We start from the raw sequence: 108,852 nt of genomic DNA, 5'->3' as shown, positions 1-108,852 counted from the left end.
CTATCCAACTACGTAATACGTTACTTTAAATAACTATATGAGTGCTTTCAATATTTTATTATCTATGTCATAATAAATAATAATATGCCATTTAGCAGACGCTTTTATCCAAAGCGACTTACAGTCATGCGTGCATACATTCTTTTTTGTGTATGGGTGGTCCCGGGGATCGAACGTTACAAGCGCCGTGCTCTACCAGCTGAGCTACAGAGGACCACAGTATCATGTATTTGTATTTACAATATTTTACAGACTCAAAATACTGTAAATAAAAATACATTATATTATGAGTAAATGGTTGATAATATCTAATCTTTATGATGTTACATAATACATTGTTATATGGGTGTAATAAGTGCTTATGCCAATTATTGCCATGCATTGTAATGCATTATACCTGTCCTGTGGTCTTTCCCACAGGGTTTTTCGTATCTTTCCATGTGTCAATTGAGTGTCCGAGTACAGGTGGATGGATTACGTTCTGTAGGAGCAAGGACTGGATGGTACGGAGACTAATAACTATTTAGCAGCTTCAACAGTCAAACCACATTGAACATCATCAACCACAATTCAAGACTGTGTCACTTCCTGTCTCAATAAAGCTATTACAACTTCATTATGCCTTGGCCAATCAGAAAACAGATGATTAGTTACCGGGTAAATGACAAATAATAAATAGATCTCGCCAGCTTTTAGTATACCTCAGTATGATTTACCTCTGGTTCGTTCAGCCATTCCTATGGGCAAAAGTATTGGGGAAAGAATAGGGTTTTCGAATCAACGCCGAAAATAAGGTCTGAGGTTATTTACAGGCTTATGAGCTCTTATACGTTTTGTTCTATGAGATAATATCAGTAAATTAACATGACCTTTATGAATTATGAAACATGTGTTTTTTTAAATTACAGAAATGCTTCATAATTCACAAAAAGTGACTTTAGCTGATGAAGGTTATCTCATAGAACAAAACGTATAAGATCCCCTTCGGTGTGTATCCAAAAACCCACCAAAAAAAAAAAACATTCATTTTCCCATAGGCTTTTTCTAAGAAGCATGGCGGATTTAGTGCCTAAAAAGACGACATTACCATTGCTCTCTATTCCACACATTTCAGAAATCCATATAAAATAACTGAGTTTAGTTTAACAAAATAATAATACTCATAAAAGTATCTTACACATGCATCAAACTGTTTCATTATATTTCAGCATGTACTCAACTGCAGGTGCACATTGTTTTGCTGGGTATATAATCTACAGCCTAAATATGATGCCATCATCCCAATACCATACAGGATTAGGTGCCTGCTGAATATCATCTTGCATAAATCCCAACCTGTCTCCTCCCTCTGATATGAAAGCTGTCCTGGTTCACACCCAGCTGCAAGCATTCTCTCTGTGGTAGCACTGACAATAGTGTGTGTGTGTGTGTGTGTGTGTGTGGCAGTGTTTGGAGACCTATGGCCTCACTCTGGCCTCACTCTGGACACTAATAAAACATTTAAATACATGACAACATTAATCATTTCTAATTCTATGATTTGGTGATAGTCCCCTCACTCTGCCATAGAACACACATGTTTTATAAGGCACAACACTGGACACCCTAAACTAAAGCTGGATGAAGAAAATCCTAGGGAGCAGAGAAGCCTTGTAACAGATTAATAGAGGGTGCTAGCACTTTCTCTATTACCTCATCATCCACTGCTGTTGTAGCTGCTGTTGTTGTTTTGTACCTACATTCAGTTAGTTAGTCAGTTCTGGCTGCAGTGTCCCTCTGGACTGAGGGGTCAGATCAAGACCCTGCCACTATCAGGTTATGAGTTCTTGAAAAGCATGTTCTTGAAGAACCAAAACATGAACTGGTGATCTGAACATGTGACTGAAACTGCATACAGTCTGCTGTATTCTCTAAAATGGGGAGTCAATGTCACATAAGGCTACACTAGGTTCAGGGTTCAAATATGGAAATGACTGGCCTGCTGGGCACTACCACTTGCGTTTAAACTACCAAGCAATGTTCCCTCTAAGCTGTTCAAGTGCGCAGGCGCGCAGTAGCCCCGAGACTGCCGCGCAGCTACCCCAGGACTGCCACACAAAGCACAGAAGAAATATCAGCCCATGGAGAGAGAAGCATGAGATTGAACTTCACTAAACTTTCTAGAGTTTTCCCTGTTAGTTAACACTATCAATGTTTTACCTTTATTGATCGAATCAAGGCAATATTAGCCACTTTCAATGCAACATACCAAAACAAAACGAACTATGCAAGATATTTTGTTGTAGGCAGAACGCATCAGAGTAGGATTCTATTACACATGACTCTGCCCATATGCTACATAGACCGGTGCGGCATGACCAATCAGAGCTGCAGTAGGCCTATATTATTGTATTTATTTATTATTTATTTAACCTTTATTTAACTAGGCAAGTCCGTTAAGAACAAATTCTTATTTACAATGACCGCCTAACAAAAGGCAAAAGGCCTCCTGTTTGGACGGGGCTGTAGGTAGTGGTTAGTGGTTAAGAGTGTTGTGCCAGTAACTGAAAGGTCGCTGGTTCTAATCCCCCAGCCGACTAGGTGAAAAATCTGTTGATGTGCCCTTGAGCAAGGCACTTAACCCTAATTGCTCCTGTAAGTCACTCTGGATAAGAGCGTCTGCTAAATGACTAAAATGTTAAAAAAAATGTGATTAAAAATAAAATAAAAATATAGGACAAAACACACATTACGACTAGAATAGACCATTGCCAAATATGGATCTGTGCCATTTACTTTGAACTGGACTGTGTTTAAAGCTGTGTTTTGAGATTTACATTTACATTTACATTTTAGTCATTTAGCAGACGCTCTTATCCAGAGCGACTTACAGGAGCAATTAGGGTTAAGTGCCTTGCTCAAGGGCACATTTACGTCATTTAGCAGACGCTCTTATCCAGAGCGACTACAAATTGGTGCATTCACCCTATAGCCAGTGGGATAACCACTTTACAATTATACTTTTTTTTTTTTTTTGGGGGGGGGGGGGGGGTAGAAGGATTACTTTATCCTATCCCAGGTGTTCCTTAAAGAGGTGGGGTTTCAAATGTCTCCGGAAGGTGGTGAGTGACTCCGCTGTCCTGGCGTCGTGAGGGAGCTTGTTCCACCATTGGGGTGCCAGAGCAGCGAACAGCTTTGACTGGGCTGAGCGGGAACTATGCTTCCGCAGAGGAAGGGGAGCCAGCAGGCCAGAGGTGGATGAACGCAATGCCCTCGCCTGGGTGTAGGGACTGATCAGAGCCTGAAGGTACGGAGGTGCCGTTCCCCTCACTGCTCCATAGGCAAGCACCATGGTCTTGTAACGGATGCGAGCTTCAACTGGAAGCCAGTGGAGTGTGCGGAGGAGGGGGGTGACGTGAGAGAACTTGGGAAGGTTGAACACCAGACGGGCTGCGGCATTCTGGATGAGTTGTAGGGGTTTAATGGCACAGGCAGGGAGCCCAGCCAACAGCGAGTTGCAGTAATCCAGACGGGAGATGACAAGTGCCTGGATTAGGACCTGTGCCGCTTCCTGTGTAAGGCAGGGTCGTACTCTCCGAATGTTGTAGAGCATGAACCTGCAGGATCGGGTCACCGCCTTGATGTTGGCGGAGAACGACAGGGTGTTGTCCAGGGTCACGCCAAGGCTCTTCGCACTCTGGGAGGAGGACACAACGGAGTTGTCAACCGTGATGGCGAGATCATGGAACGGGCAGTCCTTCCCCGGGAGGAAGAGCAGCTCCGTCTTGCCAGGGTTCAGCTTGAGGTGGTGATCCGTCATCCATACTGATATGTCGGCCAGACATGCAGAGAATCGATTCGCCACCTGGTTATCAGATCAAAGCAAGAGCTGCATGTAGCCACATGTGCACATTTTATTCATAACTTTTGCTAGTTAGTGAGTTATTAGCCCAGTTATAGATAAGTTGTAGTCAGCAATAGGGGAGTGATTGCTTCCTAAAAGAGCACAATACATTTCTAGACATCTTTGAAAAGCTCAGGTAAAGAGCTTTATTTTTGTCTTAAAGGGGCAGTGTTGTATTTTGAGACAGGCTTGAATAAGCTAAGTTGCCAACAGGCAGAGGGTAGAATAATTTGTCTGATTCTCTGTAATAATGGTATGGGAATAATAATGCATTTTATTTTGTAAAGTGGTTTCTTGCATCAAACAACACAACAACATTTTCAGTCACCTCATTGTCTGAAGGACAAGTGGATAAACAGGTTAATGTCAAGCCCTGCATGTTTTTTTCAATAGTCTCATGGAATGTAGGCCTACATTGAACACCACACATTGGCCGCTAGCGTAGGCTGAATGATAGAACAGCTATTTCCATGATACAATGTTATGGGATGCATTTTCTCCATTGTTTTTGATGGTAGGTCACTCTGGTAGGCCTACATTATGATCAAATAGCCACAGTAGCCTACTTGGCCACTGTTAAAATTGTAACTTAAAGCGGGTACAGCCTCAGTGTTAACAGTAAACACATGCTGGAAATTGCACAGAATTTTCACAACATTCAAGCTCAGCAGACCTGAAATTTGCTCAGTGCCGAAAATAATGAGAGGTAACATTGCCAATGTGTGCACTACCAATAGGCACTGAAGCTATCAAAGTCATCCCAACCACTCTTTTTAGGGCAAGAGAGGATACAGTTACATGCTGACTAGGCCGCACGCCATTGCACGCATGTTGATTTTGTCCATCCACACCAGACGCGATCAGGACACGCAGGTTGAAATATCAAAACAAACTCTGAACTAACTTAATTTGGGGACAGGTCGAAAATAATTAAACATTCATGGCAATTTAGCTAGCTAGCTAGCTTGCTGTTGCTAGCTAATTTGTCCTGGGATATAAACATTGGGTTGTTATTTTACCTGAAATGCACAAGGTCCTCTGCTCCGACAATTAATCCACAGATAAAAAGGTAAATTGAGTTAGTTTCTAGTAATCTCTCCTCCTTCAGTCTTCTTCTTCTTTGGACTTTATAAGGCGGTTGGCAACCAACTTTAAGGTGCATTACCACCACCAACTGGACTGGAGTGTGGACCTCAGTTCATCTTTCAATCACCCACGTGGGTATATGCTCCGAAAAACCAATGAGGAGATGGGAGAGGCAGGGCTTGCAGCGCGTCAAGTGTCACAAATTGAACCAAGTTCTATTTTAGCGCCTGGCTACGCAGATGCTCGTTGAAGCGTGCGAGCAGTTTGAATGCAATGATTGAATAACATGTATGTGTACATTTATTTTGCAACGCTCACGCACGTATTGTGAGCGGTGTGGTCAGCATGTTAGGCAGGAAAGGTCAATGTAAAGTTAGAAGCCAGCAAAGTATACAGTTCGATTGAGGTTAATTTCAGCAGCCTCAGAATGTCCCTGCTCTTCCAGAAAGAATGCAGTGGTTAGTCTTAGGTGCCCTCTGACTTTATTTAGCCTCATTGCAGTAGCAGTGGTTGGGTACCTAGATGAAGACAAAGAGGTTTGGTTTGTGTGGAGACAAGAATTGTCATCTTGTGGCCTGTGTGGTCTAGTGGTTGGTACTGCTGACTCCAGCACGCATATACCAGTCAGTATGAGTTCTAAGCCAGCCCAATGCACTTCTGACTCACATTCTTCGTAGTTTCCTGTCTTCTCTTCACTGTCCTATCTGTTTATTATGATAAAAGATGGTTATATATGAAACCGACACCAGTGTGCTGCCATTGGTGTCATTTCAAGCTAGCTGTGGAGTGAGCTTACGGCACATTCTTAACTCCGTTACTCTAACCCCTCTAAAACTCGCTACACAGTGAGCGACTTCAGCCGTTGAGCTGAGCCCAACTGCAGATCCGGGTCACGGCACCAATAAAACAGACGTCAGTGTGCTGTTAACAGTATAGCTTCCTCCACTGTCCCTGTCCCCATAACGGGCTCGAACCAGTGATCCTCTGATCGCAAACACACGTGACCGCCATCCTTAAAAATGTACTAACTAATTGAGCTATAGAAAGGATCTAATTTACTAGCTCCATTGGCAACATTTCAAGCTAACTGTGGCGCTTATGGCTTAACTCAGTTACATATAATATAAGGGTGACACATAATTGATGTACTGTATACTGATTTCCTCTACTAATTAGTGAGCATAGCCAGGGTCAACCAGGTTTCAGCATGAGACTTTGTCTGTGACAGTCATCTACATTTTACATTTACATTTTAGTCATAACATAAGTATCTGGACTTAAAAAGGCACATATCGATTACTCCCTTGTCATTGAAAGAGAAAACAGGACCCCAAACAATAACCTCACTGCTTTAATATTCAGCTGCTTGGCTTGTATAATATTGTTTATCTGCATAATTGACCCCCAAAAAGTATATTTTCTGTATTAGCATAATAAGGTAAATAAAATCAGACACTGATTTGGAACATGGAAAACACAATAAGCAAAGGACAAATAGTTTCCACTCTCTCACTCATTCCTGTCACCCTTGCTAGTGCATAGTGCAGAAACAAAGGCTCTCCACTTCTGTCTTTGACCATCTTTTCCACTTTACCCAAACTCTGCTGTTGTTACTGAAGCTCAGTCTCAACTGTTCTCCGCCATGTTGCCTTGGTCTTACCACCAAGACATTTCAAGATATTTATAAGTTTGAATGTTTGAGCCAGGAAAGCACAGGACAGGCCAATAAACACAGCAGGTACAATCTCAATTTAGTTAATTTAATGTAATTCGTCATTCATTTTCACAGCTCAAAACACAAACAATATCCACAGTGTCAGAGTGTTGCGTGTGGATGTAGTGAAGGGAATCAAGCGCAGGGACAAGGATGTTCTTCAACAGACTTTTAGTACTTTCCAAAACAGGAATGAGTCGCCAACCCAACCGGGCGGCACGAACAATTACGCACAACACACAGTGCGGAAAACAAGAAAAAGCGCACGCAGTGCGAACTCTCGAAATAACAACAAACGAGAGAGAAAACTCCTCGGAGGCAAGCTGACAATAACAATCACACATAACACCTGACCCGAATAAACGAAACTAAATAGGGAACACAATCCAACACAAACAAGGGACAGGTGTTACAAACAGACAAAACCAAACGAACATGAAACATAGAACGGTGGCAGCTAGTACTCCGGAGACGACGACCGCCGAAGCCTGCCCGAACAAGGAGGAGGAGCAGCCTCGGCCGAAACCGTGACACACAGATTTCATTCAATTTGTATCCATCATATTACAGGTACAGTGCAAGCAATTTGTTCCAAATTTTCATAGCAGGTAGTATGAGACCACACTGCCTTCCACCACTGTCTCTCTCAGGAGTTCTTCCCAACTTCTCTTCATGAGGTTGATTGAGGAGGCAGCTTGGGTTCCTGTTCCTCACAGCCCGGACCACACTGTGGGAACTCCTGCATTCACAGAAACAGGCCCAGTTTATCTCAGTTGGACATTCTGCAGACGGTCTGTGGTGGTGGTGCATAGCTCCGAATTCAGTACTTAGACCTCAGCAGTCAGTGGTACAGAAGTAAAAATTAAATTAAATATGCATGGCAGGCATGACTGTAAGTCGCTTTGGATAAAAGCGTCTGCTAAATGGCAAATACACTGCTCAAAAAAATAAAGGGAACACTTAAACAACACAATGTAACTCCAAGTCAATCACACTTCTGTGAAATCAAACTGTCCACTTACGAAGCAACACTGATTGACAATACATTTCACATGCTGTTGTGCAAATGGAATAGACAACAGGTGGAAATTATAGGCAATTAGCAAGACACCCCCAATAAAGAAGTGGTTCTGCAGGTGGTGACCACAGACCACTTCTCAGTTCCTATGCTTCCTGGCTGATGTTTTGGTCACTTTTGAATGCTGGCGGTGCTTTCACCCTAGTGGTAGCATGAGACAGAGTGTACAACCCACACAAGTGGCTCAGGTAGTGCAGCTCATCCAGGATGGCACATCAATGCGAGCTGTGGCAAGAAGGTTTGCTGTGTCTGTCAGCGTAGTGTCCAGAGCATGGAGGCGCTACCAGGAGACAGGCCAGTACATCAGGAGACGTGGAGGAGGCCGTAGGAGGGCAACAACCCAGCAGCAGGACCGCTACCTCCGCCTTTGTGCAAGGAGGAGCAGGAGGAGCACTGCCAGAGCCCTGCAAAATGACTTCCAGCAGGCCACAAATGTGCATGTGTCTGCTCAAACGGTCAGAAACAGACTCCATGGGGTGGTATGAGGGCCCGACGTCCACAGGTGGGGGTTGTGCTTACAGCCCAACACCGTGCAGGACGTTTGGCATTTGCCAGAGAACACCAAGATTGGCAAATTCGCCACTGGCGCCCTGTGCTCTTCACAGATGAAAGCAGGTTCACACTGAGCACATGTGACAGATGTGACAGAGTCTGGAGACGCCGTGGAGAACGTTCTGCTGCCTGCAACATCCTCCAGCATGACCGGTTTGACGGTGGGTCAGTCATGGTGTGGGGTGGCATTTCTTTGGGGGGCCGCACAGCCCTCCATGTGCTCGCCAGAGGTAGCCTGACTGCCATTAGGTACCGAGATGAGATCCTCAGACCCCTTGTGAGACCATATGCTGGTGCGGTTGGCCCTGGGTTCCTCCTAATGCAAGACAATGCTAGACCTCATGTGGCTGGAGTGTGTCAGCAGTTCCTGCAAGAGGAAGGCATTGATGCTATGGACTGGCCCGCCCGTTCCCCAGACCTGAATCCAATTGAGCACATCTGGGACATCATGTCTCGCTCCATCCACCAACGCCACGTTGCACCACAGACTGTCCAGGAGTTGGCGGATGCTTTAGTCCAGGTCTGGGAGGAGAACCCTCAGGAGACCATCCGCCACCTCATCAGGAGCATGCCCAGGCGTTGTAGGGAGGTCATACAGGCACGTGGAGGCCACACACACTACTGAGCCTCATTTTGACTTGTTTTAAGGACATTACATCAAAGTTGGATCAGCCTGTAGTGTGGTTTTCCACTTTAATTTTGAGTGTGACTCCAAATCCAGACCTCCATGGGTTGATACATTTGCTTTCCATTGATCATTTTTGTGTGATTTTGTTGTCAGCACATTCAACTATGTAAAGAAAAAAGTATTTAATAAGATTATTTCATTCATTCAGATCTAGGATGTGTTATTTTAGTGTTCCCTTTATTTTTTTGAGCAGTGTATATTATTAAGTCATATGTCAGAACACAGAACGTGGATCCCAGAACTCTGTGGTGTAGAGCTGAGATGCAGTGCAGCAGAAGTGAGATGTCAGAAGCTAGAGCTGTGGTGTGGAACCTTCAGACCCCAGAGTAGGAACCCCAGCAGCAGGACGAAGTAGAGAGCCAGGAGGAGCAGCACCATCCACGTCCAGTAAGACAGCCAGGTAGCTAGGGGGCGCTGCACTGACAGCACCACTGGCCTGGAGGGAAACAGAGGCCTACAACATCATCATTATCCAACAGTTGCATGTTTGTTTACAGGGCATCCCTGGCTGTGTCACTATTGCCTTCAATGTACATACTTTCTAGCATGGCCAGATAATGACAACTGTCTGCTATATCAGATGAATAATATGGTGTTATCTTAATATATTTTAAAATGACTTAATAGCAGCTTAATAACATCTTAATAATGTTAAGTCATCTTAATACTCACGGTTCTGTGGTGCAGACTGATTCAGCCATACAGCTACTGAGCTCACTGGGCTCGGATGTGCCTGCTAATGACCCCGCCCAGCGTCCAGACCCCGCTCTTGACCCCTTGGCTTCGGCCTCCTCTGAACTAGCCTCACGCGCCACGATCGCAGACCCCCGCCTGTGACGTCGTGTCATCTGCAGGGAACTGATTCACACAGTCACGGGCACACACACAACCACACAGTATTAGAGGAAGGGAAGCCCTGCATCAGTCACATCTGACCCTTGGGTCATTGTTTAGATGTCAATGAGTCATAATGGGGAACCTGTGGATGAGTTAGGGGCTACCTACCTGGTGTGAGGGGCTACCTACCTGGTGTGAGGGGCTACCTACTTGGTTTGAGGGGCTACCTACCTGGTGTGAGGGGCTACCTACCTGGTGTGAGGGGCTACCTACCTGGTGTGAGGGGCTACCTACCTGGTGTGAGGGGCTACCTACCTGGTGTGAGGGGCTACCTACCTGGTGTGAGGGGCTACCTCACTCTCTTCCTCCAGGCTCTGGGAGCTCTGTGTGGAGCTCTGTCTGAGCAGGAGGGGGGCGTGGTGGGGGGACGGGCTGGCCAGGGGGGACATCTCAGAGGGCCTTTAAAAAGAAGGAAACAGTTATGTTTACACTTCCAACTAAACAAGGTAATACTATAACAAATAATGCTGCTGTTACAGAGGTCAATATAGTTCTGATGGTATGAACACAAGGGGAAGGCATAGCACATTGATAATCCACAAGATCAGCAGACACTATTCACACACAATATGTTCTCTACAGCAGTTAAGTCCATCATAGGTTTATACTGTAGTCCGTGCACTTGCGTCTAAGCCTGTGGTGCATGTGCGTATGAAAACCAATGCACGCTTCCTCTTTGACTAGTGACTAGCATGGCCATCTAGCAACTAGTGACAACTGACCATGCAGATGACTCTCAGTGCACTAACTGCACTAATGACAGAGCACATTTCCTGTACCTGCTGGCTTGGTTCACACTGCCCCATTCTGGCCCCTGGCTGTCAGTGTCAGCACTGGCCATGCAACCCTCTTGGAACTTGGTCTCCAGGTCGCTGAGCTGAGAGGGAAAATGAGAGGGGGGAAAGAGGAGGAAAAGAAGAGATTGAAGAGCGGGGAGAAAAGAGAGGTCAGCACAGAATTAGAGTTATGCATATTATGGTCATAGGACCACAATGGGAGTAAGTCTTAGTGTTATTGTTTCTAACCTGGGATCCCGTTGGGATTAGTGTGACGCTGACTCTTCGCCGAAGGAGGGTCTGAGAAAGTCGGGGAAAGAAGAACAATAAAATATTTTTTTATAAGAGAAGTGAAACATAAAACGTTTTAATAATATCAAGCCACTGGCCTGCCCTCACTGATATTTTCTATTCATTTAACTGAGATATTTGAAATTTAAAGGAAGGATATGAAAAGCACAGTGACGTGAACTGTCTGCTACCTGTTGGGAGTCTCGCCTGACAAACAGGTGCCTGACTTCTCCATCCTCTGTAATGAGAAAAAACCAACAGTCAGAACTTTTCCATATGTGGACAATTTTTTTACACTGTACAGTTAGATTATACTGTTCTCCTATTGTGAAAATCAGTCACTTATAGTGGATCAGACACAGTCTTATAGGCCTACTTACAATGTATTGTTCTTTTAAGAATAAATTGACTATAAGAACAACAACATTTTACTTTCACTTGTCCACAAAAAATCCATTGAGGGGCAGTACTCAGACCTGAGTCGCTGTGTCTCCTGCCCCGGCTGCGGTGAAAATACTTTCTGGTCTCCAGCAGCTCGGCTCTCTCCACAGCGTGACGACGCTTCAGATGCTCCACGTGGACACCCATCATCTCCACAGAACGACACACGCGTGCCTCCTGACCCAGCAGAGATATTAATCAATCAATCATTCAATCAAATTACATGTATAACACTTTTATACAAATATATTTTTCACAGAGCACTAAGCAAAACCTTGACTTATACCCCAAAAGAGCAAGCCTAGGATTACATGACAGACAGTGTGGCTGTCGTGATGACGTCAGTCTCACCTGGTGCACGGTCCCCAGCATCTCAGCAGCAGTGATGATGTCACTCACGCCGTCCAGCACTGTGTCCAGACTGGCCTCGATACGACTCAGCATCTCTGAAAGCTCAGCGTCTACACACCTACCTTTCAGATACTGGGTGAGAAGAGGGGGGAGAGGGGGAGGAGAGGAGAGAGAGAGAGAGGAGAGAGGAGGGGAATAGAGGATTGGAGGAGAGGAAAAGTAGAAAGAGAAAGGAAGTGTGGAGGACGAGAGAGGTATGGTTTAAACTTTAAACATACATTTATCAGACCATCAACTGTTGTACAAGAGTGAAGCAGCCAGGTCAAACACATGTGTACACACCCCCACCTGCAGTGTGTTTCTGGTACGCTCCAGTTCTAGGTTGAGGTTCTCCTGGGCCACGGTTCTGTCGTGTTCCTCAGCCTGCAGTCTCTGGGTCAGGGTGTACTGGTCACAACGGAACGCCAGCGCAAACTGGGTAAACTCACTCTATAGGGGACAGAACAGTGGGTGCATGGTGTGCATGGTGTGCGTGTGTGGGTGTTTGTCTGCATGTGGGTGCGTGTAGTCTCTAGTCTCTTTGTCCAAGTGTACAAATCACAAAGAATTCTCACCTCAACTTCCTCTTCAGTCATCTCTGTACCACTGAGGGCAGGAAAGAGAAGGGTGAGGTAGAGAGACAGGAAAGAGAAGGGTGAGGTAGAGAGACAGGAAAGGGAAGGGTGAGGTAGAGAGACAGGAAAGAGAAGGGTGAGGTAGAGAGACAGGAAAGAAAGGGGAGGGAGAGGTAAGAGAAGGGTGAGGTTGTGACTATCAAAAAAGTTCAAGTGTTAAAGTATAAACTGACCTGCTGAGGACCAATCTCTTCAGTATAAACTGATCTGCTGAGGCCCAATCTCTCCAGTATAAACTGATCTGCTGAGGCCCAATCTCTCCAGTATAAACTGACCTGCTGAGGCCCAATCTCTCCAGTATAAACTGACCTGCTGAGGCCCAATCTCTCCAGTATAAACTGATCTGCTGAGGCCCAATCTCTCCAGTATAAACTGATCTGCTGAGGCCCAATCTCTCCAGTATAAACTAACCTGCTGAGGCCCAATCTCTCCAGTATAAACTGACCTGCTGAGGCCCAATCTCTCCAGTATAGGAAGGTTCTTCCAGGAGAAAGCCAGCTGATCCTCTGGACTGGTCTCTGAGGAGAGGAGAAGAGAGGACAGAGTGTTCATAGCTTTGCTAGCATACAACAACAGAGAGAGGACAGGAAATGGAAGTACAGCCACGTCCTGTTGCTGGCAACGATGCAGCCAAACGGATTCCTTACCTTCGTCAGAGTCAGAGCTATCCCCCAGTATGCCAGCATACTCACAGGGAGTGGCCTCCTTACCAGGGCGTTGGGAGAGGGACGACACACAAACCAGTCAACAAGAACAGGGATGACACACAAATCAGTTAGCAACCTCTTGGCCAGGCTGTTATTGTAGATGAGGACAAGTCCTTAATAGACTTGCCTGGTTTAAGAATGTTTTCATTAAGATAGAAATGCTCCTGCTTACCTGTGCATTCATGGTCCCAGTGTTAGGCAGAGTGGTACAGAGGGTGAGTACAGTGTTGTTTATATCCATTACCTTTCTCCACACCCCTCATACTTTTTACCAACCCTACAGAAAAGAAGACCTCACTGCTGAGAGAGAGAGAGAGAGAGAGAGAGAGAGAGAGAGAGAGAGAGAGAGAGAGAGAGAAAGAACACACAAATAAGATTCACACTTACATTCTACAAGTATATTGAAAGATGGCACACACACACCCTGTTAAAGGAAGGGAAAACAGAGAACGATTGCCCACAATTCTATTCTCACCACGTCCACAGGGATACTGACACTGACCCTGCCCCAGGTCACAAGTTTAACGCTGAATTCTTAATGAGAGTGAGTAGAGAAAGCTAATACGCAGCTCTCAGTCTCACTAGAGGCTGTGGCCGAGCACAGTACCAGGGGTGAAACAGGGACACAGAGGAGCATGATGGAGGAGAACAGAGAGAGAGAGATACAGTAGCTATAAACAAATAGAAGTGGGGGTAGGGAGTATCTGAACACAGAAGAGAGGAAAAGGACAATCATTAACTACATGAGTTTAACCTGAGGATAAACAGCTGGCTTGCTTTAAGAAACACCCACACATCTAAAACTAACAATATCACCAAAAAACTCCAGAGAGACACTTATTTTCTATGATTCTAAAGTAGTGTTAGTAGTCCATACTTTTAACAGTGGACAGTCACAACATTCACGTCATAACATGAAAGTACAGCAGTTACATACTGTAAGACCTGAGGTTATTACACTGTCTTAAGATGTCTCTGACATATACTTCTTCCTGCATAATCTTGTTTATCCTTTTAAAGCATTCATACAATAGACCAGTCAGTTTCACTAAAAAGCTGATGCTCTTCTTTAACTGTTCTCTTCTAAGTTTACAACAGTTCCAGAAAGCAGCATAGTTACACACTGAAGTCAACTTTTATTCTCCCTCTATTTACTTTGGAGCTACATTTTGTAGTCTAAACAAAAGAAGGGAAACATCCATTATTTAGGCCTATAGACATTCCGTTACTTAGACACAGAAGACACAGACCCAAGTGGCCAGAAAATAATCCAACAGAGAACTAAAAACTTGGACTCAAGTTAATTTTGAAACAGTGTTAGATATCTCAATGCAATCTACTAAACTGCCAAAAACAGTTGCACAGCCATTTGGAATATGATGGGACACCTTCATTATTCTCTTACCGATGTAGTGAGGCCCGTGGTGTCCAAGGATGTTTTGTTTTTCAGGAGCTACTGAGCACAGTAACATTCAGGTCTAGTGATGCTGCACACACTCCTTCCTCTCTCTTCTTCCCTGTTCTCCTTCTGTCCCTCCTCCTTGTTCACTTTTCCCTATAATGGCATTTTAAAGGTCCCCTGTCAGCTGTTTGAAATCCCACCAGCTGTGTTCCTTCACACCGACGGGGGAGTCATGTTTTTCTAGAGGGAATGCATCCAAGAGCTGGTGATAAAGACAGATTAGGGACCACCCACAACCCCAAAACACACATTCACACTTGTTTGAGTGAACTCTTGTTCACTCGTACAAGTAAACTTCACCTGAAGCTAGAACGCTAAAGACGAAACAAACTTCCAAACAGTCCTCCTTTGCTTACCCCAGGCGTGTAATCATTCGTCCAATCAGTTAAAACAAGAGTTTTTATTGGACAAATTCAGGTAGGTGCCTCTCCATTTTGTTCCGTTTGCTTCAATTGAACAGAATCAGTTTAAATGAATACGCTCATGGTTGTGATGTCAAAGCCCACTCATTCTCCCCTACACACGTCCAACTCCAAATCAACTTGAATGCCTATAGCTACTTGAGTAGAGTTGAAAGGATTGGATAGGTATAAACATTATGGCAAATTCCACCAAGCCATTCAGAGGGACTGGTGGGGCTTTAACCATAGATAGCTAATACATCCTTTTAGAGCTCAGTGAAGTGCCTAGGGTGGTGTGTGCTATTGGACAGCAGTCAGAGGCAGGAGGATGGTAATATAAGCATTGAAGGACAGCTCTTACCCTGTGACTCAGCTCTATAGGACAGCTCTTACCCTGTGACTCAGCTCTATAGGACAGCTCTTACCCTGTGACTCAGCTCTATAGGACAGCTCTTACCCTGTGACTCAGCTCTATAGGACAGCTCTTACCCTGTGACTCAGCTCTATAGGACAGCTCTTACCCTGTGACTGAGCTCTATAGGACAGCTCTTACCCTGTGACTCAGCTCTATAGGACAGCTCTTACCCTGTGACTCAGCTCTATAGGACAGCTCTTACCCTGTGACTCAGCTCTATAGGACAGCTCTTACCCTGTGACTCAGCTCTATAGGACAGCTCTTACCCTGTGACTCAGCTCTATGCTCGCCAGTCTCCTGCTGTAGTGAAAAGACGAGATAATCGGATCGTCACGGCAGCCTCCTGTGCTCTGCTATTGAGAGGTGACACCCAGGGCACGCAACAGGCAGGATCATCAGGGGACTGTATGCTTACATTATACAAGTGAATGTGCATGCATTATAATAGTTGTACACATTTTTATTCTGACTACATGGACTCTGTAGTAACGGCCATTTCTACATGACCATTCCCCAGCTCAGCCTAAACGTTAGTTTTGAGCGCCCACTAAACCCATCTGAAGCAGAATGGCTACCAAGAACAGACAAGTTGAAATTGTCAGCCATGCAGACTTCAAACCAAATACCACTTTTAGGGAGAACGAATACCAGCCTGCATTAGATTTGACCATGTACGCCACTGCCATCCCCCTCCAACTAAAACCAGTCATCAGCTTGTCATGATGGCCACTCCAATCATTTAAAGTAATGAGCTTCAGTAGAAACTGGGGCAGACAGACTGTTGTATGTGTAAACACTAAATCTGTACTTTGTCTTGATTTAGCTAATTTGTCCCATTTAGAAACTTAATCACATTTAATTATAAATGGATGCAATCTTTAGACATTGTGCTACTTCCAAAAAAAGGCTGGTAAATATTTAGTTTTTACGATCAAATAATTTCTCTGGATCCCTTGCAGAGAGGATAACCAGCAGTACACAAAGTAGTCTGGGACAACAAGAATAACCACAAAGCGATGAGATGGTTTTTTTCCTGTGTCCTTTTATTGGTAGTAAAAGCGGTTTGGTCCTCTAGTAGAGGCGCTGGGGCTTTCCCATGGTGCTCTTGACGTAGAGGGCACGGACGTTCTGCCAGTTCTTCTTCAGCAGAGACACCAAGAAGTTAACTGCCAAGTGGATGTTGTAGACCAGCTCCTCCTCTGACATCTTCACGTGACCCACAGCCACCGCCAGACACAGCACCTGGAATAGAGCGGCGAGGAGATTGGGTCATGTTACAAAGGCAGGTAGCCTAGCGGTTAAGAGCATTGGGCCAGTAACCGAAAGGTCACTGGTTCGAATCACCGAGCCGACTAGGTGAAAGATCTGTCGATGTGCCCTTCAGCAAGGCACTTAACCCTAATTGCTTCTGTAAGTCACTCTGGATAAGAGTGTCTGCTAAATGACTAAAATGTAAATTAACAGGTGGCTACATAAAAAACGCATTGATCCTACAGACTGCATGCATCAATCATGTAACATCTGGAATAAAACTACACACCTTCTTCATCTGGAACTTGATGGTGGATTTGACCTCATCAACCTTGACATTGAGGTTCTCGTTGTGGGTGAGCAGGGAGGGGAACTTGCCAGCCTTGTTGAGCCCAGGCCCCAGGATACGAGGGATCTGCTTGATCAGAGACTCAGAGGCCAGGAAGGCGTCGTACTTCTTAGCTGTTGGGGCCAAGAAGAGAACGATCAAGATCCATCTAAGACTCATTTAAATGCGGAAAAACAATAGCAAGACAGATCATAAGACGGAGACTATCTGGAAGTGACTTGAAGCGCCACTCACCCAGTTTCTTGACCATTTTCTTGTTCTTGTTGAGTTTCTTGAGGGCCTCAATGTCCATGTGTGGCAGCTCTGCAGCCTTGGCCTCGTCACAATGCTGCTGGTCTCCCAGGATGCACACAGAGAACTTGGGCCTGGGGGTGGTCTTCAGTCTACAGGGGCAATTCAGAACAGTTGACAACCATGTCACCCCAGTAATGTTCAAACCACATAATGGAGGGGCCTCACCATATGGCCATGCTAGAATGGACACGCAACTAAAGACATTCTAACCCGTAGCCCTTTCCTGCAGTCAATGACCAAAACTGCCCTTTGGCCTCATGGCTGGAATGTAAATATTTTTCATAATTTCATCATTAATAAAGATTTTCTTCTACATCAAACAGCTAATATATTTCAGTCTTCTGTGATGTATATAAAGTGTAATGTTGGGAATTTAATACATTTCAACTATATCGGACATGGTACAGGTCTTTTTATGCCCACAAATATGTACGTGAGGTGTATACTTTTGTTTCAAAGTAGATTTGTTTAAGACTACCAAGAATCACTGTGTGACCCTGATTTAGCTGACTGCAGTAAAAGGCTAAACCTAACTTTACCCCATCCTTTCCCAAACCTGAATCCTTAACATCCAGTATGAAAAATGTATGCACTCACTAATTGTAAGTCGCTCTGGATAAGAGCATCTGCTAAATGACTAAAATGTCAATGTTACACCACTAGCTTATGTCCTTCCTGACTAGACAATAGTCACTTCCGCCCTTCCCAACATGGCCATCCAGTGACTCCCCAAAACGGACAAGTTCCAAACCCAGATGGACGACTCATACCAGAGAAGAGTACTCTGGAGTCTTCCCAGAACCACACAGACTGGCTTCTCTTCTGGACTCCACCAGCAACACCATTACCTAAAATGGTCGGCTCGAGGGGGGCACGAAGACCCCACTGTCTGCCTCCCCTCATGTTTTAAGACCCAGGGTAGGGGTCCGTCCGCTGGATCCCTCCCCCAGGGCGAGGCTCAGTCAGACTACCCAGAACACCCCACAACAGCCCTGCTATTGGAATGGAGTTTCTGTATGAGTTAGTGAATGTGTATGAGATATGCTGCAAGAGTGTGGTTTGAGAGATTGTACATTACTAGATAAGTGTGGATCTTGAGTGTGCATAAAATATACTGGGTTTGAGTCAGTGAGTTTAGAATGTCCAGATCAAGGGGCCGAACCATGCCCGTTCACATTCAGGACTAGACGGGGCAGACAGGCAGAAGGATGGGTGATATGGGAAAGGGGCCAAACCTGACTGTGCCAGAGAAACGCTTGTCCTTCTGGGGATCGTAGTTCTTCAAGCTGATCTGGAGCTCTACGGACTCTGTGAACCTTTAGGACAACAAAGCAAACAAATCAAGACCATCAATGTGAGATTTAACTAAATTAGGGGTTGTGACAAATAACATTCAGTATTTTATCAAATTGGACAAACCAATGTGCAAACTTTGCTAAGAGAACACTAGAGAAGGGAAAGGGTCTTACTTGCGTGGCTTGGCCAGAGATCCCGCCTGGACCTCCTTGACCACCTCATAAAGCATATCCCTGGATACCTTGCTGTAATTAAACACATGTCATTGAGTCAGAATGCCAAAGTCAGCGTACAGAATTATACATACTATTTTTTTGCCATGTGATGAATTAATATTAGCGTCCCCACATCCCACATTCAGCTTTACTAACTTGACGCCATAGCAAGTTCTATCCAGTAGTCGACAAACCGGTAGCCTATCGAGTAGACTTATAAAAGCCAGTTAAATGTACAAATCACAACTATTACAACATGAACCATTTCCAGTTATGTACGGCACTATTTAATTCAGTTCGGAACATAAAGGATTATGATTTCATGTTAGATGGATGTGGATTTGTCCGTAGTGTTAGCATTCAAGCTAGTTGCACTATGGCAGAAGTAGTTAGCTTCTGTAGCTAGACTCCACAAATTGCTCATGAGGTTCAAAGTGAACACGGTTATACTGCTGAGTTTGAGTAAGTCTTAAACGGATCACTGACGACAATATAACATTTCTCACTTCTTGTTAGACTTTATTTGATGTAATTTTCTCTCACCTCATATTGAAGGTCCTGCTCAAACGCGACAGAGCACTGAAAAGAAGGAAGAAGGGGCGGTTCGTCGCAGTTTATAGACGTATTCCCGGTCCGGCCATATTTGTAGTTTTTGCCGTCTAGCCTATTTTCTGAAATGAATATGTGGATTTAGACATGTATATCACTTGGAATAACAATATGCTTGCTAAAGCAAGTGAAAACAACATTCATAAGCCATATACATAGTCTTTGTCCGTGCAGTATTTTAGACTTTCAAAGACCTAAAAGAACAAATAAACGATTTAGGAATGATGTGGCATTGGAGGCACAGTGAGATATTTATTGCTGAACTGTGACCTGCCTTGCCCATGTGATCTTTTATAAATGGACCTTGGATTTATTGGGGATTTATTATTCTCCTAAATTGATGGGATGACTAACTTAGAAAGAATGCATTCTTGACTGGGCTAATGTAGGCTGTGACACCTGGCAGGCTGTGATTGATGTGAAGAGCTGTTTTAGGGGGTAAAGGGAGATAAGGATTTGCCTCCAAATGCTAGACTATACTGGTTCTTTGTGATCTGTGAGCCTTCCTTGGACGTAGGAATGATGTCTAAGGGAGCTGGCTCTTCTCACTATGATAGGTTGTTATGATAAACTTGTGCCTGGCTGAAGTGTGCAACAAATGGCGCCGAGGAGATGAGACCAACCCCTGAACCAACGGATTGGCTGAGTAAGTTTAAACCACGCACAAGTCTCTACTCTAATTGGCCAGCAGAGAAGTGGGAAATTCCCTCTGTCAGAGTATTTGAGTATTGCATCTGAAACAATGTTTTTAGTTCTCTGGGGTGTCCTGCGAGGCATCTCAGAGAGCCCGTATATACGAAACATCATATTTACCATTGAAGGTTTTTGCATTAATTAAAATAACTAGTATATCTTAGAAGTCGTGTTGACCTCTTTTGTTCCTAATACCAGATTTGAATTGACGCGACTTTGACAGATTTTATAAGACAAAGTAGAGATCAGGGGATGCTACACTGGTAAGACGGATGCCCTTAGGCTACAGCGACAAGTGGATTGATGAGAGACTTGTGTTAACACATAAGCCATGTCTATCATCAATGAGAACACAACATAATTGTCACAATGCCTGTAAACTAAGTGCTTATCCACTAACTATTACAGTCTCACATTCCTATTCCCATTCAAATGCAGTGGGGGGCTATAACAGTCCGAGTTCCAAACAAATGTCAGGTTAGGGTTCCCAGGGAGAGGGAAGCTGGATGTAGTGGTCCACCCAGAGCCCCCTCGGTGGGCTCCATTCAAGTTCAAGTTTGATCAAACTGATCTATATGTAGGCTTGATACCGCGGACTGAGCCCAGCCTGTCTGTGAAAAACAATGGCTGGAGGGTCAGTGAGGTCTCTGGGGTGTGATTGTTCAGATGCATGGCCTCGCTCACGGGGCTCACACACACACCTCAAAGGAAACGCTGTCTCAGGAAAGAAGCCAGGGGCCCGCCAGGCTGTCCAACACCTGACAGTCGATACACACAGACCTGACCCATCCCGTTGTAGAAAATTGATTTTATTTATCTCGCTCTCACACACACACTAGCACTTATAAAGTGCACTACTTTTGACCAGAGCCAATTGTTTGTTCAGATGTTCCTTGACGTTATGATGTAAACATTGTCAAACATTTAACATATGAGATTTTATCCAATAATTGAAAATGAGAACATCACATGTAGTCGAGCAAGTAAGAGGCCAGCAGAAGACATCAAAAGTATTAACCAATGTTTTTAATCAACCATTTATTGGAAGCGCTATACCAAAGGTAGAAATCCTATACTTTCCCTCAGATGGTTAATACCAGGTGTTTATACAGATGTTAAATGGGGGGGAAAGCACAGTATTGCTGTGGTAGACTGTAGAATATTTCAGACCTGTGCTGTTGTGCTCATACATTGTATGCAGAAATAAAATCATTAGACAACCATTGAAGAAAAATGAACACAATGTAGCTTTTTGATTGTGCAGCAGTACTAATTTAGTAATTTACATTTCATTGTAAATTGTTATATTCAGTAACTGGAAAGTAACATGTTTTTTCTATTCAGTAACTGGAAAGTAACATGTTTTTTCTATTCAGTAACTGGAAAGTAACATGTTTTTTCCCTAGAAGTTTATTAACACAATGTGTCAATAAATGTGTAGTTATAACTAACCACAGGTGGTCCGTGACAATGACATACCTAGGGGCACCAGAAAAAAAGCAGAAAAATAAAATTATTATAATATAATAATAATATAATATGCCATTTAGCAGACGCTTTTATTCATACTGAGAGAAAGGAAGAAGGTAACAGAAGAAAATAAAAGATGATTACAGGAGGAGAAATGACCTCCTCCCCCCCAGGGTACACTGACTAAGTGGATACAGAACACAGTAACCAGAACAGGTGGTTCAACACTGTCACTTTATTATTATTGTCTCAACTGTTTCTGCTGTTAGGTGAGCATCAGATCAGTCAGTTGTGCTTTGTCAACTCCCTGTGAGCGGAAATAAAGCGCTTATTCAAGAGATATCTGTAACAATTTGGCAACCTCTCTACTGTATAGGCAAGGAGTCACATATATAATGTCCTCCCCCTACTCTTGTGCTAGAATACAAACTTATTTAGCCATTTTAATGTCACAACATAGAAAATAATAAAAACAGAAACATACATTGTTTTGCATATAATTTACATAATTGCTATGTACAGTAGGAAGTGCAGTATTTCATCAGTTACCATAATTGGCTGACCTAAAAGAATGGGGATAAACCTATTTCCTCTCATGGCAATTTAGATTGGTCCCCCTGCTGCCATGCATCTCTGAATTCCAACAGCATCAGAATTCTGATGGCGTGTCCAGAGCCATAGATCAAGTCAATATATTTCTATAAGTAATTTCTTGACCGTTGCCCTGTATTTCAACTCTTAAAATGCTCAATCACTCCCTTCAATTGAGCACTGATCTAGATGGGTACAATCTATATGGTGGACGCGCAACAGAAGCCTTTGCTGTATTGCTTTCATTTGACCAGGCCTTTTAGATCAGTGAAGAAGTGAAAGAGATAGGAAGGAACCAAGGGAGTAGGATCCTTTTCTCTCTAAGTATTATGAACCAGTCATTCCCTGTCTGGAGTTAGACTGCTCGAGGGAGCGATAGTTGGCCAAATCCATAGCACCATACTTGGCGGAAGAATAAGAAGAGAAAAAAAGAAAGAAAGCGGGAAGCTCATAATATGAGAACATTTGTTAGAGTTTTGCTTATCGACTGCGCGCAGTTAACGAACACCACCTGGCTGAAAAAATATATACAAATCATACTTCAATTATACATAATTAAGTAAACATAAGTAAAATCAGGCATTCAAAACATCTTATACAGACCCTGTGATCAGGTTAACCTTCACAGTATGACAACACAGCATCATCCCATGGTTTTAGACCCAACAGTTGTACACAAAAGAAAACATAAAAGGTATTGAGGTTAGGATGTTGTAAGAATCTATAAATGTATGTGTCCATTGAAAAGTGAGACTGACTGGACTGTCTGTGTGCTTCCTGGTCTAACAGGAGGAGAAGGGTTGGGGGTGGACCTCCATGGAGGAGATTCATATATAAAAGGCATATACAATCACAGCTCCTACTTTCACACAATCTCTGGGGGTGTGACGATGGATTTTGTTCACTAGCATAGAAGGGAGGTTCTTCGAACCCGGGACTGTGAGTTATCAATCAAATCAAAACCGTTCTATGATTAGATAATTGGGAGGTTGAGGGGTGTGAATTTATACTGAAGATTTACAGATGTGGAAAGGAGAGCTAAGGGGGGGTTTGGTAATAGCTTATCCCAGTGTTATGGCCTTAGGATGGGATGGTAGGGACGGACGGAAAGGGGACACCTATGGTTGCCGACAACCCTCTTATTTGTACAGGCAAGCAGAACCAGCATTTTTTCTGAATATCAGCATCACGAGCTCTCAGAAAGTTTGTAACACAAACAACAATGGCTGGTAATGACCCCGAACCGCAGGGTTAAGAATAGGTTGACCGTTGTAAAAAACACTGCCCATCGGGAGAGAGAGACTACAAAAATCTGTTGTATAAAAATAGCAACGCTGATCATCCTTGTAAAATTTAGAGGGAAAAGAGGAGTCTTGGTTTTGTTGTGGCATTGGTTGATGAGCTGTCTGTTATTCTCCTGGAAACGAATACCTCGACACTGCACCTTCACCACGTTCAGAGCAGGACACTACAAGCCCTTCAACTGCATCAGTCCTGTCCAACCACAGTTAAAGACCTGCTATACAACAGCATCCACTTGAAACAACTCAAATCACCTTCTATTTCGGGCACCCAAACAATCACACACGTTTAATATGTGGTAGGGTGTATGTTACTCTGTATGTCTCCCATCAGTCTCTTGATACATTCCAGGTCAGTACATGTCATTTGTCCAGTACAGAGACAGTCAAGAGACCCTGATGAAGGCAGCTTGCTGCCCAAACGATGGTGATTTATAATCAATCAACTGCATCTGAACAAGAGTGTGCAACTACATATTCATTGTTATAACTCCCACCAGCCAGCGTTTTCATCATTATTTTATTGAGACGTCAGAATAAACGCTAACACCTGATTCAACTGATCAAGGTGGTGGTTGATTGGCTGATGAGGTGAATAGGGTGTGTTAATGATGGGCTGGAACAAAATCATGCACTCCCTGTGACTCCCAGTCCCAGGAACCAGGAGTGAGTAAACACTGCAGCTGTACTAGGAAGCTCAACCAGTCCAGTCAGTACATGTCCTTGTAGATCTCCTGCAGCAGCGGGTGCAGCGAGGTCTCTGACTCTGTCTTCTTGATCTTCTGGACCAGCATGCCGTTCTCAGTGACCAGCTGGCGCAGGTCGGCCATCTTGTTGAGCAGCTTGGGGAAAAGGTACTTTGAGTCAGCGTGGTTGGCCAGCAGGTGCTGGTCCAGGGCCTGCAAGATGCTGTCCTGAATCTCCTCCACCTGCATGATGTTTATCAGCCCTGGACGGTCTGACAGGAGAAGAGAGAGGGAAAGGAGGGGGGAGAGGAGGGGAGGGGAGAGAAAAAGAGTGGGGAGAGGGAGGTAAGTATATGTCAACTGGTAGAAAACAAACTTGTATTTTAGCACTAACTTCAGCTTGTCTTAGTTACCTTAGTTAGGCTTATAATGATAGTAGAAGGGTTAGGGTTATTATGACAGTGCCAGTGTATTGTGGTAGTACAGTAATGAGTTCTCACGGTAGTACCAGTATAGAACCAGCACATACCTCCACAGAGGATGATGGCGGCCACGAACAGGGCCAGGTCACTGTCGTCCAGCTCCAGAGCATTAAACTTCACCGCAAACTCAAACTTGGGCTCCATGATCTCGCTGAAGGGGCGCCGCAGGCTGCGCAGGAACTCCCGGGTTACAAAGCCCTTCCCATTGGCCACCAGCAGCCCGTCCTTGTTCATGAGCGAGGGCAGCATGGCGAAGATGGCCTCGTGCACGCCGTATTTCAGCAGCGTCACCTGGTGGGGGGGGGGGGGGGGGGGATCAGCAGCCTGATTATTGTCGCCTGATATCTCAACCCTTTGGTTTTGTCAAGTATGTACAGTGCATTCGGAAAGTATTCAGACCCCTTGACCTTTTCCACATTTTGTTACATTACAGCCTTATTCTAAAATGGATTAAATAAAAAATGTATCATCTACACACCATACCCCATAATGACAAAGTGAAAACAGGTTTTTAGAACATGTATACAATTGAGTCTCACAGCAAAGGGTCTGAATACTTATGTAAATGTGACATTTCAGTTTTTGCTTTGTTTGATGGGGGGAAAAACATTTTAGAAGGCTGTAACATAACAAAATGAAGAAAAAGTCAAAGGGTCTGAATACTTTCTGAATGCACTGTATACATGTTCTATATGTTATATTATAAACTGGGTAGCTTGGGTCCTGAACGCTGATTGGCTGAAACAGCATTCAAGCTGTGTGTGTGTGTGTGTGTGTGTATATATATATATACACACACACACACACACACACACACATACAGTGAGGGAAAAAAGTATTTGCTCCCCTGCTGATTTTGTACGTTTGCCCACTGACAAAGAAATGATCAGTCTATAATTTTAATGGTAGGTTTATATGAACAGTGAGAGACAGAATAACAACAAAAAAATCCAGAAAAACGCATGTCAAAAATGTTATAAATTGATTTGCATTTTAATGAGGGAAATAAGTATTTGACACCCTCTCAATCAGAAAGATTTCTGGCTCCCAGGTGTCTTTTATACAGGTAACGAGCTGAGATTAGGAGCAGACTTAAAAGGGAGTACTCCTAATCTCAGTTTGTTACCTGTATAAAAGACACCTGTCCACAGAAGCAATCAATCAATCAGATTCCAAACTCTCCACCATGGCCAAGACCAAAGAGCTCTCCAAGGATGTCAGGGACAAGATTGTAGACCTACACAAGGCTGGAATGGGCTACAAGACCATCGCCAAGCAGCTTGGTGAGAAGGTGACAACAGTTGGTGCGATTATTCACAAATGGAAGAAACACAAAATAACTGTCAATCTCCCTCGGCCTGGGGCTCCATGCAAGATCTCACCTCGTGGAGTTGCAATGATCATGAGAATGGTGAGGAATCAGCCCAGAACTACACGGGAGGATCTTGTCAATGATCTCAAGGCAGCTGGGACCATAGTCACCAACAAAACTATTGGTAACACACTACGCCATGAAGGACTGAAATCCTGCAGCGCCCGCAAGGTCCCCCTGCTCAAGAAAGCACATATACAGTGGGGAGAACAAGTATTTGATACACTGCTGATTTTGCAGGTTTTCCTACTTACAAAGCATGTAGAGGTGTGTAATTTTTATCATAGGTACACTTCAACTGTGAGACGGAATCTAAAAAAAAAATCCAGAAAATCACATTGTATGATTTTTAAGTAATTAATTTGCATTTTATTGCATGACATAAGTATTTGATACATCAGAAAAGCAGAACTTAATATTTGGTACAGAAACCTTTGTTTGCAATTACAGAGATCATGTTTCCTGTAGGTCTTGACCACGTTTGCACACACTGCAGCAGGGATTTTGGCCCACTCCTCCATACAGACCTTCTCCAGATCCTTTAGGTTTCGGGGCTGACGCTGGGCAATACAGACTTTCAGCTCCCTCCAAAGATTTTCTATTGGGTTCAGGTCTGGAGACTGGCTAGGCCACTCCAGGACCTTGAGATGCTTCTTACGGAGCCACTCCTTAGTTGCCCTGGCTGTGTGTTTCGGGTCGTTGCTGGAAGACCCAGCCACGACCCATCTTCAATGCTCTTACTGAGGGAAGGAGGTTGTTGGCCAAGATCTCGCGATACATGGCCCCATCCATCCTCCCCTCAATACGGTGCAGTCGTCCTGTCCCCTTTGCAGAAAAGCATCCCCAAAGAATGATGTTTCCACCTCCATGCTTCACGGTTGGGATGGTGTTCTTGGGGTTGTACTCATCCTTCTTCTTCCTCCAAACACAGCGAGTGGAGTTTAGACCAAAAAGCTCTATTTTTGTCTCATCAGACCACATGACCTTCTCCCATTCCTCCTCTCGATCATCCAGATGATCATTGGCAAACTTCAGACGGGCCTGGACATGCGCTGGCTTGAGCAGGGGGACCTTGCGTGCGCTGCAGGATTTTAATCCATGACGGCATAGTGTGTTACTAATGGTTTTCTTTGAGACTGTGGTCCCAGCTCTCTTCAGGTCATTGACCAGGTCCTGCCGTGTAGTTCTGGGCTGATCCCTCACCTTCCTCATGATCATTGATGCCCCACGAGGTGAGATCTTGCATGGCGCCCCAGACCGAGGGTGATTGACCGTCATCTTGAACTTCTTCCATTTTCTAATAATTGCGCCAACAGTTGTTGCCTTCTTACCAAGCTGCTTGCCTATTGTCCTGTAGCCCATCCCAGCCTTGTGCAGGTCTACAATTTTATCCCTGATGTCCTTACACAGCTCTCTGGTCTTGGCCATTGTGGAGAGGTTGGAGTCTGTTTTGATTGAGTGTGTGGACAGGTGTCTTTTATACAGGTAACGAGTTCAAACAGGTGCAGTTAATACAGGTAATGAGTGGAGAACAGGAGGGCTTCTTAAAGAAAAACGAACTGGTCTGTGAAAGCCGGAATTCTTACTGGTTGGTAGTTGATCAAATACTTATGTCATGCAATAAAATGCAAATTAATTACTTAAAAATCATACAATGTGATTTTCTGGATTTTTGTTTTAGATTCTGTCTCTCACAGTTGAAGTGTACCCATGATACAAATTACAGACCTCTACATGCTTTGTAAGTAGGAAAACCTGCAAAATCGGCAGTGTATCAAATACTTGTTCTCCTCACTGTACAGGCCTGTCTGAAGTTTGCCAATGAACATCTGAATGATTCAGAGTAGAACTGGGTGAAAGTGTTGTGGTCAGATGAGACCAAAATCGAGCTCTTTGGCATCAACTCAACTCGCCGTGTTTGGAGGAGGAGGAATGCTGCCTATGACCCCAAGAACACCATCCCCACCGTCAAACATGGAGGTGGAAACATTATGCTTTGGGGGTGTTTTTCTGCTAAGGGGACAGGACAACTTCACCGCATCAAAGGGACGATGGACGGGGCCATGTACCGTCAAATCTTGGGTGAGAACCTCCATCCCTCAGCCAGGGCATTGAAAATGGGTCGTGGATGGGTATTCCAGCATGACAATGACCCAAAACACACGGCCAAGGCAACAAAGGAGTGGCTCAAGAAGAAGCACATTAAGGTCCTGGAGTGGCCTAGCCAGTCTCCAGACCTTAATCCCATAGAAAATCTGTGGAGGGAGCTGAAGGTTCGAGTTGCCAAACGAGGAGTGGGACAAAATCCCTCCTGAGATGTGTGCAAACCTGGTGGCCAACTACAAGAAACGTCTGACCTCTGTGATTGCCAACAAGGGTTTTGCCACCAAGTACTAAGTCATGTTTTGCAGAGGGGTCAAATACTTATTTCCCTCATTAAAATGCAAATCAATTTATAACATTTTTGACATGCGCTTTTCTGGATTTTTTTGTTGTTATTCTGTCTCTCACTGTTCAAATAAACCTACCATTAAAATTATAGACTGATCATTTCTTTGTCAGTGGGCAAACATACAAAATCAGCAGGGGATCAAATACTTTTTTCCCCTCACTGTGTGTGTGTGTGTGTGTGTGTGTGTGTGTGTGTGTGTGTGTGTGTGTGTGTGTGTGTGTGTGTGTGTGTGTGTGTGTGTGTGTGTGTGTGTGTGTATATATATATATATATATATATATATATATATATATATATATATATATATATATATATATATATATATATATATACACACACATACATACATATATATATATACATACATATATACACACACACACACATACATACATACACACACACACACACACAATATACAACGGGTCAGACCCGGAACGTCGTGATTTTAGGGGCAAGGCCATTTGGGGCAAGGCCAAGAGGTGCCCAATCTGCCAGGGCACCAAGGCCATCTGTAGGGCACCAAGGCCATTAACCAAAATAGCCAATTAAATTGATATGAAACCCCAAAAAAAACACTGGCTATTCTGTTAAGCAAAACATAAGTGTACATAAATGTATATACATAACTAGCCTACATGTCAAAGTGTAGGTGATATAGCCTATGCATATTGGCTACAGTCTCATGTCCACATCGATGCTGACAGGAGGGAGGCGCCAGAAAATTTAGCCAGACTTCAATGAGACTTAATTACATAGATATAGGCTAAAAGCCAGTCATGTTTTATTTTTTAAAAAATATTTTTATTTTATTTCAGTTCTCATTTACAACTGCGACCTGGCCAAGATAAAGCAAAGCAATGCGATAAAAACAACAACACAGAGTTACATATGGGGTAAAAAAAACAGTCAAAAATACAACAGAAAATATATATACAGTGTGTGCAAATGTAGCAAGTTATGGAGGTAAGGCAATAAATAGGCTATAGTGCAAAATAATTACAATTAGTATTAACACTGGAATGCTAGATGTGCAAGAGATTATGTGCAAATAGAGATACTGGGGTGCAAAAGAGCAAAATAAATAACAATATAGGGATGAGGTAGTTGGGTGGGCTAATTTCAGATGGGCTGTGTACAGGTGCAGTGATCGGTAAGGTGCTCTGACAACTGATGCTTAAAGTTAGTGAGGGAGATAAGAGTCTCCAGCTTCATGTTTGACAAATAAAATGTAAGATAATTAATATTAACGTCTAAAGGCTTGATTCTGTCATACTCAAGGCACTGTTGGTTCAGATAGCAGAGAAAGGCCAGTGCCTGTTGCGCACCGCAACATCACCCACCTTACAATCTGAGCAGAGGCAGTCAACATTTTCAAACTCTTTAACCATAAACGTAATTGTTTAAAACCTGGATGTTTTTTTGTAATTTTATGAGGCATGTCTTACCGTGTTCCAACCATAGGAATGTTAAGGGGATTCTTTTATATACACTTCCTTATTTGCCATTGAAACCAGTATTTATCTCATGTTCTCAACTTTCTTTCGTTGTCCAGCAGCCAAAGACGCAATCCTAGTCATATTAACAACCCATGCTAGTTGTTGCATCTTTAGATCTTGCCTTTCTAAATTTCTAAAGGCTATTCTCATCTCTGTCATATGAAACCGCTCGCATTTGCGGAGCACTTTGCAGAACAGTGTTTTCCCGCTAATTGCATTTTGGAACATTTGGGCTTATAGCCTACTGCCATGTGTGCATTGCTGTGCTTATAATGTGAAGAAATAGCCTAATAGTTTATCAACATTTTAAGCTAAACATTCTGATCTGTTGCATCAGCCTCATTGCTTGAAAACTTTTTTTAAATGTACAGTTGTTGTATTAATTTGGGCTCCATCATCCCACAACTGTCCCAGAGTCTGTTTGGAATATTTATTTCTCGCACAGAACGACAAGCTGACCAATAGAATAGGTCAACTTTTGTACTATGGGGGATAGTAGATTGACATAGGTAGTGCTTTTGCTGTTCGTTACTCATCTTGTTGGCTGACAAAAAGTAAATGTGGACAGTTCTTCTAACATCTTCAATATGCCCCTCAGAATTCGATAAGAAGGACGCGCGCCGTTGCATCCCCGATGTGTCCGTCTTCACTAGCCTACTTCGGAGCTGCGATGCCTGTGAGAAGGATCCTATCACGTGATGGGCATTGGCTAATAAGAATTGAGATATTTGAGAGCGCCAATGCGAGTGAGGTTCTTCAGAGCAGGGAGATTGGCATCTGGGAGAAGGGAATTATAATTATTATATTCAGCCCAAGGGCACAACGGCCACAAGGCATGGATTTATTTTAAATTGGCCTGTGTGTATTTTCATTAGTCATCATGCATCTTATTTATCCAACACAACTATCAGTGCACAGCATATAGAGCCTATTTTGAGCGGGATTTCTTCTGCAGCTCCTCAGCTGGTTACTGCTGGAGTAAAACATGCTTTTATAAGCCCATTCATAGCTCTAAATGCAATTGCGTGTTAACAGTTTTGGTGCACAATTAAAAAGAGCTACTATTTTTAGTTCTCAACTGGTAATTGTGCGCCTCCCATTCACCATTCAAGTGCAGGCAACAGGTTATCATAGCGTCACCCAACACTTTACAATGTGAGCTGGAGGCAGTATGCATTTTGAAAACATACTTAAATTGTTTGAAACCTGAATGTTTTATTTCATATTATGAGGCATGTCTTACCTTGCTTCAAAGTGGCCTATAGGCAAAATCCGACCATGGAAACATGGAGGCAATTATTTTACAAAGACTTCATAGGCGGCGCGTGAGTTTCAAGTTTGGGTAAGCTTACAATTTATCCTACCATTTCTACCGTTTTGTGTGACAGTTATGATTTTTATATGCACATTTTCATGGAACAGTTTCATTTCAATTATAATGTTTTCATTTCTCAAAATCATTGTCAAGCAATTAATCATACAACTGAATTAAAATAATACAAACTAAAAGTCAACTAATGTGAGATCATCAGCAATTGAAACAATCCACAGCAATATAAAAAAACAAACAGCTAATGATCCTCGATCCCTCTGTGGCTTAGTCATGCTTTCTGGTGAAATATTTTATTTATTTCTATATCGACAGCAAATATTTCCATTTACTTCTCTATTGGACACACCGCTATGCCATTTCTCTCCTGTTCTATTGGCTTTCATATCAACTTTCTTTCATTGTCCAGGGCCAAAGGCACAATCTTAGTCATATAAGCAACCCATCCTAGTTGTTGCATCTTTAGATTACCCCTCTTTCTAAGTTTCTAACAGAGATATTCATCTGTCACATATGGAACCGCTATCAGGTGCACTGTTTAGAATGGTGTTTTCCCACTAATTGCATTTTAACAAATTAAAAAAAAGAAGTTTTATTGGCTGCTTCATTACATGAGTAGCATGTCCTATTAAGATAAATGTGACTTCTGTCATTCTGAGCACCGTGGGTGGACGCCCTAATGGGATATGCACCCAATGGATATTGGTCTGGAATATTTCTCAAATGGCCAGTAAATTAAATTCTTCCCGGTCACGTTGTCCGGCGCCACATTTTCCTAACAGAAACCCTGATTGTCTTACACACGGCTGAAATGCTGTTGTTTCAGCCAATCAGCCTCCAGGACACAAACGACCCAGTTTATAATTAAGCAATAAGGCATGAGGGGGTGTGGTATATGGCCAATATACACTGGCTAAGGGCTGTTTTTATGCACGTGGAGTGCCTGGACATAGCCCTTAGTTTGGTATATTGGCCATTATCACAAACGCCCAAGGTGCCTTATTGCTATTATAAACTGGTTACCAACGTAATTAGAGCAGGAAAAAGTAATGTTTTGTCATACCCGTGGTATACGGTCTGATATACCCACGGCTTTCAGTCAATCAGCATTCAGGGCTCGAACCACCCAGTATATAAATGGCCAATATACCACACCTCCTCCGGCCTTATTGGTTAACTATATTATAGCTTACTATATATAAAATTCCTGGCTGTACAATGACTTTCCAACTTGGACAACAAAACTATTGATTAATGATTTGATGGAATGTTGTGTTGCTGTTCTGTACCTGGTCTTGATTGATTGACTGACAATGTAGTGTTGCTATATTTACCTGGTCGTTAAGGAAGAGGTCTACGAAGCCGGGGATGCTCTTGGCGAACTCAGTGAGCTCCCTGACCGTCTCCACTGTGGTGCACTGGCAGCGGTAGAACACGTGTACCCCTATCTCCTTGTTGGGGGGCGTGCCGTTGATCAGCTGTTTCCACACCAGCCCGTTCTCAGCCTGGCACAACGAGTCCATGTCGTGAATCACAAAGGGCTGCAGAGGAGGGGAAGAAAAAAGACAAAGAAAGGAAGGGAGAGAGAGAGAAGACATTTACAGTGGGGAGAACAAGTATTTGATACACTGCCGATTTTGCAGGTTTTCCTACTTACAAAGCATGTAGAGGTCGGTAATTTTTATCATAGGTACACTTCAACTGTGAGAGACAGAATCTAAAACAAAAATCCAGAAAATCACATTGTATGATTTTTAAGTAATTAATTTGCATTTTATTGCATGACATAAGTATTTGATCAACTACCAACCAGTAAGAATTCCGGCTTTCACAGACCAGTTCGTTTTTCTTTAAGAAGCCCTCCTGTTCTCCACTCATTACCTGTATTAACTGCACCTGTTTGAACTCGTTACCTGTATAAAAGACACCTGTCCACACACTCAATCAAAACAGACTCCAACCTCTCCACAATGGCCAAGACCAGAGAGCTGTGTAAGGACATCAGGGATAAAATTGTAGACCTACACAAGGCTGGGATGGGATACAGGACAATAGGCAAGTAGCTTGGTGAGAAGGCAACAACTGTTGGCACAATTATTAGAAAATGGAAGAAGTTCAAGATGATCAATCCCCCTCAGTCTGGGGCTCCATGCAAGATCTCACCTCGTGGGGCATCAATGATCATGAGGAAGGTGAGGGATCAGCCCAGAACTACACGGCAGGACCTGGTCAATGACCTGAAGAGAGCTGGGACCACAGTCTCAAAGAAAACCATTAGTAACACACTACGGCGTCATGGATAAAATTCCTACAGCGCACGCAAGGTCCCCCTGCTCAAGCCAGCGCATGTCCAGGCCCGTCTGAAGTTTGCCAATGACCATCTGGATGATCCAGAGGAGGAATGGGAGAAGGTCATGTGGTCTGATGAGACAGAAATAGAGCTTTTTGGTCTAAACTCCACTCGCCGTGTTTGGAGGAAGAAGAAGGATGAGTACAACCCCAAGAACACCATCCCAACCGTGAAGCATGGAGGTGGAAACATCATTCTTTGGGGATGCTTTTCTGCAAAGGGGACAGGACGACTGCACCGTATTGAGGGGAGGATGGATGGGGCCATGTATCGCGAGATCTTGGTCAACAACCTCCTTCCCTCAGTAAGAGCATTGAAGATGGGTCGTGGCTGGGTCTTCCAGCATGACAACGACCCGAAACACACAGCCAGGGCAACTAAGGAGTGGCTCCGTAAGAAGCATCTCAAGGTCCTGGAGTGGCCTAGCCAGTCTCCAGACCTGAACCCAATAGAAAATCTTTGGAGTGAGCTGAAAGTCCGTATTGCCCAGCGACAGCCCCGAAACCTGAAGGATCTGGAGAAGGTCTGTATGGAGGAGTGGGCCAAAATCCCTGCTGCAGTGTGTGCAAACCTGGTCAAGACCTACAGGAAACGTATGATCTCTGTAATTGCAAACAAAGGTTTCTGTACCAAATATTAAGTTCTGCTTTTCTGATGTATCAAATACTTATATCATGCAATAAATTGCAAATTATTTACTTAAAAATCATACAATGTGATTTTCTGGATTTTTGTTTTAGATTCCGTCTCTCACAGTTGAAGTGTACCTATGATAAAAATTACAGACCTCTACATGCTTTGTAAGTAGGAAAACCTGCAAAATCGGCAGTGTATCAAATACTTGTTCTCCCCACTGTAGTTAATAAATAGAAGTATAATAATAGTAAGACTTTTCACTTGAAATTGCATTCTGCCTGGGCCTGGTTTAGGAAGGTACACTGATAGGAAGAAATTGTGTTTGCATACAGCCAGCCTGTAAAATAACAGTGACACTGACAATTTGGCCCGTTCTCCTGTCCTCCCCATCTTAGACACAACAGTGATAAGGCCTTGAGACAACCAGGGTTTTTACAACAAGTTTATACACAGCTGCTAGGCAACCAACACTACTGGAAAGCTAGGCAGTGTGAACAGAAGTGAAGTTTTAGTGCAGCTGTGCCACTTGGTGCTCCTGTTTCCAGACTGCCATTCTAGAGTAAAGGCTACATACCTGTTGCTTCAATTAGTGTTGATTAAAACGACAGAATCAGAAAAGGCCATGGACACAATTGAAGTGCATGGAAATGACTTAAGGTATAATTTAAAAAATATATATTATTGGTTTGATGAAACATTGATTTTGGCCTTACTGCTATCAGCCCATAGTGTCTGAGAGATATAAGAAGATCAGGAAACTATTTTATTAACCCTTTATTTTAGACACTAAACTATCTCCAAATATACAGTGCATTCATAAAGTATTCAGACCCCTTGACTTTTTCCACATTGTTACGTTACAGACTTATCCAAAGAAGGATGAAATAACTTTTTTCCATCAACCTATACACATTACCCCATAATGACAAAACGAAAACAGGTTTAGACATTTTTGCATTTTTTATTTTAAATACCTTATTTACATAAGTATTCAGACCCTTTGCTATGAAACTCGAAATTGAGCTCAGGTGCGTCCTGTTTCCATTGATCATCCTTGAGATGTTTCTACAACAAGTCCACCTGTGGTAAATTCAATTGATTGGACATGATTTAGAAAAGCACATGCCTGTCTATATAAGGTCCCACAATTGACAGTGCATGTCATAGCAAAAACCAAGCAATGAGGTCGAAGGAATTGTCCGTAGAGCTCTGAGACAGGATTGTGTCGAAGCACAGATCTGGGGAAGGGTACCAAAAACTGTCTGCAGCATTGAAGGTCCCCAAGAAACACAGTGGCCTCCATCATTCTTAAATGGGAGAAGTTCGGAACCACCAAGACTCTTCCTAGAGCTGGGCACCTGGCCAAACTGAGCAATCGGGGGAGAACGGCCTTGGTCAGGGAGGTGACCATGAACCCGATGGTCACTGACAGAGCTCCAGAGTACCTTGGTGGAGATGGGAGAACCTTCCAGAAGGACAACCATCTCTGCAGCACTCCAACAATCAGGCCTTTATAGTAGAGTGGCCAAACGGAAGCCACTCCTCAGTAAAATGCACGACAGCCCACTTGGAGTTTGCCAAAAGGCACCTAAAGGACTCTCAGACCATGAGAAACAAGATTCTCTGGTCTGATGAAACCAAGATTGAACTCTTTGGCCTGAATTCCAAGCGTCACGTCTGGAGGAAACCTGGCACCATCCCTACGGTGAAGCATGGTGGTGGCAGCATCATGCTGTGGGGATGTTTTTCAGCGGCAGGCACTGGGAGACTAGTCAGGATCGAGGGAAAGATGAACGGAGCAAAGTACAGAGAGATCCTTGATGAAAACCTGCTACAGAGCACTCAGGACCTCAGACTGGGGTGAAGGTTCACCTTCCAACAGGACAACGACCCTAAGCACACAGCCAAGACAACGCAGGAGTGGCTTCAGGACAAGTCTCTGAATGTCCTTGAGTGGCCCAGCCAGAGCCCGGACTTTAACCCATCTCTGTGCAACGACGCTCCCCATCCAACATGACGGCGCTTGAGAGGATCTGCAGAGAAGAATGGGAGAAACTCTCCAAATAAAGGTGCGCAAAGCTTGTAGCGTCATACCCAAGAAGACTTGAGGCTGTAATTGCTGCCAAAGGTGTTCCAACAAAGTACTCTGAATACTTATGTAAATGTGATTTCAGTCTTTTTTTTGCAAAAATGTCTAAAAACCTATTTTTGCTTTGTCATTATGGGGTATTGTGTGTAAATAAATACAATAAAAAAATCTTAATCATTTTAGAATATGGCTGTAACACAACAAAATGTGGAAAAAGTAAAGGGGTCTGAATACTTTCCGAATGCACTTCCATTAACTTCAACTGGTACCGGACTACATTCAGACTAGTCTTGTGAGGCTTGTGAGCGTCCTAGAGCAAAACAATCAACATGTTTGTGTTCGTAAGAGACTCGCCTCATATTAGTGTGTAGCCGAAACGGTTCAGACGCTACAGACAGAAGTTGGCAGATTGGATGTACCGACTTCAGATAAATCCTGTGACGCTTGTGGGGGCCGTAAAGCAAACCCAATGTGTTTGTGAGAGTCTCATCTTTCCATAGAGTGGTCATTATAGTTTGTGGGCCAAAGCCTTCGGACGCTACAGAAGTTTTTGTGAGAACACCGATTTTTGGGATGTCTCGTGGTCTGACAAACACTGCTCTAGCACTGCCACCTTTCACCGCAGATGCGAAAGGGAGACATCAGCATATGCAGTGGATTGAACCACAGCTTAAACTGACAGATTTTGATGGGGACTTTTGTATTATGTTAATTAGATGTCCACATACTAACATCGACTCTAGGAGGTTAATCCAGATGAAAATCGGAGCTGGTCTGAGGGTATCATATGCTTTATAGTCAGTATGCAGAATATGTATACAGTAATCCCTCGTTTATCGCGGGGGTTACGTTCCGAAAATGACCCGCGATAAGTGAAATCCGCGAAATAGAAAACTTTTTTTTTTTTACAATTAGCAACTATTACATGTATACAAATACAGTGACTCACGTGTAGGCCGTTTCGTCGACATTATGGGTTTAGAAGATGTTCGAAATTACAAGATAATTTGGCCAACTTAATGTAAATTTGCCAAGCTGTTTTATGTACGTACACATAACTGCACGAGACGACAAAATGATAGCACAATTCGTAGCATGTTTTGATACAAGAAGCGGGAGTGAGTTTTTAGCGAATCAGAATGCAGAGCACAATGCACCAAAAAAAAAAAAAAAATGCATTATGAAAATCCGCGAAATAGCGAATCCGCGATAAGTGAACCGCGAAGTGGCGAGGGATCACTGTACACAGTACTGGGCTACAGCTGGTGTTAAAGTATTATGTGTCTGTACTGTACGACACTGTAGCTGAAGTTCATATATTATATGTATCATATTTACATATGGATAGAGTATTGAGCTGACCTGGTGTTAAAATATATGAAATGTATAATATTTACATATGGAAAGAGTATGGAGCTGGTGTTAAAGTGTTATATGTATACTGAACAAAAATATAAACGCAAGTGTTGGTCCCATGTTCCATGAGCTGAAAGAAAAAAGATCCCTGAAATGTCTCATTCGCATAAAAAGCCTATTTCTCTCAAATTGTATGCACAAATTTGTTTACATCCCTGTTAGTGAGCATTTCTCCTTTGCCAAGATAATCCATCCACCTGACAGGTGTGGCATATCAAGAAGCTGATTAAACAGCATGATCATTACACAGGTGCACCTTGTGCTGGGGACAATAAAAGGCCACTCTGAAATGTGCAGTTGTCTCACAACTCATTGCCACAGATGTCTCAAGTTGAGGGAGCGTGCAATTGGCATGCTGACTGCAGGAATGTCCACTAGAACTGTTGCCAGATAATTGCATTTTAATTTCTCTAATACCATAAGCCGCCTCCAACATCGTTTTAGAGAATTTGGCAGTACGTCCAACCAGCCTCACAACCGCAGACCACATTGTAACCACGCCAGCCCAGGACCTTCACATCCGGCTTCTTCACCTGCAGGATTGTCTGAGACCAGCCACCCGGACAGCTGATGAAACTGAAAAGTATTTCTGTCTGTATTAAAGCCCTCTTGTGGGGAAAAACTCATTCTGATTGGCTGTGCCTGGCTCCCCAGTGGGTGGATAGATTAGGGCCTAATGAATTTATTTCAACTGACTGATTTCCTTGAACTGTAACTCAGTAAAATCGTTGAAATTGTTGCATGTTGCATTTATATTTTTGTTCAGTATATTTCATTTACATATGGATACGCTACTGGGCTGACGCTGGTCTTGCCGGTGAGGATGCTGCGGGCCTTCTTCTTGGTCATGTTGAGGTTCTTCAGGTAGGCATTGTTGACCCGCTTGGCCAGGGATTTGAGGTCCGAGCCGTTGGGGTTGATGGTCGGGGCTCTCTCTCCCGCCAGGAGGCCCGCCACCAGCTTCCTCTTCTCCGCCTCCGGCATGCGGCCATACCGGATTGCTGGGAACAAGCAGGAAAACTCACTGATGGGGTACATCCCTGACGTTCTCTAGACAAAATGTGGGAATGGGAAGGTGGTTAGTGTGTGTGTCTCACCGTCATGGGACATGCCCAGCAGCAGGCACTTCTGGAAGCGGCAGTACTGGCACTTGTTTCTGCTTTTCTTCTGGATCTTACAGCTGCGCTCACAGCGCTCGTACTCCAGCTTCATACGAATGGTCCGCCGGAAAAACCCCTGAGAGAAACAGAGTCAGTGGGGGGGAAAAAGCAAAAACAGTGAGAAAGGGTTTATTAGATATATAGAGCAGTAGACTTCATCATTCATAAACTATGCAAAGAGCTGCTCCAATACATTTTATGTAACACATCCTGGGAGCCTCCTGGGATCTTCCCATCCCTTCAATCCCTGCTTACTCACCTTGCAACCCTCACAGGCATGTACTCCATAGTGGAACCCAGAGGCCTTGTCTCCACAGATCCGACATTCCACATTGATCCCGGCCACCGTCCCATCCTCTCGATCCAGGAGGAGTTGGTCCGACAGCGATGGAGACGACGTCTGGGACAGATCTGGAGACAGATAGACAAGGGAAGGTTCTGTTATCTTTATTTAACCAGGTAAGCCAGTTGAGAACAAGTTCTCATTTACAACTGTGACCTGGCCAAGATAAAGCAAAGCAGTGAGATAAAAACAACAACAACAACAGAGTTACATATGGGGTAAACAAAAACACACAGTCAATAACACAATAGAAAATAGAAAATCTATATACAGTGTGTGCAAATGTAGTAAGTTATGGAGGTAAGGCAATAAATAGGCCATAGTGCGAAATAATTACAATTTAGTATTAACACTGGAGTGATAGATGTGCAGAAGATGTGCAAATAGAGATACTGGGGTGCAAATGAGCAAAATAAATAACAATGTAAATAACAATATGGGGATGAGGTAGTTGGGTGGGCTAATTACAGATGGGCTGTGTACAGGTACAGTGATCGGTAAGCTTCTCTGACAACTGATGCTTAAAGTTAGTGAGGGAGATAAGTGTCTCCAGCTTCAGAGATTTTTGCAGCAGACAACTGGAAGGAATGGCGGCCAAAGGAGGTGTTGGCTTTGGGGGTGACCAGTGAGATATACCTGCTGGAGCGCATACTACGGGTGGGTGTTGCTATGGTGACCAATGAACTAAGATAAGGCGGGATTTGCCTAGAAGTGATTTATAGATGACCTGGAGCCAGTGAGTTTGGCAACGAATATGTAGTGAGGGCCAGCCAACGAGAGCGTACAGGTCACAATGGTGGGTAGTATATGGGGCTTTGGTGACAAAACGGATGGCACTGTGATAGACTACATCCAATTTGCTGAGTTGAGTGTTGGAAGCTATTTTGTAAATGACGTCGCCGAAGTCAAGGATCGGTAGGATAGTCAGTTTTACGAGGGCATGTTTAGCAGCATGAGTGAAGGAGGCTTTGTTGCGAAATAGGAAGCCGATTCTAGATTTAACTTTGGATTGGAGATGCTTAATGTGAGTCTGGAAGGAGAGTTTACGGTCTAACCAGACACCTAGGTATTTGTAGTTGTCCACATATTCTAAGTCAGACCCGCCGAGAGTAGTGATTCTAGTCAGGCGGGCGGGTGCAAGCAGCGTTCGATTGAAGAGCATGCATTTAGTTTTACTTGTGTTTAAGAGCAGTTGGAGGCCACGAAAGGAGTGTTGTATGGCATTGAAGCTCGTTTGGAGGTTTGTTAACACAGTGTCCAATGAAGGGCCAGATGTATACAAAATGGTGTCGTCTGCGTAGAGGTGGTTCTGAGAGTCACCAGCAGCAAGAGCGACATCATTGATATACACAGCGAATAGAGTCGGCCCGAGAATTGCACCCTGTGGCACCCCCATAGAGACTGCCAGAGGTCCAGACAACAGGCCCTCCTTATTCTAGGGCCCTGAATCCCTGACTGACTTTACCTAGGGACAGGAGTTTGTCCTGATCACATGACCAGACAAGGAACATCTCCTCGTCAAATAAATGTACTGGTATTAATTTGCGACTACTGAACAGTCCAATTACTCAGTGCCTTCGGAAAGTTCAGACCCCTTGACTTTTTCCACATATTGTTAGGTTGCAACCTTTTTCTAAAATTGATTAAATTGTTTCCCCCCCTCATCAATCTAAACACAATACCCCATAATGACAGAGCAAAAACAGGTTTTTAGACATTTTAATTTAAAAAAATAATGAAATATTACATTTACATAAGTATTCAGACCGTTTACTCAGTACTTTGTTGAAGCACCTTTGGCAGCGATTACAGCCTCCAGTCTTCTTGGGTATGACGCTACAAGCTTCGCACCCTTGTATTTGTGGAGTTTCTCACATTCTTCTCTGCAGATCCTGTCAAGCTCTGTTAGGTTGAATGGGGAGTGTTGCTGCACAGCTATTTTCAGGTCTCTCGAGAGATGTTAGATAGGGTTCAATTCCGGGCTCTGGCTGGGCCACTCAAGGATATTCAAAGACTTGTCCTGAAGCCACTCCTGCGTTGTCTTGGCTGTGTGCCTAGGGTCATTGTCCTGTTGGAAGGTGAACATTCGCCCCAGTCTGAGGTCCTGAGCTCTATGCAGCAGGTTTTCATCAAGGATTTCTCTGTACTTTGCTCCGTTCATCTTTCCCTCGATCCCGACTAGTCTCTCAGTATCTGCAGCTGAAAAACATCCCCACAGCATGATTCTGCCACCACCATGCTTCACCGTAGGGATGGTGCCAGGTTTCCTCCAGACGTGACACTTGGCATTCAGGCCAAAAAAATATATACACTGCTCAAAAAAATAAAGGGAACACTTAAACAACACAATATAACTCCAAGTCAATCACACTTCTGTGAAATCAAACTGTCCACTTAGGAAGCAACACTGATTGACAATAAATGTCACATGCTGTTGTGCAAATGGAATAGACAACAGGTGGAAATTATAGGCAATTAGCAAGACACCCCCAATAAAGGACTGGTTTTGCATGTGGTGACCACAGACCACTTCTCAGTTCCTATGCTTCCTGGCTGATGTTTTGGTCACTTTTGAATGCTGGCGGTGCTTTCACTCTAGTGGTAGCATGAGACGGAGTCTACAACCCACACAAGTGGCTCAGGTAGTGCAGCTCATCCAGGATGGCACATCAATGCGAGCTGTGGCAAGAAGGTTTGCTGTGTCTGTCAGCGTAGTGTCCAGAGCATGGAGGCGCTACCAGGAGACAGGCCAGTACATCAGGAGACGTGGAGGAGGCCGTAGGAGGGCAACAACCCAGCAGCAGGACCGCTACCTCCGCCTTTGTGCAAGGAGGAGCAGGAGGAGCACTGCCAGAGCCCTGCAAAATGACCTCCAGCAGGCCACAAATGTGCATGTGTCTGATCAAACGGTCAGAAACAGACTCCATGAGGGTGGTATGAGGGCCCAACGTCCACAGGTGGGGGTTGTGCTTACAGCCCAACACCGTGCAGGACGTTTGGCATTTGCCAGAGAACACCAAGATTGGCAAATTCGCCACTGGCGCCCTGTGCTCTTCACAGATGAAAGCAAATTCACACTGAGCATGTGACAGACGTGACAGAGTCTGGAGACACCGTGGAGAACATTCTGCTGCCTGCAACATCCTCCAGCATGACCGGTTTGGCGGTGGGTCAGTCATGGTGTGGGGTGGCATTTCTTTGGGGGGCCGCACAGCCCTCCATGTGCTCGCCAGAGGTAGTCTGACTGCCATTAGGTACCGAGATGAGATCCTCAGACCCCTTGTGAGACCATATGCTGGTGCGGTTGGCCCTGGGTTCCTCCTAATGCAAGACAATTCTAGACCTCATGTGGCTGGAGTGTGTCAGCAGTTCCTGCAAGAGGAAAGCATTGATGCTATGGACTGGCCCGCCCGTTCCCCAGACCTGAATCCAATTGAGCACATCTGGGACATAATGTCTCACTCCATCCACCAATGCCACGTTGCACCACAGACTGTCCAGGAGTTGGCGGATGCTTTAGTCCAGGTCTGGGAGGAGATCCCTCAGGAGACCATCCGCCACCTCATCAGGAGCATGCCCAGGCGTTGTAGGGAGGTCATACAGGCACGTGGAGGCCACACACACTACTGAGCCTCATTTTGACTTGTTTTAAGGACATTACATCAAAGTTGGATCAGCCTGTAGTGTGGTTTTCCACTTTAATTTTGAGGGTGACTCCAAATCCAGACCTCCATGGGTTGATACATTTCATTTCCATTGATAATTTTTGTGTGATTTTGTTGTCAGCACTTTCAACTATGTAAAGAAAAAAGTATTTAATAAGATTATTTCATTCATTCAGATCTAGGATGTTTTATTTTAGTGTTCCCTTTATTTTTTTGAGCAGTGTATATATATATTTTTTTGTCATTTAGCAGACGCTCTTATCCAGAGCGACTTAGTGAATAATTTATTTTATTTTGTATTTTATTTTTATACTGGCCCCCCGTGGGAATCGAACCCACAACCCTGGCGTTGCAAACGCCATGCTCTATCAACTGAGCTACATCCCTGCCGGCCATTCCCTCCCCTACCCTGGACGACGCTGGGCCAATTGTGCGCCGCCCATAAGTCTCCCGGTCGCGGCCGGCTGCGACAGAGCCTAGATTCGAACCAGGATCTCTAGTGGCACAGTTAGCACTGCGATGCAGTGCCTTAGACCACTGCGCCACAGAGTTCAATCTTGGTTTCATCAGACCAGAGAATCTTGTTTCTCATGGTCTGAGAGTCTTTAGGTGCCTTTTGGCAAACTCCAAGCGGGCTGTCATGTGCCTTTTACTGAGGAGTGGCTTCCGTCTGGCCACTCTACCATAAAGGCCTGATTGGTGGAATGCTGCAGAGATGGTTGTCCTTCTGGAAGGTTCTCCCATTTCCACAGAGGAACTCTAGAGCTCTATCAGAGTGACCATCGGGTTCTTGGTGACCTCCCTGACCAAGGTTCTTCGCCCCCGATTGCTCAGTTTGGCCAGGCGGCCAGCTCTATGAAGAGTCTTGGTGGTTCCAAACTTCTTCCATTTAAGGATGACACAATCCTGTCTCGGAGCTCTAAGGAGAATTCCTTCGACCGCATGGCTTGGTTTTTGCTCTGACATGCACTGTCATCTGTGGGACCTTATACAGACAGGTGTGTGCCTTTCCAAATCATGTCCAATCAATTGAATTTACCACAGGTGGACTCCAATCAAGTTGTAGAAACATCTCAAGGATGATCAATGGAAACAGGATGCACCTAAACTCAATTTAGAGTCCCATAGCAAAGGGTCTGAATACTTATAAAAAACGGAAATACCTTATTTACATATCTAATAAAAACGTCCCAAAATGTCTACAAACCTGTTTTTGCTTTGCCATTACGGGGTGTAGACTGTGTGTAGATTGCTGAGGATATTTTTGGCGTATGTGCACTTGCGCACGTGTTTACGTGCATGTTTCTATATGTGTAAATGCAATGGTGTAAAGTACTTAAGTAAAACAACTTTAAAGTACTACTTAAGTAGTTTTTGGTGGTATTTGTACTTTACTTTTTATATTTTTGAATACTTTTACTTCACTACATTCCTAAAGAAAATAATGTACTTTTTACTCCATACATTTTCCCTGACACCCAAAAGTACTTCCCTGATAGCCAAAATGGTCAAATTCCTGCACTTATCAAGAGAACAACTCTGGTCATCCCTACTGCCTCTGATCTGGAGGACTAACTAAACACAAATGCTTTGTTTGTAAATGTCAGTGTTGGTGTGCAATTACATTTACAGTCGTGGTCAAAAGTTTTGAGAATGACACAAGTATTGGTCTTCACAAAGTTCGCTGCTTCAGTGTTATGAGATATTTTTGTCAGATGTTACTATGGTATACTGAAGTATAATTACAAGCATTCCATAAGTGTCAAAGGCTTTTATTGACAATTACATGAAGTTTATGCAAAAAGTCAATATTTGCAGTGTTGACCCATCTTTTTCAAGACCTCTGCAATCCGCCCTGGCATGCTGTCAATTAACTTCTGGGCCACATCCTGACTGATGGCAGCCCATTCTTGCATAATCAATGCTTGGAGTTTGTCAGAATTTGTGGGGTTTTGTTTGTCCACCCGCCTCTTGAGGATTGACCACAAGTTCTCAATGGGATTAAGGTCTGGGAAGTTTCCTGGACATGGACCCAAAATCTTGATGTTTTGTTCCCTGAGCCACTTAGTTATCACTTTTGCCTTAAGGCAAGGTGCTCCATCATGCTGGAAAAGGCATTGGTCGTCACCAAACTGTTCTTGGATGGTTGGGAGAAGTTGCACTCGGAGGTACCATTCTTTATTTATGGCTGTGTTCTTAGGAAAAATTGTGAGTGAGCCCACTCCCTTGGCTGAGAAGCAACCCCACACATGAATGGTCTCATGATGCTTTACTGTTGGCATGACACAGGACTGATGGTAGCGCTCACCTTGTCTTCTCCGGACAAGGTGTTTTCCGGATGCCCCAAACAATCGGAAAGGGGATTCAGAGAAAATGACTTTACCCCAGTCCTCAGCAGTCCAATCCCTGTACCTTTTGCAGAATATCTGTGGGTCCCTGATGTTTTTCCTGGAGAGAAGTGGCTTCTTTGCTGCCCTTCTTGACACCAGGCCATCCTCCAAAAGTATTTGCCTCACTGTGCGTGCAGATGCACTCACACCTGCCTGCTGCCATTCCTGAGCAAGCTCTGCACTGGTGGTGTCCCGATCCCGCAGCTGAATCAACTTTAGGAGACGGTCCTGATGCTTTCTGCCTTCTTGGGCGACCTGAAGCATTCTTCACAACAATTGAACCTCTCTCCTTGAAGTTCTTGATGATCAGATAAATGGTTGATTTAGATGCAATCTTACTAGCAGCAATATCCTTGCCTGTGAAGCCCTTTTTGTGCAAAGCAATGATGTTTCCTTGCAGGTAACCATGGTTAACCGTGGTCCTCTGTAGCTCAGCTGGTAGAGCACGGCGCTTGTAACGCCAAGGTAGTGGGTTCGATCCCCGGGACCACCCATACACAAAAATGTATGCACGCATGACTGTAAGTCGCTTTGGATAAAAGCGTCTGCTAAATGGCATATATTAAGAACAATGATTTCAAGTACCACCTTCCTTTTAAAGCTTCCAGTCTGTTATTCTAACTCAATCAGCATGACAGAGTGATCTCCAGCCTTGTCCTCGTCAACACTCTCACATGTGTTAACGAGAGAATCACTGACATGATGTCAGCTGGTCCTTTTGGGGCAGGGCTGAGAATGGAGTGGAAATGTTTTTGGGGGGATTAAGTTCATTTTCATGGCAAAGAGGGACTTTGCAATTAATTGCAATTCATCTGATCACTCTTCATGACATTCTGGAGTATATGCAAATTGCCATCATCAAAACTGAGGCAGCAAACTTTGTGAAAATTAGTATTTGTGTCATTCTCAAAACGTTTCACCACGACTGTACTTTTGATACTTAAGTATATTTAAAACAAAATACTTTTAGAGTTTTACTCTAGTATTTTACTGGGTGACTCAACTTAATAGAAAATGACTCGAGTAAAAGTATCTTAACTTTTACTCAAGTATGAGAATTGAGTACTTTTTCCACCACTGTGTAAATGTGTGTGTGTCAGGGATCTGCCCAATGCTGGTGAGTTCCAGCCTGCTCCCTCCATGAGTTGTAATCTCTGCCGATGCCTGCCAAAGGGTTCTCCCAGTGGAGCCCAGGAGCTACGCTAGGAATGCCAGGGGTAGGAGACACCATAGAATTACACTGGCTAAGAGAGACAATACGATTCAAGTGATGTTCCATTTCAGAATTTAGAACCATGTGCGTTCCATTCTACACATTCTGTTCCAACCATGTGTTCTGTTCTATCCGTTCTGTTTCTAGTGGGATCTCTCCAACACCCTGTTTAAAACTAGAATGTCAAGGAGGAAATTCCATTATAAGGCAACGTTCCATTTCAGAATTTGGAACCAAGTGCATTCTGTTCTATCCACTCTGCTACACCCCATAGAAATAGAGTGGGGTAGAAGAGACAATCCACTTCAATGCAATGTTCCACTTGAGAATTTAGGACCATGTTATGGGTGTTTTATTCTATCCATTTAATTTTAGACCTAACCTGAGGTCAGGGCTACGCTACTAGGCTAGGCCAGGATGAAAACATGGGAAACCCAGCACAGCAGGGGCAGGCCGGGCAGCGGAGAGCCACACAGAGAGCGAGAGAGAGAAGGAAGAGTGTCTGAGTTCCTCTGTGTGGGAGGAGAGGCAGAGGCGCCTGAGGAATTCATCACGAGGAGAAATAACTCCCCCAGAGTGAGAACAGATTGACTGAGACCAGCCGAGGTGGTGCTCCATGCCTCCTCCATGACCACTTTCCTCTCTGAGCCTCTTTCCCAATTAATATTTCCTCCATTCCTCACATCATCTCTCCTTGCCTCCTTCTCAAAACACATTGGAGAAGAGGGTCAGTTGGGAGGGACCTTGAGTCTTCTCCAATACGGCTGAGAAGGAGGCGAGGAGAGAAGGTGCAAGGAATTGAGAAAGCGCCATAGTGTGCATGTGTGTCAGTCAGTCCAACACTAGGTTTTAATGACTGGGAATTCAGTGAACTTGCTTTTCTATTCGTATAACGTAAACTCTGCTTAAACATGAAGCCCCTCACTTGCCACCTTAATGTGCCTCCTTGGGGTAAACTATCAAACTCAAACAGTGAGTAGCTCTGGAGTTGTTTTCCATCTCCAGTGTTTTTACCGTCAGTACTTAAGCTGCCTGTTGCCCACTGCCTGAGCAGAATGGTGTTATTAATACGTTTCAGTGGCAAAGTTGTGTGACAAGAGTGTTGGCGTTTCGAGGGAAACACTAGATGTTGCTTATCTGCAGCGATACTGTTTACTTGAAACCCTAATAGTGTGTAATGTAGTCTGACTCATTCTCAATGTATCACCAAAAAAACACCCGCCCCCACCCCCCAAAAAAAATAACAGTTCTAGATCAGCACACTGAGTTTTAGATCAGAACACTGAGTTCTATGTTAGAAGTTCAAGTTCTAGATCAGCACACAGTTCTAGATTGGAACACAGAGTTCCTTCAAGTCACGTTAACGAGGGGACTGGGTTATAGGAGCCATGTCTAAAAGTAAATATCACAGGGACTTTACTGTGTGAGTATAAATAGAGTAAAAGGTGATGCTGTGTTTATGCTATAGGAACACCCCTGATCAAAACAGATATAGCACACATGGTGAGCCACATTTCACTAATCATCAACAACAACTAGTCAAAGTTATAATGCTATCCACAGTGGAGATTTCTGTAGATTTCAATTGTGTGTGTGTGTGTGTGTGTGTGTGTGTGTGTGTGTGTGTGTGTGTGTGTCAGACCTGGGTTCAAATACATGTGTATTTGATTATTTGTTATTTAAATAATAATTTTCTGTCTATTTGAGTATTTTCAAATAATGTGGCCTGAATCAACTACTTCTATTGGAAGTAGGGCTGGCACAAATACCGTATAATCGACGATTATGGATGGGGAAAAAAACTTTGTAACCGTTTGTTGTTGTTGTGTGTAACGAACAGCTAACTGAAGATGGGACAGCCTGGCATGTGCGAGGTTGAGTCTGTTTCCACAGTGACATGGACTCTTTACAACGTGATTAAACTTGGTTGCTCCTTGCTGAAACAAGCAAGGTGTTGTAGCAAACAAGCCTAGGCAACACCTTCCCTCCCTGCAGCAGCACGTGCAGTCAGGAGCAGAGGAGAAACTATGAATCTTAAATAAATTAAAAATAACAATCCAATGATTATAACGCTGACTATGGTCATTTGGCTGGCTAATAACCGTAATACAAAATTCCAGGACTGTCACAGCCCTAATTGGAAGTATTTTCAAATAATTTCCTATAAATATTTCAAATACTATTTTCAAATACCATGGGCATGGGAGTGTATTTGAGTATTTTCAAATACATGCCAATATTAAAAAAGAAAAATCAATACTTACTATGAAATTTGTGTGACAGTAACAGATATTTGAAATAGTATTTGAACCCAGGTCTTGTGTGTGTGTGAGTGTGTCCCACCTGTGCAGCTACTGGAGAGGGTAGGGCTGTCCGTATTGGAGGTGCTGTGGCTGTTACAACTCCCCTTCTCCTGCTGCGCAACCTCCTCGTCCTGAGAGTTCATGTCCCAGGAGCCAAGGCCCTCCTCCCCCTCAGGTGACACCTCCGCTCCTCGCGCCCTCTCCTTCTCCCCCACTCTCTCTCCCAGCTCCTTCGACAGCAGGGATGGTTTCAGCACCTCCAAGGATGACTCCAGCCCCCTCTCTCTGACCGAGGTGCGCTCCCCATGTGGTGAGGTGGTTCCGTTCTGGCTGACTCCCCCTTTCCTTACCGAACCCCTGACACGCCGCTTCCGATCCCGTTGAGGGGCTTTGCTTTTGACCGGCGCTAAGATGGCGGCCCTGGTGCCCTCCATGGTGCTGCGTGGCTTCTCCCCTGACCCTCAGCCGCCCTTGGTCATGGCACCACCATCGCCGCCCAGCTGGGGAGGAGGGGAACAGCCAGTTAGTACAGATCTGTTACAGAGGAATTATTTATTCCCAATCGGTGGTGGGTCATGAGGATAGGGTTGCAGCCAATCAGAGCTGCTCTCACAGAATACAGTGATAGTCCAATCGGAATGCCTTTTACGAAGTTAGACATCCAATCAGATCCATGAAACACTTCTCCCCAGTTAAAACAACACATTGAGAGACGATGAAAGGCTTAAACATGGAACAGCATAACCAGCACAGTCTCTTCTGGAAACACCTGTAATAACAGAGAGTTTGAACTGGTCTCATTCAACAGATCCCTCTGCAGCTGAGCAAGCCTTACCCAGTGCACCTCCAACCCAGAGAGACAGAAACAGCCTCCCCCACAGACACATAGCATATGGGCCAGGTTAGAGGTTTTTGATGCAGGCCTGGAGGTAGTCTGTTGCAGACGAGAGCCAGCTGTTAAGACTCTAAATGAAAAGGGGGGAGATAAAAAGAGCGCGAGAAAGAATAAGCTAACTCATTAGCATCATTGTGTAGGCCTAGTTGTTCAGAGAGAAACACATGCAAACGCAGTGAGTGGGCTAGCCTCCAGGCCCCAGCACGTGTGGGCCCTGGGGCAGGCAAGGCTGGTGTTTTTCTACAGACACCTGTTGTTGGGAGGGAGAGCCCAAGGTCTGGGTGTCTGAGGTGAAGACGCGCTCTCTCTCTCTGTGTGTGTGTGTGTGTGTGTGTGTGTGTGTGTGTGTGTGTGTGTGTGTCTGTGTGTGGGGGGACACTGTGGATCAGCTAGTACTACTGACCTTTTCCTACATTACGTACTTCCTGCTGAACAACCATGCACTTTCCCCCACTGGCCTTGGGTCGCTGTTCATGTGGGTGTGTGTGTGTGTGTGTTCGCCAAGTAGAAATAGGGTTCATAGGAACACAGGCTATAGGGCTGATTTCATGGGGGATCACCAAGTCTACCCTAGACTAGGGACGTGACAAACTGAAATTTGTTCTTAAATGTCGACTTTTGGGGCGAAAAACAGTCCAACTCCTCCTCTTTCTCAATTTTCAAACAGAAATGGGGTGTGCCTTTCGTGGTTCATCGATGTGTCATTCTGGTCATGCGCGCCACGACCGACGTAGCTAGTTCATTAGTTAATCTAGCCATTGTAGCTAGCCAGTAACTCCTCCAGTATGTGTTGACGTCATTTCACAGGATTTGTTTTTGGACAGAAGCTGTAGAGATCTGTAAGAATTGGCACTTGTGTAACAAAATATCTTATTCATCCATTATTTTTGTTTACCATTAAATGACCTGGAATTCATGGTGCATTGATCAGTTATACAGTTTAAAGCGGTAATTTTTAGTGTTTTTGCCCAAAGTCTACCTTTCGTTAAAATGATAAGAAAAATTCATAAAATTCCACGTGAATTCAACATCGCGCTTCCCGCAGAGAGATAAATGTTGTATAATTTCATGAGTGGCGCGTGTAGCTTGTTGTCGTCCAATGAGTAGTCATCAAACAGGCAATATTATTAGGAGATACAGTGCCTTCAGAAAATATTCATAGCCCTTGACTTATTACATATTTTGTTGCATTACAGCCTGAATTCAAAATTGATTAATTTTTGTTTTTTTCTCACCCATCTACACACAGGTAACCTAGGGGTTAAAAGCGTTGGGCCAGTATCCGAAAGGTTGCTGGTTCAAATCCCAGAGCAAGGCAGTTAACCCCCAACAACAACTGCTCCACTGGCGCCGATGACGTGGATGTCGATTAAGGCAGCCCCCCGCACCACTCTGATTCAGAGGGGTTCGATTAAATGCGGAAGACACATTTCGGTTGAATGCATTCAGTTGTGTGACTGACTAGGTATCCCCTTTCCCACAACACCCCAAAACGATAAAAGTGAAAACATGTTTTTTTAAATGTTCGCAAATATATTAAAAATGAAATACAGAAATATTTAATTTTAAAAAAGTATTCACACCCCTGAGTCTTTCTGAGTAAGTCTCTAAGAGCTTTGCACCCCTGGACTGTACAACATTTGCACATTATATTTTAAATTCTTCAAGCTTCGTCAAGTTGGTTGTTGATCATTGCTATACAGCCATTTTCAAGTCTTGCCATAGATTTTCAAGCCGATTGAAGTCAAAACTTTAACTAGGCCACTCAAGAACATGTCGTCTTGGTAAGCAACTCCAGTATATATTTGGCCTTGTGTTTTAGGTAATTGTCCTGACTGAACCAGGTTTTCCTCCAGAATTTTGTCGATGACTAGCATACCCATAACATGATGCAGCCACCATCATGCTTGAAAATATGAAGAGTACCTCAGTGATGTGTTGGATTTGCCCCAAACATGTAACTACCTAATTTCTACCAGCATGTTAAATGTGCAACCAGAGAAAAAAAAAAATTCTCTAGACCACCTTTACTCCACACACAGAGACGTGTACAAAGCTCTCCCTCGCCCTCCATTTGGCAAATCTGACCATAACTCTATCCTCCTGATTCCTGCTTATAAGCAAAAACTAAAGCAGGAAGCACCAGTGACTCGGTTAATAAAAAAGTGGTCAGATGACGCGGATGCTAAGCTACAGGACTGTTTTGCTAGAATATGTTCCGGGATTCTTCCGATAGCATTGAGGAGTACACCACATCAGTCACTTGCTTCATCAATAAGTGCATCGATGACGTCGTCCCAACAGTGACTGTACGTACATACCCCAACCAGAAGCCATGGATTACAGGCAACATCCGCACTGAGCTAAAGGGTAGAGCTGCCGCTTTCAAGGAGCCGGACTCTAACCCGGACGCATATAAGAATTCCCGCTATGCCCTCCGACGAACCATCAAACAGGCAAAGAGTCAATACAGGACTAAGACTGAATCGTACTACACTAGCTGACGCTCTGACGCTCGTTGGATGTGGCAGGGCTTGAAATCTATTACAGACTACAAAGGGAAGCACAGCCTTGAGCTGCACAGTGACACAAGCCTACCAGACGAGCTAAATCACTTCTATGCTCGCTTCGAGGCAAGCAACACTGAAGCATGCATGAGAGCATCAGCTGTTCCGGATGACTATGTGATCACGCTCTCCGTAGCCGATGTGAGTAAGACTTTTAAGCAGGTCAACATTCAGGCCGCACGGCCAGACGGATTACTAGGACGTGTACTCTGAGCATGCGCTGACCAACTGGCAAGTGTCTTCACTGACATTTTCAACATGTCCCTGACTGAGTCTAATACCAACATGTTTCACGCAGACCACCATAGTCCCTGTGCCCAAGGACACTAAGATAACCTGCCTAAATGACTACCGACCCGTAGCACTCACATCTGTAGCCATGAAGTGCTTTGAAAGGCTGGTCATGGCTCACATCAACACCATCATCCCAGAAACCCTAAACCCACTCCAATTTGCATACAGCCCCAACAGATGATGCAATCTCTATTGCACTCCACACTGCCCTTTCCCACCTGGACAAGAGGAACACCTACATGAGAATGCTATTCATTGACTACAGCTCAGCGTTCAACACCACAGTGCCCTCAAAGTTCATCACTAAGCTAAGGACCCTGGGACTAAACACCTCCCTCTGCAACTGGATCCTGGACATCCTGACGGGCTGCCCCCAGGTGGTAAGGGTAGGTAACAACACATCTGCCACGCTGATCCTCAACACGGGGGCCCCTCAGGGGTGCGTGCTCAGTCCCCTCCTGTACTCCCTGTTCACCCATGACTGCATGGCCAGGCACGACTCCATCACCATCATTAAGTTCGCCGACGACACAACAGTGGTAGGCCTGATCACCGACAACGATGAGACAACCTATAGGGAGGAGGTCAGAGACCTGGCCGTGTGGTGCCAGGATAACAACCTGATAGAGGAATTTGTATGTGTAGATTAATGACTCAAAGATTTCCAGCCTGATACTGTATGACTGTGTAAACTGTGTTAAAGTTAAGACAATAAACCCGCTAACAGAGAAGGGGGCTAGAAACTGCTGAGACAGACATTCCAGGAGAAAGGAGACTTAGAAACTGTCCTATTTAAACATTCTATACTGTGGAAATTTACTGGCCGCCTAAAGGTGGGCGGAGCAAAGTCCTTTGTGTGGACGCATATAAAAAGGCTGTGTGTGGTTTTGGCGCCAGAGCTCTCATTGAATAAAAATGCTGATCTCTTGCAGACTGGAGAATTTGTTTAATTCATTATTAAACCAGAGCCTTACACCCTCTGGGAATTATTCAGAGCTTGAGTATTAGAGATAGAAATTCTCGTGACACAACCTCTCCCTCAACGTGATCAAGACAAAGGAGATGATTGTGGACTACAGGAAAAACAAGAGGACTGAGCACCCCCCAATTCTCATTGACGGGGCTGTAGTGGAACAGGTTGAGAGCTTCAAGTTCCTTGGTGTCCACATCACCAACAAACTATCATGGTCCAAACACACCAAGACAGTCGTGAAGGGGGCACGACAAAGGCTATTCCCCCTCAGGAGACTGAAAAGATTTGGCATGGGTCCTCAGATCCTCAAAAAGTTATACAGCTGCACCATCGAGAGCATCCTGACTGGTTGCATCACCGCCTGGTATGGCAACTGCTCGGCCTCCGACCGCAAGGCACTACAGAGGGTAGTGCGTACGGCCCAGTACATCACTGGGGCCAAGCTTCCTGCCATCCAGGACCTCTATACCAGGCGGTGTCAGAGGAAGGCCCTCAAAATTGTCAAAGACTCCAGCCACCCTAGTCATAGACTGTTCTCTCTGTTACCGCGCAGCAAGCGGTACCGGAGTGCCATTAACAGCTTCTACCCCCAAGCCATAAGACTCCTAAACAGCCAGTCATGGCTACCCGGACTATTTGCATTGTCCCCCCACCCCACCCCCCTCTTTTACGCTGCTGCTACTCTGTTTATTATTTATGCGTAGTCATTTTAATAATTCTACCTACATGTACATATTACCTCGACTAACCGGTGCCCCCGCACATTGACTCTGTACCGGTCCCCCTGTATATAGCCTCCCTACTGTTATTTCATTTTACCCCTGCTCTTTAATTATTTTCTATTTTCTACTTAACACTTTTTTTATTTATTAAAAAAACTGCATTGTTGGTTAAGGGCTTGTAAGTAAGCCTTTCACTGTAAGGTCTACACCAGTTGTATTCGGCGCATGTGGCAAATAACATTTGATTTGAATATTTTACATACAACAGGTTTTTTAAAAGGATCTAAGAATTTGGTATACTTTGTGTTTCCATTTTTTGTCATGGGAAAAATATAGCGATACTGGTATCGTCCAGGCCCTGTAACAGTGACATGATCAAAGACAACCCATTCTCTGACCAATCAATGACGTCGGACCGGTGAGCCTGACTGCCCGGAGACCCCAGCAGGGGTTCATAATGCTAAACTTCTAAAAACTTTCCCAACAATCCCCAGCTTTGCTGTGATTAAGACAAAGCAAAGAATGTATTAAGTGTTAAATTAGAGCAGCTTAGGCAGGAATGAGAGGCTGGCTGGGCCAGAGCTAATCTACTGGCTGGAGGGTCGTTCCATTTGATTCCAAACACTTTGACCGCACCCCTTTTGATTTGAACAAAACTTTCTATACATATTTGTATACGGTAGAAGTGGACAGAAAGTTACTTTTTGGATAGAGGTGCTCAGAGTTGACCCATTTTGCATTCCCCACCATACCATGAGACATCCATGTCTTCATCACTGAAAAAGATTAACGGTTGAGTTTGGTAACATTTAGTTATTTTCGGCTGTAGGTAATATTGCAAGAACTGTTCTGAACAAATAATGTAAGAAATAACAAAAAAATATATAAATACTTCAAAGTTGGCTAGGAGATACACTAACAGTCAATACAGTACAATTTTTTTACAGTGTAGAATAATAGTGAAGACATCAAAACTATGAAACAACACATATGGAATCAAGTAGTAACCAAAAACTGTTAACTTCTACGGGATCAGTGTCCTGTATACGGGACGGTTGAGCTAACGTGCGCTAATGTGATTAGCATGACTGTTGTAAGTAACAGCAAACTTTCCAGGACATAGACATGTCTTATATGGGAAGAAAGCTGAAATTCTTGTTAATCCAACTGCACTGTGCAATTTACAGTAGCTATTACATTGAAAAAAATACCATGCTATTGTGAGGAGAGTGCACAACAAAAAACTGATCACGGCAACTGGTTTGATACATTCACCTCTGAAGGTAAATAACGTACTAATCTTGCTCTGATTTGTCATCCTAAGGGTCCCAGAGATAAAATGTATCATAGTTATGTTTGATAAAATACATTTCTATATTCAAATATCGGAACTGGGTTCTACAGTTTGAACCCCTGCTGTCTCTGGCTCCACACCCAACACGCCCGGCCATCTAGATGTGTGAAAGTTATTGTATAAACTAATGATCCATGTATGACATTCCTGGGAGTGTGTAAATGTACATTTTGTATTACCATAACATTTTTGTATGTTCTCTATAGTTATGTACATGAAAATGTATTAGTTGACCAATTCGGCACATTTGGGCAGACTTGATACAAAATAGTCCAGTATTGCAATGCTTCACTGGATCAATCTGAAACTTTGCACACACACTGCTGCCTCCTAGTGGCCAAAATCTAAATTGCTCCTAAACTGTAATATTATATTGTGGCCTTTCTCTTGCATTTCAAAGATGTAACCCCCCCAAAAAATAGAAAAGGCATTTTTTTTATTTATTATCTTTTACCAGACCTAATGTGCTATATTCTCCTACATTAATTTCACATTTCCACAAACTTTAAAGTGTTTCCTTTCAAATGGTATCAAGAATATGCATATACTTGCTTCAGGTCCTGAGCTACAGGCAGTTAGATTTGGGTATGTCATTTTAGGCGAAAATGGAAAAAAAGGGACTGGTCCTTAAGAGCTGCCTTGATGACAGCTTTGAACACTCTTGGCATTCTCTCAACCAGCTTCATGAGGTAGTCTTAATGAGGTGTGTGGGAGGGGGGGTGTATACAGAAGATAGCCCTTTTTGGTGAAAGACCAAGTCCATATTATGGCAAGAACAGCTCAAATAAGCAAAGAGAAAAGACAGTCCATCATTACTTTAAAACATGAAGGCCAGTCAATACGGAACATTTCAAGAACTTTGAAATGGTTCTTCAAGCGCTATGATGAAACTGGCTCTCATGAGGACCGCCACAGGAAAGGAAGACCCAGAGTTACCGCTGCTGCAGAGGATAAGTTCATTAGAGTTACCAGCCTCAGAAATCGGCAATTAACTGCACCTCTGATTGCAGCCCAAATAAATGCTTCACAGAGTTCAAGTACATTTACATCATTTAGCAGACGCTCTTATCCAGAGCGACTTACAAATTGGTGCATTCACCCTATAGCCAGTGGGATAACCACTTTACACATTTTTTTCCTTTTATTTTTTTTGGGGGGGGGGGGGGGGGGGTAGAAGGATTACTTTATCCGACACAAGTAACCGACACATCTCAACATCAACTGTTCAGAGGAGACTGCGTGAATCAGGCCTTCATGGTCGAATTGCTGCAAAGAAACCACTGCTAAAGGACACCAATAAGAAGAAGAGACTTGCTTGGGCCAAGAAACACGAGCAATGAACATTAGAACGGTGGAAATCTGTGCTTTGGTCTGATGAGTCCAAATGTGAGATTTTTGGTTCCAACCGCCGTGTCTTTGTGAGACGCAGAGTAAGTGAACGGATGATCTCTACATGTGTGGTTCCCACCGTGAAGCATGGAGGAGGTGGTGTGATGGTGCTTTGCTGGTGACACGGTCTGTGATTTATTTAGAATTCAAGGCACACTTAACCAGCATGGCTACCACAGCATTCTGCAGCGATACGCCATCGCATCTGGTTTGCGCTTAGTGGGACTATCATTTGTTTTCCAACAGGACAATGACCCAAAACACACCTCCAGGCTGCGTAAGGGCTATTTCACCAAGGAGAGTGATGGAGTGCTGCATCAGATGAGCTGTCCTCCATAATCACCTGACCTCAACCCGATTGAGATGGTTTGGGATGAATTGGACTGCAGAGTGAAGGAAAAGCAGCCAACAAATGCTCAGCATATGTGAGAACTCCTTCAAGGCTGTTGGAAAAGCATTCCTCATGAAGCTGGTTGAGAGAATGCCAAGAGTGTGCAAAACTGTCATCAAGGCAAAGGGTGGCTACTTTGAAGAACCTCAAATATAAAATATATTTTGATTTGTTTAACACTTTTTTTGGTTACTACATACAGTGGGGAAAAAAAGTATTTAGTCAGCCACCAATTGTGCAAGTTCTCCCACTTAAAAAGATGAGAGGGGCCTGTAATTTTCATCATAGGTACACGTCAACTATGACAGACAAATTGAGAAAAAAAAATCCAGAAAATCACATTGTAGGATTTTTTATGAATTTATTTGCAAATTATGGTGGAAAATAAGTATTTGGTCACCTACAAACAAGCAAGATTTCTGGCTCTCACAGACCTGTAACTTCTTCTTTAAGAGGCTCCTCTGTCCTCCACTCGTTACCTGTATTAATGGCACCTGTTTGAACTTGATATCAGTATAAAAGACACCTGTCCACAACCTCAAACAGTCACACTCCAAACTCCACTATGGCCAAGACCAAAGAGCTGTCAAAGGACACCAGAAACAAAATTGTAGACCTGCACCAGGCTGGGAAGACTGAATCTGCAATAGGTAAGCAGCTTGGTTTGAAGAAATCAACTGTGGGAGCAATTATTAGGAAATGGAAGACATACAAGACCACTGATAATCTCCCTCGATCTGGGGCTCCACGCAAGATCTCACCCCGTGGGGTCAAAATGATCACAAGAACGGTGAGCAAAAATCCCAGAACAACACGGGGGGACCTAGTGAATGACCTGCAGAGAGCTGGGACCAAAGTAACAAAGCCTACCATCAGTAACACACTACGCCGCCAGGGACTCAAATCCTGCAGTGCCAGACGTGTCCCCCTGCTTAAGCCAGTACATGTCCAGGCCCGTCTGAAGTTTGCTAGAGTGCATTTGGATGATCCAGAAGAGGATTGGGAGAATGTCATATGGTCAGATGAAACCAAAATAGAACTTTTTGGTAAAAACTCAACTCGTCGTGTTTGGAGGACAAAGAATGCTGAGTTGCATCCAAAGAACACCATACCTACTGTGAAGCATGGGGGTGGAAACATCATGCTTTGGGGCTGTTTTTCTGCAAAGGGACCAGGACGACTGATCCGTGTAAAGGAAAGAATGAATGGGGCCATGTATCGTGAGATTTTGAGTGAAAACCTCCTTCCATCAGCAAGGGCATTGAAGATGAAACGTGGCTGGGTCTTTCAGCATGACAATGATCCCAAACACAACGAAGGAGTGGCTTCGTAAGAAGCATTTCAAGGTCCTGGAGTGGCCTAGCCAGTCTCCAGATCTCAACCCCATAGAAAATCTTTGGAGGGAGTTGAAAGTCCGTGTTGCCCAGCGACAGCCCCAAAACATCACTGCTCTAGAGGAGATCTACATGGAGGAATGGGCCAAAATACCAGCAACAGTGTGTGAAAACCTTGTGAAGACTTACAGAAAACGTTTGACCTGTGTCATTGCCAACAAAGGGTATATAACAAAGTATTGAGAAACTTTTGTTATTGACCAAATACTTATTTTCCACCATAATTTGCAAATAAATTCATAAAAAATCCTACAATGTGATTTTCTGGATTTTTTTTTCTCATTTTGTCTGTCATAGTTGACGTGCACCTATGATGAAAATTACAGTCCTCTCTCATCTTTTTAAGTGGGAGAACTTGCACAATTGGTGGCTGACTAAATACTTTTTTTCCCCACTGTAATTCCATGTGCTATTTCATAGTTTTGATGTCTTCACTATTATTCTACAATGTATAAAATAGTAAAAAATAAAGAATAAACCTTAAATTAGTAGGTGTGTCCAAACTTTCCACTGGTACTGTATATATACAGTGAGGGAAAAAAGTATTTGATCCCCTGCTGATTTTGTACTCCAGGACCTTAATGTGCCTCTTCTTGAGCCACTCCTTTGTTGCCTTGGCCGTGTGTTTTGGGTCATTGTCATGCTGGAATACCCATCCACAACCATTTTCAAAGCATTGGCTGAGGGAAGCAGGTTCTCACCCAAGATTTGACGGTACATGGCCCTGAGCTCCATTTTGGTCTCATCTGACTACAACACTTTCACCCAGTTCTCCTAACATTTTTGACATGTGTTTTTCTGGATTTCTTTGTTGTTATGCTGTCTCTCACTGTTCAAATAAACCTACCATTAAAATTATAGACTGATCATTTCTTTGTCAGTGGGCAAACGTACAAAATCAGCAGGGGATCAAATACTTTTTTTCCTCACTGTATATACATATAAACATACATACATGCATGCATACATACACACACACACACACACAGTTCATTCGGAAAGTATTTAGACCCATTAATCTTTTCCACATTTGTTTACGTTAAAGCCTTATTCTAACATTGATTAAATAGTTCCCCCCCTAATCAATCTACACACAATACCCTATAATGACAAAGCAAAAACAGGTTATTAGACATTTTTACACATTTATAAAAAATATAAATAAATGTTATTTGCCACATGCTCCGAATACAACAGGTATACCTTACAGTGAAATGCTTACAAGCAATTAACCAACAACGTAGTTTAAGAAAAAATAGTGATAAGTAAAAAAATAGAAAATTGAGAATAATTAAAGAGCAGCAGTAAATCCAGAAAAACGCATGTCAAAAATTTTATAAATTGATTTGCATTTTAAATGGAGGGAAATACATATTTGACCCCCTCTCAATCAGAAAGATGTCTGACTCCCAGGTGTCTATTATACAGGTAACGAGCTGAGATTAGGAGCACACTCTTAAAGGGAGTGCTCCTAATCTCAGTTTGTTACCTGTATAAAGGACACCCGTCCACAGAAGCAATCAATCAGATTCCAAACTCTCCACCATGGCCAAGACCAAAGAGCTCTCCAAGGATGTCAGGGACAAGATTGTAGACCTACACAAGGCTGGAATGGGCTACAAGACCATCGCCAAGCAACTTGGTGAGAAGGTGACAACAGTTGGTGCGATTATTTGCAAATGGAAGAAACACAAAAGACCTGTCAATCTCCTTCTGCCTGGGGCTCCATGCAAGATCTCACCTTGTGGAGTTGCAATGATCATGAGAACGGTGAGGAATCAGCCAGAACTACACGGGAGGATCTTGTCAATGATCTCAAGGCAGTTGGGACCATAGTCACCAAGAAAACAATTGGTAACACACTACGCCGTGAAGGACTGAAATTCTGCAGCGCCCGCAAGGTCCCCCTGCTCAAGAAAGCACATACAGTGGGGAGAACAAGTATTTGATACACTGCTGATTTTGCAGGTTTTCCTACTTACAAAGCATGTAGAGGTCTGTAATTTTTATCATAGGTACACTTCAACTGTGAGAGACGGAATCTAAAACAAAAATCCAGAAAATCACATTGTATGATTTTTAAGTAATTAATTTCCATTTTATTGCATGACATAAGTATTTGATACATCAGAAAAGCAGAACTTAATATTTGGTACAGAAACCTTTGTTTGCAATTACAGAGATCATACGTTTCCTGTAGGTCTTGACCAGGTTTGCACACACTGCAGCAGGGATTTTGGCCCACTCCTCCATACAGACCTTCTCCAGATCCTTCAGGTTTCGGGGCTGTCGCTGGGCAATACGGACTTTCAGCTCCCTCCAAAGATTTTCTATTGGGTTCAGGTCTGGAGACTGGCTAGGCCACTCCAGGACCTTGAGATGCTTCTTACGGAGCCACTCCTTAGTTGCCCTGGCTGTGCGTTTCGGGTTGTTGTCATGCTGGAAGACCCAGCCACGACCCATCTTCAATGCTCTTACTGAGGGAAGGAGGTTGTTGGCCAAGATCTCGCGATACATGGCCCCATCCATCCTCCCCTCAATACGGTGCAGTCGTCCTGTCCCCTTTGCAGAAAAGCATCCCCAAAGAATGATGTTTCCACCTCCATGCTTCACAGTTGGGATGGTGTTCTTGGGGTTGTACTCATCCTTCTTCTTCCTCCAAACACGGCGAGTGGAGTTTAGACCAAAAAGCTCTATTTTTGTCTCATCAGACCACATGACCTTCTCCCATTCCTCCTCTGGATCATCCAGATGGTCATTGGCAAACTTCAGACGGGCCTGGACATGCGCTGGCTTGAGCAGGGGGACCTTGCGTGCGCTGCAGGATTTTAATCCATGACGGCGTAGTGTGTTACTTATGGTTTTCTTTGAGACTGTGGTCCCAGCTCTCTTCAGGTCATTGACCAGGTCCTGCCGTGTAGTTCTGGGCTGATCCCTCACCTTCCTCATGATCATTGATGCCCCACGTGGTGAGATCTTGCATGGAGCCCCAGACCGAGGGTGATTGACCGTCATCTTGAACTTCTTCCATTTTCTAATAATTGCGCCAACAGTTGTTGCCTTCTCACCAAGCTGCTTGCCTATGGTCCTGTAGCCCATCCCAGCCTTATGCAGGTCTACAATTTTATCCCTGATGTCCTTACACAGCTCTCTGGTCTTGGCCATTGTGGAGAGGTTGGAGTCTGTTTGATTGAGTGTGTGGACAGGTGTCTTTTATACAGGTAACGAGTTCAAACAGGTGCAGTTAATACAGGTAATGAGTGGAGAACAGGAGGCCTTCTTAAAGAAAAACTAACAGGTCTGTGAGAGCCGGAATTCTAACTGGTTGGTAGGTGATCAAATACTTATGTCATGCAATAAAATGGAAATTAATTACTTAAAAATCATACAATGTGATTTTCTGGATTTTTGTTTTAGATTCCGTCTCTCACAGTTGAAGTGTACCTATGATAAAAATTACAGACCTCTACATGCTTTGTAAGTAGGAAAACCTGCAAAATCGGCAGTGTATCAAATACTTGTTCTCCCCACTGTATACAGGCCCGTCTGAAGTTTGCCAATGAACATCTGAATGATTCAGAGGAGAACTGGGTGAAAGTGTTGTGGTCAGATGAGACCAAAATCGAGCTCTTTGGCATCAACTCAACTCGCCGTGTTTGGAGGAGGAGGAATGCTGCCTATGACCCCAAGAACACCATCCCCACCGTCAAACATGGAGGTGGAAACATTATGCTTTGGGGGTGTTTTTCTGCTAAGGGGACAGGACAACTTCACCGCATCAAAGGGACGATGGACGGGGCCATGTACCGTCAAATCTTGGGTGAGAACCTCCTTCCCTAAGCCAGGGCATTGGAAATGGGTCGTGGATGGGTATTCCAGCATGACAATGACCCAAAAACACAGCCAAGGCAACAAAGGAGTGGCTCAAGAGGAAGCACATTAAGGTCCTGGAGTGGCCTAGCCAGTCTCCAGACCTTAATCCCATAGAAAATCTGTGGAGGGAGCTGAAGGTTCGAGTTGCCAAACGTCAGCCTCGAAACCTTAATGACTTGGAGAAGATCTGCAAAGAGGAGTGGGACAAAATCCCTCCTGAGATGTGGGTAAACCTGCTGGCCAACTACAAGAAACGTCTGACCTCTGATTGCCAACAAGGGTTTGCACTAAGTACTAAGTCATGTTTTGCAGAGGGGTCAAATACTTTTTCCCCTCATTAAAATGCAAATCAAAACATGTGTTTTTCTGTTGATATTCTGTCTCTCTCTCTCTTCAAATAAACCTACCATTAAAAATGATAGACTGATCATGTCTTTGTCAGTGGGCAAACGTACAAAATCAGCAGGGTATCATATACTTTTTCCCCTCACTGTATATACAGGGGGTACCGGTACAGAGTCAATGTTCGGGGGTACTGGTTAGTCGAGGTAATTGAGGTAATATGTACATGTAGGTAGAGTTAAAGTCACTATGCATAAATAATAAACAGAGTAGCAGCAGCGTAAAAGAGGGGGTTGGGGTGGGGGGGCAATGCAAATAGTCCGGATAGCCATGATTAGCTGTTCAGGAGTTTTATGTCTTGGGGGTAGAAGCTGTTAAGAAGCCTTTTGGACCTAGACTTGGCGCTCTGGTACCGCTTGCCGTGCGGTAGCAGAGAGAACAGTCTATGACTACGATGGCTGGAGACTAGGGTGAGCCATGACCAGCCTTTCAAAGCACTTCATGGCTACAGATGTGAGTGCTACGGGTCGGTAGTCATTTAGGCAGGTTACCTTAGTGTTCTTGGGCACAGGGACTATGGTGGTCTGCTTGAAACATGTTTGTATTACAGCCTCAGTCAGGGACATGTTGAAAATGTCAGTGAAGACACTTGCCAGTTGGTCAGCGCATGCTCGGAGTACACATCCTGGTAATCCGTCTGGCCCTGCAGCCTTGTGAATGTTTACCTGCTTAACCTCTTAAGGATCACACCCTTTTTTTCACCTAAAATGACATACCCAAATCTAACTGCCTGTAGCTCAGGACCTGAAGCAAGGATATGCAATATTCTTGATACCATTTGAAAGGAAACACTTTGAAGTTTGTGGAAATGTGAAATTAATGTAGGAGAATATAACACATTAGATCTGGTAAAAGATAATACAAACAAAAAAACATGCATTTTCTATTTTTTTTGTTCCATCATGTTTGAAATGGCCACAATATAATATTGCAGTTTAGGCACAATTTAGATATTGGCCACTAGGTGGCAGCAGTGTGTGTAAAGTTTCAGATTGATCCAGTGAAGCGTTGCTAATTCTGGACTATTTTGTATCAAGTCTGCCCAAATGTGCCGAATTGGTCAATTGATACATTTTCAAGTACATAACTATAGAGAACATACAAAAATGGTATGGGAATAGAAAATGTAAGTTTACACACTCCCAGGAATGTCATACATGGATCATTAGCTTATATACTAACTTTCACACATCTAGATGGCCGGGCGGGGTGGGTTGTGGCGCCAGAGACAGCAGGGGTTCAAACTGTAGAACCCAGTTCCTACATTTGAATATAAAATTTGATTTTATCAAACATAACTATGAAACATTTTATCTCTGGGACCCTTAGGATGACAAATCAGAGCAAGATTACTGAATGTAAGTACATTATTTACCTTCAGAGGTGAATGTATCAAACCAGTTGCCGTGATACGTTTTTTGTTGTTGTGCACTCTCCTCAAACAATAGCATGGTATTTTTTCACTGTAATAGCTGCTGTAAATTGGACAGTGCAGTTAGATTAACAAGAATGTCAGCTTTCTGCCCATATAAGACATGTCTATGTCCTGGAAAGTTTGCTGTTACTTACAACAGTCATGCTAATCACATTAGCGCACGTTAGCTCAACCGTCCCATATATGGGACAACGATCCCGTAGAGGTTAAAAGTCTTACTCACGGCTACGGAGAGCATGATCACATAGTCATCCGGAACAGCTGATGCTCTCATGCATGCTTCAGTGTTGCTTGCCTCGAAGCGAGCATAGAAATGATTTAGATAGTCTGGTAGGCTTGTGTCAGTGGGAAGCTCTCGGCTGTGCTTCCCTTTGTAGTCTGTAATAGTTTTCAAGCCCTGCCACATCCAACGAGCGTCAGAGCCGGTGTAGTACGATTCAATCTTAGTCCTGTATTGACTCTTTGCCTGTTTGATGGTTCGTCTGAGGGCATAGCAGGATTTCATATAAGCGTCCTGGTTATAGTCCCACTCCTTGAAAGCGGCAGCTCTACCCTTTAGCTCAGTGCGGATGTTGCCTGTAATCCATGGCTTCTGTTGGGACGACGTCAACAATGCACTTATCACATTTACATAAGTATTCAGACCCTTTACTCAGTACTTTGTTGAAGGACCTTTAGCAGTGTTTACAGCCTCGAGTCTTCTTGGGTTTGACGCTACAAGCTTGGCACACCTGTATTTGGGGAGTTTCCCCCCATTCTTCTCTGCAGATCCTCTTAAGCTCTGTCAGGTTGGATGGGGAGCGTCGCTGCACAGCTATTTTCAGGTCTCTCCAGAGATGTTCGATCGGGTTCAAGTCCGGGCTCTGGCTGGGCCACTCAAGGACATTCAGAGACGTGTCCCGAAGCCACTCCTGTGTTGTCTTGGCTGTGTGCTTAGGGTCGTTGTCCTGTTGGAAGTTGAACCTTCGCTCCAGTCGGAGGTCCTGAGCACTCTGGAGCTGGTTTTCATCAAGGATCTCTCTGTACTTTGCTTTGTTCATCTTTCCCGTCGATCCTGACCAGTCTCCCAGTGCCTGCCGCTGAAAAACATCCCCACAGCATGATGCTGCCACCACCATGCTTCACCGTAGGGATGGTGCCAGGTTTCCTCCAGACGTGACGCTTGGAATTCAGGCCAAAGAGTTCAATCTTGGTTTCATTAGACCAGAGAATCTTTTTTCTCATGGTCTGAGAGTCCTTTAGGTTCCTTTTGGCAAACTCCAAGTGGGCTGTCATGTGCCTTTTACTGAGGAGTGGCTTCTGTCTGGCCACTCTACTATAAAAGGCCTGATTGTTGGAGTGCTGCAGAGATGGTTGTCCTTCTGGAAGGTTCTCCCATCTCCACCAAGGAACTCTGGAGCTCTGTCAGAGTGACCATCGGGTTCATGGTCACCTCCCTGACAAAAGGCCCTTCTCCCCCGATTGCCCAGTTTGGCCAGGCGGCCAGCTCTATGAAGAGTCTTGGTGGTTCCAAACTTCTTCCATTTAAGAATGACGTAGGCCACTGTGATCTTGGGGACCTTCAATGTTGCAGACATTTTTTAGTACCCTTCCCTAGATCTGTGTCTCGACAAAATCCTATCTCGGAGCTCTACGGACAATTCCTTCAACCTCATGGCTTGGTTTGTTCTCTTACATGCACTGTCAACTGTGGGACCTTATATAGACAGGTGTGTGCCTTTCCAAATCATGTCCAATCAACTGAATTTACCACAGGTGGACTCCAATCAAGTTATAGAAACATCTCAAGGATGATCAATGGAAACAGGATTCACCTGAGCTCAATTTCGAGTCTCATAGCAAAGGGTCTGAATACTTATGTAAATAAGGTATGTTTAAAAAAATGTTTTAGACATTTGCTAAAATTTCTAAAAACCTGTTTTCACTTTGCCATTATGGGGTATTGTGTGTAGATTGATGAGGAAAACAATTAATTTAATCAATTTTAGAACAAGGCTGTAATGTAACAAAATGTGTAAAAAGACAAGGGGTCTGAATACTTTCTGAATGCACTGTATATAACAAAAAATGTATCCCCCCCCGTTATGAATATTGCTAACAACAGAATAAATTTTTTTTTATTACATACCTACCGTAGAAAAAAGGATAATATCATTTTTCTAATGTTCTCTTTCTCAAATCCTAACATTGAGCAAATTACACAATCTGACATAGGCTACCCGTGAATAGGCTACCAGTGCGACAATAAGGGTTGGGGTCAATTCCATTTCAATTCAGAAATTCAACCCAGTTCAAATTTTCCTAATTGAAAAGCATTGGAGAGAATTGGAATTTCAGTGTACTTCCTGAATTGAAATAGAATTGACTGCAACCCTGGCGGCAAGTGCCAGTAAGCTTTCTTGACTTGGACGTATATTTTTGCCAACACATGGCTAACCTTTGTTTAACCAGCTAAACAGCTGCTCTAAGCGAAAATGTGTTTTAAGTTACCTTTCTAGCTAATAAGCCATGTTAGAATTTACACTTCCTCTTCCAATTATAATGTGGGGAGGTCAAAATAATGGAAAACTGTCTACCAAATCTATTCATTTTAAAATGTTGATTACTCCTCCTTGCCATCATCATTCATGTCAAGACAAGACGTGCATTTTTTGGGGGGCTAACGTATGATGGGGGTCCCTGGGTCGCCGGTTTGCCTGGGACGGGGTCCCTGGGCAAGAAAAGGTTGAAGACCCCTGGCTTCCTAACCTCTAGTCATATTAACTAATAAGTTAAACTAAACAAATAGAATAAAGCAGCCTTTGTCAAATAAGCTCGTTTGCCCACAACTAGGGGCCCATATCACTGAGATGCACCCAGAGCTGGTAGCTTACCTTGCTTCACGACCACTAAACCCATAATAAGTTGAGTAACGCAATTAAGCATCTAATTGGATAGATCAACCCACTTTCTGGAGAGAGTGCTATTCACAGACCCCTTAAACTCTGCTTTACAGACTCTGCTGGCAAACAACTGTTGCTTGCTAGTTGCTACCTTGCTTGACAGCAGGGGGAAAATTGGACCCATCTAGACAAACAACTAGGGCCAGGACGATACCGGTATTGCGATACTCGTTAGTATAGTGGCAAGGAAACAAAACACAAAGCGGATTTAACTTCTTTAGGAAAACAGCCCTAATGTTGGAAACAAACATTATGTTGTCATCCAGACACATGTATTTATTTTCCAAGCTACAGCACACAATATCTTATATACAACTGGTTTTTAAAGGACCAAAGAGTTTTGTCTGCTTCTTGTTTTCATTTTTTTGTTTTCATTTTTAGGGCTGTGGCAATACTTACAGCTCTACAAACAATGATAAACACATCCCTGACATTAGCTAGGCCTAGCTCCCAGCTAGCCTAAAAAGACCCCCACAGCCAGACGTGTGTGTGTGTGTGTAACAGCACACCACCAGGAAAGCTGAGAGAGAGAGAGCTAGAATTAGTGCAATGGGTACAAGGAAGGAAGGAAACTCAACTCTCCAGACAGACAGTGTTACCCCCTGCCATAAAAAGCCCCAAAGGGGGGGAGCAGGGGTAAAAGAGGAAGAGAGAGATAACAGGAGGGGGGTGGGGGGAACAGAAAGAGAGAAAGACATTAGTAGAGAGATTTAATGAGTAAGAGTTGCAGAGTTTATGGGAGTTGAAGAGGTAGTAAAAGAGATGGAGAGATGGTGATGGACTGAAATAGCACCGAAGGAAAGAGACTGAGGGAGTATATGCGAGAAACAGAGAAAAGACTAAAGTAGGAGAGACACAGAGAGGCTAGATAGTTGATAATAACATAACGGCATCATCATCATCATCGTTTTTGCTCTGTATTCCGAGTGCCCTTCGGCCCAAAGTGTGGGCTGCTTCTCTCTGGTATACACTGGGGGAACAAGAGTTTGGGAGAAACTCAAACACTGGCACAGCCATTACGCAACTGTTTCCACTAACGCTCTACTCGATAGTAGGGCCAGGACAATACCAGTATCGCATACTCTAGCAGGAAAACAGCCCTAATGTTGGAAACAAACATCATTATGTTGTCATCCAGAGTCACATTTATTTATTTTCCAAGATATAGCACACAATATTTTACATACACCTGTTTTTTTAAAGGACCAAATAATGAAATCTACTTCGTGTTTTCATTATTGCCATGGAAAGAATATTGTGATACTGGTATTGTCACAGCCCTACAAACAGTAAACACATCCCTGACATTACTCAAACACTAGTACAGCCATTACGCAACTGTTTCCACTAACGCGCTACTTGATAGACAAACAAACCACAACCAGGCCAACTCAAAACCTGATCAACAGCTAAAACAACCGAGGATTCACTATGGTTCAACCTTCAGTTGAACTGTTTCATGTTCTGTTTGTGAAGTAGGGACATGGTGGAATCAAGTGTCAATGTAACTATATTGGACAATACGTATATTTCACTGACATGATGAGCTGGAAACCCGTCATCCTGCAAACTGAAGGAATGAATGGGTCACTGGTGGAATCCCTCACTCCCTACTGGATTAGATAAGGCACTGACCAAACAACGCTCAGATGTAATGAAGTTGTAAAATGAGACAAGAAAGATAAAAATATATATATATATATATTTTGGGTTACAACTTTTTTGTATAACTATAGCTACATATAATTTACCTACAGCGTAAATATTATGTCACCAAAGCAGACATGGGTTGCGATAAAATGGGAACTTCAGTTAGCTAACGTTAGTTACACACAGACTGTCTAAGAGCTGGCTAGCCATATTAGCATCTAGTTATAGTCATCTAGATCGTAAAAATGAAAGCTAGATAGCTAGCCACACATTGCTAACGTTAGTTAGACCACTTTGTAAATGTTTAAATATGTACAGTATTCAACTGGATGACCCACGGTAATTTGTCAGCAAACTAAACAGACTGGATTTTGATAGCTAGCAGTTAACTGGCTAGCTAAAATAGCTTGCTTGCTAGCTAGCTTATTAGCATGTCATCTGGTTCTAATCCCTCACGTGATGTTTCATATACCCACAACAACACAAAAACAAATGTCTTTGTCCCGTGCCGAGACATTAGACCCACAGTTTGACTATCTTGTTGTCATTTAACTCTAAAAGTTAAATATTTAACTTCCCTAGCTAATTTTATGTGAGCTGGTTACAGTACTAGCTGGCTAGCTATGCGTGTAGTTGAGGCTCAGAAGTTTAGGCAAGCTTTACGATATGCTAACGTTGGTTAAGGTCAAGTTTATATCATTTTACCTTTTTCTGCATGCAAACAATTGTTCCAAGCAGTAGGCAGTTGGATCCTGGAGTCCGAATTTCGCCTGCTGATGTGTTCCTCAACTCTTATTCCACGTTCATTAACGAAAACACGGAACGTTATTTCTGTTTTACCCGCTTCTTCTACCTGACAAACTCGAAGTGGGACTTTTTAAAAACCTTAATATAAAACGCTTTGTCGCCTATTAGTTCATTCGTTGCATATCTTGAAGGTTAATAGCTAGAGCATGTTGGTCGAACTGTAGAAGGACATGTTATTCCCAACGTTTTTTTGTTTTTCTTCAGTCTACAGCGCTGCTCCACGATCTGTCATACGTACTTCTGTCGTCGTGGTTTGACGTCACAAAATCCAATGAGCACGTACAACGTAGCGTTTGTGTCATCAGCGCATGTGTGTCAGTGCGTTCACTGTATCGATTTTACCGCCCTTTGCTTTTCAAAATGAAAAGGCAAATAACAACAAGAGCAAAGTTCACGTTTAGCTTTCAAAACATTTACTTAGACTTTAGGAATGAACGTGCACAACTTTAGGAATGAACGTGCACAGTGCGTTATCCATATTTTGTACCCAGTCTGACCTACTCAGTGTGGAAAGAAAAAACATGTAAAAAGTTTAAAATCACCAATAATATGTTTGAGAACTCCTATACGTTTGCAGCAATATGATATATCCTGTATATATCAGTAATAATAATAATAATAATAATAATAATAATAATACTAATAATTGTGACTGTCAGTAACCCACAGAGAGAACGTGTTATGATTATCATTAATGATTGGATGGAATTATTTAATCACCACCTGATATATGTTTATATATACTGTTATATATATTGCTAAACGTGAACTTTGCTTTTCAACAAACTATAACCATGCATATAACATACATCAAAATACATACAGTGGGGAAAAAAAGTATTTAGTCAGCCACCAATTGTGCAAGTTCTCCCACTTAAAAAGATGAGAGAGGCCTGTAATTTTCATCATAGATACACGTCAACTATGACAGACAAAATGAGGAAAAAAAATCAAGAAAATCACATTGTAGGATTTTTAATGAATTGATTTGCAAATTATGGTGGAAAATAAGTATTTGGTCAATAACAAAAGTTTCTCAATACTTTGTTATATACCCTTTGTTGGCAATGACACAGGTCAAACGTTTTCTGTAAGTCTTCACAAGGTTTCACACACTGTTGCTGGTATTTTGGCCCATTCCTCCATGCAGATCTCCTCTAGAGCAGTGATGTTTTGGGGCTGTCGCTGGGCAACACAGACTTTCAACTCCCTCCAAAGATTTTCTATGGGGTTGAGATCTGGAGACTGGCTAGGCCACTCCAGGACCTTGAAATGCTTCTTACGAAGCCACTCCTTCGTTGCCCGGGCGGTGTGTTTGGGATCATTGTCATGCTGAAAGACCCAGCCACGTTTCATCTTCAATGCCCTTGCTGATGGAAGGAGGTTTTCACTCAAAATCTCACGATACATGGCCCCATTCATTCTTTCCTTTACACGGATCAGTCGTCCTGGTCCCTTTGCAGAAAAACAGCACCAAAGCATGATGTTTCCACCCCCATGCTTCACAGTAGGTAATGTTTTCTTTGGATGCAACTCAGCATTCTTTGTCCTCCAAACACAACGAGTTGAGTTTTTACCAAAAAGTTCTATTTTGGTTTCATCTGACCATATGACATTCTCCCAATCCTCTTCTGGATCATCCAAATGCACTCTAGCAAACTTCAGACGGGCCTGGAAATGTACTGGCTTAAGCAGGGGGACACGTCTGGCACTGCAGGATTTGAGTCCCTGGCGGCGTAGTGTATTACTGATGGTAGGCTTTGTTACTTTGGTCCCAGCTCTCTGCAGGTCATTCACTAGGTCCCCCCGTGTTGTTCTGGGATTTTTGCTCACCGTTCTTGTGATCATTTTGACCCCACGGGGTGAGATCTTGCGTGGAGCCCCAGATCGAGGGAGATTATAAGTGGTCTTGTATGTCTTCCATTTCCTAATAATTGCTCCCACAGTTGATTTCTTCAAACCAAGCTGCTTACCTATTGCAGATTCAGTCTTCCCAGCCTGGTGCAGGTCTACAATTTTGTTTCTGGTGTCCTTTGACAGCTCTTTGGTCTTGGCCATAGTGGAGCTTGGAGTGTGACTGTTTGAGGTTGTGGACAGGTGTCTTTTATACTGATAACAAGTTCAAACAGGTGCCATTAATGCAGGTAACGAGTGGAGGACAGAGGAGCCTCTTAAAGAATAAGTTACAGGTCTGTGAGAGCCAGAAATCTTGCTTGTTTGTAGGTGACCAAATACTTATTTTCCACCATAATTTGCAAATAAATTCATTAAAAATCCTACAATGTGATTTTCTGGATTTTTTTCCCTCAATTTGTCTGTCATAGTTGACGTGTACCTATGATGAAAATTACAGGCCTCTCTCATCTTTTTAAGTGGGAGAACTTGCACAATTGCTGGCTGACTAAATACTTTTTTCCCCCACTGTACATACATCTTTTAACATACATCAAAATGCATACATACATCACATCAGTGTCAACCACACTGCCACTAGGTGTCTCTCTTGACTATGTTTCCTGCAGAGGTAGAGGACAGCTTTTGCAGGGTTTTACATGTCGGCAGAATAGTTTGGTGGAGGATGTACATAAAAGCAGACTGCTTCAAGAGAAGGAGCAGGAAGGCGCAACCACAAAGGATATGATGTAACAACCATTAAACAGCATTTATTTCCATTCTACTTCACCCCACAATTCAGGAGAAAGCAAATGTCAAAAACAGTCATCATCCAAGTTGTCCAGTGGATTTATTTAGACTCAGGTTGTTTCATTACAAACATCAAATATATCAAATGATTGACAACTGCTATGTTTTTGTTACAGAGCATTTGTTTTCAATTACAATTAAAAAGAGGTTACAGAATAAACAAATTCATGATTCAAATTTGAAGACTTTCCTGCCATGAAAGCACCAAGAATATTTGCATTATTTTGCTAATATTACTGCTGTCATAGTAATTGACAAAGTAAGGACAAGGAGAGACAGAAAAGAAAGTTGAAAACACTCACATAAAAATACATCCTCTAAGTACACAAAAGGTGATATCAAATGATCTGATAGTACAGTCCCAGTGGTATGTATTTACATTAACATTAGCTTTGGGGTGTTGGGCCTCAGGCACAGTCCATGTCCCCATTGGAGGCTTGAGACAGACGCCTCTCCTCTCTCCCTATGATGCTCACTCTCTCCTCACGCTCCTTCTCCTCTATGTTCTCCTGCTCATTCTCTCTCTCTCTCTCCTTCTCCCTCTCTATCTCGCTCCTCTGATGGTACAGGCATAGGCTTGGGTCATGTAGGGAGGGCACACGCACAACCGGAACCGCTGAGCATCCAAGTGAGAGTCTTCTCTCTGGGATAGAGAGAGGGAGGGGGAGGAGAGAATTAGAGTGAGAGCGAGAAAGAGAGAGAGATGCAGGAAGGACAAGGAGTTTGACACAGGCCCCTGTTCACACTTAGCTTTACACACCATGACACTTCCCTCACAACTAAGCTCACCTCCCGGTCCAATAGGATGCATCAGTCTGTTCATCTGGACGTTCCAGTGTTTGACACTGGTGCTGGCCTGCCGCAGCTTCCTCTGAGCAGTCTGAGGGAGACCATGGAGAGGAAGGGGGATGAGAGGTGGTGAGAAAGAGAATGAGAAAGGGTGAAGGGGAAGAAAATGAGAGAGGGAGTGAAAGCAAAACAATGGGGGAATCAAATAATACATTATTGTGTTTTATGCTGGATCCAGATGCTTCATTTTGAGATGTTAATCGGACAAGAAGGAGTGTGATAAAAACAAAACATAGCGTGCACACTGACATAGTTATCCTAGTTATCCTGCATAACATCTATCTACACTGACCGCTAAGATCCTGAACGTTATCTTATTTTAGGGGGTAGATCAGCTTTAATATTGCAGATAGATTGTAACTTCCATCAATGTAATTGTCTGCATCACTTCCAATCCCCCATATGTTTTTTCCCCGCAAATATATATATATACATATACATACATACACATACATACATACATACATATACACATGCATATAAATACATATACAGTGGGGAGAACAAGTATTTGATACACTGCCGATTTTGCAGGTTTTCCTACTCACAAAGCATGTAGAGGTCTGTAATTTCTATCATAGGTACACTTCAACTGTGAGAGACGGAATCTAAAACAAAAATCCAGAAAATCATATTGTATGATTTTTAAGTAATTCATTTGCATTTTATTGCATGACATAAGTATTTGATCACCTACCAACCAGTAAGAATTCCGGCTCTCACAGACCTGTTAGGTTTTCTTTAAGAAGCCCTCCGGTTCTCCACTCATTACCTGTATTAACTGCACCTGTTTGAACTCGTTACCTGTATAAAATACACCTGTCCACACACTCAATCAAACAGACTCCAACCTCTCCACAATGGCCAAGACCAGAGAGCTGTGTAAGGACATCAGGGATAAAATTGTAGACCTGCACAAGGCTGGGATGGGCTACAGGACAATAGGCAAGCAGCTTGGTAAGAAGGCAACAACTGTTGGCGCAATTATTAGAAAATGGAAGAAGTTCAAGATGACGGTCAATCACCCTCGGTCTGGGGCTCCATGCAAGATCTCACCTCGTGGGGCATCAATGATCACGAGGAAGGTGAGGGATCAGCCCAGAACTACACAGCAGGATCTGGTCAATGACCTGAAGAGAGCTGGGACCACAGTCTCAAAGAAAACCATTAGTAACATATTACGCCGTCATGGATTAAAATCCTGCAGCGCACGCAAGGTCCCCCTGCTCAAGCCAGCGCATGTCCAGGCCCGTCTGAAGTTTGCCAATGACCATCTGGATGATCCAGAGGAGGAATGGGAGAAGGTCATGTGGTCTGATGAGACAAAAATAGAGCTTTTTGGTCTAAACTCCACTCGCCGTGTTAGGAGGAAGAAGAAGGATGAGTACAACACCAAGAACACCATCCCAACCGTGAAGCATGGAGGTGGAAACATCATTCTTTGGGGATGCTTTTCGCAAAGGGGACAGGACGACTGCACCGTATTGAGGGGAGGATGGATGGGGCCATGTATCGCGAGATCTTGGCCAACAACCTCCTTCCCTCAGTAAGAGCATTGAAGATGGGTCGTGGCTGGGTCTTCCAGCATGACAACGACCCGAAACACACAGCCAGGGCAACTAAGGAGTGGCTCCGTAAGAAGCATCTCAAGGTCCTGGAGTGGCCTAGCCAGTCTCCAGACCTGAACCCAATAGAACATCTTTGGAGGGAGCTGAAAGTCCATATTGCCCAGCGACAGCCCCGAAACCTGAAGGATCTGGAGAAGGTCTGTATGGAGGAGTGGGCCAAAATCCCTGCTGCAGTGTGTGCAAACCTGGTCAAGACCTACAGGAAACGTATGATCTCTGTAATTGCAAACAAAGGTTTCTGTACCAAATATTAAGTTCTGCTTTTCTGATGCATCAAATACTTATGTCATGCAATAAAATGCAATTTAATTACTTAAAAATCATACAATGTGATTTTCTGGATTTTTGTTTTAGCTGTCTCTCACAGTTGAAGTGTACCTATGATAAAAATTACAGACCTCTACATGCTTTGTAAGTAGGAAAACCTGCAAAATCGGCAGTGTATCAAATGCTTGTTCTCCCCACTGTTTACATGTCCTTAAAAAATTTTTCTTCCCTTTATTACTTTCCAACCCCACCACCCCTCCCCTAATTGGAGTAAACTAGTGAACAACAATACTTAGGCCTCTACTTCCAGTTTATACATACTATATACATTTTATGGACACAGTCAATTTTACAATAATTCTATTTTGTTTGCTTCCTCTACCCTTAACCTCTCCGATCATTTTCATGATGTCCATCCGGTTTGCTTCTACATGCCATATCTTTCAAACTGTGCTCTTTCACGAAAGTTCTATATACTTATTATGGATACAGTATGTTTTACATTAGTTATTTTGTTGTTATTAGCTGTTATTAGTCCCAACCTTCAGCTCCAATCAACCCCTCCCATCTATCTCTTAACACCATCCATATTGGATATCTATTTGCCATATATTTTTCAACTGTACTGTGATGTTCCACAAAAGCTCTGAACCCTTCTATTCTCATTGTTTCTACAGATTGTAAATTGATTTTTTTTGTTGTTGTTGCTAAAAGTGTTATTATATTATTGATCGATTGACTATGACTTTTCAGATCACCCAGTAGGGTTAGCTCCAGGTAAATATTGCAATCCTTCAGCCATTCCTGGAGCTGTGACCAAAAACAAGCTACAAATGGACAGTACCTAAACAAATGATCGAATGATTCTGTCTCTTCGCAGCAAAATCTGCAGAGCTGGGAAGATTGTATCCCCCATATAAATAACATTCTATTGGCAGCAAGAATTTTGTATGATAATTGAAATGGAAAAATTCTAAGTTTTGAATCCGGCGTCGTTTTGTATATTAGTTCATAAACCATTTGCCATGGAATCGGTACGTCAAAAATCTCTTCCCAACTATTTTGCAATCTATTTGGGACGGCTGTCAATCCTTTGGTTCTTAAATGAAACTGGTATACTTTTTTATTTATCACAATTTTCTTTAACCAATTATGGTCTTTAATACAGGGCCGACAGACAAGTTCCTTACTTTTTCCCTCTTCCACTTTCCTCTTCCATTTTTGCAGTAATGCTGCAATTATTTGGTTGTAATTTTCGGTAGAGCAGACATTTCCATATGTTTTTGTTAGCTGCATGTGCGACATAACTACCTATGATATCACTTACGAATATTATACCTTTTTAAAACATTTTTTCAAACATATTTTTGTTACATTATTTGTTCTGTCGTTTCTGGAGGATTACATTGAAATTGCAACCAACTTTCCATGGCTTGTTTTAGAAATAGTGATATTTGAGAGATCATTTCCTTTTCAAATAACTGAAAGTGAGAGGTTGTAATCTGAATAAAGGGAAAAAGGGCATTCTTGAACATGGGGTGAGACAATCTTAATAATTTGCTAGAGAACCAGTTCGGATTTAAGTATAACTTTTGTATGACTGAAGCCTTTAGTGATAGGTTTAATGCTTTAATATTTAATAATTTAAAAAACAGTTCGCTAGGCGTAGGCAAGACCATAAGCAAATAGGTAAACTGGGATAATACTAAAGAGTTAATCAGGGTGATTTGTCCACAAATAGACAGGTATTTACCTTTCCATGGTAGCAAGATCTTATCTTTCTATTAAAATGTATTTGAGTGAGATCATTAATTTATTTTGGGATAGGTATTCCAAGTATATCCACATCACCATCAGACCATTTTATTGGTAAACTACACGGTAATGTAAAAATTGTATTGTTTAGTGATCCAATACGTAAAATTGTACATTTATCATAATTTGGTTGTAATCCTCTATGAGGCTGTGGAGGGATTCAAGTTGTGGATTTAAAAGAAAACATGAATCATCATCGTACAATGACACCTTTGTTTTTAAGCCCTGGATTTATAATCCCTTGATATTATTGTTGGATCTAATTTTAATAGCTAACATTTCAATGGCCATAATAAATAGATATGCCAATAGTGGACAACCTTGTTTTACTCCTCTTGACAGTTTAAAACTTTCGTAGAAATAGCCATTATTTACTATTTTACACCTAGGGTTACTATACATGATTTTAACCCATTTTATAAGAGATTCTCCAAAATTGAAATGCTCCAGGCATTTATATATAAACTCCAGTCGTACTTTATCAAAAGCCTTTTCAAAGTCAGCTATGAATAGCATGCCTGGTTTCCCACATTTTTCATAGTGTTCTATTGTTTCCAGTACTTGCCTTATATTATCTCCAATGTATCGTCCATGTAAAAAACCTGTCTGATTAGAATTAATAATGTCCGACAATACCTTTTTGATTCTATGCGCTATACACTGAAGTGTAAGGGGCCTCCAATTTTTTAAATGGACTGGATCTTTATATTTCCCACTTGTATCCTGTTTCAGTAATAATGAAATCAGACCTTCTTCTTGAGTGTCTGATAATCTACCATTTACATAGGAGTGGTTAAAACATGCTAATAACGGTCCTCTGAGTATAAAAAAAACGGTTTGGTATACCTCAACTGGTATGCCATCCAAAACTGGAGTTTTCCCAGATTTAAAGTCTTTAATTGCATCCAGAAGTTCCTCTGTAATTTCACCTTCACATGAGTCTTTCTGTATGGCTGTTAATTTTACATTATCAATAGAAAAAAATCAATACAATTAGCTTCAGTTAGAGGAGATGGAGGCGACTGAAACGAAAACTTATGCTTACTTTGTACTCCTTCAAAATATAATTTGGTGAATCATGGGTGACTCCGTCATTTGTAACCAGTTGAAGTAAATTCTTTTTGGTAGCATTTCTATGTTGAAGAAAAAAATAAAAATTGGTGCATTTTTCCCCATCTCTATACACCAAGTCACTTGGCTCTGTCATATCCTCACATGGTCTCTCCTATCATTGCTACGCAGACGACACACAATTATTTTTCTCCTTTCCCCCTTCTGATAACCAGGTGGCGAATCGCATCTCTGCATGTCTGGCAGACATATCAGTGTGGATGTCGGATCACCACCTCAAGCTGAACCTCGGCAAGACGGAGCTGCTCTTCCTCCCGGATCTCGCCATCACGGTTGACAACTCCATTGTGTCCTCCTCCCAGAGTGCAAAGAACCTTGGCGTGACCCTGGACAACATCCTGTCGTTCTCCGCTAACATCAAAGCGGTGACCCGATCCTGCAGGTTCATGCCCTACAACATTCGCAGAGTACGACCCTACCTTACACAGAAAGCGGCACAGGTCCTAATCCAGGCACTTGTCATCTCCCGTCTGGATTACTGCAACTCACTGTTGGCTGGGCTCCCTGCCTGTGCCATTAAACCCCTACAACTTATCCAGAACGCTGCAGCCCATCTGGTGTTCAACCTTCCCAAGTTCTCTCATGTCACCCCGCTCCTCCGCACACTCCACTGGCTTCCAGTTGAAGCTTGCATCTACTACAAAACCATGGTGCTTGCCTACGGAGCTGTGAGGGGAATGGCACCTCCTTACCTTCAGGCTCTGATCAGACCCTACACCCAAACGAGGGCACTACGTTCATCCACCTCTGGCCTGCTAGCCCCCGACCTCTACGGAAGCACAGTTCCCGCTCAGCCCAGTCAAAACTATTCGCTGCTCTGGCACCCCAATGGTGGAACAAGCTCCCCCACGACGCCAGGACAGCGGAGTCACTGACCACCTTCCGGAGACACTTGAAACCCTACCTCTTTAAGGAATACCTGGAATAGTAAAAAATGTATCCTTCTACTCCCCCCTCTCCCACACCCCCATTAAAATAAATAAATAAATAGGGTGGTTGTCCCACTGGCTATCATAAGTTTAATGCACCAATTTGTAAGTCGCTCTGGATAAGAGCATCTGCTAAATGACATAAATGTAAATGTAATATTCCATCCAGTTTGCTTTATTTTTATAATATATTACACTTGATCTTTCTTGAATAAGTTCCTCCATTTCTTTTTGTTTTTCCTCTAATTTATTCTGAGCCTCTGTTACAGTTTTTATTGCTATCTATCTGTTCTGTTAGACCTTCTATTTCCTTTGTTAGTATGGACTCTTTTGACCTAAATTGCTTTTGTTTTCGAGATGAGTACATTTAAAAGTGTCCCATACAATAAGGGGATTTGCTGTACCTATGTTATGTCAGAAAAGTTCTAGTTAAAAGCAAGTTATCATCCAATAGGCTTTGATTACATTTCCAATATCCTTGCCCACGTGGAAATTCAGTAATGTATATGCCAATTCTATGATGGTCCAACCGCATTCTGTCCCCTATCAACACTTTAAAAACTTTTGGTGCCAACGAGAATGACATAAGAAAGAAGTCAAGACGACTAGCTTGATTGAGTCTCCGCCATGTATATCTCACTAGGTCAGGATATTTAAGCCTCCATATATCCACTAGTTCAAATGTATCCATGACATTCATGATTTCCTTAAAAGCATGAGGGTGATAGTTTGTAGTGTGATTTCCTTTACGGTCCATTGAGCTATTTAAAACAGTATTATAATCTCCCACCATAATAATAGAGTATTGTACTGCTTGCAGGGTTGATAATTTATTATATATATTTTCAAAGAAGCGTGGATCATCATTATTTGGTCCGTTAAGGTTAATGAGCCATATCTGTTTATGGTCCAATAACATATTTAAAATCATCCACCTACCTTGTGGATCTGTTTAGACAGATGTTCATCTTGCCGTCCACATTATACACATGCATGCCCGATCACACAGAAACGGGCGCAGCAAAGGTAGTTAACCGGACTATAATTGCTTGTTGAGTAGATTCAAGTTTTATTAGTCGTATGTACGGGATACGTATGGTATACATTTTCCAACTAAATGCTTACTTGCAGGTTCCTTCTCGACAATGCAACAACAATAAGAAATAGTAAAATCTTAGCATAAGTATAATACATGAAGGCACAATTTATAGTACAATATTTCCATGTGTATTGGGGAACGGGGGGGATGGGGGCAAGTGTATAAATTGAGCAGTATAGAAGAGTAGCTGTCGAGTAGCTGTAGTTCTCTGCACATTAGTTCCCAGATTTGTATTTAGCAGAAGATGTAGGGTTCGATAAAGATTTGTTTCACTCACTGCAATGTCCTGGTCCATTCTGTGCCGGCTGGCCCGAACCTTCTCCAGCTGGTGTTGGGCCTCCTCCAAAGCCTGGGACTTGGTTACCATCTCCTGCCTGAGCTCCTGCTTCTCTCTCTGGGTCTTCAGGATGTACTGCTCCTGTTCCTCTTGGAGGGCCAGCAGGACCTTCATCTTCTCCTCCTCATCCACCAGCAGCCTGGTGGTGAAGAGAGAGAAGGAGAGAACCCTTATGCAGAACCCTTATGCAGGGTTCTAATCACACTACACTTCAAGCTTAGTTGGAGCTCTAAAATTAGTGCGCTGGACCAATGTTAAAGTTACAGATTAGGGATGCCCATTTATTGCATATTCTCAAACTTCTGTTGGCGTCCTGATTTCCTTATGGTATGTGACGTTGTCATTATGAAGGAACAATCAGAGAGCAGCGTTTTGATGATTTTTATTTTTATTTTTATTTTATTTAACTAGGCAAGTCAGTTAAGAACAAATTCTTATTTACAATGACGGCCTACACCAGCCAAACCCGGACGACGCTGGGCCAATTGTGCGCCGCCCTATGGGACTCCCAATCACGGCCGGCTGGAATGGAACCAGGGGGTCTGTAGTGACGCCTCAAGCACTGAGATGCAGTGCCTTAGACCGCTGCCACTCGGGAGCCCGAGTGGTGCAGAGAGCAGAGTTATTATGATGGAATTATGATGGGACAAATCAGAGAGCAGAGGTATGACAATTTCATAATCAAGGACCAATCAGAGAGCAGGGTTATGACAATGTCATTATCAAGGGACCAGTCAGAGAGCACGATTATGACAATGTCATAACGAAGGGACCAATCAGAGAGCAGGGTTATGGAAAAAGTAAACATGAGCTCTTCTAGGGGGTTAAAAAAAAGAAAATAACACCATAAGATGTTCAGTTCCTGAGAAAACAGACAAACCACAAGTACCGAGCAGAGATGACAGGAAATCGTTGGGTCTCTCTGAGAGCAAACACATCTACCAACAAACACAGCTGTGTGTGTGTGTGTGTGTTTGTCTGAGGGTTCCTTGCATTTTAGATAAACTCAGGTACAACTTCATATTAATACTAGCGGTCTTTTTGGTTTGGCTAGTTTTTGATTTGGGTAATCATCAAAAAGACACCATTGGGGTTTGCAGATTTCACTAAATGAAGCACATACTGTGGCTAGCAGGTCAAGGCCATCACTTCTAACGTGAAACGTCCCCCCACCGTCTTTTTTTGAAAGTGTGACTGAAATGAGAGGAAACTGTGAGCACTAAGAAGTGTCAGACATTTACAGAAGACATGTAAGTGTCAGGGGGTATAAGATAGTCAGATAGTCCTTTTCCCGGATGTTTGTGACCTGTGTGTACGTGTGTGTGCGTGTGTGTGTTTGTACGTGTGTTTGTGCGTGTGTGCGTGTGTGTGTGTGTTTGTGCGTGTGTGCGTATGTGTGTGTGTATTCTGTACATACAGTGTGTATGTGTGTGTGTGTGTGTTACCTGGCCTGTGCGAGGCGGTAGGCCTCCTCGTTCTGTCTAGCTCTGATCTCCTGGTGCAGGGCCTCCTCCAGGCGGAGCTGCGTCTCCTCCAGCTCCCTGATCCTCTTCCGCTGGCGGTCTGTCTCCGCCTCCTTCAGGGCCATCTCCGCCTGCATGTTGTATCGCACCTGGCCCACGACAAACACACACTTAAACCAGGACAAAGCCACAGTTAAACCCTTAAATATCTTTAGAGTTAGACATGTATGTTGGGTCCTTCTTCTCATTGTCTCACACCTTCCTTCTCCTCTACTAATCCTTTTCACCTTCTCTTCCTCTTCTCCTCTCTCCTCTTCTCCTTCCTCCTCTTACCTCTACCTCCTTTCCTTACCCGGCTCATCTCCTCCTCCTCACACCTCCTCATCTCCTTAGCCTCTCACCTCCTCAGCCTGCTGTAGCTGCTCCTGCAGGGTTCTCTGCAGCTCCTCATGTTTCTGTCTCCTCTTCTGCTCCTCCTGCAGCAGAGCTGCCTGGGAGTGCCTCTGCGCCTCCTGCACACCGATTATACCAACAAAAATAACAGCAGTTATTGTGATGCTTTTATCACATGGCTATCCAAAGTTCAGTTTTCTTCATAATGATCTCTCACTCCTACTCTCACTGTAACTCACTGTAACTCTCACTGTCTCTGTCTCTGTCTCTCACTCTCTCACAACACGCACACACACACACACACACACACACACACACACACACACACACACACACACACACACACACACACACACACACACACACACCTGTAGGAGCTCCAGCTCAGCCAGCTTGCTCTCCCTCTCCCCCTGGAGGAGGCACAGACGTTGTAGCTCCTCCTCCTTGGCGGTGCGCCTCCTCTCCTTCTCCTCCCTGTGCTCTCTGCGTCGCAGCTTCAGGTCCTTATGCAGGGAGTTCTTCCCCTCTACACACAGACGGATCGCTGTCTGGATCGCTGCAGGAACAACATATTGCTTAGGCAAAATGAAGCTTAGGCCCGAGGCTAGTACTTTTTAGACTGGGCTAGTAGAATTCATGATTTATGTCTGTAAATGCTCTACAAATGTAATTTATTATTATTATTATTAATAAAATATCGCATGGCACAGATTCTACAACCGTTGGCCAATAGAATATCACCCCCACACCTAGAAATTGCCCAAAATCCATTCCTAAATGTTCTCGTGGCTTTAAAAACACAGTGTGTGTGCAGTGTACAGAAGAGAGTATGATCTCTGACCTGTGGTCCACTCCTGTCTCTGCTTGGTGTCGGAGGCGCTCATCTCGTAGGTCTTAGTGAGCGTCTTCACACAGAACATACACCTCTTTCCCTCCTTCTCTGGTAGCACCTGTCAGTGCAAACACAACACAGTGGTGAGAAAATAACTACCATAACAACAACAACTTGCATACTCCAACGTTCTTATTGTTATAAAGAATGGGGTGCTTCATATTCATTATATGTATGTTACCCTGAAGCATTCCTGTCTGAACAAATCCCTCAGCCCAGCCCTTCTATTCTACATAACCCAGCATTGTGTACCTCCACAAAGCAGTTGTGGTCCAGCTCGATACAGCCTTTACACTCCTTGTGGTCCTCACTGACGTAGTAATGCAGAGTACTGGGCCGGAGAGAGAACCAGCGCTCGTTCCAGTTCCTACGCAAGTGGCCCTTCTTCCACAGATACCCCTGAGGACAGTTACATACACCAACACAAAGGTACACATGCCTAGTTATATAAATACTGTATTATATGTTTATTACATGCATATTACATGCATATTACATGCACACCAACACAAACATTTCTAATTATCTTTATGTTTAAAAGCACCTCTTTTATGATATTGCCCACTATCTCCTGGTAGACCTTGTCTATCGCCATGGTGACAGAGTCCTTCTCCACACCTCTGGTCAGCCTCCCGGTGTTGACAAAGTCCAGGAAGGCCCACACTGTGATGCCGCTCTGCTGCACAGCCTCCTGGGATATGAAATCCTCAATGTCCACACAGCTAAGCTCCACACTCATGGCTAAGCAGATCTTCTTCAGGAGGTATTCCACCTGATAGGGGCCATAGGGAATGAACGGGACACATAATGGGACAAATCTTAACTTGAGACAGAATTTTCGCCCAAATCTCCCATTGACATTATTGCAAGATTTGCATGAAAGGTTGATGAATGGAAGAAAGAAAATAGGGAAATGATTTTGGATTATATGTCCAGGGCTAAGAACTCACCTCCTCAGGGGCCAGGATCAGTGGATACTTGTCTTCAGACAGGAAGTTGAAGAGGCACCAGAGATGGAAAGCGTCTTTATCAGGCAGAACACTCACGCCATTTTTAGGCTGGTAGTTCTTTTTGGCACAGAGAGTCCAGCAGAACTCATCTACATTCTCCTTATCAAACGTGCCCTCAACCACCTGGGGTCAGAAAAAGAGGATGTCAAGTGTATGTGTGTGTGTGTGCGTGCGTGCGTGCGTGCGTGCGTGCGTGTGTGTGTGTGCGTGCCTGTGTGTGTGTCTGTACAGTACCTTGTCCAGTATAAATTTGTTGAGGTAGGGCATGTACCCCTGGTTGGACACCGGTCCATCATCATCATCTCTGAAGTGGTCCTCTAGAGCCACAGGGTTGTGGGGGATGTTCAGCGCAGTGTACAGGTTATGAGACAAAACCTACAAGACCGGGAGAGACAGACATACAGACAGACAGACGGAAAGAGATTTCTTTCTTCATAAAATCTCAAACATTCTATGCCAGCAAAAATGTCAATTACAACTTCTAGAATTCCAGTTTTGGAGCATGTAGTCTTAGAGCAAGGAGATGGAGGGGGTGAGACAGGGACTCTTTGACGATGTCAAAATAGCGACGGCTGGGACTCAGAGCCCAATCCCCTCAGTGTGACTGGGATTAGAAACGTCACAATGCCTGATCCCACACACAACGCAACACAACACAACACAGCATCACTGACCCATAGCACACGACAATCCAGCACACACGTATTCACCCAAACACCAGTGCAATAACACACCACCAGCCACTCAGATGCGTGAGGGGGCTCAGAGAGGGTCTGCCTCTGAACATAGAGATAGGCCTATCACCATAGCAGATTACTGATGACTGCTTCTCCATAGTCTGGCCCATACATAATCCCAGCAATTAGCCCAGTTACAGTCATGTGTTTGTTAATCTAGACTTGAGGAGGGGGGCCAAACGTCAAAACTAGGGCTGTGCAATAATGAAGTTCATTACGAATGTGATCAAATGCCAATAGAAGGGGTTTGATCAAGACAATAACATTATCTAAGACACAAATCAGTATACAGGGCTGTGTGGCTCACGCTAGAGGAAAGATCACACCCACGCATTGAGCTAACAGGAAAGAGATCAGATCTTGAAAATAAAGTGTCTCATCTAATGGGGTTGACCTGACTAGATCAATAAATAAACAAATAAAACAAGTTCTGATGCCAATGATATAAAAATATAATTTTCCTCAAACAATAAAAATATGCTGAAAAGATTAACAAAAACAATTAAGTGTAAAAACGTCAATAACACACAAACCAACACATTGGAAGGACAGAGAGACATACTGAAGAACATCACTCCTGTCCTCCCTGCTCTTTGACCCCTATACTGCCCCCCAACTTGACCCCTGACCTCTCACCTTTAGCTGGGACTTGGACACCTTCCCACTCTTCTCCACGTCCAGAGAGGTGAAGGCATACCAGATGGACTTCAGCAGTTCAGCTCTCAACTCCATGACTGCTTCTGCTCAGCTCTGCTTATTTTACTGCATTGCTGTGTGTGTGTATGTATGTGTACGACACACAGACCTGTGTGTGTCTCAGTAAACCCCCACATCCTGCTCTTTGATAAATGGGTGCCCTGAAGCTCACTGGCGCAACCTATCTGTAGAAAACAGGACAACTGTAAAGGGTCACCAAGGGCAACAGTGTGGGGTATATTTGGAATTGGCCACCAGAGGACAGCATCTGACTGTCGCAGATGCAACTCCCCGACTTCACTCACCGACTTTCGTCTACAGCCGGCTTCGTTAGGCTTACCGCTCAAACACACCCACTGCAATACCACAGGATAATTGGCGCTCCCAAACGCAGGTGTGATTGACAAGCCTGAGCATGGCAAAAGGACCAAACAATTCACTTCTTCAATTACGAGCAATTACTCATATAATACATCATAACCACATAAAAATACAATTATTAAATGTGCTTCTCATAATCAATAACAGTTTCCTGGTTATTTAATAAGGCAGGTCAGAATATGTCATGATGGAGACCAGGAAGTGAATTATCCGGTTTAGTGATGTTTAATAACTCTTAAATCAGACAATTAACATGCAGTCCACCGAGCTACTATCTGCTGCTCCTCATTAATAGGTTAGCCATATCCGGTTATGACGATGACGCACATAACCAATCAAGTAATGTATATAGTATGTATAAGCTGGAAGTAGAGGCCTAAGCGTTGTTGTTAACTAGTTTACTCCAATTAGGGAAGGGGTGGTGGGGTTGGAAAGTAATAAAGGGAAATATATTTTTTTAAAGGATATGTATACAGTGGGGAAAAAAAGTATTTAGTCAGCCACCAATTGTGCAAGTTCTCCCACTTAAAAAGATGAGAGAGGCCTGTAATTTTCATCATAGGTACACGTCAACTATGACAGACTAATTGAGAATGTTTTTCCAGAAAATCACATTGTAGGATTTTTAATGAATTTATTTGCAAATTATGGTGGAAAATAAGTATTTGGTCACCTACTAACAAGCAAGATTTCTGGCTCTCACAGACCTGTAACTTCTTCTTTAAGAGGCTCCTCTGTCCTCCACTCGTTACCTGTATTAATGGCACCTGTTTGAACTTGTTATCAGTATAAAAGACACCTGTCCACAACCTCAAACAGTCACACTCCAAACTCCACTATGGCCAAGACCAAAGAGCTGTCAAAGGACACCAGAAACAAAATTGTAGACCTGCACCAGGCTGGGAAGACTGAATCTGCAATAGGTAAGCAGCTTGGTTTGAAGAAATCAACTGTGGGAGCAATTATTAGGAAATGGAAGACATACAAGACCACTGATAATCTCCCTCGATCTGGGGCTCCACGCAAGATCTCACCCCATGGGGTCAAAATGATCACAAGAACGGTGAGCAAAAATCCCAGAACCACACAGGGGGACCTAGTGAATGACCTGCAGAGAGCTGGGACCAAAGTAACAAAGCCTACCATCAATAACACACTACGCCGCCAGGGATTCAAATCCTGCAGTGCAGACGTGTCCCCCTGCTTAAGCCAGTGCATGTCCAGGCCCGTCTGAAGTTTGCTAGAGTGCATGTAGATGATCCAGAAGAGGATTGGGAGAATGTCATATGGTCAGATGAAACCAAAATAGAACTTTTTGGTAAAAACTCAACTCGTCGTGTTTGGAGGACAAAGAATGCTGAGTTGCATCCAAAGAACACCATACCTACTGTGAAGCATGGGGGTGGAAACATCATGCTTTGGGGCTGTTTTTCTGCAAAGGGACCAGGACGACTGATCCGTGTAAAGGAAAGAATGAATGGGGCCATGTATCGTGAGATTTTGAGTGAAAACCTCCTTCCATCAGCAAGGGCATTGAAGATGAAACGTGGCTGGGTCTTTCAGCATGACAATGATCCCAAACACACCGCCCGGGCAACGAAGGAGTGGCTTCGTAAGAAGCATTTCAAGGTCCTGGAGTGGCCTAGCCAGTCTACAGATCTCAACCCCATAGAAAATCTTTGAAAGGAGTTGAAAGTCCGTGTTGCCCAGCGACAGCCCCAAAACATCACTGCTCTAGAGGAGATCTGCATGGAGGAATGGGCCAAAATAGCAGCAACAGTGTGTGAAAACCTTGTGAAGACGTTTGACCTGTGTCATTGCCAACAAAGGGTATATAACAAAGTATTGAGAAACTTTTGTTATTGACCAAATTCTTATTTTCCACCATAATTTGCAAATAAATTCATTAAAAATCCTACAATGTGATTTTCTGGATTTTTTTTCCTCATTTTGTCTGTCATAGTTGACGTGTACCTATGATGAAAATTACAGGCCTCTCTCATCTTTTTAAGTGGGAGAACTTGCACAATTGGTGGCTGACTAAATACTTTTTTCCCCCACTGTATATATGTATGTACACTACCATGTCCTTGTTTTCGAAAGAAAATGAATGTTTTTGTCCATTAAAATAACATCAAATTGATCAGAAATACAGTGTAGACATTGTCAATGTTGTAAATGGCTATTGTAGCTGGAAACGGCTGATTTTTTATGGAATATCTACATAGGCGTACAGAGGCCCATTATCAGCAACCATCAGTCCTGTGTTCCAATGGCATGTTGTGTTTGTTAATCCAAGTTTATCATTTTAAAAGGCTAATTGATAATTAGAAAACACTTTTGCAATTATGTTAGCACAGCTGAAAACTGTTGTGCTGATTAAAGAAGCAATAAAACTGGCCTTCTTGAGACTAGTTGAGTATCTGGAGCATCAGCAATTGTGGGTTCGATTACAGGCTTTCTTCTGAAACTCGTCAGTCTATTCTTGTTCTGAGAAATGAAGGCTATTCCATGCGAGAAATTGCCAAGAAACTGAAGATCTCGTACAACGCTGTGTACTACTCCCTTCACAGAACAGCGCAAACTGACTCTAACCAGAATAGAAAGAGGAGTGGGAGGCCCCGGTGCACAACTGAGCAAGAGGACAAATACATTAGAGTGTCTAGTTTGAGAAACAGACACCTCACAGGTCCTCAACTAGCAGCTTCATTACATAGTACCCCAAAAAATTGTTTATTAAGATGGGCAGTCTGAGATGTGGCTTTTTCTTTGCAACTCTGCCTAGAAGGTCAGCATCCCGGAGTTGCCTCTTCACTGTTGACGTTGAGACTGGTGTTTTGCGGGTACTATTTAATGAAGCTGCCAGTTGAGGACCTGTGAGGCGCCTGTTTCTCAAACTAGACACTCTAATGTATTTGTCCTCTATATATATAGTTGCGAGAGAAAAAAAACATATGGGGGATTGGAAGTGATGCAGACAATTACATTAATTGAAGTTACAATCTATCTGCAAAATTAAAGCTGATCTACAGCTAAAAATAAAAGAACAAAAAACATATATAAATACGAAAAATATACAAAAAAAGAATACAAAAAATTACGGCGAGATCTATCAGAGATAGCTGTCCCCTTTTCTGAGAGAAATCAAAACAATAACATCCTCTCTACCTAACACAAATATTCACCCTGTGGACAGTTTCAAAACAAACTATTTGTATTTCAATAACATGTTTTTTTAGTAACATAAGTTTTGTTTTTCTTTAACATCGACAATACACATAACTGTGTCAACTAGGACATTAGGGTAGACAGCCCTACAGTGGCTTGCGAATGTATTCACCCCCCTTGGCATTTTTCCTATTTTGTTGCCTTACAACCTGGAATTAAAATGCATTTTTGGGGGGTTTGTATCATTTGATTTACACAGCATGCCTACCACTTTGAAGATGCAAAATATATTTTATTGTGAAACCAACAAGAAATAAGACAAAAAAAAGAAAACTTGAGCGTGCATAACTATTCACCCCCTCCAAAGTCAATACTTTGTAGAGCCACCTTTTGCAGCAATTACAGCTGCAAGTCTCTTGGGGTAGGTCTCTATAAGCTTGGCACATCTAGCCACTGGGATTTTTGCCCATTCTTCAAGGCAAAACTGCTCCAGCTCCTTCAAGTTGGATGGGTTCCGCTGGTGGACAGCAATCTTTAAGTCATACCACAGATTCTCAATTGGATTGAGGTCTTGGCTTTGACTAGGCCATTCCAAGACATTTAAATGTTTCCCCTTAAACCATTCGAGTGTTGCTTTAGCAGTATGCTTAGGGTCATTGTCCTGGTGGAAGGTGAATCTCCGTCCCAGTCTCAAATCTCTGGAAGACTGAAACAGGTTTCCCTCAAGAATTTCCCTGTATTTAGCGCCATCCATCATTCCTTCAATTCTGACCAGTTTCCCAGTCCCTGCCAATGAAAAACATCCCCACAGCATGATGCTGCCACCACCATGCTTCACTGTGGGGATAGTGTTCTCGGGGTGATGAGAGTTGTTGGGTTTGCGCCAGACATAGCGTTTTCCTTGATGGCCAAAAAACTCAATTTTAGTCTCATCTGACCAGAGTACCTTCTTCCATATGTTTGGGGAGCCTCCCACAAGCCTTTTGGCGAACACCAAACGTGTTTGCTTATTTTTTTCTTTAAGCAATGGCTTTTTTCTGGCCACTCTTCCGTAAAGCCCAGCTCTGTGGAGTGTACGGCTTAATGTGGTCCTATGGACAGATACTCCAATCTCCGCTGTGGATCTTTGCAGCTCCTTCAGGGTTATCTTTGGTGTCTTTGTTGCCTCTCTGATTAATGCCCTCCTTGCCTGGTCTGTGAGTTTTGGTGGGCGGCCCTCTCTTGGCAGGTTTGTTGTGGTGCCATATTCGTTCAATTTTTTTATAATGGATTTAATGGTGCTCCGTGGGATGTTCAAAGTTTTTTAACCCAACCCTGATCTGTTTGGAGAGCTCCTTGGTCTTCATGGTGCCGATTGCTTGGTGGTGCCCCTTGCTTAGTGGTGTTGCAGACTCTGGGGCCTTTCAGAACAGGTGTATATATACTGAGATCATGTGACAGATCATGTGACACTTAGATTGTACACAAGTGGACTTTATTTAATTATTATGTGACCCCTGAAGGTAATTGGTTGCACCAGATCTTATTTAGGGGCTTCATAACAAATGGGGTTGAATACATATGCACGCACCATTTTTCCGTTATTTTTTTTTTTGCATTTTCTGAATCTATTTATATTTTTCATTTCACTTCACCAATTTGGACTATTGTGTGTTTGTCCATTACATGAAATCCAAATAAAAATCAATTTAAATTACAGGTTGTAATGCAACAAAATAGGAAAAACACCAAGGGGGATGAAAACTTTTGCAAAGCACTGTATGTCCACAGCAACATAAGGATTATTCTGCCTCTAAATATTTGCTGTTCCTGTACCTCTCTTTCTTTCTTTTTTTTCTCAAGTGTCTCTGAACCTCAGTGGTAGTTTTATCTCTCGACCTCTGGGGGTCATTCTCACCAGTTGTGGTGAGGCTGGCTGAACTGGTGGACTGAATGAGGGGATGGGAGTTGGCTGGCTCACAGCTGGGGCCTGTGTGCTGTCCTCACTGGTAGACTGGGTGACTCCTTCGTTGTTCTGCTGCTGTCTCTCTGGAGTAGATGAAAAGCCTGAAGGTGTTGCCTGTTTCTCCGAGCGATGGTGCCGTGTTCAGTTTCCACAACGTAGGATCTCGGCTCTGGAGATTTGCTGATGACAACTGCTGGTGTTTTCCAATCCTTTCTCTCCGTCCAGCTTGACTCTTACACTCTGTCCAGGGTATAATTCCAGTAGGGGGCGCACTGAATGCCTCCTGTTATAGAATAACTGGTAAGCTTGTTTGGCTTTCTGGTCCTTTTGTTTAACACTGTTGTGGCTGATGTGTTTTGGTTGGAGTTTCCCATCCAGCACGGGGACCGTCGTCCGGATCTGACGTCCTGTCACATCTGCTCCTGCAACGCCCTCTACTGCTCATCCTGTGTCTCCTTGACCAGCCGCCACTCCCCCAGTACTCTCTCCCTCTCCCTCTCTCTCTGTGTGTGTGTGTGATTGTGTGGGTGGGGACAGGTGTGCTGGAGTCAGAGCAGATCCCCACCAGCTGCAACCTGTTCCATAATCAAGACCTCTACAAATACTCAGTCATGCCACTTCCACACTGACAGATCGTAATCTGCTCAGTCAGTCTACGGTTCTAGCCACTTGTAACTACTCAGATCCTGTTATCCTGTTGTGCCTGTTTTTGTTGCCTGACGCTGTTTTCCTCTCCGCGACAGTTCTGCCCGCTCCGACTCTGGTCCCTGTCTCCAGTCACACGTCTCATCATCCTGCTACTCCCTTGGATTCCCCTCCGGACCTGCTCACCCTTTCTCAACCCCCCTCGCTCCAGCCTCAGCTTCCGCACCTGGGTTCCAGCAGTTTTCCCTGGCCTGCTCTCCATCTTCCCCCTGTGTTCAATAAATACCTTGGTCACTTTATCCCAGTCTCCTCGTCTGAGTCTGCTCTTGGGTCCCCCTGTTCCACTCCGCGTAACAGTACAATCTGGCCCAAGAGATGAACCCAGCAGACTCTGCTACTCTCCACCAAACCCTCGTCGGCCAAGGTGCCCTGCTCGAGCAACATGACCAAGCCCTGTCTGACCTACAGGGCTGACCCTTCGCCCAGAGCTCACAACCAGTTCCAAGTCCTTCTTCCCCACTCCGGGAGCTGTTTGTTCCGACTCCCGAGGGTTCCGATGGCAACCTTGGAGCTTGCAGAGCATTTTTGGTACAACGTTCACTAGTATTTGAGCAACAGCCCTACTCTTATGCTAACAAACGGGCAAAGATTTCCTTTCTGATTGGCTGCCTCCGTGGTGCAGCGCTTTCCTGGCCACGGCGGTGCGGATAGAGACAGTCCCCCATCTGCTTCTCCTACTCCAGATTCACGGAGGAGATGAAGAAAGTCTTTGACCACCCTGTCTGCGGTAAGGATGCTGCTAAACGACTCCTGTCCCTCCGTCAAGGCCCCCATAGTGTTGCTGAGATGGCATGTGAGTTCTGCACCCTCACCACTGAGAGCGGCTGGAATGAGGAGGCCCTTCAGGGAGCATTCCGGAACACGCTCACTGAGACCCTCAAGGACGAGTTGGTGTCCAGGGATGAGCCTGTTGGACTTGATGAACTCACTCTCTCGCTATCCGCATCGACAACCGTCTCCATGAGCGTTGGATGGAGAGGGTAGGTAGGGTTGCATGTCCCATAACAACTGCTTCAGTGCCTTGTCCTCCTTCTCCGACTGCATCCCATCCCCAGGCTCGTCCAGATCCTGAACCGATGCAGCTCGGCCGGGCCCGTCTCTCTCCAGAGGAGAGGCAACGACGAATCGGTGCTAGGAGCTGTCTGTACTGTGGCCAGGTTGGTCACTTTGTCTCCACTTGTTCCCTGCGTCCAGCAAAAGAGGGGGCTCGCCAGTAGTGGGGGATATATTGTTGAGCCAAATCGCCTGTCCATCTTCCCCCAGACCCCTGCTTGAAGGCAACCTTGTGTGGCAGAGCCAGGCTTTTCCTCTGTCTGCTCTCATCGATTCGGGCGCCGACGAGAGCTTCCTGGACTGAGGTGTCGTTATCCAGTTGGGCCTGGACACTGTCCCACTCAATTCACCCCTCGATGCCAACGCTCTCAATGGACAGCTTCTCACCCGTGTCTGTGAGAGAACCGTTCCAGTCATCCTGCGTCTCTCTGGAAATCACCAGGAAAAGATCCGTTTCCACATTATCGACTGTCCTTACTCTCCCCTGGTTGTTGGCCATCCATGGTTAAAGCTACACAACCCACAGATAGACTGGACCGCCGGAAAGGTAACCACTTGGAGTTCATTTTGTCACTCTAATTGTTTACATTCTGCCCTTCCCCCTGCCTTTTCTGTGTCCCAGTTAATTCCAGAACCTCCGGACCTGTCATCAGCTCCTCCCGAGTATCACGATCTAGCTCCTGTGTTCAGCAAGCACCGCGCCCTGTCGCTGCCGCCTCATCGGTCGTACGACTGCGCCATTGACCTCCAGCCTGGAGCTCCTCTCCCCAGTAGCCGGTTGTTTAACCTCTCTCGTCCCGAGCAAGAGGCTATGGAGAGGTACATCCAGGATTCTCTGGCTGCAGGACTTATCAAACCATCTTCCTCCCCGGTGGGTGCTGGGTTTGTCTTTGTGAAAAAGAAGGATGGGTCACTGAGGCCATGCATAGACTTCCGTGGTCTGAATAATATCACTGTTAAGAACAAGTACACCTTGCCACTCATCAGCTCTGCTTTTGTCCCCCTCCATGGTGCGACGGTGTTTACCAAACTCAACCTCCGGAATGCCTACCACCTTGTCCGCATAAGAGAGGGGGACGAGTGGAAGACTGTGTTCAACACACCACTTGGTCACTTTGAGTATTTGGTCATGCCTTTTGGTCTTACTAACGCCCCTGCTGTTTTCCAGAACCTAGTCAATGACGTGCTGAGGGATGTGATTGGACGCTTCGTTTTTGTCTATTTAGATGACATCCTGATTTTTTCCAAGGACCCTGAGGCTCACCAGCAACACGTTCGCCAAGTTGTTCAACGGCTGTTGTAGAATAAGCTTTTTGTTAAAGCTGAAAAATGTGAGTTCCATGCTGCCCCAGTGTCTTTCCTGGGTTGTATTATTGCACAGGGACAGTTACGTATGGACCCTGCTAAGGTCATGGCAGTCGCAGAGTGGCCTGCGGCCTCCAACCTGAAGCAGCTACAGCATTTCCTGGGGTTTGCACGTTTTTACAGACGTTTCATCCGCTACTACAGCCATCTGGCAGCACCTCTCACCACTCTCACCTCCACCTCCACTCCGTTCCACTGGACTCCTGAGGCAGAGGCAGCATTCCTGGAACTCAAGCGTCGCTTCACCTCCGTTCCGGTCCTTACTCAGCCCGACCCAGAACTCCAGTTCATCGTGGAGGTGGACGCCTCTGACACCGGGTTAGGTGCTGTTCTGTCTCAATCTTCCCCCTCTGATCAGAAGGTCCACCCATGTGCATTCTTTTCCCGTAAGCTCTCACCTGCAGAGAGGAATTTTGACACCGGAAACCGGGAACTCCTGGCAGTTAAGCTAGCTCTGGAGGAATGGCGTCACTGACTGGAGGGCTCTGTAACCCCCTTCATCATGTGGACTGACCATAAAAACCTGTCCTACATCCAGACTGCCAAACGTCTGAACTTCCGGCAAGCCAGGTGGGCCTTGTTCTTTGGTAGATTCAATTTCACACTCACTTATCGCCCCGGTTCGAAGAATACCAAGTGATGCCCTCTCTCGCCAGTTCACCACTGACAACACGGGTACCGAGCCAGAAGCCATTGTGCCATCCACCTGCATCGTTGCTTCCGTCACCTGGGAGATCAAGTCCCGTATCCGCCAGGCTCAGCAGAACCAGCCTGATCCGGGTAATGGTCCTAGTAATGCTCTGTTTGTCCCAGATTGTGTTCGCTCTGATGTTCTTCAGTGGGGCCATTCTACCCACCTCACCTGTCATCCTGGTATGAACCGGACCCTCGCCTTCCTGTGTCAGTGCTTTTGGTGGCCCACCATGTAGAGAGATGTCCGGGAGTTTGTCTCAGCCTGTTCGGTTTGTGCCCGGAACAAAACCTCCACTAAACCCCTTCCAGTCTGCTCCACCCTCTTCCCATACCTAGTCGCCCCTGGTCACACATAGCTTTGGACTTTGTCACTGGCCTTCCCCCTTCTAACGGTAACTCCGTTATCCTCACCATTATTGACAGGTTTTCCAAAATGTCTCACTTCATTCCCCTCTCCAAGATCCCGTCTTCCAGGGAGACTGCGGACCTGTTAGTATCCCATGTGTTTCGTCTGCATGGCATGCAAGCTTTTACAATATTCAATGATTACATTTATCCAAAACAGGCTATAGGCTACATGTGCACCACCAAGTCAGAACAGTAGGCGAAATTAGGAGGGGAAAAGGGACAAAATTATTAGGGTGAGGCGCATAGGCTACTAACAGCTTACTACACAACATACACTTAGTATTACTTTCTTAACTACAGTAAACATGTCTCCCTGGCATATTACGTCATTTATGCAGCAGCATACAATACATTTTTGGTGCTTTCAAGAGAACTGGGAACTCGGAAAAAACAAGGTCGAATCAGGATGACGTCAGTGATCTTCAGGTCAGAGCTCTAGAAAGAGGCCCGAGTTCCCGACTTGCAATTCCGAGTTGGATGACGTTCAAAACGAATTTTCCCAGTCAGAGCTCGTTTTTCTCAGAGTTCCCAGTTGTCTTGAACTCCCTGAAGTCATATTTCCCAGTTCTGAGTTTCCAGTTGTGTGACGATGTGTGAATGAAGGAGTCAGGCGCAGGAGGTAAAATACCGAAGTCCAGAGTTTATTCCGTTTACACAAATCAAAGCCCAAAGCGTAAAACGAAACTATTACAAGGGAAAACATCCACCTTGGAATAAACACAGTGAACAGTAGCTCAACCGAGCTACACGCTCTCACAACAAACAATCACTCACAAAGACAAGGGGAACAGAGGGAACACTTATACACATACTAATTAGGGGATCAGCACCAGTTGTGTGTGATTGACAAGACATGACAAGTGGAGTGATGAGAATGGGATCAGCAGTAGCTAGTACTCCGGTGACGACGAACGCCGAGGCCTGCCCGAACCAGGAGTGGGGGCAGCCTCGGCGGAAGTCGTGACAAGTTGTTTTGAGCGCGGCAGCATGGTTTTGGATTAACAGCATGGCCAATGTTGAATGTTTATCCTTTTAAGCTTGGAAAAGAGACCCTTAAACCCAGACTTGGGACCACACACCCACCCCACTGAAATAGCAGGCTAGTGATTGCTTTGCAATGCTTGCAGTTAGCCACTGATTCCTTCCAAACCACTCATTGTTGAATTTGCGATTTCCAACTTGTTGTGTAATGTTAATGTCCAATGGCCGATGAGCACTGATACGTTTTATCTATAATTTCTCTGCATTATTTATCTTCATATGACAAGGATTAAAAAGGATTTGCCAATAGATTGTCGACTTGATTCATGATGATGACTGCTAGCTTGCTAGCTAAGATTTTGAAAGTATGATGTTCACATGATCAGTCCAATCAAAGCTACTGTAGCTATAATATGATTTGACGTCATTTTATCTGTGGCCAATGACCTTGAGCCTTCTTGGATGGGCACTTCTAATGTAACTCTATGGCAGCACCCAAGGGGCTTGAATTTTTTAGCTCTACCCTTAGATTTGGCGGTGACGTAGTGTCCCCATGAGTGACAGAACACAGAGCCAATCACGGCGCAACTAGAGAATATTACCAACCCCTACGCTCTGTATTTTCCGCTGGCTGCCCCACATTGTTTTTACATTGTTTGCAAACTAATATGTTACACGTATTAACGCCAAAATAACATGCAAAACCGCCCCCTTTTTGCCCTGAATGACCTGCCCTGATTGACGGGTCGCCACTGCAGATTCCGCACAAAAGATTCTATTGTCTCTCCCCCTTTTTGAATCCGTTTATGGAAACATCCTCGTTCGTAAATCACGTTGCGCGTGGCACAAAATTTTTGTTCAGTTTTTCGATCACCACATCATAGTCGAACTCATCATTAAAGTCATCAAATGATTATGCATTGTAGACAATCTCTGCATCTTTCCCTGTTGCATAAAGTAGAGAATTCACCACCACACTGATCTCCTTATCCAGTTTCGGTGCCACTCGAAAATGGGAAAAACGTTGTCTCCAGATCGGCCATGCCGACGGCTGCGAGAACTCGAACGGCTCTGATGGGTTGAATTTTTCCTCACTAATCTTTGGCATGTGAGTTCTTTAGTTCTGACACCATGTCATGATGGAGACCAGGCAGTGAATTATCTGGATTAGTTATGTTTAATAACTCTTAAATCAGACAATTAACATGCAGTCCACCGAGCTACTATCTGCTAGTCCTCATTGCTAGGTTTGTCATATCCGGTTGTGACGCATAACCAATCAATCAACTTCTTCTTCTGTGGGTTTTATGGCTCAGCTGGTAGAGCACGGCGCTTGTAACGCCAAGGTAGTGGGTTCGATCCCCGGGACCACCCATACACAAAAAAAATGTATGCACGCACGACTGTAAGTCGCTTTGGATAAAAGTGTCTGCTAAATGGCATATTATTATTATTGTTATTATTATTACAACCCAAAAAGGTTGAAAAACCAAAACAAGGTAAAAAGAAAATCCATATGTGATAGGGAAAGTAACTTAATCCACCCAATTAAAAATAGTACATTGACAAAAACAAAACAAAACTCCCACTTCTTCCTTCTTTCAAATCTCCATATCTCCCTTCTCAGGCTCTAGGGCCTGAGTGGGTGGTATGGCTTGTGACAATATTCCATGTAACTCCTCTGCAGATAAATATTTCAGTCCCAGGACCCGCTCCGCCGCATCCACAATGATATCTATCTTCCTGGACCTTCTCTCCACCTTGGCAGTGCCATTAATCACCATAGCTATAACGGCCACAAAGTCCACCTTCTTAACCTTTAAAATGTCAGGGTCCTGCTGGTGAAAGGCCTATCCACCGCCATGGACTCTTTAGGAGCACCATTCAAACCCTCAACCCTTTTAACAGCTGCTGCATATGAAATGCTCTGGACAGCCCTGACTTTGGTCATCTCATTCTCTTTCACCCTTGTCGGGCAATCGAAAGATGTAGCTTCATGGTTCCCACCACAATTGCAACATGTCACATTTTCCTCACTTTTAAAACACATGATATGATATTTTCCACAACTTGGACATCTCAGCTTCTCCCTTCTGCAAATACTTGAAACATGACCAAAAGCTTTACAATGGTCACACTGCATTGGTCTTGGGATTGAGAACTAACAGGTGGAGATGGGGTGAGGTTGTGTTTCTCTAAGCGGGAGGTAAGCTTGGCTTCTTCTTTATATGGTGTCGAGTAAAGCTTAAACCATGTATTTAGATTGTAGGTAGGTATTGTAGTTAGGGATAGTAGGTAGTTTATCTAGGTAGTTATTGTAGGTAATTATTGTAGGTAAGTATTGTATTCGGCTGAGCCCGGTGAAGCACGAGGCTAGCTAAACCACTACCTGGACCAATAAAGCTAGCTAGCAGGTAGCTACTGGTAACTATTATCAACTGTGGATAGTTGTTTCAAATGTTATTTCACGCTTAAGAGTTCCTGTAATTATGCCAGCTAGCTACCTACCATTCAGCTGTTTTTCTGACCTCATTATCTGAAGCGTTAACGTTAGGTAGTTAGTAGCTACTGTACTCGAAATGTAGCTAGCTTGTTGCTACCTGGATAGCTAACTAAACAATAGCTGGAACGACCTAGCTGTAATGTTTGGAGACGCTTTCTCTCCGTTGGGACAGACGCGAACTGGCTAAATCGATTCAGTAGCTAGCTTTACACTTAACTAGCTAACAGTAGCTACTAAGGGTAAGTTATAACCTACATTTATTTTTATTTTTATTTTACATACTGGTAACCAGAGTCGTTCAAAAGGAATTCAAGACATGGGTGACTAGTTAACGTTAGCTTGGCTCTCTCTGTGTGTTTCATACTGTGGGAGTAGGGGTTGGTTCGTTGACAGAGAGCAATGGCTAGCTAATATGCTAACTATTCTAGCTAGCTAACTAACTGGCTGAATAAGTTGACGACATACTCACTCAAACTGTCAAAACTAACCCCAAAACCTTACACAACGTTAGACACGGACACAAATGATCTGCTTAGCGTGTTAACACACTATTGGTAGTTTGTTGTAACCGAGTATTGGTGCTAAACCGTGTTATTGGAAGCTAGCATGCTAGTTAGCTATGGCGTCATAGGATACGGTGCCCTGGGCGGTTTTCACGGAAGAATACTGTACCAAGTTAGCTAGCTGAATAAACTAAGTTAGAGTCTATTCCTAAAAAACATTGAACCGCTGTAGTTTACAACAATTATAATTTCTAAAGTGGAAGTTGGGAGAGTTATATTTCAGTGAAACGTAAGTGAGGGAGGCCCCGCTCTCTCGCTTTCCCAGATGTTTAGTTAATTTCATTCCGATCTCTTTGCATTATTGTAGCCTTTTCTGTAGCCTGTCAACTATGTGTCTGTCTATCCCTGTTCTCTCCTCTCTGCACAGGCCATACAAACGCTTCACACCACGTGGCTGCTGCCACTCTAATCTGGTGGTCCCTGCACGCACGACCCACGTGGAGTTCCAGGTCTCCGGCAGCCTCTGGAACTGCCGTTCTGCGGCCAACAAGGCAGAGTTCACCTCAGCCTATGCTACCCTCCAGTCCCTCGACTTCTTGGCGCTGATGGAAACATGGATTACCACAGAAAACACTGCTACTCCTACTGCTCTTTCCTCGTCTGATCATGTGTTCTCGCATACCCCGAGAGCATCTGGTCAGCGCGGCGGTGGCACAGGAATCCTCATCTCTCCCAAGTGGACATTCTCTCTTTTCCCCCTGACCCATCTGTCTATCTCCTCATTTGAATTCCATGCTGTCACAGTCACTAGCCCATTCAAGCTTAACATCCTTATCATTTATCGCCCTCCAGGTTCCCTTGGAGAGTTCATCAATGAGCTTGACGTCTTGATAAGTTCCTTTCCTGATGATGGCTCACCCCTCACAGTTCTGGGTGACTTTAACCTCCCTACGTCTGCCTTTGACTCATTTCTCTCTGCCTCCTTCTTTCCACTCCTTTCCTCTTTTGACCTCACCCTCTCACCGTCCCCCCCTACTCACAAGGCAGGCAATACGCTTGACCTCATCTTTACTAGATGCTGTTCTTCTACTAATCTCACTGCAACTCCCCTCCAAGACTCCGACCACTACTTTGTTTCCTTTTCTCTCTCGCTCTCCTCCAACACTACTCACTCTGCCCTACTCAGATGGTAATGTGCAACCTTCGCTCTGTCTCTCCCGCTACTCTCTCCTCTTCCATCCTATCATCTCTTCCCTCTGCTAAATCCTTCTCCCCCCGATCTCCTGATTCTGCCTCCTCAACCCTCCTCTCCTCCCTTTCTGCATCTTTTGACTCTCTATGTCCCCTATCCTCCCGGCCGGCCGGCTCGGTCCTCCCCTCCTGCTCCGTGGCTTGACAACTCATTGCGAGCTCACAGAACAGGGCTCCGGGCAGCCGAGCGGAATTGGAGGAAAACTAGACTCCCTGCGGACCTGTCATCTTTTCACTCCCTCCTCTCTACATTCTCTTCCTCTGTTTCTGCTGCCAAATCCACTTTCTACCACTCTAAATTTCAAGCCTCTGCCTCCAACCCTAGGAAGCTCTTTGCCACCTTCTCCTCCCTGCTGAATCCTCCTCCTCCTCCTCCTCCCCCTCCCTCCTCCCGCTCTGTGGATGGCTTCGTCAACCATTTTGAAAAGAAGGTTGTCGACATCCAATCCTCATTTATTAAGTCAAATGACACCGCTGGTCCTGCTCACACTGCCCTAGCCTATGCTTTGACTTCTTTCTCCCCTCTCTCTCCAGATGAAATCTTGCGACTTGTGATGGCCGGCCGCTCAACAACCTGCCCGCTTGACCCTATCCCCTCCTCGCTTCTCCAGATCATTTCCGGAGACCTTCTCCATTACCTCACCTCGCTCATCAACTCATCCTTGACCGCTGGTCATGTCCCTTCCGTCTTCAAGAGAGCGAGAGTTGCACCCCTCCTCAAAAAACCTACACTCGATCCCTCCGATGTCAACAACTACAGACCAGTATCCCTTCTTTCTTTTCTCTCCAAAACTCTTGAGCGTGCCGTCTCTAGCCAACTCTCCTGCTATCTCTCTCAGAATTACCTTCTTGATCCAAACCAGTCAGGTTTCAAGACTGGTCATTCAACTGAGACTGCTCTTCTCTGTGTCACGGAGACTCTCCGCACTGCTAAAGCTAACTCTCTCTCCTCTGCTCTTATCCTTCTAGACCTATCTGCTGCCTTTGATACTGTGAACCATCAGATCCTCCTCTCCACCCTCTCCGAGTTGGGCATCTCCGGCGCTGCTCACTCTTGGATTGCGTCCTACCTGACAGGTCGCTCCTACCAGGTGGCGTGGCGAGAATCTGTCTCCACACCACGTGCTCTCACCACTGGTGTCCCCCAGGGCTCAGTTCTAGGCCCTCTCCTATTCTCTCTATACACCAAGTCACTTGGCTCTGTCATATCCTCACATAGTCTCTCTTATCATTGCTATGCAGATGACACACAATTAATTTTCTCCTTTCCCCCTTCTGATAACCAGGTGGCGAATCGCATCTCTGCATGTCTGGCAGACATATCAGTGTGGATGTCGGATCACCACCTCAAGCTGAACCACGGCAAGACGGAGCTGCTCTTCCTCCCGGGGAAGGACTGCCTTCTCCATGATCTCGCCATCACGGTTGACTCCATTGTGTCCTCCTCCCAGAGTGCAAAGAACCTTGGCGTGACCCTGGACAACATCCTGTCGTTCTCCGCTTACATCAAAGCGGTGACCCAATCCTGCAAGTTCTTGCTCTACAACATTCGCAGAGTACGACCCTACCTTACACAGAAAGCGGCACAGGTCCTAATCCAGGCACTTGTCATCTCCCGTCTGGATTACTGCAACTCGCTGTTGGCTGGGCTCCCTGCCTGTGCCATTAAACCCCTACAACTTATCCAGAACGCTGCAGCCCGTCTGGTGTTCAACCTTCCCAAGTTCTCTCATGTCACCCCGCTCCTCCGCACACTCCACTGGCTTCCAGTTGAGGCTCGCATCTACTACAAGAGCATGGTGCTTGCCTACGGAGCTATGAGGGGAACGGCACCTCCTTACTGTCAGGCTCTGATCAGACCCTACACCCAAACGAGGGCACTATGTTCATCCACCTCTGGCCTGCTAGCCCCCCTACCTCTATGGAAGCACAGTTCCCGTCAGCCCAGTCAAAGCTATTCGCTGCTCTGGCACCCCAATGGTGGAACAAGCTCCCTCACGACGCCAGGACAGCTCCCTCACTTGAAACCCTACCTCTTTAAGAAATACCTGGATTAGTATAAAAGTAATCCTTCTACCCCCCCCCCCCCCCCCCCCCCCCCCCCCAAACACCCCCCCATAAAAAAAAAAGTGGTTATCCCACTGGCTATCATAAGTTGAATGCACCAATTTGTAAGTCGTTCTGGATAAGAGCGTCTGCTAAATGACATAAATGTAATAAATGCTCCAACTGCACTTGAGTAGGGAGAGACTCCATATCAAAAAACAAAAGAACAGATAGACTCTTCACTTTTTCTCCATTCACCACACGATTCATCCGACGTGCATCAATCACTCCAGGAATATTTTTCATCTCTTCAAAATCGACTTCCCACGAGACGCCAGATATAACCCCCTTGAGGGGTCCCCTTTTCCGAAGAGACACACAAGACACTTCAAACGTATCAAATCGGGTGAGACGCAACGCACGATCCTTCTGATCCGCAGAAGCACAAAATCTAAACAAGCCCGCCTCTCGTGATCCTCACAGCCTTCTCCACCAGTTTGGATAACTCAAATGGTTTCTTCAAGATTGGTACTCTGCTCAGCTGCTCCTTATTAACAAACCGTACTCCTACTAGATACGAAGGGTCATTCTCATCAATGTACCCTACTTTGCTCCGTTTTCCATTATTTTGAACAATACTCAAATTCTCCTTGATTCTACCGCCATTGGATTCAGAATCCACTTCATATCTATCAGACATCATTACAGAATATAAGGCACAGACTGACACCAGCTCTATGTGTGCAACATTTAATTCAACAAAATGGCCAGGGGTGCTTTCAGTACAACAACACGGTGTTCAACGTTTAATTCAACGGAAACGGAAACAGTACTGAATGACCAGTTGAAGAACGACGTGATTATGGTGGCCCAGAGGGCGATTGTGTATGGCGTGCTGCACGAGTTTTGCGATTTCAAGTGGTCACACCAATATTGATCAGGCCACACCTCGCTGCACCCACCAAATGAAAGCAAGCGTAGCTCCAAGGCTGTTGAAGAACAGTGCACACCGTTTTGGGGTAACGTGTTGTTCAGTACAAACCGTCACGAAACCTAGCAAGCGTTGAACCGAACTGAACGCATCTATCTTGCATCTTTTGAATTTCGGAAGGCCCATAGACTTGGCAGAGGCTGCCAGAAGGGAGGGGGTGTGGAATTGGTCTGAATTTAACTAATTACAGTTTTTTTCAATTTCTCAATACTGAAGCCACTTTTTCAAAGCTCTTCACACAGTCTGCATTACCAACATGCATCTTGGCCAAACAGTTAATCTCACCTCCAAAACGTACTAAAACCACCAAAACACTTAATGCATGTCTCAAAATAAGCTTGCTCGACCATAACACTGGCAACAATTCTCACTCAGAAAGCATACATTTTCACTTATAACACACTGACCTAAAACGACTAACAACAGGGAGCATTACATAAATGATTAACTTTCCTCTTTAAAGTTTGAATTTTTCACATAAATTAGTATTTCATTATAGAATAAGAATAACACCTTTTCACTTTATTGACTGTACTAAAGTATATGTAACAAGAATGATTCAGAAATGCAGTGTCACGATCGTCGTAATAAGTGGACCAAGGCGCAGCGTGATATGCGTACATCTTTTAATGCGTACTTTGCACAATACAACAAAACGAAACGTGAAGTCCTCGGTCATACAACACAAACCTAAACGGAACAAGATGCCACAAAAGACAAGTGCACAACAGGCTGCCTAAGTATGGGGCCCAATCAGAGATAACGAGCCACAGCTGTCTCTAATTGAGAACCACCCCGGCCAACATAGAAACACATAAACTAGAACAAGAACATAGAAAACGAAACATAGAACCTAACACCCAGAAACTAACACCCTGGCTCAACATATAAAAGTCCCCAGAGCCAGGGCGTGACAGTACCCCCCCCAAAGGCGCGGACTGCGACTGCGCCAACTAAACCCAACAGGGGAGGGGCCGGGTGGGCATTCCGCCTCGGAGGCGGATCCGGCTCCGGGCGTGACCACCACCATCTAACTAACCCCCCGTAGCGCCCCTGGTCTGGTCCCGCTGGCTGGAGCTGGACTGGACATCGGTGGAGCGGATTGCTTAGGCTCCGGTGTGGAGCAGCTGACCGGTACCTGACCAGGCACTGGTGAAACAGGCACGGGCTGTGCCGGACTGACGACGCGCACCACAGGCTTGGTGCAGGGAGCAGGAATGGGCCGGACCGGGCTGGCGACGCGCTCCACTGGCTTGGTGCGGGGAGCAGGAACGGGCCGGACCGGGCTGACGACGCGCACCACAGGCTTGGTGCGAGGGGCAGGAACAGGCCGGGCCGGGCTGGCGACGCGCACCACAGGCTTGGTGCGAGGGGCAGGAACAGGCCGGGCCGGGCTGGCGACGCGCACCACAGGCTTGGTGCGAGGGGCAGGAACAGGCCGGGCCGGGCTGGCGATGCGCACCACAGGCTTGGTGCGAGGGGCAGGAACAGGCCGGGCCGGGCTGGCGACGCGCACCCCAGGCTTGGTGCAAGGGGCAGGAACAGGCCGGGCCGGGCTGGCGACGCGCACCACAGGCTTGGTGCGAGGGGCAGGAACAGGCCGGGCCGGGCTGGCGACGCGCACCCCAGGCTTGGTGCGAGGGGCAGGAACAGGCCGGGCCGGGCTGGCGACGCGCACCCCAGGCTTGGTGCGAGGGGCAGGAACAGGCCGGGCCGGGCTGGCGACGCGCACCACAGGCTAGGTGCGAGGGGCAGGAACAGGCCGGGCCGGGCTGGCGACGCGCACCACAGGCTTGGTGCGAGGGGCAGGAACAGGCCGGGCCGGGCCGGGCTGGCGACGCGCATCACAGGCTTGGTGCGAGGGACAGGAACAGGCCGGACTGTACTGGGAACACACACCACTGGCCTTGTGCGGGGATCAGGAACGGGCCGGACCGGACTGGTAACACACCCCAGTACCTCTCGCCGTGCCTCTACACTCTCCTTCCCTCTAATGACCAATGGCCCCCGTAACCTGGTGGCCTTCTCTCCTAGTCCACAATCTCGCCCTGTAGCTGCCTCCAGCAGCCCCGTCGTCCATGCCGTGTGCCCCCCCAAAAAATTTTTCTTGGGGTTGCCTCTCGCCTGTCCAACGACGGCCCGGTTGGCGCCGCTTCTCCTCTCCTGCCTGGGTCTCCCCCTTCATCGCACTCCGGTAACGGACGGCCTCCTCCTCCGTTATCCTCCCCCAACCGAGGAGGACATCTACCAACGTTACCTCCGGCGTTTGCTCCTGGAAACGCTGCTTGGTCCTGTTTTGGTGGGATCTTCTGTCACGAACATCGTAATAAGTGGACCAAGGCGCAGCGTGATATGCGTACATCTTTTAATGCGTACTTTGCACAATACAACAAAACAACAAAACGAAACGTGAAGTCCTCGGTCATACAACACAAACCTAAACGGAACAAGATCCCACAAAAGACAAGTGCACAACAGGCTGCCTAAGTATGGTTCCCAATCAGAGACCAGCTGTCTCTAATTGGGAACCACCCCGGCCAACATAGAAACACATAAACTAGAACAAGAACATAGAAAACGAAACATAGAACCTAACACCCAGAAACTAACACATAGAAACTAACACCCTGGCTCAACATATAAAAGTCCCCAGAGCCAGGGTGTGACATGCAGCAAATTGCTTCAATAGCCTTAATTTTTTCTATATCTTTGCATATAGTAATTTACTTGTGAAAAATAAAAAGTTGAAACAAAAAACAAATTCCTGAAATTCCAGGGCTGCAATAATAATAATACATTAAAAAAACTCAACAACATGTAAAGTATAATCACTCATACTGTATAGTACTGTGAGGGTTCTAGTTCTCCCTCTCTCCTGCATTTGGCCAAAAGTTCTCATCAACATCACATCTTATTTATTTTCTGGTAATGCATCTTGGAAAGTATCTTCTGGAATGTCCAATCCAACCCTGGCAATCTTTAGGAGAAGTGTCTCCACACCCCGCATTCATGGCATCCAGTAAGGACATCTGGTCATGTGGATGGTGGTCATAGACCTTGCACCTACATGCAGATAAAAACTCCTCTATGGGGTTTAGGAAGGGGCAGCATGGAGGCAGGAATAGTACTGATATCCTGGGATGTGCAGCAAACCAGTTTGTGACTGCAGCAGAGTGGTGGAATGCCACATTATACCACACAACAACGAAGGTAGGGGAGTTTCTTGCCCCTCTCTCCTCCGCTGGTACAAGTCGATTATGCAGGTCATCCAGAAAATAAATGAGCCTCTCTGTATTGTAGGGGCCAATGAGTGGTTTGGGACATCCACGGTTGCTCTCTGTCCAATCACATTTCTTCCCCTGCAGTGTGTTTTTGCCAGGTTGAATCCAGCTTCATCCACAAAGATGAATGTATGTGCAGTTTGCCTGGCTTCCATCTCCATTACTCTCTAAAATACAGTAAATCCACAGTTTTACAGTACTTTACATTATGCATAGCTGTGTATGTACCCTGTTTGGTTATTGAACAGACATCTTACCTGGACATATTGATACCGGAGTTCTTTCACACGTTCACCGTTTCTCTCAAAGGGTACAGTGTACAACTGCTTCATCCTTATTTTATGTTTCTCTAGGACTCTGGCAATTGTCGTTGTGCTGACCATATTCACATTCCCAAAAGTGATATTGTCTGCCAGCACTCTGTCCCGAATTGCCCGCAGTTTTATTGCATTGTTGCCAATTACCATGTCAACAATGGCAATTTCCTGCGCATCTGATAATATTCTGGCTCTCCCTCCTGTGGGAGGCAACCTTTGGATCCTACTGAAAAACACAAAACAATCAATATATTTCAAAATGTCAGAACATGTAAAAATGTGAACATATATGTAGTTCTGTAATATGTAGTTCAATTATCATTGAAGGATGCACATCTCACCTGTTGTTTTGCCGGAAAATTTGTACTACTGATGCAACTGTTGAACGCTGCAGATTTGGTTACACCCTTAAACTGGCCTCTCTCAAAGAGAGACCATGGTTTACAACATGGTCAATAATTGTGGCCCTTATCTCATCAGAGACCACCGCTCTTGGTCTTCCTCTCCTTTGTCCTCCACGCATTCTCCCTCTCCCTGCCACTCTTCTTTCACCACCAACCTGTCTTCCTTGATCCATGTTTCCAAACTAAATCATTCCGAAGCCGTCCTCTTTTGTCTGTTTGGTAATGAGACTAAAAACAGGACACTTGGGTAGGCTTTCAGCTGAAATTGCAATCAGCTGTGTTTGGAATGATGAAATATTCTGCTGAGATTTTCTTTATGTTTCAATCTGGTTACTGCAGAAATGCGCGACATTTACAATCATTCTGTTTTGAATGTGTTTTTAACAGTTTTGGAAGCAGTGTGTTAGCATTTGAAAACATGTGCTGCAAATATATAGTTTTGCAGGTAGTGGAGTATGAATGAGAAAAGAGTTCATGGATTTCGGAGAATGTGGTCATTGAATGCATATTGTGTGCAAGCAATGAAAAATGATTCACAGTTTGGTCCACATACACTTCTGTTTCACTGACTGTGTGAAGAGTTTTGACATTGTGACTTCAGTTTTGACCAATGCATGTTAGCAATTGAAAAAAACTGTGAGTGATAATGCCAGAGAAGCTGGTGTTTGGAGGATATTCTGGCACGGGTGTTGTTCGTCTCGGGCCTGCAAACTGTGCAGATATATCCTTCAAACACCGGCTTCGAGGGCATTATCAATTTTATACAAGGGGTTACCAACATATTCAAATAATGATTGACATATTTTCATAAAAAATGTAATTTTTATGAATTTATTCATACTATTTCATCCTTTCATAAGATATAGTCCCGACACAAATCTAGGGTTGCTACCCAAGCCGGCTGGTCGTTTGTTCTATCGGTTCGGTTGCCAGAGATGCGACCCAGTCG

General features: G+C 44.2%; 4 protein-coding genes across 7 annotated transcripts; all 4 read right to left on the bottom strand.

The window, feature by feature from the left end:
- Window positions 1–8,991: 8,991 nt before the first annotated feature.
- Window positions 8,992–11,926, bottom strand: LOC311133127 (uncharacterized protein). The gene is made up of 7 exons (XM_084166561.1): window positions 11,758–11,926; window positions 11,442–11,583; window positions 11,157–11,203; window positions 10,924–10,974; window positions 10,678–10,775; window positions 10,175–10,297; window positions 8,992–9,859 (listed from the first exon to the last, which is right to left on the bottom strand). The coding sequence occupies exons 1-7, from the start codon at window positions 11,848–11,850 to the stop codon at window positions 9,670–9,672; spliced, it is 744 nt and encodes a 247-aa protein (XP_084022687.1). The 5' UTR covers window positions 11,851–11,926; the 3' UTR covers window positions 8,992–9,669.
- Window positions 11,927–16,438: 4,512 nt separating this feature from the next.
- On the bottom strand, window positions 16,439–19,425 carry LOC311134313 (large ribosomal subunit protein uL1). Its single transcript, XM_084167953.1, has 6 exons — window positions 19,365–19,425; window positions 18,780–18,851; window positions 18,546–18,626; window positions 17,251–17,399; window positions 16,957–17,129; window positions 16,439–16,658 (listed from the first exon to the last, which is right to left on the bottom strand). Exons 1-6 carry the CDS (start codon window positions 19,367–19,369, stop codon window positions 16,488–16,490), a joined length of 651 nt encoding a protein of 216 aa, XP_084024079.1. The 5' UTR covers window positions 19,370–19,425; the 3' UTR covers window positions 16,439–16,487.
- Window positions 19,426–21,134: 1,709 nt separating this feature from the next.
- Window positions 21,135–70,187, bottom strand: LOC311134248 (peroxisome proliferator-activated receptor delta-like). Of its 4 annotated transcripts, none has more exons than XM_084167872.1 (8): window positions 69,858–70,187; window positions 48,912–49,836; window positions 39,217–39,368; window positions 38,895–39,033; window positions 38,578–38,798; window positions 32,641–32,847; window positions 24,701–24,944; window positions 21,135–24,443 (listed from the first exon to the last, which is right to left on the bottom strand). In XM_084167872.1, exons 2-8 carry the CDS (start codon window positions 49,303–49,305, stop codon window positions 24,196–24,198), a joined length of 1,605 nt encoding a protein of 534 aa, XP_084023998.1. In that variant the 5' UTR covers window positions 49,306–49,836; window positions 69,858–70,187; the 3' UTR covers window positions 21,135–24,195. The 4 variants fall into 4 exon arrangements, with proteins under 4 accessions (XP_084023998.1, XP_084023999.1, XP_084023996.1 ...); XM_084167873.1 differs by having other exon boundaries at window positions 48,912–49,405; XM_084167870.1 differs by having other exon boundaries at window positions 48,912–49,371.
- A 2,498-nt stretch (window positions 70,188–72,685) lies between these two features.
- On the bottom strand, window positions 72,686–85,981 carry LOC311134214 (differentially expressed in FDCP 6 homolog). The gene is made up of 12 exons (XM_084167824.1): window positions 85,849–85,981; window positions 84,710–84,850; window positions 84,416–84,598; window positions 84,010–84,237; window positions 83,718–83,864; window positions 83,415–83,523; window positions 82,942–83,129; window positions 82,582–82,692; window positions 82,163–82,329; window positions 80,658–80,856; window positions 73,452–73,542; window positions 72,686–73,305 (listed from the first exon to the last, which is right to left on the bottom strand). The coding sequence occupies exons 1-12, from the start codon at window positions 85,942–85,944 to the stop codon at window positions 73,070–73,072; spliced, it is 1,896 nt and encodes a 631-aa protein (XP_084023950.1). The 5' UTR covers window positions 85,945–85,981; the 3' UTR covers window positions 72,686–73,069.
- Between the last annotated feature and the right edge of the window lie 22,871 nt (window positions 85,982–108,852).

The sequence above is a fragment of the Coregonus lavaretus genome (assembly GCF_964263955.1).
Source record: "Coregonus lavaretus genome assembly, chromosome: 8".
In the NCBI taxonomy this organism is placed as follows: domain Eukaryota; kingdom Metazoa; phylum Chordata; class Actinopteri; order Salmoniformes; family Salmonidae; genus Coregonus; species Coregonus lavaretus.
Note: the sequence above shows the minus strand (reverse complement) of the source record. Positions and strands in the feature narration are given on the sequence as shown.

Coding starts and splice junctions, on each gene's coding strand:
- LOC311133127 (XM_084166561.1), bottom strand. CDS start 11,850: ATGCTGAGTCGTATCGAGGCCAGTCTGGACACAGTGCTGGACGGCGTG. Junction 11,584..11,757: donor TGCTGGGGACCGTGCACCAG/GTGAGACTGACG, acceptor CTGCTGGGTCAG/GAGGCACGCGTGTGTCGTTC. Junction 10,298..10,677: donor AGTGTGAACCAAGCCAGCAG/GTACAGGAAATG, acceptor TTCTTTTTAAAG/GCCCTCTGAGATGTCCCCCC.
- LOC311134313 (XM_084167953.1), bottom strand. Junction 18,627..18,779: donor TCTCTGGCCAAGCCACGCAA/GTAAGACCCTTT, acceptor GTTGTCCTAAAG/GTTCACAGAGTCCGTAGAGC. Junction 16,659..16,956: donor TCAAGTTCCAGATGAAGAAG/GTGTGTAGTTTT, acceptor GCTCTATTCCAG/GTGCTGTGTCTGGCGGTGGC.
- LOC311134248 (XM_084167872.1), bottom strand. CDS start 49,305: ATGGAGGGCACCAGGGCCGCCATCTTAGCGCCGGTCAAAAGCAAAGCC. Junction 32,848..38,577: donor GCCCAGTAGCGTATCCATAT/GTAAATGAAATA, acceptor CCTCCTCTGCAG/CCCTTTGTGATTCACGACAT. Junction 24,444..24,700: donor CGCCATCATCCTCTGTGGAG/GTATGTGCTGGT, acceptor TTCTCCTGTCAG/ACCGTCCAGGGCTGATAAAC.
- LOC311134214 (XM_084167824.1), bottom strand. CDS start 85,944: ATGGAGTTGAGAGCTGAACTGCTGAAGTCCATCTGGTATGCCTTCACC. Junction 84,599..84,709: donor ACAAATTTATACTGGACAAG/GTACTGTACAGA, acceptor TTCTGACCCCAG/GTGGTTGAGGGCACGTTTGA. Junction 83,865..84,009: donor TGGGCAATATCATAAAAGAG/GTGCTTTTAAAC, acceptor AACTGTCCTCAG/GGGTATCTGTGGAAGAAGGG.